Source organism: Callospermophilus lateralis, chromosome 3 (assembly GCF_048772815.1).
Source record: "Callospermophilus lateralis isolate mCalLat2 chromosome 3, mCalLat2.hap1, whole genome shotgun sequence".
NCBI lineage: Eukaryota > Metazoa > Chordata > Mammalia > Rodentia > Sciuridae > Callospermophilus > Callospermophilus lateralis.
Window position 1 is genome coordinate 147,054,074 of NC_135307.1, and position 144,179 is coordinate 147,198,252.

At 38.0% G+C, this 144,179-nt stretch overlaps 2 protein-coding genes and 1 pseudogene across 3 annotated transcripts; 1 reads left to right on the top strand and 2 right to left on the bottom strand.

The window, feature by feature from the left end:
- Window positions 1–26,195: 26,195 nt before the first annotated feature.
- Window positions 26,196–34,802, bottom strand: Tm2d3 (TM2 domain containing 3). 2 transcript variants are annotated; one of them, XM_076851426.2, is made up of 6 exons: window positions 34,556–34,802; window positions 34,030–34,122; window positions 32,386–32,543; window positions 30,863–31,037; window positions 29,294–29,369; window positions 26,196–26,520 (listed from the first exon to the last, which is right to left on the bottom strand). In XM_076851426.2, exons 1-6 carry the CDS (start codon window positions 34,644–34,646, stop codon window positions 26,355–26,357), a joined length of 759 nt encoding a protein of 252 aa, XP_076707541.1. In that variant the 5' UTR covers window positions 34,647–34,802; the 3' UTR covers window positions 26,196–26,354. The 2 variants fall into 2 exon arrangements, with proteins under 2 accessions (XP_076707541.1, XP_076707542.1); XM_076851427.2 differs by lacking the exon at window positions 34,030–34,122.
- Window positions 34,803–36,053: 1,251 nt separating this feature from the next.
- Tars3 (threonyl-tRNA synthetase 3) lies at window positions 36,054–108,362 on the bottom strand. Its single transcript, XM_076851425.1, has 19 exons — window positions 107,986–108,362; window positions 106,961–107,032; window positions 105,810–106,003; window positions 100,914–101,037; window positions 98,027–98,148; window positions 95,773–95,890; window positions 92,575–92,639; window positions 81,315–81,393; window positions 80,044–80,190; window positions 79,091–79,189; window positions 58,026–58,192; window positions 56,122–56,284; window positions 50,910–51,047; window positions 49,263–49,340; window positions 49,078–49,178; window positions 42,939–43,043; window positions 39,098–39,170; window positions 38,271–38,385; window positions 36,054–36,992 (listed from the first exon to the last, which is right to left on the bottom strand). Exons 1-19 carry the CDS (start codon window positions 108,301–108,303, stop codon window positions 36,844–36,846), a joined length of 2,427 nt encoding a protein of 808 aa, XP_076707540.1. The 5' UTR covers window positions 108,304–108,362; the 3' UTR covers window positions 36,054–36,843.
- A 3,468-nt stretch (window positions 108,363–111,830) lies between these two features.
- LOC143394833 (cytochrome c oxidase subunit 6C pseudogene) lies at window positions 111,831–113,994 on the top strand (annotated as a pseudogene).
- The last annotated feature ends 30,185 nt before the right edge of the window (window positions 113,995–144,179 follow it).

Consider the following 144,179-nt stretch of genomic DNA (forward strand, 5'->3'; position numbering starts at 1 on the left):
CCCCTAAATCCCCATGAAAGAGCTGGCTTTGAGCATCTGACAGAGGGGATTATAATGGAGCACTTTCTGCTGAGAGGCTAAGAGCAGCCTAATGAGTGGAGGAGGAAGAGGAAAAAAGAAAAAAGAGAAAGAGGAAGGGGAGGAAGATGAATGAAGAAGAGGAGGACTTATAGGGATATAGAGAGGAGGGATTCGAGATTAGGAATGTAGGGATGAAGGCCGCAGAGACAGGGCTAGACAGTGCAGGGAAGTGTGAATAAGGATGATGGGAACGGGGGAAGGAGGGAATAGGAGCTGGGGAGGAAGAATGAAAAGTTAGATGCAGGGATGAGAAATGCAGAGAGAAGGCAAAGCCAGGGGGTGGGGGGGTGGGGTGAAGGACACAGGGATGAGAGATGCTGGCATGAATGACAGAACCGTGGAACACAGCCATTAGGAATGCAGGGATGCAGGCATGGTGACCACAAAAATGAGGGATGTGGGGATCAAAGGTGGAAGGATGAAGGCTACAAGGTCAAGGAAAGAGAGACAAATGCTGACGAATGAGGGGAGCAGAGGTGAAGAATGTAATGTAGGTTTTATCTTAAATATCTCAATACTGCACCTACTAAATAAAACCAGATGTGCCTGCGGCAGCCACGGTGGAAGCAGTTCTGGGGAGCCTGATGTGAGTTTGGGGACCTACGCAGAGGCTCTGTAGTTTTGTGGGGAAATTGCTTTCTGGGTGCAGAGAATGGGAGTCCCATCTCCAGTGTCCGCCACACCCTGCAGACAATAGGACAACTATTTGTTTTTCACTGGAGAAATGCCATTCATCGTTACAGCAGTAATGACCTAACTGGAAGGGCACTTTAGAAATTTTCACAAGTTTATGGTGTCCCCAGCCTCATTTCTGGGAAAAGGATGAAGCCCAAAGTTTAAGTGTGGGGCAATGACACAAGCACGTCCAGCATGTAGGCAGGCGGGTGTCAGCAGCAGCCTGGAACGCATTTCTCAGAATACCCACGTGGAAGAGCTAGGTGACAAGGACATGAGTTCATTTGTGTCAATTAAGTGATGCAGCCTCTGCCTGGGGACCTCAGCCCATCAGCCACTCTCTCACACCCCATCAGGGGTATAACCATACCAGTGACCACAATGTGGCCCCCAATGACACAAGATTCTAAACAACATCTGCATAAAGTCAAGTAGGGGAAGGGCTCTTTGGAGCTTGGCCAGAGCCCCATCGGCAGCCCCAAGTCCTCTAAACGTTATGCTTTGGACACAGCATTTCCTCTAATTTCCTCTAGGTTCTCCTAAAACTCCAATATCTGGAAAACCCTTTTCCCTCCAACCAGCCTTCCCTGACACTCGGAGATCCTGCCTGGGGTAACCCAGCTCTTTCTCCACCCCAGCTCAGACCCTCACAGAGACTTGTGTCGTCAGTAGAACTCAGGAGGGACATCCCAGCCCCCTTGATCCCAGATGCCCTGCAAGCAGACAGGCTCCACCTTGCTACAAAGCAGCAGTGAAGGCAATAGGTGTGACTCAGCTCAGACAGGGGCACAGTGGCAGCCTTCAGTGCCTTCAAGGCCAGGAACACAGAAGGGACTGGCCCTTTGCCAGCTCCCCAGGGCTAAGTAGACGGAATATGAGGGGAGTTTTGTAGAAGGTAAACTCACCTTGACACTGGGAGGACCCATTGATGATCCTACCCACAGAGGACATACCCTTGCGCAAAACAGGAGGCCAGGGTTGGGGGCTCAGGGTGAACCTGCCCAAGTTCACACCAGGGTTTGCACCTCGCAGAGCAGGTGGCTTGAGTTTTTCAGCCTGGAATCTTGACTGGGATCACAGGACAAAAATTTGAAAAGGGCACTCATGGATAAAATAAGGGTTATAACTAAATTAATGTACTTACATTCTTAGAAGACTGGATATCCACAAGTGTTAACCAGAACACACAACTCCCCAGAGCCCCTCTTTCTCATCTATTTTGTTTGCTCACCATGATAATGTTCTGACCTCAAGGCAGGTGACATCAGCAGAAGTGGCAATGGGAAGCCAGATTTTAAACGGACATGAACCCAAACTGGCATAATCATTTAGCATTTTAAATTATGTAGCACAAAGCAGCCCCAGAAGATGCTCCATGTAATAGCTATTGGGATTCTGTCACTCATATGACGCTGGAGTTACAAGTAAACATCTACATTTGAGCCACTCAGGGGAAAATGTTGAGACCTCACTTCCATAAGGAACTGGTCTCAGGTATCCCCACAATTCTCCCCACTGTTTCCTGCCCTCTTCTTGCTTCATGACTCTTCACCACTGTCATTGACTGAGCAGCAAATGAGGCCTTAGGAACCACATTTATAATATGTGCTCTTCAATTGGCCACTATTAGAGGAAGTATAAGTTACTACCTAAGGGAGTACATATGTATGTGTGAAAGAGAGAGTACATGCATGCATGTATGTGTGCCGGAGAACATGTGTATACATATGGGTGAACGTGTGTGACAGTTATGTCACAGAACAAGTCTTATCCTGTATCTGAGAAGATGAATGATTTGTAGAAACACAGACAAATCTGTTAATTGCAGGATGAATGACTCTGGCAGCTGTGAGTCTGTCACCCTCAGATTATACATCATAAAGGAGATCTTGATAAAAGAGTGAGTTTACTGCAGTGACATCCCATTAATTCATCCTTGGCAGGGAACAGTGAAATCTAATTTTTCCAGATAACTTAGATTACCCTGTAATCACTCTAACTCACAAATTAGCATTTGACTGGAAACATTTTTATCCTTAACCAAACTATTCAAAACACAATTTAATTTTCCTTCAATGACTCTGGTTCCTTTCTGTGAAAGCTGGGTCATTTCATATGATTACAACAAGGGAAACTTCAACAGTGGGTGTGTCCATTCGATCCCTACAGAAATGGCTCCAGTTTACCACATCTTTTTTTTGGCCTCGCTTGTGCTCTTACTGGTCAGCCACAAGTGTGTGACTACAGTGATTCACAAAGGCCCACAGGATCAATTATGTCAAAAAGGTGAACCTGACCATAATCAATTGAGATGCTCTTTTTCAGCTGACATATAATCCATCTAGTTTAAGTTTGCGGAAGCATAGAGAGCAGGCTGGAGCCGGGACTCAGGAAAGCAGGGATGTGCCACGGCTTCATGACCCTGGACAGTAGGGTTATGCAGGTGGGCACTGTGGTGCTGGATCTTCAAACTGCTGCTGAGTTTTCACACCACAGTCCTTAGACCATATAGACCCTTGGAGTTACTGGCTCTTACCCTACTGTATTCCATGGAGGACCGCAGATGGCAGCTGCTCCTTTGTGCTTGGAGTCCTTGCCCACTGAGCCCAACCTGATGCTGGGCTGGGTGTCTGCAGCAGCTGGGCCTCCCTTCTTATCAGTGGAAAGGCCAGCAGTACACTGTTCTCTGCTTCTGCTGACGTCTCCAGAGCTGGAGCACTGACTCAGTCCTCCGCTCTCACTCCCCTTGAGGGGTCTAGATTAAACCAAGAACCAGGAGCTACAAAACTGAGTCCAGACTCTGGCACTCAGTGACTATCACTTAACCAAAGTATTCAAAACACAATTTATTTTTCCTTCAATGACTCTGGGTCACTGGTCGGCACTGTAAGCCATGGGAATAGGGACAAGCTCATAGCTCCTAAGAACAGTGAAAACACAGAAGTTGGTGAATTTTTGTTTGTAAATCACAGAGGATTATAAAGATCATAAAGAAAGATGAAAACACCCATTGTGCTACTCTGTATCGATTGTCTCATTTGGTGTCCACATCAATCCCATGAGGTAGGAGCTCATCATACCCCATTCGACAGATGAAGAAATGCCATTAAAGATCACAGTGGTAAAAGATCACAGTGATGTATTTAAGAGCTCTATAGCACCAGCTTTCTTCTCTGCTTCACAGCCTTCTTCCTAGTCCAAAGTCACTGCTGACCCTCCCACCGTGTCTCTCACATCACTACCTCCTGATGAGGTGAGAGGAGGAGGGTCACTGCTGGACCTCTGGACCTTGCCCATAACCTGGAGTCTTAATCATCAGTTTCATAGATGAGCAAAGAATTTTGAAATGTCAGATTTCATTTTCTACTTACAACATGGTTTCAAGACTAGTTCATCAAAAACGGACTTACTTCCTCTAAGATTTGCCTTTGTTATGTGGCCACATTTCAGCTGTCTTCTGCTCCACTACAGGCTGTGGCCAGCCCCACAGGGCAAGGTCAGATAGGAACAGCATTTGGCTGCTGGTAACAGAACATGGCTTAAACAAGAAAGTATTTTATTTCTCTCTCATGGGAAAGAAGTCAGAGCGAGAGTGGAAGTTCCACTGTGTCCTCAGGGACCATCTATCTTTCTTCTCTGCCTCCCTGGTGTGTAATTCTGACAAAAGTGACTGCATCCCTATTGCAGCCAGAAAGACGGAGGAAAGACGGAGGAAAGAAAAAGAATACAGATGACTTCTTAAGGAGTTGTACGTATCTGGTCCAGCCCAAAACAAAACAAAACAAAAAAACCAGAAACCATACTAGGTATATCCATCAAAAGGAGGATAATCCTCTTTATACGAAATGCTTGGGACCAGAAGTGTTTCAGATTTTGGAGCGTTTCAGAGTTTGGCTTATTTGAACACTTTGCTGGTTGAACACCCCTAATCCAAAAATCTGAAATCCTCCAATATCTGAAACCTTTTGAACACCATATTAACACTCAAAAGGTTTTGGAGTATTTCATACTTTCAGATAAGGGAGGCTCAACCTGTATGTAGGTGGAAAACCAAAAGGGGAAAAGGAGCAATCAGGGTTATTCAATTAACCCTGACATTCATGCCTAGAGGAAGCAGCTGTGACCCCAGGGCAGGATGTCTAAGCAAAGAGGATTCTATCTGAAACTAGAGGCTCAGAGGCAGCACAAGTGCTGTACCTCTGAGGCACAGCAAGCAGAGGCAGGGAAGCAGGAGTGGTGTCCCTGACTGTGCTGTGGCCGTGCTCAGTTGACAGTGCAACGGGAGCTCTCTGGGAGACCTCTTATTACATCCACATCCAATAGTTCCCTATAGTTAGTGGAAAGTCAATGCCGTGGAAGAGCTTAGCTGTACTGGAGTAAAATTTCCCCCTTGCTGCAGCGAGCTACAGAATCTATCCTCTTTGGTGAAAAGTGTTGACCCAATCTGTTTCCTGCTTGATACATCTGAACACCACAGGCTAAGTAAGTTGTAAAGAATAGGTTTTCTTGGCTTATGGTTCTGGAGGTTGGGAAGTCCAAAAGCATGGCCCTGCCATCTTCTTGGCATCTGGCGAGGGCCTTCTTGCTTCATCATAACATAGTAAAGAGCATCACGTGGTGAGACAGAGCAAGTGTGCCGGCTCAGATCTCTCTTCTCTTCTAATAAGGCTAATAATGCCATCATGGGGAATCACCCTTCTCTGATCTCAGCTAAACTTGGTCACCTCCCAAAGACCCTACCACCAAACACCATCAACTCATTATTTCAGGGATTATGTTTCCAGCACTTTTGGAGACACACTCGAACCATAGTAGATGTTTTCCTAATGGTCCTGATAGAATTGGTGAACTGTTAACAGGTGAAGATTCCACCATAGTACAGCTAAGACCCTTATTCCTATAGACTGGGACACTGACTTGGAAATAATGTGCAGATCTGAGACCACTTGAGTCATCATCTGTTGGAGGTAAATTTGAGTTTGAGCTCCAAATATTTCATCAAGTCCATCTGTGAACTGGCTGTTGTTTGTCTGTAAGATGCCTATAGAAAGAGGGCAGAGAGGGAATTCCAATGCATCCTGCCTTGAGCAAGTCCCAAGGGGTTCCCTCTCTCTATAGATGCCCTTTTACAGATAAACATGAAAATCAGACAGGTAATAGGAGGAACCTCAGGTGCAAACTTGATGACAGCTGCTCTGGGCCAGGTTCTGGAGACACTTTTCTTACCAATCACTGCAGTTCTCATGGGGTGGTCTTGGTCCAAGTCAGTGTCCCTGTCAGACCAAACAGTAGCTTACTCCATATTTTCATATAACAATTCTAACATGAAAATGGCATCACCGTTGTGCCTTAGTTGGTTTCAACTAAGATACTCAAATCCACAGATTCTCAAGTCCCTTACATAAAATGATTTAGTATTTGAATATAACCTGTGCATATCCTCCCACACACTTCAAATCATCTCTAGGTAATATTATACCTAATACAATGTAAATGCCGTGAAAATAGTTGTCATACTGCATTGTTTAATAACAATTGAATAATAACAAGAAAAAAAAAAGTTTAGTACTGATTTTTATCCTACTTTCTATCTGCAGTCGGTTGAATCTGTAGATATAGTACCTGTGGATACCATAACTATATTTCACTAAAAATAATTTGAAGACACCACTTCCACTTTTGATAACTCTTGACAGAGGCAGTATTATTATTTTGAAAGCTATCTTAAAACAAATTGAAAAAGAAAATTCTGACCCATGGCCTACATTCTTTACTTGACATAAGGAGACCCCTAAACTCAATTAAGATTCTAAAATTATCTGCCTAAAGGATTTTTAAAATTCCAAGTCAAAAAGGACAAAGTTCAATAATGAAAAGTACTTTTTCTGGGCACATACACTCCAGGCCTTTCCTTCCACCAAGTCCTCTTGTGGAAGGGCTGGGTGGTGAAAACTTTGACAAAAACTAATTAATTGGCATGACCCAAGAAAGGACATAGGTTTATAGATTCTTGAAAACACCAACTAAATAGGAACTCCTAACAGAGACACCTATTGATATTGTAAACAAAAGTCTAGCTAGAAATTAGTATTATGTCCTAGTCATCGGGAAAAACAAAACTAGAAATTTCTAAGGGTTCTGAAGGAACACCAAGGAAGGGTACATGTGGTCAGCTTTCCCTCGTCTTCTTTTCTTCCTCATTGCTCCCATTACTTAAAAGACTTTGAAGATTATTTGCAGCAAATTGTATTTTCTAAAATTGAAAACTATGATATGCCATTAGCTAAAGCTAACCACCACACTGTACAGAAACCTGTAATAGCCCATTTTTTGTTACCATAGTGAAATGCCTGAGGCTGGAGACTTTACACAGGAAAGAGGTTTATTTAGCTCACAGTTCTAGAAATCTAACAGCATGCTGTTGACATAGGCTTGGCCCTGGCAGGGACCTCAAGGTGAATGGTGTCTCAGTGGTGGAAACAAATGTGAGAGGGAGACAGCGTGATGAGACAGGAAATCAGAGAGCAACAGAGGATCAGGCTTACTGTTTTGAGCAACTCACTCTTGTGAGAACTAACTCGGGGTCTAATAAGAACTACATTAACCCTTGCAAATACAGCACCCCAAAGGCCTAACCACCTCCCATGAGGCACTACTCCTTGAAAGTCCCACCAATTTTTAACATTACCACACTAGGGACCAAGCTTCCAACACATGAACCTTTAGTGAACAAACCACATCCAAACCATAGCAAAACCCAAACCAGACCCACAGAGAGAGACCACATGCAGAGGCCCACTTGTAGAAGAACCTCCAGGCACATGATTAAAAATCTTTAGATGCTTCTGGCCCCAGCGTCTGAGTCTTCCAGCTGCAACCCCAGGAATCAGAGAGCAGAGACAAACCCTTCTGCTGCACCCATCCAAATGTCTGATCCACAGTATCTATGAAAATAAGGGACTGCTTTAAGCCACTAGGATTTGAGGCCATTTGTTACACAACCATAGAAACCAGAACATGAAGTAATCACAAAAATGTCTGTCATTATGTGCACACTCCAGAGCTAACTAGCCCAGATGAACAGATCTAGCACAAAAGAAAAATGCAACCTATCATAAGATCTCTTAAAAGCCCATGGGAGATACTGCCATAATTGCTTACTCTGTAAAAATTTGAAATGAGAAAATTCAAGAATTTCCAAAGGAAAGAGGAAAAAATAACCTTCTTATTATGTGTTGAATCTTAAATTTTTTTTTAAAGGAACAAAGTTTAACAATGACTCTCATTAATGACCTTGGTTACTAGGTTACAAAATGAGAAGAAAAGTAGATCATTCACAGCTTTTAAACATAGCTGGAAAAATCTTTTTAAATCATTTTATAAAAATAGAAAGATGCAATTGAAAGAAAAATTTTATACAATTTTCTTGATAGATCTAATCTGTAAACAGATTAGGGTGAGTTAGTGCTTTTGATCTAAAACATTTCATTCCTGCTCCTACGTTAGGATGAAGTCTGTAAAGAACAATGAGAAAAACCTGGAGAGTGTACCAAGTTATAATTTGTATTTAGTCTTCTAGAGATCTGAAGTTTTAAGGCAATCAAGTAAGTTGAATTCCAAGGTGGGAGCAGGCCTTTTGAGGAAACATGGGGCACACTATCTACCTCTCTTTAAGCAGAGCACAGGGGACACATGTGGCCACTTTTAAGTAAAAAGGTATCATCTACATTTTAGCAAGTAATTAAAGGTCAAGTCTGGGTTAGTATGTAGGTTTGGAATCCCTGGAGAAGCCAGACTTCAGGGAGTTCACACTTGCAGAATCACTGAGTGCTCTCTAGAGAAATATCAGAAACAGGCAGAAGACTAGAGAGACCTCTCTAAGTTGCACAGGCATGTGGGTGTGCAGGAAAAGATCAGTCACTGTTGGAGGGCAGGTACAAAGTCACACTCATTTATTTGCATCCTTCCTTCCTGCAGCAAAAACCTTAAGATACCCAGAGAGGGGTATCAAATGCTCCCACCTACAGGACAGAGGAAAAATCCATTGATTTTGAAAAAGGAATAAAAACAAAACCCATTTGTCTCTGGGAGAGGAATAGGTAACTTTTTGCCCCCAGGACACAAGAAAGATCCATTGCAACTGTGAGGGATGTAGAAGCAAAAACTTCTTACTTCAGGGAAAAGGCAAGAAACTATTTGGGGCCCAGGATCTTACACCAATATCAAGCAGAGGCCTGCTATCAATGAGAGGAGGGGAGGAAATACCTCTCCAAGACCAACCATGATATACAGAAGAATTTAGTTGTCACAGGGAAGACAGGCAAGAGAGCTGAGAAAGCCCCACATTGAGGTTTAGGGTCTAAGAAAGAGGGTGAATCAGGACAATAGAGAGTCTGCCCTCTCACCACGAGCCTAGTACTGAGTAGCAAGTAAAGACACCCTACCCTGCAGGAGAGGGAAGAACCACTCTGTGCCAAGGCATGCTAGAACTGCTAAAAGGAAAGGGATCATTATGAACACTGAGAAGAAACATCTTATAGCCCTTTCTCCAACCTAAGCACAAGATAGAAGGATCTCCTATTTAGAGAAACTTAAAGCTTTAGCTGCATTGAAGGTAACAAAAGCAATAACAAAACCTAAACCCAGCTCAACCCCTAAAAGGACTGAATAGGCACAATAACTTACTGTATAAATACTATTTATCTCTGACTGCAGTGTTCTTCTACACACAATGGAATTCAATCAAAAATTACAATTTAAAAAAAGTAAAATAAAACAATCTAGATATAAAGCAATTGACAGACATAGACTTGATGACCCAAAAAAGAGTTGGAACAACCGGACTGGAATTTCAAATACTATAATTCATACACTAATGCATTTAGTGGAAAGGAGAGGCAATGACCATTAACAGACAGAGAATTTTCCAAGAGAGATTAAAAATATAAGAAAGAGTATACTAGGGATGCTAGAAATATATGCTATCACAGATGAAAACTTATTTTGAAAGGCACAAGAGTAGAATGAATACAGCTTTGGATTAATTAAAATAATACTTGAAACTGGATCAACAGAAATTATCCAAATAGAAACACAAAGAGAAAAAAATGGCAAAACATTCAAAGACTGTAGGATATCATCATATGGTCTAACATACATATCATTGGAGTCACAGAAGGAGAATAGAGAGAATGGTGCAGAAGAAATATTTTAAGACAAAAAAGTAATGATAATGATAAACTACAGATTCCAGAATCTCAGAGGACCCAGAACAGAATAAATACCAAAAATAAAAGAAAGGAAACAATATCAGTACCCACTACTCACGTCAACTGTTGAGAGCCACAACCGAAAGGGGCCCCAGCAAACTTCCAGCTGCCAGCTGATGATTGGCTCACAGCGACCCCAGCAAACTTCTAGCTGCCAACTGATTGGCTCCTCTGCGGTGATGCTCATTGGGCTCTTTCCCTGCCCTTTCAGACCACGGAGCTGCTCATTGGGGGACTTTTTTTGGCTCCGCCCACGTGACCCAGCCAATCGGCCTTAAGAGCAGGAGGAGTCGGGGAGGTTGAGAGGCTTGTGGGAAGCCGGTGGTGGCAGTTGGGCTCTGAAGGTTTTTCCTGAGGAGCTGTGTGGTTTGGTGTGTGTGTTCTAAAAATAAAGTTTGTTTCTTTTGACAAGTGGCTCCTGAATTGTGCCCAGCCAGACTGCGGCAATCAACAACAAAACTCATGCATTGGGCTGGGATTGTGGCTCAGTGGTAGAGCACTTGCCTAGCATGTGTGAGGCACTGGGTTTGATTCTTAGCACCACATGAAAAAATAAGTAAAATATATTGGGTCCATCTACTGCTAAAAATATTAAAAAAAAAAACACCCACAAATTTACACAGACTACAGTCAAACTGCCTAAAGCTAAAGGCTAAGAGAAAAGCTTGAAGGCAGCCAGAGAACAGAGAGAATATTACATATAGAGGAGCCAAGATAAGGGCTGAAAGAGGAGAAAGCTGTCACCAACAACTCTATATTCAACAAAACAGTGTTTCAGGAATGAGAGTGAAATAAAGGTGTTCTTGAATGAAAGAAATCTAAGAGAATTTGTTATCAGCAGACCAACCTGCTCTGAAGAAACAATGCTAGTGGAAATTCTTCAGATAGAACAGAAACAATAGAAGGAAACTGGGAACATTAGGAATGGAGTAGAGTAAGAAATTGTAGGTATTAGCATTCTCCAGAGGAACAGAACCAATCAAATGTACGTAATTATGAGAGGGGATTTATTTGATTGGCTGGATAGTCCTACAGTGGCCATCTGTAGGCGGGGAGCCAAGAAAACCAGTAGCTGCTCAGTCCAAGAAGACAGAAGCTTCAGAATAAGAGGGATCAGTGATGCAGTCTCAGTCCAAGGCTAAAAGCATGAAAGACCACCAGGAGCTGCTGATGTAAGTCTACATTCAAAGGCTGAAGGAGCTGGAGGTTGATGTCTAGGGGTTACAGAAGCACAAAAATATAGTCACTCAAGAAAGGTTGAGCGGGAACTTCTCCTAAGGCTCTGACCAGTTACCCAATGTTCCCCAACACTTTTCCCTCAATAGGCAGCTCTCCTCATGGCAGGTCCTTCTGTGAGGACTCCCATCATTAGGTGACACCCATCTGCCTTCTTGCATGCCACTGTCATCAGGGGAATGAAGTGAAGTCAGTGAGGAGCTGAGATGCACCTGTACCCAGATCTGCACACTATTCCTAAACAGAAAATAGAATTTAAGAATAAGAAAAAAGGTCAAACAGGTCTTATAGCACAATACCCAAAATGCCCAGGGTGCAATAAAAAAAAAAATCATTTGTCATATGAAGAACCAGGAGATTTCCCATTCAACAACTTGAAAGGCAAATTATAAGTTAGCAACATTGAAATGACTCAGATAGGGCTGGGGATGTGGCTCAAGCAGTAACACACGCACCTGGCATGCGCAGGGCCCTGGGTTCAATCCTCAGCACCACATAAAATACAATAAAGTTGTTGTGTCCACCAAAAACTGAAAAATAAATATTAAAAAATTCTCTCTCTCTCTCTCAAAAAAAAAAAAAAAAGAAAAAGAAAAAGAAAAAAGAAAGAAAGAAAGAAATGACCAGATATTGGAAATATCTTCTAAGGATTTTCGAGCAGCAATCATAAAAATACTGCAGTGAGCAATTATGAACACACTTTAAAAAAGTAAAAAATAGAAAATGTCAGCAAATAAAGATATTAAAAGGTACCAAGTGAAGTTATATAACAAAAAAATATAATAATTGAAATTTAAAACTCACTGAATGGCTCAGTGATACTTTAGATATGATACAGGAAAGATTCAGCGAACTCAAAAACAGATCAATAGAAATTTCCAATTTGAGCAATAAAGAGAAAGCAGGGGAAAAAAATTAAAAAGGCAGAACCAGTGATTCAAGAGAAGGTGGAAGAGGCGGAAAAGGAGCCAGGAGGAGTGGTGGTGATATTTGCCCAACAATGTGAATGTACTTAATGATACTGAGCTATATGCCTAAAAATGGTTAAATGGCAAGTTTTATGTTACACATGTTTTACCACAACAACAAAATAACAATTCCAAATGTGTATTTTCAATAAAAGTTTCGAGATGTATAAACAAAAATCAATAGAACTGTAAAAAAAAAAAAACACCAAAAATTCACCACTATAGTTGGAAACTGCAACACTACTCAGTTAGAAATTGACATATTGGCAAAGATATAGAAACCCCCAAATATACTATCAACCAGCTTGACTAACTGAAATTTGTAAAACACATTACCTGAACCAATAGAACACATGTTCTTTTCAAGTGCACACATAACATTTGTCATATGTTGACTTGACACATCATATCAATCATGTCATGATAAAACCATAAAGCAAACCAAGTAATTCGAGATTTAAAATAATAAAAATTGTATTCTTTGACCACAATAAAATTCAACTGGAAAATAATTACAAAATATATCTTGAAAGCTCTTGTGCATTTGGAAATATTTTTAAAAGTACACTTAAAAAAACAAAGAAAAACTTGGGTCAAAGAGGAAGTTTAAAATGGAATTATAAAATGTATTTAATTGAATATAACAGAAATTGTGAGATGCCCCCAAAGCTTAGAGGGAAATTGATAGCATTAAATACTTATATTAGAAAATGAGAGGACTGGGGAGGTAGCTCCATGGTAGAGTACTTTCCTAGTACCTGCGAAGCCCTGGATTTGAGATCCCCAGCATCAAAAGAAGAAAGAGATATCTCAAATCAATGACCCAAACCTCCACTCTAAGAAACTAGGGGTAAAGAAGTATTGCTTGTATTCCGTGTGCATTTCTATATTTAGGGGTTAAAATCATAGTGTGGCTTTATTTTGGGAGCCATTTCCCATTTTCTCAGCGTAAGTTCACACTTTGTGGCACATTTTTCTGTGAACTGAGTTCTTTGATCAGATGCAATTTTGTGTGAAGCAATGAATAATCAGAACATGTGTCAATTCCATTGAGGACAAATCAATGTTCTTTCCATGATGAAAGGGTTCAATGGAGGCAATATTAATAGGTCTACATTTTTTGTACAAGAATATATGCTCCCCTAAGGCAGAACTTGTTTCTTGCTCCATCTCCAGTCCCTAGGAAAGTGCATGCAACGTGGTAGGGGCTCGGAATTTTTGCTGAACAAAGAAATTCACTTAAATGTTCTATAGCATATAAGCTTTTCCAGGACTTCCCGCCTGTGTCTTAGGCCATGTTATCTTTGAGATCAACTCTTCATCTTTCTTTTGCATATTATGTTCCTTCTTCCCTTTCTGTTCTTCTGGGCTCTCTCATCCCTCTTGTTATACTGTTGTATATATAAGTTTTGAGGCACTTCTTTTTTTAAAGAATAACTTCACTGTAGGGAGCCCAGGCCCAGGTCAGACCCAGGACCATCCCTGCCACCCACACTAGAACCCAGGCCCAGGCCTAGGACCACCCCCACTGACGTGTGTGAGAGCCCAGGCCCTAGGACTGCCCCCATGGAGAGTGGAGGACCATACTGTGGCTCCCTGTTTATCAATGCATCACTCCCCCAGCCCACCTCCATCTTAGGACACTACAGCCATTACCATAGCCCTCCCAATATAGTAGCCTCCACCTTGGGACAACAGACCGGGCCTTGAGGCAGCTGCCCACCCTAGTACAGCAAGTCACAGCACTGCATCTCCACACAGGCAGCCCAAAGCCATTGTAAGACCCATCTTTTCAGGCTCATCTCTGAAAGTAGTAGCATCCATCTTGGGAAACCCTCACTGCCATCCTGAGTTACCTTCACTAGTGCCACCACCACCTTTAGTTGCAGTAGCATCCATTTTGGGACACTGGCAGGAGACTGGAAGACCAACACCGAGGAGGGGTACAGGTAATCTGCAGGGACACTACAAGATTATAAGGTAGAAACTGTAATACCTAGAACTGCACTGCAAGAAAGGAAAAAAAACAAGGGAAGGAAGTGCATCACACAAGCCAAGATACTACAATAATAGAATCCATGGACAGGGCAGTGATGAAATGTCAGAGAAGTTCAGAATGTACATAATTAAAATGATCTGAGAAATAAAGAATGACATAAGAGAGCAAATATAGGCAAAATTGATCACTCCAATAAGAGATAAGAGAGCAAATACAGGTAGCAAAAGATTACTTCAAGAAAGAAATAGAGATTCTGAAAAAAATGATCAGAAATCCTTGAAATGAAGGAAACAATAAACCAAGTAAAAAACTCAATAGAAAAGCATCACCAACAGACTAGATCATTAGGAAGAGAGAATGTCAGATAATGAAGACAAAATATACAATCTTGAAAATCAGTTGACCACATAGTGAAGATGGTAAGAAACCATGAACAGAAGATCCGAGAATTATGAGATAGCATCAAAAGACCAAATATAAGATTTATGGGAGAGAGGAAGGCACAGAGATTCAAACCAAAGGAATGCACAATCTCTTCAATGAAATAATATCAGAAAATTTCCCAAACATGAAGAATGAACTGGAAAATCAAGAGGCTTATAGGACACAAAATTTACAAAATTACAACAGATCTATACCAAGGAACATTATAACGAAAATGCCTAGCAGACAGAATAAAGTTAGAATCTTAAAGGCTGCAAGAGAGAGGAATCAGATCACACATAGGGGAAGACAAATTCGGATCATAGCAGATTTTTCAAACTAGATCCTCAAAGCCAGGAGATCCTGGAACAACACAAACCAAGCTCTGAAAGAAAATGGATGCCAACCAAGAATCTTATATCCAGCAAAACTAAGCTTTAGATTTGATGATGAAATACAAACCTTTCATGATAAACAAAAGTTAAAAGAATTTACAGTGAGAAAGCCTGAACTACAGAGCATCCTCAGCAAAATATCCCAGGAGGAGGAAATGAAAAACAACAATGAAAATCAGCAAAGGGAGGGACTACACTAAAGGAAAGGCCAATCAAAGGAGAAACCAAGTCAAGTTAAAAACCAAAAATAAACCAAAATGTTCAGGAATACAAATCGTATTTTAATAACAACCCTGAATATGAATGACCTAAACTCATCAATTAAAAGACATAGACTGCCAGATTAGATGAAAAAAAAAAGGCCCAACAATATGGCTGCCTTCAAGAGACTCATCTCACAGGAAAAGACATCCATAGACTGAAGGAGAAAGGGCAGGAAAAACATAACACTCACATGGACCATGTAAACAAGCAGGGATTTCCATCCTCATATCAAATAAAGTGGACTTCAAACCAAAGCTAGTTAAAAGGAATAAAAAAGGACATTTCATACTGCTTAAGGGATTGATACATCAACAAGAGATAACAATCATAAATATCTATGCCCCCAAACAATGGGGCATCTATATATATCAGACAAACCCTTCTCAAATAGACCACAACACAATAACACTGGGTGACATTAATACACCTCTCTCACTGCTGGATAGATCTTCCAAACATAAACTAAACAAAAAAATTATATAACTCAATAAAACAATCAATGATTGAGACTTAATATACATACATAGAATATTCCATCCATCAATGAGCAAATACACTTTTTTCTCAACAGCATATAAATCCTTCTCCAAAATAGACCATATGTTATGCCACTAACAAATCTTAGCAAATACAAAAAAAAAAAAATAGAGATACTACCCAGCATTCTGTCTGACCGTAATGGAATGAAATTAGATATCAATGATTAAATAAAAAATAGAAGCTACTCCAATTCCTGGAGGCTAAATAATATGCTATTGAGTGATGCATGGATAACAGAAGACATAAGGGAGGAAATTTTAAAAATTCTTAGAGGTAAATGAGAACTCCAATACAACTTATCAAAATCTCTGGAACACTCTGAAGGCAGTGCTAAGAGGAAAGTTCATTGCATTAAGCTCATTCATTAAAAGAAGAAAAAGTCAACAAATAAATAATCTGACATTACATTTCAAAGCCCTAGAAAAAGAAGAACACACCAACACCAAAAGCAGTAGAAGATAGGAAATAATTAAAATAAGGGCAGAAATCAATGAAATTGAAACAAAAGAAACAATTCACAAAATAAAAATTGACAAAACAAAAAGCTGGTTTTATGAAAAAATAAAATTGATAAACCTTTAGCCACCCTAACAAAAAGAAGGAAAGAGAAAACTCAAATTTCTAAAATTCATAATGAAAAAGGAAATATAACAATAGACATTACTGAAATACAGAAGACAAGTAGAAACTATTTTGAAAATTTATACTCTAGTAAAATAGAAAATCTCAAAGACACTGACAAATTTCTAGAGCCATATGATCGACCCAAACTGAGCCAAGAGGACATACACAATTTAAACAGATAAATTTCAAGCAAGGAAATAGAAAATACCATCAAAAGCCTACCAACCAAGAAAAGCCTGGGACCAGACAGATTCATAGCCAAGTTCTGTGAGACCTACAAAGAAGAATTAATACCAACACTCCTCAAATTATTCCATAAAATAGAAAAGGAGAGAACCCGTCCAAACTCATTCTATGAAGCTAGCATCATCCTGATACCAAAACCAGGCAGAGACACATCAAGGAAAGAAAATTTCAGATCAATATTCCTGATGAACATAGTTGCAAAAATTCTCAATAAAATTCTAACAAATTACATAAAAAACATTTTAAAAATAGCACACCATGATCAAGTGGGGTTAATTCCATGAATGCAAAGCTAGTTCAACATACAGAGATCAATAAATGTAATTCATCACATAACTAGACTTAAAGATAAAAATCATATGATTATATCAATTGATGCAGAGAAAGCATTTGACAAAATACATCACCCTTTCATGTTCAAAACACTATAAAAACTAGGGATAGTAGGAACAAAACTCAACATTGTAAAAGCTATCTATGCTAAACCCAAGGCCAACATCATTCTAAATGGAAAAAAATTGAAAGCATTCCCTCTAAGAACTGGAACAAGATGGAGATGCCCTCTTTCACCACTTCTATTCAACATGGTCCTTGAAACTCTAGGAAGAGATTTGACAGGAAAAAGAAATTAAAGGGATACAAATAGAAAAAGAACTCAAAAATCATTATTTGCTGACAACATAATCCTATATATAGAGGATTCAAAAATCCCCACTAGAAAACTTCTAGAATTAAGTAATGAATTCAGCAAAGTAGCAGGATATAAAATCAATGCCCATAAATCAAATTCATTTCTATACATCAGTGATGAATCCTCTGAAAGAGAAGTTAGGAAAACTACCCCATTCACAATAGCCTCAAAAATAAAAAAAAATACTTGGGAAGGGCTGGGGCTGTAGCTCAGTGGTAAAGTGCTTGCCTAGCATGTGTGAGGCACTGGGTTCGATCCTCAGCATCGGATAAAAATAAATAAAGATACTGTGTGTTCATCTACAAATAAATAAATATTTTTTAAAAAATACTTGGGAATCAATGTAACAAAAGAGGTGAAAGACCTCTACAATGAAAACTATAGAACACTAAAGAAAGAAATTGAAGAAGACCTTAGAAGATGCAAAGATCTCCCTTGTTCTTGAATAGACAGAATTAATATTGTCAAAATGGTCATACTACCCAAAGCACTATAAAGACTCAATGGATTCCAATTAAAATCCCAAAGTCACTCCTTATAGAAATAGAAAAAACAATAATGAAAATTTTAGTCTGTGGCCAGCGCAGACGGTATGAACAGTTTGGCCATGTGGGAGAATCCTAAGGGAGTTTAAATTAAAGACACAGACTCCAATTACCTTTAAACCAGTTCCAGGACACCTCCTCGAATCCCTAGCCTCAAGCTGCCCAGGGAAGTAGCAAGGTTTACTGAAGAGGCTAGCAAGAGAGAGAAAGAGTATGCCAGGGAGAGGGCTTTTATTGGGGAACAAAAAATTCTGGGAAAAATCCCATCCAATGAAGGTCAAGGGGGCAGTGTTCCAAGGTCAGGTGAGACGATTGGATCTTTGAGGGCAGTAGTGAGGCATGCCTCCACACAGACAAGCCCTCGAACCCAAGAAGGGTGGGGAAAGCTCTAATACATAAAAAAGTATCTGAGCGCCTCACACCCAGCGGGGGTGGGGGGTAACTCAATCACGTGCAAGGATGGCCTCCCACAGAAAATCATTTGGAAAAATAAGCGACTCAGAATAGCCAAGGCAATCCTTAGCAAGAAGAGCGAAGCAGGAAGCATCACAATAACAGACCTCAAACTACACTACAAAGCTATAGTAACAAAACAGCATGGTATTGACACCAAAATAGACATGTAGACCAATGGTACAGAATAGAAGACACAGAGACAAACCCATATAAATATAATTATCTCATCCTAGACAAAGGTGCCACAAATATACATTGGAGATAAGATAGCCTCTTCATTTGGGAAGACTAAAAATCCATATACAGCAAAGTGAACTAAACCCCTATCTCTCACCATGCCCCAAACTCAACTCAAAGTAGATCAAGGACCTAGGAAATAGACCAGCGATCCTGTGCCTAATAGAGGAAAAAGTAGGAAATAGACCAGCGATCCTGTATTTCATAGAAGAAAAAGTAGGCCCAAATCTTCATCATTTCTGATTAGACCCTGACTTCCTTAACAAGAGTCCTAAAGCACAAGAAATGAAATCAAGAATCAATAAATGGGATGAATACAAACTAAAAAGCTTCTTTTCAGCAAAAGAAACAATCAATAAGGTGAAGAGAGAGCCTACATTTTGGGAGCAAAATTTTGCCACACACACATCAGGTAGAGCACTAATCTCTAGGATATATAAAGAACTCAAAAAACTTAACACCAAAATAACCAAACAACACAATAAATAAATGGGCTAAGGAGCTGAACAGACACTTCTCAGAAGAAGATATACATTCGATCAACAAATATATGAAAAAATATTCAATATCCCTAGTAATTAGAGAAATGCAAATCAAAGATACTCTAAGATTTCACCTTATGCCAGTCAGAATGGCAGTTATCAAGAATACAGACAACAATAAATGTTGGTGAGGAAGTGAGGGAAATGGCACACTCATACATTGCTGGTGGGACTGCAAATTGGTACAACCAATTTGGAAAGTAGTATGGAGATTCCTTAGAAAACTTGGAATGGAACCACCATTTGACCCAGCTATCCCACTCCTTGGTTTATACCCAAAGGACTTAAAATCAGCATACTATAGTGACACAGCCACATCAACAATTAAAGCAGCTCAATTCACAAGAGCTAAACTATGGAAGCAACCTAGGTGCCCTTCAATAGATGAATGGATAAAGAAACTTGGTATATATACACGATGGAATATTACTCAGCATTAAAAAAGAATAAAATTATGGCATTTGCAGGTCAATAGGTGGATTTGGAGACTATCATGCTAAGTGAAGTAAGCCAATACCCAAAAACCAAAGGCCAAATGTTCTCTCTGATAAGAGGATGCTGACCCATAATATGGGGGAAGGCTTGGGAAAAATGAAGGAATTGTGATTGGGCAAAAAGGAGGGAGGGGAAAAGAGAGGGCATGGGAGCAGGAAAGATGATGGAATGAGATGGACATCGTTACCCTAGGTACATGTATGACTGCACATATGGTGCAATGCTACATCATGTACAGGCAGAGAAATGAAAAGCTGCGCTGCAATTGCGCACAATGAGTCAAAATGCATTCTGCTGTCATGTATACCTAATTAGAATAAATAAATTAATTAAAAAATAGCTTCATTGAAAAATGTACACACCATAAAGTTCACTAGTTTAAAGTGTAATTGTCTTTTTTTCCCACTTAGTACATTTTCTTGTATCATTTTTTCTTACATATAATTGTATTTTGCATAACTTAAGTTTTGGATAATACAAATATTCTGCAATCTTATACTGTATTATAATAAATATATTGTTTGTAAATGCATCATCTGACTACTTTACAAGACATTATTTTTCAATTTTTAAAACTTGTTCTTTTTAGTTACATGTAACAGTAGAATGTATTTTGACACATCATATATACTTGGAGTATAATTTTCCTTTTTTGTGGTTGTACATGGCGTGAAGTTACACTGATCATGTGTTCATGTGTGAACATAGGAAAGTTATGTCTGATTCATTCTACTCTTCCCCATTCCCATCCTCCCTCCCTTCCAGTGACTCCAACCTGTTGGATGGGGGGAACTCCTCCCCCATTGTGAGTCAGCATCCTCATCTCAGAGAGAACATTTGGCCTTTGGTTTTTTGGGCATTGGCTTATTTCACTTAGCATGATAGTCTCCAGTTCCATCCATTTACCAGAAAATGCCATAATTTCATTTTTTATGGCTGTGTAATATTCCATTGTGTATATGTACCACTGTATTTTATTTTGAGACATGTCTTGCTACATGACTTGGGGCCTTGTTATGTTACATAGGGCCGTGCAAAGTTGGTGAGGCTGGCTTTGAACATGTAATCCTCCTGCCTCAGCCTCCTGAGCTGCTGGGATTACAGGTGTGCAGCCACTACACTAGACAGTAGAGCATTTTTGAAGTTTGTCCATGTTGTAGCATGTATCAGTACTTTATTCCTTTTTATGATGAAATAATATTCCATGGCATGGATATGCCACATCTGGTTTATGCTTTATGCATCAAGGCATTGGGGTTGTTTACAACTTTCTACTATTAGGGATAATGTAACTATGAAAAAGTTTTAAGTGTATGTGTGTGTAGTTTCACTTCTCTTGGGCACACTCCTACAAGTAGAATTGCTGAATCACATGGCAACTCTGACATTTTTGAGAAGTGCTGGCAGGGTGTCATGGCACACACCTATAATCCCAGCAGCTCTGAAAACTAAGGAAAGAGGATCGAAAGTTCAAAGCCAGCTTCAGCAATTTAGAAAGGCTCTAAACAACTTAGGCCCTGTCTCTAAAATATTTTTTAAAAGGGCTGGGGATGTGGTGGCTGAATGGTTAAGCATCCCTGGGTTCAATTCCATGTACCAAAAAAAAAGTGTCAGACTGTTTTCTCAGGTGACTGCCAGCAATGTCTGAATGTTCCAACTTCTCCACACCTTCACCAATCCTTGTTATTGTCTTTATTATTATTATTATTATTATTATTATTATTATTGTCATTCTAGTTAATGTTAAGTGGATCATCTCTCTTCATTTTGTTCGATGTGATGTGGTCAACTTCATGTCAATAAATTCATTTTTTTTCAAGAGTATTTTGTAAATTCTATTTTGTGTTCACTTCAATGTCCTGTGGTCTGATAGCTGGGGTGAAAGAGTGAAGCAACTAAGGCTATATTTTTGTTTGAATATGAGGTCTCTGGTTTCTTTACTAAGGTTTTTTAACTTCCCCTAGGTAGTGAGGGGGTTTTGTGGTCTGTGGGGGTTCAACTTGGATTTCAATTCTTTCTTTGGTTCAGTGTGGAACCTCCTTGTGCATTAAGGCATCCATCCTAGTTGTTCACTAGCCCCTCCCCTCCTCCTGTAGTGACAGGGCGCAGATAAGAATATTATTCCCCTTCTGCCAGTAAATTTGTCTAGCTAGTGAGAGTCTCTGGATTTTGCTAATTCACTGGGACCATTTGAGGGAGTAATTTTGTATACCTGAGCAATAAGTTGTTCTTCCCTTCCCACTTCTCTTTGATGTTTCTGGCATTTAATTGTCTTTTAGCTCATTTGTGACTGTTTGCCAGTTTTTCTGTGGGAAGAATGTGTTTGTTTCTATTAGATTGCTGTTGGTTTTTTATTTGAAAAGGGGGATGCCATGATCTAGCTGCCCTCTACCACCTTTTCAAAAAGTGTCCTTAGCAGTAGTTGTAGGTGTTTGGCTTACTCCTGGAAATTCCTCATTATTCATTCAACCGTCACTGTATACCTACTATGTGTTCAGTAGGGCTGTCCAAGCTGGACTATAACAGAGAAAAAGACTCTTGCCTGCCCTCATGGAGTCTCTTGATAAATTATGCCCAAGTCTCTCAAGAAAAACTTGTTTTGCATAAAAATATTTTTTGCATAAAAATATAGAATATAATTTCAATACTTCAAATCTCAGAATTCATACCAAATTCCGCTAGATTGTAACAGTAACTTACAGGGGCTGGGTGTATGAGAGCACTTACTTAGCATGAGCAAGGCCCTGGATTTAATCCTCAGTACCACGAATAATAATAATTAATTTACAGCATGAGGACTATAATTATTGTATTATATGCTGGAAATTTGCTGAGTAGATTTTAAGTGATCTTACCACAAAATAGGCAATTATGTGTAATCATAGATATAGGAATAATTTCACTACCTATATTAAAACATCATGTATATCATAAATATATACAATTAAAAAAATTAAGAGCCAGAGGATACAGCTCAGTGTAGAGCCTTTGCCTAGCAGGCATGATGCCCTGGGTTTGATCCTCCCCCAGTAACACACATACATACATACACAATGATACAAAAAATAAAAAAAAAAGTTTAACCTTCATACCCTCTATATTCTTTTCGTTTTTATTCTTATAGATGGACACAATACTTTTATTTATTTATTTTTATGTGGTGCTGAGGATCAAAACCAGTGCCTTACACATGCTAGGCAAGTGCGCTGCCACTGAGCTACAACTGCAGCCCCTACCCTCTACATTCTTGTGACACTTCATACTTAATCAAAAGTGCTTTTGTTGGATATGGCATGGACAGAGGGGAAGCTGAAGAGCAGGGGTAAAGGAAATCTGTCTTCATTTTGGAGCTCTCTCCATGTCATATTTGAAAAGCTGCATCAGACATAGCTCATTTTCCACTCATTGCTCATGGTATGAATTAAAATCACTTGCAAATTCCTTAGCTGATGATACACCAAAAATAAATGCAATTCTGGCATAAGGTATTAAAAAAAAAGCACAGTGAAACATAATGGTATAGCTTAGAGAAGATATTTTTACATTTTTAAGTCTTGAGGCATACGAGCTTTTTAAAATACCTTTTTATAAGCACCATAAAGCAGAATGGCTCCTCAGTCATTTGGAGAAATCGGAGCAACATGGTGCTATAGACAAATATTTATCCAAAGCCAATTTCTGAATATTATGTTGCTGCAGCCACATCAAGTGCCCTGAAATTCTTAAATGATTATTTCAAAACCTCCAAGACACTCGGGACATTAACACACTCAGCAAATATATGAAGGACTCTGTGTGCAAGGCATTATACTAAGGACAAGGGAATGATAGAAATAAATAAAATGGCACCTTCCTGTGAGGAATTACTGGGTGTAATATGCAAGAATGCTGACATAGCAAAGTAAAGATATAAAGACTACATAATGACAGATGGCAAGCTGCAGTGATAAATCCTGAATATCTAGAGAAACATCAAGAGAGGGTTGACTGATATGGTCCCCAACCTGTGTAAACAGGTTCCCTAATATTCCCTAGTCAGAACTCATAGAACACATTCTATGGTCTCTTTATGTCCCTCCCAAAATTCATGAAATCTTACCCCCCTTGCACAAAGGCAACGGTATTTAGAGGTGGGGCCTTAGGGACATGATAAGGCCATAGAGTGGAACCCTCATGAAGGAATTAATGCCCTTCCTTATGAAAGTGGCCCCAGAGAGACCCTCCACACTAATACCATGTGAGGACACAGAAAGGCGTGCTATGCGAAAAGGGGCCTTTACCAGATATTAAATCTGCCAGCACTTTGATCTTGGACTCCATTTCCGTGAGAAATAAAGTTGTTATGTAGAAGCCATCCAGTTCATGCTGTTTTGTTATGGCAGCTCAAAGGGACTGCTATAGAAATAGAACAATGGATAGCAGAGGAATAGAACCCCAGGCCAAAGCCAGACATGGCATTTTGCTGCCAGTACAAGCCCATGGGATTTTTAACAGTTTACACTCACCCTCACTGGTGTCCTTTGAAAGTGTATTTTATTCTGCAGTTTTTTTAAGGGGCTGTTCATCATTCATAAGATTGAATGCAGAGAACAAGACTCTTGCTTCCATCATTCATAGGATTGTTCAAACTGTATTTGTAAATTTCTTCATATTTCCTACTAGTTCTCTGCCTCAGAGACTTGACTCCACCAAATCCTTGGTATAAAGGTATCCCTGATTGGCTTATACACTTTAAGTTCCAAAGGCCAGCCCCCTGTGCAAACTTTTTAGGATTTGAGAACAAGTTCATTCATATTTCTTTTTATGGATTCTGAATCTTCGAGCTTTCACCTTTTAAACAAGGCAGCTTTGTTATTTAAGTCAGGTCCAAAAACTATAAAAATGGTCAATTATCAGCTGGGTGTGGTGGCACATACCTGTAATCCCAGAGACTTGGGAAGCTGAGGCAGGAGGACTGCAAGTTCAAAGTCCAGTCTCAGTAACTTAGTGAGAGTTTATCTCAAAATAAAAAGGACTGGGAGTAGGGCTCAGTGGTAGAGGGCCCTTGGGTTCAATCCTCCAGTACACACACACACACACACACATACACACACACACACATACATATACATACACACATATATATTTTTCTCCAATTGTCAAGGAAGCTGATATTTATTTCTTCCAGGAGCAATGTGTACAGCCAGTAACTTCCTACCAACCCCATTCCCTGGCTCCACCACATGTAGTTGCTCAACAGGGAAATGTTAAGAGATTCTATTCTACATAGAGCTAAATAATTAAGAGGATAATTTTATTATAGTTAACAAAGGGCTGCTTTTTGCTGTTTAAAAGTTATTTTCTAAGGAAATGCCAGTTCAACCATGAGTCTCACAAATAAGAAAAAAGTATTAATTTGCCCTTTAAAAGTCCACACAAACTGTGAAAAAACAATTGCCTCAAATTATTGCTCTATGCTCACAGACAAGTTTCTAGGAAAAAAAAAAAAAAAAACAACTTATGATTGGCTGCTTTGGAAGTAGAATGGGAAAGCAAATGTAAAGGGGATGCACCACCTAGTGACCAGAGCTGGAACTGCTCTTGATGAAATCCAGACATACCTAATCAAGAAGACACCCATTCTTCAAAGGCAAGTTACCACCAAAATGATTTAATTCTCTTTTCAGGGAACCTGTAATTAGCAAATAAACTAGAAAAAAATAAGAGTCCATCTCATGATATTTATGTAAATACTCCCAAGAGATATTTTATAGCTTCTAGATCAGGTATGATGGTTAAGTCTTCTGGCTATTAATACGTGCAGATGTTTAAAAAGCAATACACACAGACACCTAAGTTTGAAAAGAAGAATGTTAAGGATATTTAAATGTTTCAAAAGCAACCTTGAGTAGAACCCACTTTGAATAATTGCTTTTCTGTCCAATAAAGGGTTCACGAGAGAACTACAATAATTCAAAAATATTTATCACATTTACCAACACTTCCACTTTATCAATAAAGACTGCTGGAATGTGGCAAAAATAAACATTTTACTTCTTAATAATAAAGGTAAGTTGTTATGACTATTCAAGATATTTAAATATAAAAACAGGTGTACAATATTTCTTAAGAGTGTAATTTTATTAATTTTAATACATTTGCAACCCTCTACCTTAATAACAAAATTTGAATCATGGCAATTAAACACATAAGTTCTACATTTTACTTTATAAAGACCAGACTATACTGCAAAGCTCAAAAGATGACTGAAGCAGACATAGAAAACCTTAGTTAGGTAACAGAATCAGAGCTCACCCATTCTCTACATTCACAGCTGAATGGCTTTTCAAGACATCCCCTTCAGGTTGGAGATACAAACCACAGATTGACTCAAGCAACAATAAAACTAACTTTATGGAATTAAATGGTCTTTCCATCACTGCAGAATTTGTTCTTCTGGGCTTAAGTTTATATTTTTTCACAGAAAAAAAATAATTCAGGTAAATAAAAACAAATTCCAAGTTAGCAAGTTCAGTGTTTAACTTCTTTATTTTACCTTTATCAAGGCAAGCAAAGTACAGATGCTGTACATTAAAAACATACAAACACACAACTCACAACACATCAGTTACTATAGGCCAACAGACCTTTTCCTAAGGACTGCTCCTCTCTGAAGCACATAACCACAGCTAAATGTACAAAGAGCCATCTGCTGGTCCCACGTAGCCAACTCCAATTAGCAAGACATCTATTAGTGTCCATATTCCCAGGCCACCAAAGCTGAAGAGCTTGCCCAGGCCTTCACGCCACTGACCCAGGTAGAAGCGGTCTGCTCCAAACCCACCTAGTGTGATGCTGCAACAAAAAAGTAGGCTGAAATCCGTAAATGTAGCCAGCTATGGTTTAATATCCACGCCAAGTCACATTTGTGAAAAGGTCTTAAATTATAACAACCCCTAGTTAGAGCATAAATGACCATTTCATAAATTCACAACACCAAATAATGCTGGGCAAGACTGCTTATCAAAAATAAACACATATGGCTTAGCATGTACAGGGCCTAGGATTCAATCCCCAGCACCAAGAAAAAAAATGAATAAAGATGCATACAATTTTTAACCATGGTGAAAGATATGTTTTTCTCTTTTTAATAAAAATAATCAATCTCATTGCTTTTTAATCAAATTAGTCTGACAGAAAGTGTTCTGACATGTAGTCCTGAGCTGGAGTCTTGAGACATATACCACAATGAAGTAAACCAGATAAAGTTGTCTTAACTTTCTTCAGTCACTTTTTTCTTTTTCGTATTGGGGATTGAACTCAGGGGCACTCGACCACTGAGCCACATCCCCAGCCCTATTTTGTATTTTATTTAGAGACAGGGTCTCACTGAGTTTAGCACCTTGTTTTTGCTGAGGCTGGCTTTGAATTCACAATCCGCCTGCCTCAGCCTACCCAGCCACATGCCCGGCTTTTCAGTCACTCTTATCTAAAAATTTAGTATTACGAATTAATGATTCTTTTTTTTTTTTAATAAGAAATGTTGTAGTATATTAGTAAAATGCTTAACTAGGGAAAATTTCAAATTTAAGTGCTTCAAATCTTAAGATCTAACAATATCAGGAAAATATATATTATAAAAATTTCAAAACTCAAATGAAAGGAAAGAGTAGAAAATAGTTTCCATGAGCCAGCTCTCATGATTATTCACATTCAGCCAACTCTGTTTTGATATTGTTAATCTACACCCTCCCCCTACTGCAGAAGACTGCTGGCTCTGTGTTTCCAAAGGAGGTTCTGCATTTGTAGTCAATCAACCACAGATCAAAAATATTTTTGGGGAAAAAAACTGCATCTGTACTAAAAATGCACAGACTTTTCTTTTTGCCCTTATTACCTAAACAATATAGAATAACAACTATTAACATAGCATTCAGGGCTGGGGTTGTGGCTCAGTGGTAGAATGCTCGCCTAGCATGTGTGAGGAACTGGGTTCAATCCTCAGCACCACATAAAACTAAATAAATAAAGTCATTGTGTTCATCTAAACTAAAGAAAAACATTTAAAAAAACTATAGCATTCACATTGTATCAGGTATTATAAATCATCTAGAGATGATTTAAGCATGTGGAAGGATATCTATAGTTCTTTGCAAATACTGTGCTATTTTATATAAAGGATGTGAGTATCCAAGTGGACCCTGGAATCAACACCCCAAGGCTTCTGAGGGACAACTGTACTTTGGGGCACATCTCATTTACAGAGAATATTTTAAAAGTACTATGTTAACCCTGAACTCATTGAAAATGCAAATTGTAAATTGTTTGCAAAGAAAATATGAGATCCATTTTTAATATGTGCCTAAGTGTTCAGTAAGATGCCGTAAAACTGAAAATAAAACATTGATTTAAAAAAAGAAAAAAAAAGTACTACGTTAAACTCTATGAAGGAAACAATTTTTAAGTCCTTAAATGTATCATGGTAATGTAAGATGTTAACTATGCAGCAGACACTGGGTGAGGGGTGTGCAAGAAACTCTCTACCATCTTTGTGACTTTTATATAAGTCTAAAATTACTTTAAATTAAAAAGTTTTCTTTTAAAGTCAATTGCTAGTTTAATTTGAATAATTAACTGACAAAAACTATGTATGGCCAGCTGTCAAATCTTATTTTGTCATGTCTAATTTCCTATCTTGGATTCCTCTTTTACTTTCCAGTAAACCTCTGGTCAGCACAAACCCTAATGTAATGTCTCTCAACAATGGGCAATTTGGCCTTCTAGGGAGCATTTAGCCAGGTCTGGAGGCATTCTGATTGTCCCCACTGGGGGAATGGGGTATGACTGACAACTAGTAGTAGGTATAGGCTAAGGACACTTACTGAACATTTTTACTATGCACAGGACAGCTCTACTACAAAGAATTATTTGGCTCAAAATGTCAACAGGGAGAAGGTTAAAAAATCCTGCCCTATGTCACATATCACAGGTCTCAGGCTCTAACATCAAGACTTCATGGTAGATAACATAACTTTTTGATTAAACATTTAACCAGGGCCCCACTTGTCTTTCCCCTTAGTGGGAAGACTGATATAATCCTAATGAAAAGTTTAAAATATAAACAATTTAAGAGTTATAGATCTGTAATTATCTGGATGATAAAATTATAGATTTAGTTTTTCTTTATTTTCCACTTTTCATTATATTATATTATAATAAACTTATATAAAATAGCTTACATTATATAAAATAATGTTATTTTTTATAAGGTCAAAGTTACTTAAAATTTAAAAATATACCTCGCAAAACCTTCATATTTTAGCATATGCATTTTACTGATTCACATAGGTTCAGGATGGGAACCCTGATTAGTCCTAATGCTCTACAATAACAACTCAATTAAGTCATTTCTAGAATGACTTAAAATCTAAATATGCCTGCAGCTAAATTCTACAAAAGTACTGACTGATCTTTTTACCTATCTGCACCTGTGTTTTCTAGAGGCTATCTAACAGAAGTGGTAGGATCTTAGCAAAGGATGTGTCTGGCTAAGCCTAATGTTTGAAAAATTTCATTGATCCCAAAGAAATCCAAATGGTATTTTTAACTTTATAATACCAAAGCTTACCTTAGAGCCAGAGCAGTCGACCATTTATAACCTCCAGTCCAATTACAGTATAGCATTTTGGGAAAAGTACGATTACCTTACAAAAAGAAAAAGGAAAACATTCTACATTAAAAAATGGGTACAAAAATACTCTCAGAGATGTCATTATAACTAATGCCTTATAATTTAGAATCAAAAGGTCACCTCTATTTATAATTAGTTTTACTCTAGTTGATAACACAAAGAAAGTCCTTACCATCTATAAGCACAGATTTAATATTTAAATCAGTTAAGTTGGTGTTAAAACTTAAAGAATATGAAATGCTCTACTAGATATCAAAACTTTGGGTGAAGACAGATATGTACAACAGGAAGAGCCAGCCCAGAACCAGCACCACATATAAACATTTGACATATAATAGAGAGTGACAGAGATGAGCTGCAAAATTGGCTATCTATGCGGGAGGAAACAGAAAGGTGAACTTGCCTCCTAACATCTACCAAAGTCAATTTCTCGTGGATTATAGTACTAACTGTGAAAGGCCAAATTTCCAGTTTTTAAAAGAAAATAAATATAGAAAATTATGAACCTGGGGTGGGAAAAGAAACAACAAAAAGAAGTAGTTAACTATAAGACTAATTATTTAATCACATTTTCAAAATTCTATTAATCAAAAGATACTCTAAGGAAAGTGGGGAGGAAAAAAGTCAAAATCTTGGAAAGAGTTTTAGGGTCACCTAAGGACAGTACCAAGAATATAAAATAATACCAGAAATCTTGAATATTAGACAAAACCTAAAGATAAGACATACTGAAGATCTAGATCATCAAGAATAGTTATGGGCTACCACTGGTGGGAATGTAAATTTCAGAATGTAAACCACTCTAGAAAATAAGACCTGAGGGAGAATATATGCCAGACACACTGCCACAAATATACAAACAGAAGATAGGTACAGAAATTTTAAGAGTTACTGCAATAGGTGAAAACAGCAAAAAAATTCAATACCTTGGAGACTGGATACACTGTTGATACAATTTTATAATTTATAATCTGACAGTGTAAAAATAATAAGAGAAGTCCCATTAGAGCCCTAATGTTGAGAGGAAAGAGGTCCCAGAAGACCACAGTCTTATGTTATTTTATACATCTAATCTAAAATAAAGAGCATATCACACTATATTACACACACTTACACACACACACACACACAAACAGAACCACAGAATATTTTAAAAGGGAAGTGGATGATGAAATTCAAAAGGTGTTACCTCTATGGAGAAGGAAGAACAAGTGGACAAAGGGAACATTCAGGTGGTTACAATGTATCAGAATTGTTCATTGTTAATCAGGGGAAATTCAATTACTGTGTTTTAGATCTGAGATATTTTTTGTTTTATGCAATTTTGTATTTAAAAAGAGTTGCACATTTTCCATACATTTCTTTTTCAGTCCATCAAGTCTACTAATGCGGATTGGCACAACTAAAAAACCGCTGGTGTATATGATAAAATACTTAAATTTTCAAGTTTCTGGTGAACTTAGAAATACTTTGTTTATGAAATTCCTTGAACTCTGACTGACTTACCCAAGCAATGGATGTGATCCCGCACTGTGCAGTTGGCAGTGTAACGTTGCCGAGGACAGGACACTGTCATGCAGCTGGTGGAATTGGAGCACTCATAATCTGTTTCAGGAAGCTGCCAGCAAAATCTGCAAGTCATGTTGATGATAAAGTTCTTTTGGGATTTGAAGTCTTGATCCTATACATCGAAGGACACAGAATTAATCAATCATAATACAGTTGTTTGTCATCATGTCATTAAGACCACATAGTCATATAATACAAAATTTCTAAATTACGTATATTTAAGACCTAGCAGTAAGTGGGAGAAAAATAGACACAAAAACAATATGTATGCAAAACAAATGTATGTTGTATGATCTTATAATCATAAAAATATACACCCAAATATATACTACCTACCAAAGTGGGGAAAAACCTACATAAACTCACATCAAAATAGCAAAAGTTATTTCAAGGTGATAAGATTATTTTATCACTTTTGCCTAATTAACTTATTTTTTAATCAGTACATGAATTTTTATTTTAATTATTTATTTATTCTTGTGCCAGCAATTGAACTCAGGGATGCTTAACAGAGTACATATATTTTAGTAGTATAGAAAAAGATTATTTTATAAGGTCATAGTCACAGATAGCTGCCTGATGCTTCTGTAAGCATAGCACACTGCCTTGCTTCCAAGTTCCAAATTTTTCCAGCATTTTCCAGCTTAGAACAATCACATGGCATATATGTCTGAATTGCTGTGTGTCATGTAGTTCTTCTCAGTTGGGCTGCCTATTGGGTGACCATGCCAAGTGCTCATGGAGATGACAGCAGGAGGAAAAACCCTGAGGTGCAGACTGCAACTGGAGATGGCAGGGAAGACCTGGAACTCAGAAGCAAGGGAATGTGCTATGCTTACAGAAGCACCAAGCTGGGATCAGGGAACCTGGATCCTCCTCCAAACTTGCAGCTCAGTGACCCTCAAAAAAGGACACTCTTACCTTTCTTTCAGCTATATTTCTATCTGGGATTTATTTTGGACAAAACAGGGACTTAATTTTTTTTTTTTCCCCCCAGAGAGGTATGCAGTCATCCCAGCATTTACTGAATCCATCTTGTCATTACAAAGAACTGACTTCTTTGCGAGCTCATCTATGTAAAAAGACATTTTCATGCCTCTATATTATACCAGCTCTCACTACCAAGAACACAGAACCCATCTGCAGGGATTACACCCACTTCAGATACACTAGTAAAATGAGACCTTCTCCAGGTCTTACAAAACAACATTTCTGTCCTGCACATTTTCATATAATACCAACTGGCTTGTCAATTACCAACATAATTGGAACAGTAGCAATTTGATAAGGAAGGGAATACAGGATTTTAAAATTTATTTCTATTTATGTACTTTACAGGGCTGTTATAAAAGAATACAAAAACAATTTCAGAATCTCCCTCCAACAGTCAAATCTAACAACACTTTTAACTTGGGAATTTACAATGCATTTATTTAGAATAGGTAAGCTGCAGTACTTACAACACATGTAACAGAAGGTTTCACTGTACAGTCAAAAGTGACAGGCTTCCCATAGACACAGGAGAAATTTGTAGCACAGTCTATACAGTCTGCAGGAAGTCTGCTACACAAACCATTGCTTGGACACTTCATCATATAGGGTGGGATTTCGGTACTTTCTGTGAGAGGTGAGAGAGTGGCTTATTCTCTCTTGACACTGATCAGAATAACAGGAAAACAATTTTTCTAAGGTGAAGAGACACAAACATTAGCAATGAGACACTATGCTGGAATGCAAAAAGCACTAAGTTGGAGTCAGAGTCAGAGAGACACCTACAATTAAAGTATGGTTCTGCCACCAACCAGCTGTATGACCAGGTGGGCAACATACTGGTAAAAAGTATTTCAGTCCTGCCTCCTAAATGGCCATGAATATTGAAGATGCTCATGTACAAATAATGTAGAGAAAATGTCAGGTGCATGTTAGGAGCTCAAAAAATCTACCATTTATAAGATGAAAACCTAAATCTTAGACAAGGTAGGAGTTATGGAAAATCTCAGGGAATCTATGGTACAAATGAAGCCAGAATTCAAATCTCCCCATTTCCAATCCAAAATTCTTTTCATTCAAATTTACTGGATAGGAAATGAAGCCACTGACACCTTTGGTGTACCAACTCTAGAAAACACTTTGTCATTATTCCACACTGATATTTCAATAAGCCATATTTGCTAATATAATATTTATATTTTTATAACAAGGTTCAAATTAATTCCATATTTTAATAATTTTTTCAGCAAGTTGCAACTTTTTTCCCAATCCAAACAATGGGGCAACACATTTTTAACAGTTAATAGAACATAAAAGTCACTAGTATTAATGAGAAGAGGGGTTTTAAAAAATGTGTAAAAGAGCCAAGAATTCTTGCGTTTTCTCTTTAAAAAAATGCATTAATTCACATTCAAATAAAAATCCTAAAATACTTCTTCCAGTTTTGAGTCATTAGTATAATGGAACTCTAAAGGAATGAAACTACTTTCCATTTACCAAACACCACTGTATTAAGCAGTCAATCTACAAAATACAATTTTCTTTTCTACTGTTCCTATTTCGACATGGCTGGAGTCTGGACACTTTAGAACCACAACTGCTTTCAGGCAGTTAGGCTAACCTCACAGCCTGAATGGAGAGGAAACAAAGGCCCAAGAGGGGTGAGTAATTTCCTCAAGTTCCCAATAGCACCATGAGACTCAAGACTTCAGTCTCCATTAATCCCTCTCATACGCTTCCAATTCATACAGCATTGGGGGACCTTTTAATCACCAGCAGGAACTGGGTGCTAGAAATAGAAGGAATTTTCTGAAGGGAAAGAAGCACTGGTTAAAGGTTACTTTGATCGAGGAAGTGGAAAAATAACAGAAATAAGACTGAAATGAGAAGCGTGAGGTTGGAAAAGAGATGAGGTAGGAACGTCAAAAGGTATTCAAATACCAAAACTGTCTACTGAAAATGGCTGTGTATCTGCCCGTATTTCACATAACCTAAGATACAATGCACAGTCAAAAATTAAGTGACTTCATATACTAAAAGAAACTGTATCAAAAACAGAAAGAAACTACTATATATAAAAAGGCACATTTACTAGAATAGAAAACGTCTAGTACCTGCTGCCCTGGGAACTACTGTGAATGTACGTGTTGGGCCCGGATCCTTTATTGCCTGAGCCAGCGGCTGCGAATGCTCTAAATTTAAGGATCCTACAATTAGAGAAACACGTTATCCCGGGATATGAAAACCTTGGTTTGTGTGGTTAACACGCAAGTACTACACCAAGCCAATAACTGCTCTTGAAAACCTCAGGGTCTGACTTCCCCAAGACAGAAAACTGAAAGGGCGCATCACCAATAGGGTCTACACCGTTTCGAGTCTGCAGGTAACAAAGGCGGTTTTAAGTTCGGTTTCCGTTTCCCCGGCGGAGCCACAGAGAGTTCCCTCTCAGCTGGAGGGTTCGGTAGCGAGGTAGCTGAGCACAGGCTCCGGCGAGGCATCCAGGGCACGCCAGACTGCAGCTACCCGCCGCCCGCCGCCCAGCACGCAGCCTCTGTGGTCCCGGCCCCAACGCTTCTAGCAGCTCCTGGAACCCTCTAAACTCTCAGCCCGCCCTGGCGCGACCCCCGACCTTTAACTCACCACCACCAGATAGAATGTAGAACTGCGAGAGGAAGAGCAGCACGCGACACAAGCGGCGGAGGCGCAGGAGCGGTCCCGCCGCAGCTGCCATCTTGCCGGCGCGCGCGCACTTCCGGGCCGGGGGGCGGGGTTCCCGGCGCGCGCCTAATGGGGGCGTGTCCGGGCGCGGCCTGAGGATTCCAAGGCGCAGGCGCTCTGAAGCTGTGGTCCCGCGCTATTCTGCGTGGTCCCCTTCTTCGCTGCACCTGCGGAAGGTCACCTGGAGGAGTGCAATCGCCTGACCCGGTGAAAATGCTCGGTTCCCAAGGATCCCTCACACTATTTGACTAGACGCGTGCCCCGCCTCCTTCTCCTTCCACTGCTGGAGCCTGGGAAAGGATCGCCGTAGTACCGAAATTCACCCCTGAAGTGACTGAAGGTAGAGGCGGAAATTTGGGAAGTTAGGCACTATATTCAGGTAGTTGGATGCATACATTTAGAGATAAACGTTGCTACTGTGTGCTAGGTACTGTGCGAAGGTGCTGGGACCACATTTCATAACTGGCCCTGCCTTACTAGCCAACTCCTTAAGGATACGTGGTATTTAGAGAAAATTCCTGTACGACTGGGGAAAAGCCCGATGTGGGATTTTTCACGCAAAAGGAAGGTCCGAGCACAGCCTCTCCCCGAAGGCGACCAGCCTAGGGTAAGAAAGGGAACGCTTTACCCACCTATGTCTGTTCCCAGCACAGCAGACGTCTTGGGGTGCCTCTCTATTCCACCCCTCTTTACCCGCCACAAGATCGTTCACTTTGGGGTCTTCGGGCTGCCCATGAAATAGGCCGAGTTCGGGCCCCTCTAAAACTGAGCAGCTTCCTCATGCTAAGAGAGTAAAGGCTGAGGAGCTGACCTCCCCTGGTCTAAGAGACTCCAAGGAAGCCCACAATGCCAAACTGTTCCCTGCCCTGCACTCTAACGTAGGCTAACTAAATCTGCATATGGGTATTTTCTAATTTTTGTCTCACTTTGCCTGCCTCTTCTCTTTTTTTAAAAGCTGTCTTTATCCTCAGAGCCTCCCAAGATGGAATTGTGAAATAAAAATTTTCTTCTAACTTCCTTCAAAGCTGGCTTTAAATAAAAAACCTGTTTTCCTACCAATTTGAATATCTGGGGAGCAACCAGCAGTGGAGTAGCCTCTTCTCCAGGGCTGTATTACTGTCACTCTCTAACACCCACTCTTTCGCTTGCACTTTTGATGAGTGAAAGAAGAAAAAAGAACACGGAATAACCACTGGCACATGCTTTAAAATTTTTATCACAAGGTACACTTATTACTACTACACAAGCCTGACATATGACACTTTGTTTACCAATTATTTCACAGTTCACATTCCTCAGGAAGTAAAAATCAGAAATCATTTTGAGTCTATAAATCAATAAAATGTCATTCCCAACAAAAAAGCAATTTAACTCTAAGTGAGCATCTTACTGGTATAAGCCCAAAGCCGAAACAAGGAAACACTGTGTGATGCATTTTATTGGGGAATTCATTATTTCTAAAGACGAACAAAGCTCACTTTTTAATTAGAAGCATTAAAACTGCAACTCTTAAACTACAATGCAAATAACAGATTCCACAACACTGAATTTCTTTGATTTTATGAGTCCTTTGTCAGTAATTCAATATTTATTAATACCTGCTTTACTTATTGTTGCCGGTTAGTTAAAACAAATTAAGTAATGATTCCATTTAAATGAGATAAAGTTTCAATGTTAACTTAAAAACAGCCATAAAAATACCTGAGACATAAGAAAATAAGATTTCCCCTCAAAGTCAAAAAGGCTTTGTGGACTTTTAATGGAACCCATCTTTTTTCCTCCTTTTTTCTTAGTGCTTGGGATAGAACCCAGGTCCTTTTGAATTCTAAGCAAGCGCTCTGCAACTGAGCTCTATCCCTAGCCTTGAAGCCTATCTGCTGAAAATCACAAGTCTTAGCAATAACTTCATATATCTCATTTTCTAGTGTTTCCATGTTGCAATGAATAATAGCTCACCATTGAGGTCTCTGAAGTCATTGATTGCTTGGAAATTTCCCAAGCTTCTCTTCTTATCATCTTCAGAACACATTAATGAATTAACTTTATACATATATGCTAATCATTCACTGTGACCCATTTCAACTGATCCCATGAGTGGATCCATCAGTGGGTCCAAAGTTCTTAGAAGTTCTAACATGTTAATTAGTTAGGAAAAATACATTTGCAAAGGTCAAAATAGATTACATAGAAGCAAACACAAGGAAAGCACTTTAAAAGTCTTCCTCAGCATTTAGTGTACGTGATTTCTTGAGATTCTTCAATTTATTAATGGCAGAAGTTACTGAAATCTCTCCATGAATTTTGTTGTCCCTTGTTCGAACATTTACAGCATTATTTATCTTTTCTTTTTCTCCAACCACTGTAGAAAGGAAGGGAAATAAATCAACCATTAAGTCAACAGTGGTATTATGAGTCTAACAGAATTTTTCTTCAGTATTAGTCACTAGTGGTCTATCTAATGGTCATTAAGTTCATGCTTTAGCTGAGTGTCTTGAGGTAAGGAATGACTTATAATCAAATCTTTTTATTGCTCTCTTGAGAATACAGTATTGTGGCCATGGGGCATGAATTAGAGCAGGAAATCTTACAGATCCCCTGACTCTACCTGGTGATACTTGATAAGTCAAAAGATGCACACAGACCCATGCTGGCCAACCAGAATTTTCTGGGATGTGGGCAAAAAGCTTGTTCTCGGTAGTAATCCATATTGTGAGATGATAGCAGGAATCTGCAGCCATGTTTCTTGCCACACAAAAGGAACAAACTGGTCCACTGATAATTCCAACAAACTAGATACTCAAGTGAAGCATAAATGACTGTGCAAAAACAGGAACCAGAAATGGGGAGAGATAATCCTTGTAAGGGCTGAGGCTCCTGGTTACTTTTCTAATACTTTGGCTGTTTAGGTCCACTTTTCATGACATGGGTACCCTTCTGATAAATCTTTGTCTAACCTAATTTGAGATTTCTGTCACCATAATGAGCCTGATTAACAATACAATACCTACCACAGAGTCAAACATTATCAATGAATAATTGTTGATAGGACAACTTTATGTATATTGATTGTGTTTTCTACTATTCTTTCAGCTTATAAGAGAGAGCAATATCATGCCTGCAGGCATGTCAATATCAGTTTCTTTTGATTATACAGGTTTACAACCGAAATTTTAGATTCTGTATCCAATTACTCAAGTTCCTCAAGTTATTTTATTTTTCACCTTAATTCTTTTCTTTTGAAAATTTGGAATCTTTCTCATTCATTTGTCTAATTCTCATGATTTCTAATAAACCAGCAAAGCAAGGGAAAATATTTCAGTCTGTCACATGGCTGAAACATAAGGAGAATAATTCTACTGAAGAGGTTACTTTCAAATTTCTTTCATTTTCATTTTAGATGTTCACTATTGTTAATAATACTATACAACACGATACATGTGGAACTTTATAAGTTTTCATCCAGCAAATAACAGAGGACCTAGCAACAGCTAATCCAGGACTCTTCTTTGTACATAGATATTTACAGTCAAACTGTCATAATCAAGTAGTTATGCCATAGTCCTTATTTTGCTTTTTTAAAAAAAATTAAAGCCAAGAATATAAACAAACTGAAAAAATATAAACAAATTTAAGTTACCCAAAATAAAATTATATTGAGCCAACTGTGCATTTCTTATTTTCTTATTCAGTGTACAGCTGTCATCTAAATCAACATCGGCCATAAATCCTTCCTCAAAAAATTCATTGGATACCTGGAAGAACAAGGAATACTTTCATTATTACATTATTTTTGGTTGACAGACTGACTCTAGGACAGCCCTCATTATTCCCATCTGATATTCATACCCCTGTGTATCCCTCTACCCTGTATCAGTCAGTCTGTTACCCACAGAGGAGGGCAGAAGTGGTGGTAGTACACTTCTGAGGCTGGGTGATAAAGGACTGCATCTCTCACTCCCCAGATCACTCAAGCTGCCATGTTGTGAGGACATTCAGGCAGCCTAGGCAGAAGTCAATAAGGTAAGGAGCTGAAGTCCATGTGAGTACGCCTGGAGGACTGCAGCCCTGTGACAGCCTGACTGCAGTCTCATCAGACACCACACCAGAACGCACTAGCTATGCTGCTCCCAGATTCCTACCTCCAGGATGCTGAGATAATAAGTACGTGCTGTTTTAAGTTGCTCAGTGTTAGGGAAATTGTTATGCAGTAACAGATAATAAGGTATTCTTCTCTAATAGAGCCATATGGAAAAGAATAATTTAATTATGTTTTGAAATACTAATTTCTCAAAAACATTGTGATTCAACTACATGGATATGTTTCGTGTTACTTCCAATACTGAAAACTTATTAAATTAATGTGTTAGTTGTCCAGTATTTTAAAGCAGGAATGACATTTCAAGTCAATGACCTACACAGAATACATGGCAAAGTATTAGGTACTTCAAATGTCTCTAATTTTACCTGAACTGCATATTCTTCACAAGTTGAACCCACAGGGATGACCATCACCTGACGAGGAGATAGCCAGAAAGGCCTGAAAAGTAGACATTTTCAAAATCATTTCAAAATGACCACTTATTCTGTGATTAAAAAATAACCAAAGATTTTTTTTTAAAGTATGGCTTTAAAAGAGAGCAATTTCAGTGGAATGGTGTAGAAGCAAACTAAACCACATTAAGAGTTAAAAGGCAGTAGAGTAGACAAAAGGAGAAATCTGGAATTTTGATAGGAAAAGAGAAGGAAGAATGGGTTGGAACACAGATGGAAGGTTAATCATCTACTTGTGCTTCTGGGCATTTATCCCAAATAGATGAAGACTTATGTTCACATAAATCCTGCACACTAACATACATGGCCACTTTATTTGTAATAGCCAAAAGCCATAAATCCCCCAAATATCCTTCAGCAGGAGAATGTTCAAATTGTGGCGCTTCCACACTATGGAACATCATTAAGTAAAAGTAAACCAAGTGTTGGTACTTGACATAACACTGATGGATCTCAAAGGAATTCCACTGAGTTAAAAAAAAAAAAAAAAGCTGATCTGAAGAGATTGCATACTATTTGATTCCGTGTACTTGACAATCTTAAAGTGACAGCTCTATGGAAATGCAGAACAGATTCATGGTTTCCAGATTGGTAGACAGGAGTGAGATAGAGCATTAGTGGGAATAATAAGAATAGGAGGGTCCTTATAAGTGAGCCTTGACTGGCAGCAGTTATTCCATCCAGACACTGTGATAAAAACCTTATAGAACTAAGCATGCACGTGTTTGTGTGTGTGTGTGTGTGTGTACAGAAACACACACTCTCTTAAATGAGTACAAGTGAAAGTGGTGAAATCGAAATGAGGTTGATAGATCATATCAATGCTTCTTTCCTAGGTTGTGATACTTAAATTCTGCAAGTGTTATCATGGGAGTGGGTGGAAACTGAGAAAAGACTATGCTGCACCTCTCTGTATTGATTGTGTCAAAATGTAATATTTTTTAAAAAACATGGAGGGGTAGGTAAAAGCAATGTTTGATGTGGACATTTGCCTATTTCTTCATCATAATTTGTAGGTGGAAGGGTATGCAATAGGGATTATTCCCAGACAGTTCTTTATGAATGTGCATATTTATATATTTTTTCTTAAACTGTAGAAATAAAATAACATATGATGGACATAATTAAACATTTGATGAAAACCAGAGTGTATAACATGCTCTGGCCTCAGTCTGTCCCCAGTCTTACTTTCCCCAGGGAACCACATTTTAACCGTTTTTACTTTTAGTTTTTGGAGACATTTCCCTCACAGGTCAGCTGGTGTCAGAAATCTTGGTCCCTGTGAGGAGGACAGCCCATACCATACACTGGCACCACCTCCTGTCTCCTACTTCATCTTCTAATTTCACTAGTTATCTTTAGTTGTTTTTTGTTTGTTTGTTTTTGCCACTTTCACACTACCATTTTAATGTAAGACACCATCATTTCAACTGGATTTTAAATTAAAAACATGGACATTCCTTCACCAAGTTCCAAATCACTACATGGCCTCTGGGAATACAATTTCCCTTCAGTAGTGATAAATACTGATCCTATGGTATGGTACCATCAAAATTAGTTTGAAGTTAGAAGGGAATACAATTGGGACTATTCCCAGATGGTACTTTATGAATGTATGTATTTATGTATTTTTCTTAAATTGCAAAAATGAAATAATATATATGGTAAACATAATTACATATGATAAAATACAGAATACTGGGTATAAAAGAAAGAAATATATACATATTAACTCACACTTAGTATCTATATTCTTGCCTATATTTTTGGCTTCTGTATAATTTTAATAGCTTAAAAGCTCCATGACACCACAATATATTTCTCCAAGGTCCTAAATTAAATATCTCAGATATACACAGACTCGAATTGCCCAGTACCTTTGGAAGACACTCAGGGAAATTTCTTACCTTATGATTCCTGCTCAGAAATTTTCTTCCCTGCCCTCTCTTGACATGAACACTAGAATGCATGTGTGGGAACTAGTTTGTGGAAGATATACAAACACAGCACCCTGACTATAATATACATACATATATATATATATACATATATATACATATATATATAATATATACATACATATATACATATATATAATTATATAATTACTCATGAGTAAAGTGGCCAGTAGGTAATATTCATATATATATTATATATATATATTTTAGTTGTTGATGGACCTTTATTTATTTATATGTGGTGCTGAGAATTAAACCCAGTATTTCATACATGCTAGGCGAGCGCTCTACCACTGAGCTACAGCTACAGCCCGTCATAGGGCTTTTGAGGAACCTGTGGCAATGACTCAGCATTGGCATCCAGTGCCCAGTATCCACAGTGGAAGCTACAGGTATTATGCCTAGCAATAATAGTGGTGGGGCTATAGATCCTGAAGGCAGAATCAAACTACATGAGCAAATAGTCAGTTTCTTAAACATGGGATGGGAACCAAAAATGGCTGGTGTGCCACATTTTCACAGGTTGTAGACTGCACCTTCACTGGATGTGGGCTGTAACTCCAGGTGCAGCTGGCTACTTCTGAGAGCAGTGATAGTGAATTCAACAATACTGGCTCAGGCCTTACTTCTTGGCTATAAATTACTTCACAGTGCTGCTGGCAGAAAGCATGGTAGGAAAGAAAAGCAAAGCAAAATTCAGAGTAACTGTCTTCTATGAAAAGAAAGTGAACTTTGCTATCTTTTCTGGCACTGGCACTTGCTGAAAGGGATCCAATGTAATCAAACTGCCACAAGACAGCTGGATGCTCCCCCTGGGTTATGGTACCAGGGTTATGGGACCAGGATATGTCATTACCAATGGTAAATTGTGTCCCCAGAAGATATGTAGTCATAATATAGAACTTGGTGAGGGAATGTCCATGTTATTGAGCTCATGCATATCACCTTCTGGCCACTTTATTCATGATATGAATAATTATGAGGGACAAAAAGAAGTTGATGATAACTGAATGGGCCCTCTTGTATAGAATACTGAGACTCTTTTCAACAGTGAGGACCTTACAGTGGGTAATACCACTTTCATGGCCTATTCTGAGGAATCATCCATAAGTCCTCTTCCCCAAATCTATCTGGCTTTTATTTTTCCAATCTAATTATTTCTATATCTCTAGTCTTGTGGCCAAAGCAGTACCCAGAGCCCTACATCAATGTAAAACTTCAGACCTCTGGCCAGTTTTCCTTCCAGGCAGAGGGGACCATAAGATGTACTATTCTACATTCTGCATTGGAGAGCATTTTCCTTTTCCGCAGTCATCCCTTGATTGGACTGTGATGCTGTGGCCATTCTCTCTGGGTTTATACCAGTGTATTACTCAGCTATTTATGGATTAGGTTTCCATGTTTTCTTCCCAGAAAATGGTCACAAGGAACACCCAAAGGTAAGCAATACAAGCTGAACAAGAGATGGCAGTGTGACAAGAGACAGTACCCTGGAAAACTGAACACGTGTTTTCCAGACAGTAACTGGATCTTTGATAGGCTTAACACAGGTGAAAAGATAACTCTTTAATAGGACTGAGTTCCCCAAAGGGAAAATAGTGCAATTTTATGTCACTCTGTTTTTGCTTTCTTTGTTTCTGTTTTCTGATCTGGCAAGGAACAAGATTTCTTATTTATTCTTTGCATACCTGCTAATTATAAAAGCGGGAACTGCCATTTTTCCTACCAATTTAATGTTGTTAGCCATGATTTTTAAGAATAGGAGACATCTAGCTTTTCTCTTTCATGTCACTTACCATTTCCCCCCATAGTTTTCTGCAAGAATGGCTATCATTCTTTCCACTGATCCCAACACTGCTCGGTGAATGATCACAGGTCTCTTCTTATCATCCCCATCCTTACTAAAAAATGAAAATTATACATTTTAGTATTTTTCTAAAATTAGGTAATAACTTTATTATATTCTTACCTTATATCTAATTTTGTCTATAGATTTAGATTAGTGTTTCTGGGTATCTTTCCATTGACTATTTCTTTAGTGGCTGTTTTATTTCCTCAAAACAAAAGATTGCTTTGTCTTTTGTTTCATTTATTTTTAACAAATTTTATTAGACAACACTTAACACATACAAAAGTACAGAGAGTAATGCAATCAATTCCCATATTCCCTTTCTTAAATTCACTGGCAGTTTTATCTGATCCTATGTACCCCATTCCTGCCACTATTGTGCCCACATAGTAAACCTAATTTTTCAAATTGTTTTTAATATTTATTCTAGAAGTCCACTGGTCAAATTCCTTTCATAGACCTAAAACCTTCATGACACATGTCTTACATTTAATGATCTACTCCCCTTTAGAAAAAAATAGAAAAACAAAGTATGACTCTTAATCAAAATGAAGTAACCACCCTGAGATCTATGTGCACATTTCTCAGAAAGATAAATTTTACTTCACTGTAACAAATATAATAGGTTCTTATGAGAAAATTTTACCTACAAATTGTACCAGCTAGGTACTACTAAAACATACACAAACCAAACAAAAACAGACTAATTAATTAGCTTTACTTCAAATGAAGTAATATTGGATAACATCTCCATCAATAATTTTCTGCTAAGGGAAATTACCTTTAGATCAACGTCAAACAAAACTCTCTGTCTAGATCCCTCAGAAAGTTTTGGGGTGAGTGAATGTCTTCAATCCAGCCTTATGCAGACATATGTAGAAATCATTTATCTCACAAACTTAAACCAGCATGGGATATTCCTGAATGATATATTGTTTTCTATAGGAAATGAAAGAGAAGCAGAATAGCCCCTTCATAAAACCCTGGTAATCAGAAATTTCTGTCCCATGATTCTTCAAGTGTAGACTTAACGGCAGTCAGTGACACCAACTCTGCTTTTATCAAATAAACATTAGAATGAATATCGAGTTTCCCCCAAAATAATCTCCATGGATTTTCACAGAATCATATTAGATTCATAGATAAACTAGAAGATATTATCTTTACAATGTTGATTCTAAGAATGTTGTGTGAATCTTAAACAATTCTTTACTGACTTTTGATAAAATATTATAGTGTATACTTGTAAATATTATGTATTTCTATTTCTTATTTAGTTTATTCTTAGATATTTTGCATTTTGTTGTTTCTGAAATGTTTTTTACATTACATTTTGAGGCAGGTTATTACTAAATGGATATGAAAGCAAATTGAAATTTGTACTTTGTGCTTACTGCTTACTAATAATAACTTACTGTATTATTAGTTCCAATTTTTCTCCATTTGATTCTGTCAGATTTCAAGAATTTTGGGTTGTTTTTGGCAGTTGTAGGGGTTGAACACAGGGCCTCACAAATGGTAGGCAAGTGCTATACCACTGAGCTGCATCCCTGGCCAATTTCTAAACATTTAACATCTACAAATAATAACAACTTAGTCTCTCTTTTTTTTTTTTGAATATTTCTACTTTCAGAATAATTCTGAGTAATGGTACAAATGGTAGGTATAATCACCTTCTTCTCAACTATATTGAGGGGTTACTATTGTTTTTTGATAAATGTTCCTATTATAAGAAGAGAATTTCTTTCTTTCTGCCCATGACACAGGAACGAATGCTAAGTTTTACCTGACACCTTTCTGCAAGGCTGAGTCTCGTGTTATATAATATAGGATGTATTATTCTTGTTAATATAGGATAAATCCCTATTCCATCATGGCGATGACCTCGATGCTTTTCTCTCCTTCCTAAGCCTGAATAAATCACATTGGTTCTTCTTACTCTAGAGCACACCCCAAAAACACCCTCTTTGTTCACCTCTATCACCTGGTTCCATCCATTGTCATTTCTGACCTGTTCACAGACTGCTGCTGCCTCTACTTCTGCTCTCCCTCTCTCCACTGTCCACATACACCTTGAATGGCTGGCTGGCTGATTTGTTTCTCCTCCACGTCCTCCTTGTATGAGGAGTGGTTGTTCATTTATTCTAAGCATCTTAAAAGGAAAATATTCTATCAAAAATTATTAAATTTTAAACATGTCAATAATTTTCCTTCTTTCCCAAAAGGAAACCCATAGCAATAGTTTCAATGGCTAATTTAACCAAATATCTGAAAAAGAAATAACATCAATTCTACATAATCTTTTCCAGAAAATAGAACAAAATGGAATAACCTTCCCAACTTATTTTATGAGGCCAGAATTCACAGATACTTGTACAAAGACAGGATGAGAAAGAAAATTACAGAAAATATCCTATATGAACGTACATTCAAGCATTCTCAACAAGCCATTAGAAGATCAAATCCACTAATACATAAACAATGACACTGTATGACCAAGTGGATTTTATCCCAGCAATGCAGTGCTAGTTTAACGTACTGAATAAACAGAATCTACCATAATTATAGACTAAAGAAGGAAAAATCACGTGACTATATGAATTTATACAGAAAAACAATTTAACAAATCTAATAATTCAACACACATTCATGATAACAAAACTCTTGAAAAATTGGAAATACAAGGGAACTTCTTTAACTTGATAGAGTATCTACAAAAAGCCTACACATTAACAGTATGATTAAGAATAAAATACTATATACTTTCCTTCTAAGACTAGAAACAAGGCGATGGTGTCCACTCTCATCCTCTTACTCAAAGCAATACTAGTTCTAGCCAGTGCAATCAGGCAAGAGAAGACAACAAAAGGAATACAAATCAGAAACAGAAATTAACTGTCCCTGTTTATACCTGGAATGATTGTCCACAATCATGTAGAATCCTGAGAATTCTACAAAAACACAAAAGCAAATGTCCTAGAATTAATGTGAGTTCAGCAAAGTCTCAGCATACATGGTCAACTTACAAAAATCTGCTGTATTTCCCCCATATGAGCAATGAACACATGTATATAAAAATTAAAACTATAATACCACTTAGAATCACCCCTTAGAAGTGAAATACTTGGATATTTGATATCTACATCTATGAAGATTTGCAAAGGACTTCTATGCTAAAATCTGGAAAAAATGAGGAAAGAAATAAAAAGGTCATGGATCGCAACAGAGTTCAAATGTCCATCCGACCCAAACTAAATGCAATTCCAATCAAAATTCCTCCCAGGATTTTAAATAGATTTATTAAAAGCAAAATAATTCTGAAAAAGAAAATAAAGGATTCAAATTATTGATTGTAAGTTTTTACTATAAAGCTACATGGTGGGGCTGGGATTGTGGCTCAGTAGTAGAGCGCTCGCCTAGCATGCGCAGGGCCTTGGGTTCGATCCTCAGTACCACATAAAAATAAATGAATGGAATAAAGGTATTATGTCCAACTAAAAAAATTAATATATTTTTTAAAAAATCTACATGGTGTTAAAAAAAGATATAATCAGTGGATCAGCAGAACAGGTTGAAGATCTAGAAACAGATCCTCATAAATATGTCTCTGTGTGGGGGCGAGGAAGGTAGGGGTTTGAACCCAGGGCACTTTACCACTGAACTATATCCCCAGCCCCTTCTATTTTAGTTTGAGACAAGATCTCACTAAGTTGCCAAAGCTGGCCTTGAACATGGAATCCTCCAGCCTCAGCCTCCCAAATTGCTGGGATTTCAGGTGTGCGCCCAGCTGTCCAACTGATTTTGATTTTTAATTTTAAAAAAATTTGTCTTTTTAGATATACATAAAAGTAGAGTATGTCCAATTGATCTTTGCAAAAGCAAATCAATGACAAAAGAATGATCTTTTTAATGCATGATGTTAAACAATCTAGATGCAACGAACCCTAATCTATACTCTACATCTCATTCACACACTCACACACACGCACACATAAATGCAAGAGATATCTTAGATCTAAATGTGAAACTTAAAACTAGAGAATTTTAAGATAAAACATAGGAGAAAGTCTTTATGACCTGTGTTCTTAGGCAAAGAGTTCATAGACACTATGCCAAAACTCACAATCCATAAAAGAAAAAAAAATTATAAATTAAACTTCATTCTAACTAAAAACTCAATATGAATGAAAAGATACTGTAAAAATAAAAAAGCAAGCTACAAATTTGGAGAGAAAATATTTGTAAATAACTTAACGATCAAAACATTTATACCTAAAATATTTAAAGATATAAATTCTCAAAATTCAAGGGTAATAAAACAACAAAAACCCCAATTTTAAAATGAGGATAAGACATGAACAGGTCCTTAGCCAAAAAGCATATAAATGGGAAATAAGCACATAAAAATGTTAATTTTGTTAGGACTGAAGAAATGAAAAATCAAAACATAATGAAATACTATTATGCATTTGTTAAGGAGAATCTTAAACAGGGGTAGGGATATAACTGAGAGGCAGAGTGCTTGCCTAGCATGGAAGACCCTCAGTCCCTAGCACCATAAAAACAAACAAACAAATAAACAAACAAACCCAGACAATACCAAGTGTTCTCAAGGAAGTGAAACATATATAACTCACATGCATTCCTGGCAAGAATATAAAATGGTAAAGTTACTATAGAAAACAGTTCAGCAATTTCTTACAAAGTTAACATACACTTATCATATTTACTCTAAAGAAATAAAACTTTCATTCACATAAAAACCTATCCACTAATGTCTAAAGCAGCTCTATTCATAATCCCCCCAAAATGCAAACGAATCAATGCCTTTAAGTGAATGACTAAACAAGCAAATTGTGCTGCATCCATACAATGATGGTATGCTGTTCAGCAATAAACAGGAACAAACTATTCAAACATGCAAAAACACCCATGAATCTATAAGGCATTATGCTATGTGAAAGAAGACAGACAGTCTCTTAAGATTAATATGGCATGATTCCATTTATATGACATCCTGGAAAAGGCAAAATTATAGTGACAGAGAACATATTAATTGTTGCCAAGGATTAGGGGCAGGAGGAAGTTTAACTGCAAATAGCACAAATAAATTTATTGGAATAATATAGTCATAACTGTGAAGTCAAACCACTCTATATGTGCCAAACTGTACACATGCATCTATACACACACACACACACACACACACACACACACACACACACAGAGTTTCACTGTATGTCAAGAAATGTTTTTACAAGAAGTTATTGGTTTGAAAAATTTGCCTTTTCCCCTGCTTTCTCTGGCAACTGTCTCATCCTCACGTCACTCCAGCTCTTTGTGAAGTCTTCCCCTATGCCTTAGGGACAGTTAACCACCTGGACCATGTTTTCTTGGTACTTTGTTCAGATCTCTAATCCTATGCTTACTTATCTTTCTTCCCCTACTAGACCATGTCCTCAGAAAATTAAAGTTGACCCCTCTTCTGGTTTGGATGTATATGTGTTCCCCAAAGGTCATGTGCTGGAAGCTTGGTCCAGGGATGGAATTCAGGACCTTGTGCATGCTAAGCAAGCATTCTACTACTGATGTGGTGGATCTTTAACAGGTCAGGCCTGAGTGGGAGGAGATCAGGTTATAGGGTCATTAGCCTCAGAAAGGATTAATGTAGTTCTCAGAGGACTAAGTTAGTTCTCAGGAGAGCAGGTTGTTATAAGGCTACCCCACACACTTGCCCCTTTCTATATGCAGCCATTTCCCTTTCCATTTCTCTGCCACATTGTGATGCAGTCAGGAGGGCCCTTGCCAGATGCTGGTTCCATGCTGTTTGGGCTTTACAGATATCAGAATAATGAGTTGAATAAACCTCTTTTCTTTAAAAGTACCCAGCTTTAAGTGTTTTGTTGTAGCCACACAAAATGAACTAAGGAAATCCCCAAATAGTGTATAAATACGTAAACAAATACATATTGAATATTTGGCATATATACTAGATATACACTAATGTTTATTTTTGTATATTCATCTCAAATGACAAATAATTAGGATATTAGTACTACTTTATTTAATCATATTCAATCACTCACCTAACATATGTAAGATTAAATCTAATAGGCAGTTGGAAGTCCAGCTGAATTGTAGCACATTGGTGGTATCTGCCAATAGCATCCTTGATTTTTATATCAATCTATAAATTAAACAATGTTTGCTTAGTGACAGTTGAAATTTTTCTTTTAAATTTTACTTTTTTAAATGCATATGATCCACTTACTTTAGGGCCATAAAATGCTCCATCTCCTGGGTTCATTTTCCATGGTTTTCCAAATTCCATCAAGCTATTCTGCAGTTGCTATTTTATTTTTAAAGAAGAAAACATTTTAAACTTCTATTTTATTGCATATTTTATCCTTTTTTCATATACCTCATAAAAATGAATTCAATATCTTATATTTTACATTAGCTCAATATATATTTATTGAGCATCTTTTATATTTAATAGGGATTATAGAAAGATGATTAAGATGACACTTCTCTCAACATACATACATACATTTTTAAAAAATATTTATTTTTTAGGTGTACTTGGACACAATACCTTTGTTTTATTTATTTTTATGTGATACTGAGGATCGAACCCAGGGCCTCACACGTGCTAGATGAGCGCTCTGCTGCTGATCCAAAACCCCAGCCCCCACATATGTACATTTTAATTGGGGGGGAAAAGAGATAATTTACTAAACTATTCCAGTGAATTCCAGAGTTTAGAGAAAGGATGCTTGGGTCCTCCTTCCAATGCAAGTTCCTTCTGACAGCTTCTGCATCCTGGTGAAAGTCCAGGATCTGTTTCACCTTGTAGATGGATGTTCCTCCACACATAAAAGGCATGAGAGTCTTGCCCTTGCTCCCTCTTTCATACTGTGTGGGTGGGTGAGAGAGCTGAATGGTAGGCCTTGCTACTTCTCTTTAGCTTCTCCTCCACTTCTGCATGTGTCTGGGGATGGGGGAACCCCATGATTTATAGCAGTGTGTGGGCATGAGGCTCCACTTTGGTCTTCAGCCTAAGCCACTACCTCTCCACACTCTCTTCACAGTTTGTGATGAAGATGTCCCACACTAAAGATGAGTTGGTGTCTGTAGTAAAGGGGAACTTTGAGTCTCCTGGCATTCCTGTGAATGCAGCTTTCCTAGGAAGAAACTGAGCATTCCTAAGATCTTGACCAGAACACTGTCAAAATAACAGCCAAACTCTTGTTATCAACCCAAAATACTGGTGCCAGGAATGAGGCCTGACATCTGGGAGTGAGGTGCTTTTGGAGGAGACCAAGGCAGAGGTGGTGCACAGGGCCTGTGGCTAGAGTTAGGAAGTCGTGGCATGCTCCCAGGACTTCAGTCAGAATATGGTCTTGGGAGAGACAGAGATGTCCTTCCTGAGGTCTGGGAGTGTCCCCTCATGCACTGACCCTAACCTTGGCTTTTCAAAGCTGAGATGTGATGTCTAAGTCTGGGTGTGTTCAGGCACAGAGTGGGCTCTACAGGCTGGGTCTGACTCAAGCACCATGTGCATGCATCTCAGGCAGAGGCCACATCTCTGAGACTCTGAATCAGACTAAGGTAACTCCACAGGCAATGCTTTAAAATCAACTACACAAACCAAGACATAATGCAAATAGAAGGATTTCTTAAAAAATGTATGCCAGTTATTTGTGACTGGCACCAAAAAAGGGTACAAATGAAAACCTGACATAAACTTTTAAGTGTTAAACAAATGTTTTCATCATGAAGGCAACTGGACAAACACATTCTACAACCTGCATATTGATCCCATGACTTCTCGTTTTAAAATTTCTAGAGAAGTGCAGTTTCTTGAGTGCTTTTCATACCTACAAAAATGAAAGGGGAGCCTTTTCTTTCTCCTTACCTTTTCAGCTTCATCCCACATCTCAATTTCTCCAAGGTAGTTTTCTGGCCTTGTAGCCAGGTTTAATTGAAAGGAGAAGCCAAATGTTGAGTAAACTGATTGTAAAAACTGCAAACACCCCTTTATTTCTTCTTCAATCTGAAATCAGAGAAAATGAAATATTCAAATAGAACACCAAATTAAATTTATTTAGGACATTTAAAAAATTCTTCATATCAGATAAAGCCTGATTTTAATAGAGTACATATGACACTATTTTGGTTGCCTATCCATTCCTGCCTTTTATCTTCATTTGTGGGACAGGCATACGCAGGATGCAGACAAGGGCACCACATTGTGAAAAAGCAGTGGTACACCCAGAACAGGAGGTAAAGAGGGCTGCCCAGAGGAAGTTAGGGCCACACTGTGGCCAGAGGCTGGGCAAGAGTTCTCTGTAGAGAGGTAGGGTGTGGCCAGTGGGTTCCCAGTCCAAGCAGAGGAAACACTGAGGGTGAAGGTCAAGGTCAGAGGAGCAGACAGTCAGGGAGCTTCATACTATGCAAGGGAGAGCAGACAGGGATGGGTGGTATATGAAGAGGCTAGAAGTACACAGGGACCAGAGAAAATAAAGTACCTACAAAGCCAGGGTCATGTCTGGATGTGTTACCCTGACAACAATGGGGAGCCAGTGAAAGGTAGAGGGGACTAATCTGAAACAAACTGTTCTTTTGCTGTATGGAAACTGACTGGCAAGGCTAGAGAAGTCTGTCAGGAAGCTGGTGAAGTTGTTCAGGAATGATAGGATAGTGCCTTGAACCCAGAGAGAGCAGTCACAATGCAGGGGATTGGTTTAAGAGGTATTTATCCTTTAGTTTTATGTGTCAACTTGACTGGGATAAGAAGTAGCTGGAAAAACATTATTTCTTATGTTTGTAAGGGTGTATCTGGAAGTGGTTAGTATTTGAATCAGTAGACTCTGAGTAAAGATTTGTCCTCACCAGTATGGGTAGGTACTACACAATCTGTTGAGAGCCCCAAAGAGAACAAAAGGGTAGAGAGAAGGCAAATTAAATTCTCTCCCTGCCCCTTTCTTTTTTTAAATTTTTTAATTTTTTAAAATTTTGATTTGTTATATATGACAACAGAATGAATTACAATTCATATTACACATATAGAGCAGAATTTTTCATATCTCTGGTTGTATACAAAGTAGAGTCACATCTTTCATGTCTTCTTACATGTACTTAGGGTAATGATGACCATCACATTCCACCTACTTTCCTACCCTTATGCCCCCTTCCCTCTCTTCTTAAACTAGGACATCCATCCTTTACTATCCTCAGACATAGGAACTTCTGGTTCTTTGGCCCTTGGACTACGGGACTTACACCAGTTACACCTCTACTCACAGTTCTCAGGCCATGGGTCTCATATTGGTAACTAGGAATCACCCACCAGTTTTCCTGGTTCTCCCACTTACAGATGGTATGTAATAGGGCCTTCCTGGCCTCTGTAATCATGTGAGTTGATTGCCATAATAAATACCCTTCTGTATATCTCTATATATTCTATTGGTTCCCTTTCTCTGAAGAACCCTAATACAAAAAGTAATTGCCCTTGTACTAAGCATTATGCTGAATGCTGGGAATTCAAGAATGAATGCAACAATTCAGGAAGTAATGCTATATTTAGGGAGAGTGATCAATAGGTCTTATAGATTTTCCTATTATTGTTCTATTTATTTCTACTTTAATTTCATTGTAGCTAGAAGAAACCTTTTATGATTCCAATTATTTCAAATTTGTTGAGGTTTGTTGTATGGCTTAGGCTACGATTCATCCTGGTAATTCTATCCCTCCTTCCCTCCTTTCTTTCACACTAGGGATTGAATGCAGGGGTGCTTTATCACTGAGCTACATCCCCAGTTCTTTTTTGAGACAGGGTTTTGCTAAATTGCTGAAAGTCTCACTAATATGCTGAGGCTGGCCTTGAACCTATGATCCTCCTACCTCAGCCTCCCAAGTCACTGGGATTACAGGTGTGCACTATGTATAGCATCAGGTCAGACTATGTATAGTTTTCTTTAGTGGTTTCTCTAGGTATTATTTAACTATCACAATCTACTGATGTATAGTTTTCTTTAGTGGTTTCTCTAGGTATTATTTAACTATCACAATCTACTGATGCTATGATTTTACCAACTCAAGTGAGTGTAGAAACTTTACCTCCTTTTATCCTAGTCAGCTTGGACTGCCACAACAAACCATAGTTTGTGTGGCTTAAACAACAGAAGTTTATTTGTCACAATTCTGGAGGCTAAAAAACCAAGATCAAGGAGATGGTAGATTCAGTTTACTGGTGAAGGCTTTCTTCCTGTCTTGCAGACAGCTTCCTTCTTATTGTGTCCTCACGTGGCAGAGAGGATAGAGAGAGAGGCAGCAAGATCTCCTGTATCTCTTCATATAGCAGTATTTATCATATCATGAAAGCCGCACCCTTGTTCTCTCATATAAACCTAACTGATGTCCCAAACTCCATATCTAAATGCCATCCTATGTCAGGGGTGAGATGGGGTAAGGCTTCAGATATGAATTTTGGGGTGAAAAACTAAGTTCATAGCAACATATTTGCAATATTTTCCCCACATTTTATCATATTTTTGATGATATTATAAATGATTATTCTTTATTTTCAATTTCTAATAGTTCACTGCTAGTATATAGAAACAAAATTGATTTTTATATATTGATATTCCATACTACAATTTTTAAAAACTTAGTTCTCATAATTCTTTTGTAGATACAATAAGTTTTTTGTAGATGTCATCCATGACATACACGGTCATGTCATCAGCAAGTAAAGAGTTTCAATTCTTACTTTCTAATCTGGATATTTATTTCTCTGTTTTGCCTTTTTTCTTTACAGAAATTGTCCAGTTTAATAATCAATAATAAAACTAATGAGAGATGACATTTTTATCTTATTCCTAACCTTAGGGGTAAAGCATTTAAACTTAAAAAAAATTAAACTTTTAAGTATGACATTAGCTATAAGTTTTTCACAGATGCCTTTTATCAGGTTGAGGAAGTTCCCTTCCATTCCTAGTTTCTTAAGCATTTTTATGAGAAATGAATGTTGAATTTTACTTTGTTAATTACAAACCAAGTAACAGTGGCTTATTTTCTATTGTTAAATCAATCTTCCATTCCCTGGTCAAGATAAATTGTCCTTTAAAATATTACTGGATTTAATGTGCTAAAATCGTATTTAGAAATTTTGACATTATGTTCATGACATTGGTCTACAGTTTTCTTTAACTGGCTCTGCTTTGTTGCACATCAGGGCAATGGTACCTCATAGAATGAGATGGTAAGCATTTTCAATTTCCTAGCAGAATCTGTCTAGAATGGGTATTATATCTTCCTTACTTTTTGGTAGAATTAACAAATGAAGCCACCTTGGACTGGAATTTTCTTTGTGAGAAGTTTTAAACTATTGATTTAATTTTCATAATGGTCAAAGAGCCACTCATTTATTTCTTCTTGAGTGAAGCTTGGCATGTTTTTCAAACATCTGTCCATTTCATCTAGGTTGTCAAATTTGTTGATACAAAGTTGTTCACAATGTGCCCTATTTCTTTAACGTACAAAATCCATAGTGATGGGCTGGGGATGTGGCTCAAGTGGTAGTGCGCTTGCCTGGCATGCGTGCGGCCCAGGTTCGATCCTCAAGCACCACATACAGACAAAGATGTTGTGTCCACCAAATACTAAAAAATAAATATTAAAAATTCTCTCTCTCTCCCTCTTTCTCACTCTCTCTCACTCTTTCTAAAAAAAAAAAAAAATCCATAGTGATGGTACTTCTCATTCCTAATTTTTAAATTTTGTGTCTTATCTTTTTTTCCCTACATTTGACTAAAAGTTTATCAATTTCATTATCCTCTCAAAAAATCAGCTTTTGCTTTTTAGTAATATTCTCTATTATTTTTCTTTTTTCTATTCCAGTGACTGTTCCTTCAGCAATTTCTGTGTTAGCTTTCTGTTGCTATGATAAAATACCTGAGATAATCATCTTAAAAGGAAACAGGTCAGTTGGCTCCATTATTTTGGGCCTGTGGTGGGTCAGACTATCATGGCAGGGAGCACATGGTAGAGCAAAGCTTCTCACATCATAGCAGCCAGGAAGGAGAGCCAGGGGCAGGGAAGAAAGAAGGAGAGATGCCAGAGTCCCAGTATTCCCTTATCTCCTTCAAGGGCATGCACCTAACGACCTGACTTCCTCCAGCTAGGCTCTACCTCCTAAAGGTTCCACCAAATTTCAATATACCATCAACTGGGAGCTAAGCCTTCAACATGTGAGTTTCTTGAGGGCATTTAAGATCCACATCATAATAATTTCTTGCTCTGTTCTTTATTATTTTCTTTCTTTCTTTGGTTTCCATTAGGTGTATTTTGCTATTCTTTTTCTGGTTTCTTAAGTAGAAAATGAGGTGACTGATTTGAAACCTTTTATAATGTAGGTATACGGTGCTATAAATGTCCCTGTGTAGACCATTTTAATTTGTGATGTTGTTCTCATTTTCATTCAGTATATAATATTTTCTGATTTCTCTCTTGATTTTTTTCTTGATATATGAGTTATTCTGAAGTGTGATATTTACTTTCCAAATATTTAGAAGTTTTACAAATAGCTTTCTGTTATTGATTTCTACTGTAATTCCACTGTGTTCAATGGAACATTGTTTTAATTAAATTCCTTTAAATTTATTGAGACTTGTTTTATGGCCCAGAATATCTTGGGAATATTCCATGCATACCTTCAAGGAATGTATATTCTGCTATTGTTCTATAAATGCCAGTCAGGTCAAATAAGTAATTAGACCTGAAGTGTTTGACAGTGACTCTCTGTCAACAATTTTAATTTGAACTAAAAATGTAAACTCGATAAGAATTTCTAGGCAATATTAAAAAACAAAACATCCTGAATTCCAGCAAATCTTTAAAATAGTCCACTTAGTAGAACTTGAGATAATAAAATAAGAAAAGGAAGCCAAAGGACAAAAATAATAAATCTCATGTCAGGAAATTATTGACCTATTGATGTAAATTAGATAACGACAGGATGTCAGAACTGAATGAGACTAAATGAAACATCTCATTTCACAGCAAATCTGAAACAGTAAGAGATGTGAATTCCTGATAGTCACGCTTAACCTTGTGTCACTGTTTACCTGCTCCACCGTGCAGAAGATATGAGCATCATCCTGCTGGAAGCGCCTGACCCGGGTTAAGCCACTTAAAGTCCCTGACAGTTCATTTCTATGAAGAACTCCAAAATCAGCAAATCTAATTGGCATTTCCCTCCAAGATCGTGGACGATGAGCAAACATCAGACTAGAAAAGATACATGAAACACAGTTTTTACATAGCATAGAAAATAATTATTATCTAAATATTAAGAAATTACAATTAAGCCTCAATATTTGTAAACTCCTTATTCTGGTTCTTAGATCACTATATTAAAAATGCTCTTCTAGGCTGGGTTTGTGACTCAGTAGTAGAGTATTTACCTGGCACACATGAGGCACTGGGTTTGATCCTCAGTACCATATAAAAATAAATAAATGAAATAAAGGTATTGCACCTGTCTACAACCAAAAATATTTTTAAAAAATTCTCTTCTATGGATTATTTATTTATTTAGGTTCTGGGGATCTAACGAAAGGCCTCCTGTGTGCTAAACACACTCTCTACCACTGAGCTAAGCCTCTAGCCCTCTTCTAGGAATTTTTGAATCTTAAGTTTACATCACTGCAGCATTCTAGAAAGAATCTCATTATGTCTTACAGAAATTCTGACTTCATCCACCCAGTAAATCTCCACTTGCCATTTATAATTCATTTCCAAGGCTACTTCTTAAGTGAAGCCCTCTGGACACTTCTCCAAATAGGACTGGTCCATCTCTTCTCAGACTCTAAGAACACTTCAAACATATAACTGTTATGGCACTGGTCTTTTTAAATAAGTGATTGCCTACAGATATGTTCCTGTCCCTTATGCATGTGAGCTCCATGAGGAAATGGACTATATAAATCACCTTTGCATTTCTAGCACCAAGCTCAGGAAGCATCCAACTAGTGTTCTCTGTTGAATTCTCTTCTGCAGAAAGCACTCCTGAATACCTTATTCCATGGCTACAGGCTTCCTTATTCTGAAGCCTGAAGATGCAAAATACCTTCTCTATAGTCACTTAGCCTTACTTGTAATTAGAGTTAAAATTGCAGGCTACAGGTTTAAATAATACCTGGTGGCAAAGTTAAGAAGGTATTAATGTAAATGTTTTAGAGAGCGTGGGACACTAGCTTAGACTCACATTCTGTTTAAAAAGAGAGACTGAAGACTATTAACATACCAGTTTTCAAAACATTAACTATGTAGGTTGGTTAGACAAAACCATAATAGTTGTGTGTGTGTGTGTGTGTGTGTGTGTGTGTGTGTATAGAATTATGTCTATTCACTTCTAGCTGTAAAATCTGCTTGTCTTCAAGGTTGAATTTATAAACCTACTTTATGATAATTACAGTCTCTCATAGAATCAAAAACAACATTGGGTATAAGATATACCTTTATTTTAGGTACTATTAGGAAATAGAGTGACCTATGATTTACTTTGTGACAAAATATTAAGATGCCACCAATTATAAGATGCATCCCAAATTCAGAAGTTGATATTAGGAGGGGAAAAGTACCTTACAATCAATGAAATTCAGAAAACCATTTATTATGACCTCAATGCTTTTGTTAAAATAACCCAAACAGTACATAGAACTATTTGCAAATATGTATATATGAAATATATTACTATTAAGAGGACAAATATAATTTTTTAAATTGATACTGTTCTCTGAGAAGCACAAAAACTAAATGGTTTCCAGTTAACATTCCATGCCTGCTGAATATCAAACATACTTTCATTCTCCAGAATGAAAATAACTAGATAAAGATGATTAGTAACCATCATTCTTCAGATTAAAGTAACCATTTAAATCTAAAAAGCAAAATAATAGTAACAGCTAATTATGATGAAGTGTGCTGTGCACTCTTATGCCATATCTTCTCCACTTTTAATACTTACCAGTGCCCTGGACAATTCATGGGTTTGAGAGCAAAGGTATCCTTTTCAATATCAAAGGTGAACATGTTCTCACTGTAATGCTGCCAGTGACCCGAGGCTTCCCAGAGTTTACTGTTGTACATGTTGGGAGAGAGCACTTCCGTGAAGATTCGTTTGTGATACTCCTCCTTTAAGATAAGAGTGTTTAATGTTAAAATCTGCTAGAAGAGATCACAATTCCATGCAGTACAACACTATGAGCAAACTTTTTAAACTAAGGATAATGATTCACATGTGCTCAGTTTTAGATGTGGTGTTTTCTACATCATGAAAAAAAAAGATTTACATATGCACAGTAAAATTTTCACTAGTATATTTATTTTATGTACAAAATAGTGTATAATATAAATGTTATAATTCTTTGTAAATTAGTAATTAAAATTCAATATCCATAGAAACTTTCTATAAATAAAAACTTCAAACCCTTCTTTATTTTAGATAAACAGCAGGGGCTTTTTCCCCCATTACTTAAGAGGTAGGAAAAATTACACAGTTTAATAAGTCTGAATGTTTAGTGTCATGTTACAGTTTTGATCCATTTAAGTTTTAGACAGAAATGAAATTGAGAATTTTAATTTCTCAATTTTGACATGTTAAGTAGCTAATATCCACTAAGTCAGAAGCTGGCTTCTCTCCCTATTAACAGCTTCCTTCATTAAATCATGGTAACAGAAGAAGAGAGTTTGTCAAGTAAAGTTTTTGTTTTATTGATACCTTTTCTTCCCCCTGCCTTTGTCAAGATATCAATGTGATGATCTTTGTTTTTATTACATTCTCAACATTTGTAAATCAAATGGACATTTGGCACACATGTTGACCACCATACTTTCGGCAAGTTAACAGAATTTAAAATTTATAAAAAGACATTTTAAAATTACAAACAACACAGTGATAGTTTTGGATTACTGAAGGTACTGAAGCTTTATTTATACCTGGCCACTTGAAAACCCCTAAATAGCTCCTATATCAGTGTCATTTCAAAAAAAGAAAATAGTTTTCAAGCAAGTTCTCATTACAAAAGCTAAAGCAATTCCACATGAACAGCTTCTCCCCAAAACCCCATTAAAATAATTATAAAGAGAGTTTTTATATAAGTGTTAATTTACAAAGATAGAAAAGGAGAATTGAAGATGAGTGCTGGAAGTAGGAAACAAATAACAATTGCCTCAAAAGACCTGGGAAAGCTGGGACTAGGCTGGCAGTGGGAGAATCTCAGGAGCAAACTTGGTCCAGATGGATATAGATTTCTTGGCTTCACAGTTTTAAGGCTTTGAATGTGAGGTGTTCCCCAAAAGCTCCTGTGTTAATACAGGAATGTTTGAGGTGAAATGATTAGATTAAGAGAGCTGTGATCTAATCAGTTCATCCTGGTTTGGATGGACTGACCAGGTTAGTATGGCTGAAGGAGATGGGTTCCTGGGGTTGTACCTGGATGAATGCATCTTCCCTGTGGCCTCTTCGCCCCTGCCCTCACTATGCTTTCTGGACCCTATAAACTGAGCTGCTTTCTTCCACCATGATGTTCTGCCTCAGCTTAAGGCCAAAGCAGTGGAATCAGCCATCTATGAACTAAGACCCCTGAGACTGAGCCAAAGCAAACCTTCCCTCCTAAGTTGTTCTTGTTAGGTAATCTGGCCACAGTGACAAAAAAAAAAAAAAAAAAAAAAAAAAAAACTGACCAACAGTGCTTGTCTTCTGATTTTTAGTTTTCTGTTGAGAATTTTAATTACATTTGATACCCAGTCCTATGTCTCTGGGAAACTTTTAGGATCTTTTCTTCATCTCTGGAGCTTTGGTATCTCTCAAATAATGTGCGTCTTGGTGACCAAGAGGAGAAAGCTTGTACCAGCAAACTTTGACATACTTCTGTTGGGGGTTTAGGCTGTCCCTTGCTCATTCTGGGTTCCCTTTGCTAAGGAACTAACAGGCAGAGAATGACTTACTACTCTGTGAAGATGACCAATCCTGACTACTGGGATGATTGTGCTGCTATCAAACAGTGGAGTAAGGAAGGCTGTGTCTGGGATTCAGTCAAAACCCTTAATTATTCCCACATCCAACAATAATAGTGGGGAACTCTATAAAGACAGAATTACTAAGAACTTAGATCATATGAGAAGATTTAGGCTATCCACATTATGGCTTGAATTGCATCCTTCCCCAAAAGACATTATGAAGTCCTAACTCCCAGCACTTCAGGATGTGGGAACAGTGTCTTTACAGAGGTAATCAAATCAAAATGAGGTCCCTAGCACGACTCCTCATCCAGTATGTCTAGCATCCCTATAAAAAGGGGAAATCTGGACCAGAGACAGTCATGCACAGAGGGAAGACATGTGAAAACAGAACAGGAGAAGGCCACAAGAAACTGGAGGACTGGAGGGACAGCTTCCACAAGCCAAGGAACACTACAGATGGCTGGCAACCCTCATGCAGTGAGAAAGAGGCACAGAAGGATCCTCTAGAGGTTTTGGAGGAAACATGGCCCTGAGGACATCTGGATTTTACACTTCTGGCCTCTTGAATAGTGAGACTATGAATTTCTGTTATTTAAAACTGGTTGTTTAAAACTCTAGGAAACTAACATACCTACCACTAAAACTAGCCATCTGAAGTGCCGGTGGGACATGGAGAACATGGATGGGGTGGCAGAAGGAGGAAGCTCTGGTTTCTCAGCTCAGGCCCATGTCTACCTACAGAGGCTAAGGCTGCAATGGTAGCATTTAATTATGTCTTGTCTTTGCTTTTTTACCGGAAGAGCGCTAATGATGGCTAAACACACAATTTAGATTTTGGGTGAAACAGAACTGACAAAGCCAACATGATGATGATGATACAATGGCTGATGGGACTTTGTCTAAAGACACTAATATTTTCACTCAAACAGGGCACAAAAATGGGTACAGGGAGGCACAAAGGATTCCCATGCTGGTTATTCTCAACTTGCCACTGTCTGTCTTGCCCACGCTGACTCAGACATTCCAGCTATGATGGTTGTTTACTCTGTGTTGGCTTGACTGAACCCTGGTGCTCCCAGATTGAAAACTGCTTCTGGGCATTTCTCCAAGAGTTTTTGTTTGTTTGTTTGTTTGCTACTGGGGATTGAATTCAGGAGCACTTGACCACTGAGCCACATCCCCAGCCCTATATTTTGTATTTTATTTAGAGACAGGGTCTCACTGAGTTACTTAGCACCTCACCATTACTGAGGCTGGCTTTGAACTCACAATCCTCCTGTCTCAGCCTTGCGAGCCACTGGAATTACAGGCATGTGCCACTCTGCCCAGCTTCTGAGAGTTTTCCTGGATTATAGTAGCTTCTGATTTGGTGGACTTATTAAAATCACCGTCCCAAATGTGGATGGGCATCATTCAATCCGTTAAGCACCTTAACAGAACAAAACTGTGGAGGAAGGAGGCTTTCGCTGTTTTTGCTTCCTGCCTGCCTGTGGACTCTCTGACCCTTGGACTCAAATTTACACCATCAGCCTCCTGACTCAGGAGCCTTCAGACTCAGACTGGAATCACACCACCAGTTTGCAGGTGGCAGAGAATGGGATTTCTCAGCTTCTGTGATCATGTTAGCCAGTTCCTCACAATAAGTCTCTTCCTCTCTTTATATCCTTCTGGTTCTATTTCTCTAGAGAATCCTAATATATTTGGCTTCTGGATAATTCTGACTAATATTTGCCTTCTGACTTCTAACTGGATTTGACCAATGAGAAGCTCTGAAAGAATTCAGAAGGTAGAAGAAGAGAGAGGTCAGGGTACTTATTCCCTTTCCCCAGTGTTTTCTTCCCTTGGGTTTATTTTGGTCCTGGCTATGTTCCATAGTTCCAGCTTCCTTTACATGGCTTCTCCTCCATGGAGTCCAGCTCTCTCTGATTTCTGGTACCACTATTGCTTCTGCTTTCCTCTTCAGGACTAGAGGTAGAGGGTGAGGGATTCCTGCTGGTTTTGACCCCAGGATGCTCTACTATCCATCCCTTATAAGTCACCTTAACTGGGCACATACCTTTGTAACTATCTCCTTCACTACACCTTCTTCAGTTAAACCCTCTGAGTGCCTGGGTCAGGACCCTCTCTGCACAGGTAAATACACTGAGACTTCACATTATCTGCAAAGAAATCTACTGAGTCCAGGGTCATGGGGAGAGGAAGCAGACATTCTCCAAGAGGAGCCACTTTCCTCTCCACTCCATGGCTCCTAGACCATGGAGTCAAGCGGATTCTGGGAAACTCAAAAGATGTGTCTGTGGAAAGTTTCACAAAAGGAACCTCATATACTGCTGACAGGAATGTAAAAAATAGTCACCTTGGAAAATAGTTTGGCAGTTTCTTACAAATGTTGACATAAATTTGCCATATGACTCTGAATTCACACTCCTAAGTACTCAAATAAAATGTAAACTTTTTAGTTTAATGATCTTAATTGGCTTTATTTTCTATTCTAAAACCAAATCAATACTTGAGTGCATGAAAGAATAAGAGCTCTGAAGACCAAAGCAAAGGAAGTTGGTTTTATGGACAGAGAAGGACTGAAAAAAGCAAAAACAAAACAAAAACGGGTCATTTCAAAGTTATTTCCCCAGGAGATTCAACGTGGTGGCGGGTGCGGAGAGATCAAGTCTCTGACCTCTTCAGCTGCGCGGGTAGGGAGTCTTAAACCGTCTAAATGCTGTTTGCTCAGGATCACTAGGCAATTCTGAGCTGGTGTACATCTGGGGCGAACAGTCTGTGCCTCTCAGAACACACACACCGAGCCCGGATCGACTGAATTCAAGCTCCCGTTCGCCTGCGTATCGCAGACAAACCGCTGTGACTCAGCACTAAATGATCCCGCTGAAACAACTGGTCGGCCCTTCTGAACCTGCGGAGGTTAATACCAACTGAGCCTTCATAGGCAGTGGCCACAGGATTGAGATGGGGCTTGGGAGAGACTGTCAGGACCCACCCATTGCATTGGTCACCCGGCAAAGGGAACGAACTGTCGCCATTTGCATGGGATACCACCATGGCAGAGAACTAACGTCACCAGAATGCAGCGGAGGAGATAACTTCATTGAAACCGGTGGCGACAGGTGTGTAACCCCCTAGCCTTCCCTCTCCACACAGCGGGAAAACCTTAAGGGCCCCTCCCAGCTCTCCCGTGAGTGTGACAGTCAGACCGAGGGAATCAGGAGTGGCGTGGGACCCCCGGCTACCCCTCCCACCAGCGCTGACAACTGAGGTCTCTTGCACCAGCTACGGGGGGCGTGGCTACCGGAGGGCAAGCAAAATACGCTGAATGTTCTCATTCCCAAGCTCCACAAACTTAGGGTCTGAGGGAATGGCAAACAGGGAGACTGTGCCCAGTCGTTCAAGAAAATAGGGCTCCCGGGAGCAGCAGACCTGGCGTGTAGCCAGTATTGTGGTGAGCATCATCAGTGAGCGGGCCCTGGCTTGAGGAAAAGTGGGGAAGTGACTAGACACAAGAGAAGGCCCTAGGCACTCAGGATTGGAGACCTGCCCAGTCTGGGAGGAGGAGCTGCTGCACAGTGATTGGTTCCCACATATTGAGAGGAGAAGCTTGGCCCAGTGGGCAAGCTCCACCTACTGGAAGAGAAGTTAATCAAACTCTAAGACTGCATTTATTAATTTTTTTTATTTGGGTTCTTTTTTCATTTTCATTTTTTTAATTATTTTTTATTTTTTTAATATTTTTTATCATTTTTAAATTTTTTTTGATTATTTTTTAATTTTTTTTTCTTTTTGTATTTTCTATTTTTTTCTTTTGTCTTTTCATTTCTTTTCAATTTCCTTATTCCCCCTTCCTTGAATTCTACCTGTTTACTCTCATTCTCTTTAGTGACTTCTTCCCTTCCCTTCTAATACCTTTCGTCCCGAGCATCAAATAAATTTATAGGAGTAAACAGTAACTCAGCAGTCAAACAGAACAAGAAGTAACATGAGCAGCATGAAAAAGCAAGGAAGAAAAGGAGTACAAACAATGCAGGACAGCCTAAATATTCAGGAGCACCTAGAGGCATCAGAAAAATGGTCAAATAAAGAACTCAAGGAATACCTTAGACAGATGAAATGGAATCTTAAAGAGGATATGAGACAACAAATTCAAGCAATAAAAGAACACATTGAAAATGAATTACATAAACAGATAAAAGAAGCAAATAAGTATCTTTATCAGGAGATAGAGATTATTTAAAAAATCAAACAATAATTCTAGAAATGAAGGAAACTAAACCAAATTAAAAACTCAAATGAGACTATCACTAACAGAGTGGAGCAGCCAGAACGTCAGATAATGAAGACAAAATATATCATCTTGAAAAGAGTCTAGCCAACTCAGAAAGGCTGGTAAAAAATCACGAGAAAAACATCCATGAGATATGGGATAACATAAAAAAACGAAACTTAAGAGTCATCGGGATAGAGGAAGGTATAGAGGTTCAAACCAAGGGAATGAGCAACCTGCTGAATGAAATAATTATAGAAAACTTTCCAGAAATAAAAAAGGAAATGGATGTACAAATTGTAGATGCATACAGGACACGGAGCATACAAAATCACAGTAGACCAATGCCAAGACACATTGTTATGAAGATATCCAATATACAGAACAAAGAGAAAATATTAAAAGCTACAAGAGAAAGGAGGCAGATTACATTCAGGGGTAAACCAATAAGGTTAACAACAGATTTTTCATCTCAGATGCTGAAAGCGAGAAGATCCTGGAACAACATATTTCAAACACTGAAAGACAATGGATGCCAACCAAGAATTTTGTATCCAGCAAAATTAAGCTTCAGGTACGACAACGAAATAAAAATCTTTCATGATACACAAAAGTTAAAAGAATTTGCAGCCAGAAAACCAGCATGGCAAAGCATCCTGAGCAAAACACTACACGAGGAAGAAGTGAAAAACAATAACCAAAACCAACAGTGGGAAGTACCTCAGTAAAGCCAGAGGGCGGGGGGAAAGCTAATCAGGGAGAAACAAACCAAATTAAAATAAATAAATAAATAAATAATCAAACTTGGCTGGAAGTACAAACCATATATCAACAGTAACTCTAAACGTTAATGGCTTAAACTCTCCAATGAAGTGACATAGGCTGGTAACATGGATTAAAAAACCAAATCCAACAATATGCTGCCTCCAGGAGACACATCTGATTGGAAAAGACATACACAGGCTGAAGGAGAAAGGTTGGGAAAAAATATACCACGCACACGGTCCTCGTAAGCAAGCAGGGGTGGCCATCCTCATATCGAATAAAATCGACTTCAAGACTAAGCTAATCAAAAGGGATAAGGAAGGACATTATATACTGATAAAAGGAACCATTCACCAACAAGACATAACAATTATCAATATTTATGCACCAAATACGGGTGCTTCGACATTCATAAAGCAAACTCTCCTCAAGTTCCAGAATCAAAGACACCACAACACAAAATTATGGATGACTTCAACACACCTCTCTCACCATTGGACAGATCCTCCAAACAAAATTTGAATAAAGAAACTATAGAACTCAATATCACAATCAATAACATAGAGTTAACTGACATATATAGAATATATCAACCATCATCAAGTGGATATACTTTTTTCTCAGTAGCACATGGATCCTTTTCAAAAATAGACCATATATTATGCCATAGGGCAACCCTCAGTAAATATAAAGGGGTGGAGATAATACCATGCATTTTATCTGATCATAATGGAATGAAACTGGAAATCAGTGATAAAAGAAGGAAGGAAAAATCCTACATCACATGGAAAATAAACAATATGTTACTGAATGATCAATGGGTTACAGAAGACATAAAGGAGGAAATCAAAAAATTCTTAGAGATAAATGAAAATACAGACACAACATATCGGAATCTATGGGACACAATGAAAGCAGTTTTAAGAGGGAAATTCATCGCCTGGATGTCATTCCTCAAAAAACGAAAAAAACAACAAATAAATGAGCTCACACTTCATCTCAAAGCCCTAGAAAAGGAAGAGCAAAAACAATAGCAAATGTAGCAGAAGGCAAGAAATAATTAAAATCAGAGTGGAAATCAACGAAATTGAAACAAAAGAAACTATTGAAAAAATTGACAAAACTAAAAGTTGGTTCTTCAAAAAAATAAATAAGATTGACAGACCCTTAGCCATGATAATGAAGAGAAGAAGAGAGAGAACTCAAATTACTAACATACGGGATGAAAAAGGCAATATCACAACAGATGCTACAGAAATACAGAAGACAATTAGAAATTATTTTGGAATCCTATATTCCGATAAAATAGAAGATAGTGAAGACATCGATAAATTTCTTAAGTCATATGACTTGCCCAGACTGAGTCAGGAGGATACACACAATTTGAACAGACCAATATCAGTGGATGAAATAGAAGAAGCAATCAAAAGACTACCAACCAAGAAAAGCCCAGGACCGGATGGGTATACAGCAGAGTTTTACAAAACCTTTAAAGAAGAATTAATACCAATACTTTTCAAGTTATTTCAGGAAATAGAAAAAGAGGGAGCTCTTCCAAATTCATTCTATGAGGCCAACATCACCCTGATTCCGAAACCAGAAAAAGACACCTCAAAGAAAGAAAACTACAGACCAATATCTCTAATGAACCTAGATGCAAAAATCCTCAATAAAATTCTGGTGAATCGGATACAAAAACACATTAAAAAAATTGTGCACCATGATCAAGTAGGATTCATCCCTGGGATGCAAGGCTGGTTCAATATACGGAAATCAATAAATGTTATTCACCACATCAACAGACACAAAGATAAGAACCATATGATCATTTTGATAGATGCAGAAAAAGCGTTCGACAAAGTACAGCATCGCTTTATGTTCAAAACATTAGAAAAACTAGGGATAACAGGAACTTACCTCAACATTGTAAAAGCTATCTATGTTAAGCCTCAAGCTAGCATCATTCTGAATGGAGAAAAATTGAAGGCATTCCCTCTAAAATCTGGAACAAGACAGGGATACTCTCTATCACCACTTCTATTCAATATAGTTCTCGAAACACTGGCCAGAGCAATTAGACGAAAGAAATTAAAGGCATAAAAATAGGAAAAGAAGAACTTAAATTATCACTATTTGCGGACGACATGATTCTATACCTAGAAGATCCAAAAGGGTCTACAAAGAAACTACTAGAACTAATAAATGAATTCAGCAAAGTGGCAGGATATAAAATCAACACGCATAAATCAAAGGCATTTCTGTGTATCAGCGACAAAACTTCTGAAATGGAAATGAGGAAAAACACCCCATTCAAAATATCCTCAAAAAAATAAAATACTTGGGAATCAACCTAACAAAAGAGGTGAAAGATTTATACAATAAAAACTACAGAACCCTAAGGAGAGAAATAGAAGAAGATCTTAAAAGATGGAAAAAAATATACCCTGTTCATGGATAGGAAGAACTAACATCATCAAAATGGCGATATTACCAAAAGTTCTCTAGGTTTAATGCAATGCCAATCAAAATTCCAATGACATTTCTTGTAGAAATAGATAAAGCAATCAAGAAATTCATATGGAAAAATAAAAGTCCCAGAATAGCAAAAGCAACTCTAAGCAGGAAGTGTGAATCAGGTGGCATAGCGATACCAGATTTCAAACTATACTACAGAGCAATAGTAACAAAAAAAGCATGGTTCTGGTACCAAAACAGGCGAGTGGACCAATGGTACAGAATAGAGGACACAGAGGCTAATCCACAAAGTTACAACTATCTTATATTTGATAAAGGGGCTAAAAGCATGCAATGGAGGAAGGATAGCATCTTCAACAAATGGTGCTGGGAAAACTGGAAATCCATATGCAACAAAATGAAACTGAATCCCCTTCTCTCGCCATGCACAAAAGTTAACTCAAAATGGATCAAGGAGCTTGATATCAAATCAGAGATTCTGCATCTGATAGAAGAAAAAGTTGGCTCTGATCTACATATTGTGGGGTCAGGCTCCAAATTCCTTAATAGGACACCCATAGCACAAGAGTTAATAACAAGAATCAACAAATGGGACTTACTGAAACTAAATAGTTTTTTCTCGGCAAGAGAAACAATAAGAGAGGTAAATAGGGAGCCTACAACTTGGGAACAAATTTTTACCCCTCACACTTCAGACAGAGCCCTAATATCCAGAGTATACAAAGAACTCAAAAAATTAAACAATAAGATAACAAATAACCCAATCAACAAATGGGCCAAGGACCTGAACAGACACTTCTCAGAGGAGGACATACAATCAATCAACAAGTACATGAAAACATGCTCACCATCTCTAGCAGTCAGAGAAATGCAAATCAAAACCACCCTAAGATACCATCTCACTCCAGTAAGATTGGAAGCCATTATGAAGTCAAACAACAACAAGTGCTGGCGAGGATGTGGGGAAAAGGGTACACTTGTACATTGCTGGTGGGACTGCAAATTGGTGCGGCCAATTTGGAAAGCAGCATGGAGATTCCTGGGAAAGCTGGGAATGGAACCACCATTTGACCCATCCATTGCCCTTCTTGGACTATTCCCTGAAGACCTTAAAAGAGCGCACTATAGGGATACTGCTACATCAATGTTCATAGCAGCACAATTCACAATAGCTAGACTGTGGAACCAACCTAGATGCCCTTCAATAGATGAATGGATAAAAAAAAATGTGGCATTTATACACAATGGAGTATTACTCTGCACTAAAAAATGACAAAATCATGGAATTTGCAGGAAAATGGATGGCACTGGAGCAGATTATGCTAAGTGAAGCTAGCCAATCCCTAAAAAACAAATGCCAAATGTCATCTTTGATATAAGGAGAGCAACTAAGAACAGAATAGGGAGGAAGAGCATGAGAAGAAGATTAACATTAAACAGGGTCGAGAGGGGGGAGGGAAAGAGAGAGAGAAGGGAAATTGCATGGTAAAGGAAGGAGACCCTCATTGTTATACAAAATTACATATAAGAGGAAGTGAGGGGAAAGGGGAAAAAAATAAGAGAGAGAAATGAATTATAGTAGATGGGGTAGAGAGAGAAGATGGGAGGGGAGGAGAGAGGAGGGGAGGGGAGGGGGGATAGTAGAGGATAGGAAGGGCAGCAGAATACAACAGACACTAGTATGGCAGTATGTAAAAAAGTGGATGTGGAACCGATGTGAATCTGCAATATGTATACGGGGTAAAAATGGGAGTTCATAATCTGCTTGAATCAAATGTATGAAATATGATATTTCAAGAGCTTTGTAATGTTTTGAACAACTAATAATAAAAAATAAAAAAAAAAACAAAGTCATTTCCCTTGTAAGGAGGGTACAGGGAGACAGAATAGAAATTAACTCACAAGTTAACATTCAGTTATTTCAGGTTACTTCTCTTAAATATTAAAGCACAGAGAAATTTCATTATTTTGCCAATTAAAACTGGCCTTTTTTGGAAATTTGGATGTTATCTCTATAATCCTGATTTCTCTGAAAGTGAGATAAACAGAATAGTTTCAGCTTAGAACTTCGGCTCAGTGGCTCCTTTTGATTCTTTAGTCTGGTCTGTGGGGGTCTGGTACAAGAGCTTAGTCCAAAACAATTGCTGTATAATTTTTATTTGACAGAAGTGAGAACTTATGTGTACCAAAAGACATGTACAAGAATGTTAATAACAGCTTCATGGCTAATAGCTACAAACTGGAAACAACCTAAATGTACACCTGAAAATGAATCATTGTGTATATTACATTTATAAAATGGAATATCTAAAAAAACACAAAAAATATTACAACTATGACAACTTGAATGAATCTCTGATATTAAGCTTAACAAAAGAAATGTCAGAAATACAAGAACAAATACTGCATGATTCCATTTAAATGAAGTTAAGGCCAGGTAAAGTTGACCTATGGTAACAGAAGCCAGCATAGGAATAACTTCAGGTGGGAGGGAGGAAGGATCATTAGTAGGTATCAGAATTTCTAGACTGGTGACTACTATGTGCCTCTGCCCCACCCTCCTTACCACTCTTTGAATGGACTATATACTGCATCCTTTTCCTCTATCATTTTTTAATGCAGGAGAGAAAGGGAGGGAAAGGTGACCAGCAGATAACCTGTATTTGTAGTTCACAAGTCGAAATGCAGAGGAAAGTACTTGGTGACCGGAGCCCAAGGAACTGCATCTGAGGAGCCTCAACTGTTCCTGAGAAATCTCATCTACACTCAGATCTGATTCAGATGGCATATTAGTGGAAAAGAGTGATGTAGCAATCAGATGAGAATTGAAATAATCTGTTATTCAGTTACAGAACACATTAGAAGAGCAGAATTAACTCTCCTCTAGTCTTTTGGGGTTAAAGAGACACAGAAACACCAGCCTGTCAACTGGAAATCCAGAGGACTATGTCCTGGAAACAGAAAAGAAACAGAAGCAGACTAATTCTTACTAAAATAGAAACCCAGTCCTAAGCCAGTTCAATCTCTCTGATTGGTCTGAGTGATCACTCTTCAATCCTGGCAGAGGGTGAATGCTCCAATAGGAGATAACATAATTCTCTATAGTTATTTATATATAATATCTGGCATATAATTTAAGAATTACTAAATGTGGGAAGAAGCAAGACCAAGAGGAAAAAAAATGACAGATGAGGTGCCTGGAAGTTTCTTTATACATGGGAAAACCAAGTCTTTCACATAAGTATATCTGGGAATTCAGAGTGCTCAGCCTGTGTCTGCTAAAAATTCTCATTCGAAGCCTCGGGGACCTCCTCAACCAGCCTTACCTTAGACTTGCTGTGTATTTAAATGCTTTCACAATTCTGCAACCCACACAATCAGACCTTGGGCTTGACCATCAGCCATGTCTGTCTTGCATCTATAAAAGGTAAGAGAGCCCTTTAAGGCTACCGCTAAGACTTTCCATTTATTCTACCACTATCTTGAGAGTTCCACGAGCCAGGGGCTGTGTTGGTTTTCTAGCAAACAGAGTACATCCAAAGCAGCAGCTGTGACTGGTCATCACCACCCACCAAAATCTCTAATAATCTTCAGTGATACGTCTAATTTCCCTGCCCTCTATTCTCCTACTCCTCCCTTGCAATGGCCAGTCCCTGCTGGAAGGTATAGCGCTTGGGTGATGCTGAGTCCACAGAGGTCAGCCTCAGACTCCAGGGGCACAACACAACAGCTAAGGAAGGAAAACAAGACTAATGAAGCAAATAATCAGCACGTTCCATGAGCCCTCTCTTCAGGAAGTTACAGAATTTGAAAGGCTCCTTCAAATGAGAGTTATGGATAATGAAAAATAGACAAGGATCAGGAAAGGGATTGAGAATAGGAGAGATGTGAGGGAAGTAGACAGGACGATGATAAAAAGAGGTGCTAAGATATCATTCATAAGAATCTTAGCATCAGCTTGTCGCGGTGCAGACAGAAGCCCCAGCCCTTGTGCGGCACTCGCTCGGCACAAACAGAAGGTGGCGCAGAACAGAGGCTTTGCTTGCGGGGTCACCAGACCAAGCTCTGGACACAGCACAAGGTTACCCCAGCACCCCCCACCTCACCAAACACCCTAGGCGGGTAACAGAGGGAATCCATCTTGGAAAACCTTTCTTTCCATCTATCGGTGGGCGTGGCTACCAGCGTGGTTCTGCGGCTGATCAGGTACCCGGTTTCCAACTCCCCCACTCCTAGATGTGATAACTCAAAAATTTTCTCACAAGTTTTTTGGGGATGTAGCTATCAATGAGGAACAGCAACTGTACAGGCACCTGTCTCCAACTCAGAGACTAAGAGTAGGGAGGCTCCAGTTAGAAGCTCAAGCCCTCTCACAATGGCTATCTCCACCACCCTGAACTCAGAGACTCAAGTATAGGAATAGACAACTCCACCTACTGGAAGAAAAGAAAACGGAGTTCTGAGACTTTTCTTCTTTCTTTCTTTTCTCACTCTTCTCATCAAATCTCCTCTACCCTTCCCCCTCTGATCTTCACAACCTCAACATATGTGAATCAAAGAACTTTGCAGGAAATTAAACTGTAAGAACTGAATCACCAGAATAATATAATATAGAGGAATTGCATAGGCCCCACCTCACACCCCGCCCCTTTATATTTTTCTTATTTTATTTCTCCCTCTCTTTCTTTCTTTCCTTCTTATTTTTTTCTCTTTTCTTCTTCTTTTTCTTCTTTTTCCTTCCTCCCTCTATCCCACTTTCAACCTCCTATCTTTTACTATTTATACGTAGGGTAATTTTCTCAATACAGATAAAGAATTTGAAGTTATACATTCTTCTGTAAATTACCCCATCTATTCATTAGAGTTCACCTCTAAAGTTGCTAAGTTAGAGTAATCCCATACCCTCACTCCTCTCCCCCTTAACATTATGTCCTATGCCTGACCCTCAGTTCTCTATATGCCACCAGAAATGGTTTGCCTTTTATGAAACTAATGACTATATTCTGAATAATAATTGAAGCCAACATCTGTAACATAGAGTCTAACTATAAATGTATTAATAATGAAAACTTTCTCATAGATGATGTATTATTGATATTGGGAACTGTTAACATTGTTTTTCTCTACAAAAGAGGGATTTGGGAACTATATAAGAGCAACATAAATATACAGGGGTAAAAAATATTAACACAACAGTCACACAGAGCTGGAAAGAAATGTGAGTAATATGAAAAGACAAGGAAAGAAAGGACCACAAACAATGCAGGACAAATCAACATTAGAAGAGGTAACATCTGCAGCAGAGGGAATGTCAGATTTCAGGATATTCATGGTTCAGATGATCTGGAGTCTTAAGGAAGACATTAGACAGCAAATGCAGACAATGAAAGTTAACTTTGACAATGAATTATATAAACAAATCCAAGAAGCAAAAGATCAACTCTACAGGGAGATAGAGTTTATACAAAAAAAAAGAAAGAAAGAAAGAAAGAAAAGAGAAATCCTAGAAATGAAGGAAATTATAAACCAAATTCAAAACTCAAATTAGAGTATCATCAGTAGAGTAGACCAATTAAAAGTCAGAACATTAGACAACGAAGATAAAATATATCATCTCGAAAAGAGCCTTAAACAACTCAGAAAAGCTGATAAGAAACCACGAGCAGAACACCCAAGAAATCTGGGATACCATAAAAAGACCAAATTTAAGAGTTATTGGGATAGAGGAAGGAATAGAGGTCCAAACCAAAGAAATGAGCAATCTTTTCAATGAAATAATTTTAGAAAACTTTCCAGACATGAAGAATGAAATGGAAATCCAAATCCTAGAAGCCTACAGGATATCAAATGTACAAAACCACAAGAGACCCATGCCAAGACACATTATAATGAAAATGTCCAATATACAGAACAAGGAGAGAATTTTAAAAGCTACAAGAGAAAGGAGACAGATTACATTTAGGTTAACCAATTAGGTTAATGGCTGATTTTTCATCACAGATGCTGAAAGCTAGAAGATCCTGGAACAATGTATTTCAAACACTAAAAGATAATGGGTTCTAACCAAGAATCTTTTATCCAGCAAAATTAAGCTTCAGGTTTGACAATGAAATAAAAACCTTCCATGATAAACAAAAGTTAAAAGAATTCACAGCCAGAAAACTGGCTCTGCAAAGCATCTTGGGCAAAACATTACACAAAGAGGAAATGAAAAACAACAACGAAAATCAACAGTGGGAAGTAGTGCAGTAAGGAGAAAAAATAATCAAAGGGGAAAAACAAATCAAGTTAAATAACAAAAATAAACAAACATGGCTGGAAGTACAAACCATATCTCAATAGTAACCCTAAATGTTAATGGCTTAAACTCACCAATCAAAAGACATAGGCTAGTAGACTGGATTTAAAAAAAAGATTCAACAATATGCTGCCTGCAGGAGACTCATCTGATAGGAAAAGATATACACAGATGGAGGGTGAAAGTTGGGAAAAAACACCACTCACATGGACCTCAGAAGCAAGCAGGGGTGTCCATTCTCATACCAAATAAAATAGACTTCAAGCCAAAGTTAATCAAAAGGGATAAAGAAGAACACTACATACTGCTAAAGGGAACCATTCACCAACAAGACATAACAATCATTAATATATATGCCCCAAACTATGGTACAACTATGTATATCAAGCAAACTCTTCTCAAGTTCAAGAGACAAATAGACCACAACACAATAATTATGGGTGACTTTAACACACCTTTCTCACCACTGGACAGATCTTCCAAACAAAAGTTTAATAAAGAAACTATAGATCTCAATAAGACAATTAATAACTTAGACTTAATTGACATATATAGAATATACCAACCAAAATCAAAGGGATACACTTTTTTCTCAACAGCTCATGGATCCTTCTCAAAAATAGACGATATATTATGCCATAGGGCAACTCTTAGCAAATATAAAGGAGTAGAGATATTACCATGAATTTTATCCAATCATAATGGAATGAAATTGGAAATCAATGATAAAATAAGGAAGAAAAATTCCTACATCACTTGGAGAATGAACAATATGCTACTGAATGAACAATGGGTTACAGAAGACATCAAGGAGGAAATTAAAAAATTCTTAGAGATAAATGAAAACACAGGCACAACATATCAAAATCTATGGCAACACTATGAAAGCAGTAGTAAGAGGAAAATTCATTGCATGGAGTTCATTCCTCAAAAAAAGAAAGAGGCAACAAATAAATGATCTCACACTACATCTCAAAGCCCTAGAAAAAGAAAAGCAAATCAGCAGCAAATGCAGTAGAAGGGAAGAAATAACCAAAATCAGAGCTGAAATCATTGAAATTGAAATAAAAGAAAAAATTTTTAAAATTAAAAGTTGATTCTTTGAAAAAATAAATAAGATTGACAGACCCTTAGCCATGCTAATGAAGAGAAGAAGAGAGAGAACCCAAATCACTAGCATACGAGATGAAAAAGGCAATATTACAACAGACACTACAGAAATACAAAAGATAATTAGAAATTATTTTGAAACCTTATACTCCAAAAAATCGAAGATAGTGAAGGCATCAATAAATTCCTTAAGTCATATGATCTGCCCAGATTGAGTCAGGAAGATATACACAACTTAAACAGACCAATATCATGTGAAGAAATAGAAGAAGCAATCAAAAGATTACCATCCAAGAAAAGCCCAGGACCGGACGGATATACTGCAGAGTTTTACAAGACCTTTAAAGAAGAACTAATACCAATACTCTTCAAACTATTTCAGGAAATAGAAAAAGAGGGAGTACTTCCAAATTCATTCTACGAGGCCAATATCACCCTGATTCCAAAACCAGACAAAGAATTCGAAGAAAGAAAATTTCAGACCAATATTTCTAATGACCATAGATACAAAAATCCTCAATAAAATTCTGGCAAATCAGATACAAAAACATATCAAAAAGATCATACACCATGATCAAGTGGGTTTCATCCCCAGGATGCAAGGCTGGTTCAACATACAGAAATCAATAAATGTAATTCAACAAACTTAAAGATAAGAACCATATGATCATCTCAATAGATGCAGAAAAAGCAATCAACAAAATACAGCATCCCTTTATGTTTAAAACAGTAGAAAAACTAGGGATAACAGGAACTTACCTCAACATTGTAAAAGCTATCTATGCTAAGCCTCAGGCCAGCATCATTCTAAATGGAGAAAAATTGAAGGCATTCCCTCTAAAATCTGGAACAAGACTGGATGCCCTCTCTCACCACTTCTATTCAACATAGTTCTTGAAATACTAGCTAGAGCAATTAGACAGATGAAAGAAATTAAAGGCATAAATATAGGAAAAAAAGAATTTAAACTAGCATTATTTGCTGATGATATTATCCTATACCTAGCAGATCCAAAAAGTTCTATCAAGAAACTTCTAGAACTAGTAAATGAATTCAGCAAAGTGGCAGGATATAAAATCAACACCCATAAATCAAAGGCATTCCTGTATATCAGTGACAAATCCTCTGAAATGGAAATGAGGACAACTACCCCATTCACAATATCCTCAAAAAAATAAAATACTTGGGAATCAACTTAACAAAAGAGGTGAAAGATCTATACAATGAAAACTATAGAACCCTAAAGAGAGAAATAGAAGAAGACCTTAGAAGATGTAAAGATATACCATTCTCATGGATAGGCAGAATTAATATTATTAAAATGGCCACATTACCAAAAGCACTTTACAGATTCAATGTGATTCCAATCAAAATCCCAATGGCATTCCTCACAGAAATAGAAAAAGCAATTATGAAATTCATCTGGAAAAATAAGAGACCCAGAATAGCTAAAGCAATTCTAAGCAGGAAGAGTGAAATAGGTGGTATAGCTATACCAGATCTTAAAAACTATACTACAGAGCAATAGTAACAAAAACAGCATGGTACTGACACCAAAACAGGCTGGTAGACCAATGGTACAGAATAGAGGACACAGAGACCAACCCACAAAATTACAATTACCTTATATTAGACAAAGGTGTTAAAAACATGTAATGGAGAAAGGACAGCATCTTCAACAAATGGTGCTGGGAGAACTGGAAATCCATATGCAACAAAATGAAATTGAATCCCTATCTCTCACCATGCACAAAAGTTAACTCAAAATGGATCAAGGATCTAGGAATTAAACCAGAGACTCTGCATCTAATAGAAGAAAAAGTAGGCCCTAATCTCCATCACATGGGGTTAGGCCCCAAGTTCCTTAATAAGATGCCTACAGCACAAGAATTAAAACCAAGAATCAACAAATGGGACAAATTCAAACTAAAAAGTTTTTTTCTCAGCAAGAGAAATAATATGTGAAGTGAATAGGGAGGCTACATCCTGGGGACAGATTTTTACCCCTCATACATCAGATAGAGCTCTAATCTCTAGGATATACAAAGAACTCAAAAAGTTAAAAAACAAAAAAACAAATAACCCAATCAACAAATGGGCCAAGGACATGAACAGACACTTCTCAGAATAGGATATACAATCAATCAATAAATACACGAAAAAATGCTCACCATTGCTAGCAATCAGAGAAATGCAAATTAAAACTACTCTGAGATACCATCTCACTCCAGTAAGAATGGCAGTCATTATGAAGTCAAATAACAACAAGTGCTGGTGAGGATGCGGGAAAAAAGGTATACTCATACACTGCTGGTGGGACTGCAAATTTGGTGCAGCCAATTTGGAAAGCAGTATGGAGATTCCTTGGAAAACTGGGAATGGAACCACCATTTGACCCAGATATTCCTCTTCTCAGACTATACTCAAAAGACCTAAAAACGGCATACTACAGGGACACAGCCACACCAATGTTTATAGCAGCACAATTCACAAGAGCTAGACTGTGGAGCCAACCTATATGCCCTTCAATGGATGAATGGATAAAAAAATGTGGCATTTATACACAATGGAATATTACTCAGCACTAAAAAATAATAAGATCATGACATTTGCAGGGAAATGGATGGCATTGGAGCAGATTATGCTAAGTGAAGTTAGCCAATCCCCAAAAAACAAATGCCTAATGTCTTCTCTGATATGAGGTGACTCAAAATATGAGGTGACTCAAAATGGGGTAGGGAGAAAAAGCATGAGAAGAAAATTACCTCTAGATAGGGAAGAGAGGTGGGAGGGAAAAGGAGGGAGAATGGGAATTGCATGGAAGAGGGAAGGAGACCCCCTTCGTTATACAGAATACAGGTATGACGATTTGAGGGAAAAAACAAAAGAAGAAGTGGGTCACATTAGATTGGGTAGAGAGAAGTGATGGGAGGGGAGGGGAGGGGAAGTGGGGAATGGAAGGACATCAGAATAAAATAGACAATATTATTGCTGTGGGTATATACGTGACTGCATGACCAATGTGATTCTGCAAACTGTACACTCAGAAAAATGAGAAATTACATCCCATCTGATTCAAATGTTTGATATGTCAAGATCATCGTACTGTCATGTGTAACTAATTAAAACAAATAAAAAAATCTGTTTAGACAGTTTAAAAACAAAAAGAATCTTAGCATCAAGTTAATTCTGGAGAGGCCCAAATCTGCAAAAAACAAACACACACTCCTGAGCAACTACCTGAGGCATACAGAATATGCTGCAAGAGGTTTTGTCATTTTTAAGAGACTGTCTTGGGGTAAATTAGTGATAGGCACATAGAAATGAATTAATTAAAAATTTTAGGTACAATTGTGTTATTTAATGACAGGGTTACAGTCTGAGAAATGCTATTTCTTTGTAAGGAAATCACAGAGGACACTGACACAAACTAAGATAGCTACAATATAATCTTATTGCACCATAACTGTCCATTGTATTATGGGTAACATAATCTTACAGAATCATCATCACACAGTCTGTCACTGATTCAAACATTGTTATGCAGTGCATCATTGTAACTTTTAGTCATAAGATAAATAAATCATGTGAAAATGAAAGGATAATCCTAGTAGACCACATGAATCACCTCTGAACAAAATCACTACAGTCCTAATTATGCAAATACTAACGACTTTCCAATCTATGAACTTGTGTTATTATAAGGTAGGTATTTCACAGATTTTTTTTTTTTTACCCTTTCCTCTAAGGCTGTCAAACCACCAGTGGCCAACAGAGGCCACCTTTTGAGAAGCAATGCTTTCCACTTTAGCATTTTGTGCCAGAGAGGAATACTTTACCCTTCCTTCTTTCATAGGGAAATCCATACCTGGTCTAATGTTTATCTACAGATTTATATGATCAACATTTCATGAAATCAAACAGCATTTAGAGAAAACAAAAATCAGCTACATATTTTTATTAGAAGACACAATCTATTATTTCTCTTTTAAGTTCAAAAATTTTTATAAATATTACTGAAATAAAATTAATGGAAATAATTTAAATATAAGAGAAAATAATAAAATGTAAATTAAGTAAGAGAGAAAATAGTACAATGTAAAATGTAGTTGAACAAGAATAAAACATTTTAAAAATTTAAACTTACTCGTATGAAATCCATAAGTGTATTATAAATGAAGGCTCCTCGGGGAAGGAAAAAACAGCTTCCAGGACTCAGATCGTGGAAAAAGAAAAGTTCCTGTTCCTAGATTAAAATAATAATTGCATTTCAAATTTCATCTTTTGTCAAATAATATTCATCACATACACATGACATGCTAAGAATAAATCATACTCAGTTATCTTCCCATATTCTAATAATAGGCATTCCAAAGACTCTCAGTACTTATCCCTAACCATACATAATACCACATGTAAAATGACAATTCGTTCTTATGATTACTTAGTCTTTAACTTGGCTTTTCTGTCATCTTTCTCACTTAATGATAATTTTCTTACTTGGTTACACTTAAACACGTATCTTACGTGGAAAAACATGGCTTTAAAAAAGACCAAAACATTCCACCACAGGAGGTGTGCTTCAAGTGATAATGGTCATTCTTTCTCATGGCTTTCAGCTACCCCTGCATCTGTCCTCACATCAACCTGCAAGGTTACCCCAGACAAGGACAGGCAGGGAGCTTCATAAGTGAATACCTTGCCCATCACAACAAAGCTAATGAGTGGCAGGATTGAGATTAACAATCCAGGTCTACCCGCTTTCAAATCTCATTCCTTCTTTCTACACCTGCCCTTGACTCCTAAATACAATGCAGTTTATGGAGTGTACACAATTTTAAAAAATAATTTCATGATAAAAATAGGAGAATGGTATAATTTTTAAAATCTAATAAAAGATACAGGGAGGAAAGAGGTTAGAAGGTATTTAGGGTATTAATATGAAAAAACTCAACAGCAGGCAATGAATACTGCAAAACAGAAGGCAGAAAATAGGACAGCAAAATATAATTTTTTAAATTTAGTTTTATGAGATGTAAACTCAAGGCAACAAAGGAATGTTTGTGTCTTAATACTGATGAGGATGAGGATGGGGCATACCTTCCCAATTTTCCTATGATCACGATTCCTGGCTTCCTCTTGGAACTTTTCCCAGGTTTTCATCATTTTGTTATCAGGAAAGGATATCCCATAGATTCTCTGCAACGTTTCCATTTCAGGATTTCCCTCCCAGTATGTTGAGGAATTCTAAACACCAAATAAACACCAAATAAGATTTTGGTAAACACATCAAAGATTTGGTTACAAATAAAATCACTCTAAGATAGTACATAATTTTCCACCATAACATCCACAATGCTTATAGATTTTTTTTTGTAATATTGGGAAGAATCTGAAATTGATTCTAATTAAACTATCCCAGCCCAAATGATAGCACTAATCAGTAAATGACATAGAGAGTCTGCTCTGGATTCTAGGAATCAAAGTGACAGGAAGCTGGATGGTGGGAAAGTTCAACAGCAACTGCAATCACCAAGGGGGGAGCAGAAGAGACAGGAGGTCCAGGGAAGGGTGTCTTGGCCTCACTAATGTAGCGCAGGGATTAAGAGCTTTAAAAGGTAATGCTATCATGCAGTCCTGTATTTCACCTGTGAGGAAAACAAGACCCAGAAAGGTTGGGACTGCAGAGTCAGTCCCACACCTCTGATTCCACATCACACCATCACATTCCCTGGTTCTCCTTTTCCTACAGCACGTTATTCTCACATGCAAACAAATGTTCTTATTCACTTTGGGTGATTCAAGAAAACCACAGTGCAGTTTGTCCCTCAGTATCTGCAGGGGGTTCCAGGACTTCCCATGGATACTGAAATCCAAGGATGCTCAAGTCCCTAATAAAATTGGCTTACAATTGGCATAAAAGCTATGTGTACACTTTAAATCATCTTCCTGCATACTTTGAAGCAAAGCAAATTCTATGCAAATTGTTGTTAGATTGTATTATTTAGGAAATAATGACCAAAAAAAATCTGTACATGCTCAGTATAGAAGCAATTTTTTTTCCAAATATTTTCATTCTGCAGTTGATTAAATCCACAACTGTGAAACTTGTGGAGATAGTGTTGCAACTTTAACAGTATTTTAAAATAGCATATAAAAAAAGAAATGCATTAGAATACTTTACATAAAGTTAAATTATAAATAAGCTATATGTAGTGGTCTAATTATCAAAATTCTAAAATATATTAGGCAAATAAGAATGAAATATTTAAAATATTGTGATGTTCAGGCTAGAAAAGATATGAGTGAAATCTATTATCTAGTTCAACTTAAGTTTGCTGTGTTTATAAATTAAAATAATCAATCCTTACCTTGAAAATTTTTATGGTTTTAATTTTTCCAGTGTGTCTTACATGGGGACCTTTACAAAGATCAATTAGTGGACCACACCTATAATGAAACATTTAGGACATGCTTAGACAGTTATAGCTTTTTCTTTTTCTTTCTTTCTCTCTCTCTCTCTGTGTTTTATTTTTGTTTTTGTTTTTGGTACCAGGGATTGAACTCAAGGGCACTCAACCACTGAGCCGTATCCCCAGCTCTATTTTGTATTTATTTATTTTATTTTTTGTTAATTAATTAATTTATTTTAATTAGGTATATATGACAGCAGAATGCAGTTTGAGTCATTGTACACAATTTCAGCACAGCTTTTCATTTCTCTGGTTGTACATGATGTAGCGTTGCACCATATGTGCAGTCATACATGTACCTAGGGTGATGATGTCCATCTCATTCCACCATCTTTCCTGCCCCCATCTCCTCTCTTCTCCCCTCCCTCACCTTTGCCCAATCACACTTCTTTCATTTTTCCCATGCCTTCCCCACCATTATGGATCAGCATCCACTTATCAGAGAGAACATTCAGCCTTTGATTTTGGGGGATTGGCTTACTTTACTAAGTGTGATATTCTCCAACTCCATCCATTTACCTGCAAATGCCATAATTTTATTCTCTTTTAATGCTGAGTAATATTCCATTGTGTATTTATACTACAGTCTTTATCCATTCATCTATTGAAGGGCATCTAGGTTGCTTTCACAGTTTAGCTATTGTGAATTGACTATAAACATTGATGTGGCTGTGTCACTGTAATATGCTGATTTTAAGTCCTTTGGGTGTAGACCCGGGAGTAGGATAGCTGAGTCAAATGGTGGTTCCATTCCAAGTTTTCTAAGGAATCTCCATACAGCTTTTCAGATTGGTTGTACCAATTTGCAGTCCCACCAACAATGTATGAGTGTGCCATTTCCCCCACATCCTCACCAACATTTATTGTTGTCTGTATTCTTAATAACTGCCATTCTGACTGGCTTGAGATGAAATCTTAGAGTAGCTGTGATTTGCATTTCTTTTATTATTAGAGATGTTGAACATTTTTTCATATATTTGTTGATTGAATGTATATCTTCTTCTGAGAAGTGTCTGTTCAGCTCCTTAGCCCATTTACTGATTGGGTTTTTTTTTTTTTTTTTTTTTTTTTTGGTGTTAAGTTTTTTGAGTTCTTTATATATCCTAGAGATTAGTGCTCTATCTGACATGCATGTGGCAAAAATTTGTTCCCAAATGTAGGCTCTATTTTCACCTCAGTGTTTGTTTCTTTTGCTGAGAGAAGCTTTTAGTTTGAGTCCACCACATTTATTAATTCTTTGATTTTATTTCTTGCACTTCAGAAGTCTTGCTAAGGAAGTCGGGGCCTAATCAGACATGATGAAGATTTGGGTCTACTTTTTCCTCTATTAGGCATAGGGTCAATTCCTAGGTCCTTGATCCACTTTGAGTTGAGTCTGTGCATGGTGAAAGATAGGGGTTTATTTTCATTTGCTGCATATAGAATTCTAGTTCTCCCAGCACCATTTGTTGAAGAGGCTTCTTTTCTCCAATATGTGTTTTTGGTGCCTTTGTCTAGTATGAGATAACTGTATTTATATAGGTTTTTCTCTGTGTCTTCTATCTATTCTGTACCATTGGTCTACATGTCTACTTTGGTGCCAATATCATGCCATTTTTGTTACTATAGCTTTGTAATATAGTTTAAGGTCTGGTATTATGATGCCTCCTGCTTCACTCTTCTTGCTAAGGATTCTTTGGCTATTCTGGATCTCTTATTTTTCCAAATGAATTTCATTATTGCTTTTTCTATTTCTATAAGGAATGATGATGGGATTTCCCCTATTTTTTATTTTATTTATTTAGAGACAGGGTCTCAGGGTTGCTTAGCACCTCACTTTTGCTGAGGCTGGCTTTTAACTCGCTTTGAACTTGCAATCCTCCTGACTCAGCCTCCCAAGCCACTGGGATTACAAGTGCACACCACTGTACCCAGTCAGTTCTAGTTTTCTTTTAAAAAAAATATTTTTAGTTGTAGATGGACAAAGTATCTTTATTTAACTTATTTATTTTTATGTGGTGCTGAAGATCAAACCCAGTGCCTCACATTTGTGAGGCAAGCTATAACCCCAGCCCCAGTTATATCTTCTTGAGTGAAATATTTTACTTACTTATAAGTGTCGGAGCAATTTTTGATTTAGGTTTAGGGAAAGAGCTAACTCATCCAGTCTCAGATCCCAGTATGCCCTCTTTTGCTAAAATTCAGTGGTTTTATTCCCTTCTTCTTTCTTATTTATTTTTTTCTGTGATACCAAGGACAGAATCTAGGGCCTTGTAAATGAAAGGCAAGTGTTATACCACTGAGACATACCTCTACACTTTGCTCAAATATAAAAGCCACAGAATAACTTCTGAAAGAAAGTGCAAGAGATGTTCTTTCCTTCCTTCCTTCCTTCCTTCCTTCTTCCCTCCCTCCCTCCCTTCCTTCCTTCTTTCCTTCTTCCCTCCCTCCCTCCCTCCTTCCCTCCCTCCCTCCCTTCCTTCCTTCTTGCCTTCCTTCCTCCCTCCCTCCCACCCTTCCTTCCTTCCTTCCTTCAATTCCCATCCTGGGGAGAAAACCCAGGGGCACTTTACCCCTGAGCTACATCCCTAGCCTATTCTATTCTATTCTGAGAGAGAGTCTACTCAATTGCTGAAGCTGACTTTGAATTTCCAATTCTCTACCTCTGCCTTGAAAATCACTGGTATTATAAATGTGTACCAGCTCACCCAGCCAGAGATGCCACTGTCAACTGCCACAACCCAAAGCTCTCAAATATCTCCCTTTAACATAAAATCAGACATTTTCCTACTCTACACTAATCTTCAAGACTGAAATCATCTGAAATTTATTTACACCACATTAACTTAATATTTTAATTTAAAAATAAATGTTAAACCCTAAATATATGTGACTTGCATATATATGCATCTGAGAACTATATCTGTTTAAGCCTTGTGTGTTATATAAAAGTTTTTTAAATGAAAGGTTATATAAGTTTACCAGCAAGATAACCAGTAAGTCCTCTCTTTTATACATGGTATCTGATATAGAAGGGCCACACTGTCATTTGAAGACCTGTCTTATATCTATCTGTTTGCTTTGACTAAGTCCTTTCTGATCATTAACACTGTTTCCTAAATGTGCAAGGATTTAAGGCTTTCCTTTGATTGTTGCTAGTCCTGCTAATCTACGAAGACCTGTGATCATTGTTACTGTATACTCTGGATTCTATTCTAAATTGTACTTTAAAAGTTAAACTTGGTTAAATGTAAATCTTAGGGGAGAACACTTTACCAAGTTGGTCTTCTCCAAACTAAAATTATCTGTAGCAGTGGTCTTGGGTTTGTATAGAAATAACAAATTTGATTAGTATTTATTCATGTCATTTGATGTTTTATAGCTGGATAAAGTAACCTGTTGTCAATAAGTTATATATACAATTTTGAGTGACTTTCACTCTGGAATAGAAATTTAAATGTATTTTTGGAAGGTAACAAGGAAAGCCTAATCTATTTAAAAGTGATGTTGTAAAACATGAAAGCATTTTGCCACTTTTTCCATAAAAATTTAAAAGCTCTCTTAGCCTTTTTTGATTCATGTTTTAGATGTAATATTGTATCATGTTATTTGTCAAGAACCCTCCCTACCCCTTACCTGAGATAAAGCTCTGCTTCCCACCCAACTCCATGTTAGAATGGCTCCAAAATAGGCTAGACTTGAGCTCATTTAGAGTTATGTTCAAAAGATAAAATTTTGTTGTAAAGATTACTGTGATCTCAAAATAAACAGGGGATATATTATATAACTAAGTAAAAGTTTAAGATTATAAAAATCATTTTACTTGGTTCGTAGCTATTACACAAATGGAATATGTTTTTTCTCTGCTAATTTCATGTTGTTTTCCTTGTAAACTTTAGAACTATTGTGTGTTAGTGTTTTGCAGAAGTAATGCTTCTAATAAAACAACCTGTGTTAAACTGACATAATAAGCCATTACCTATAGGATCGATAGAATGCAATGGTGACTCACAGAACTAATACTGACCCCAATTAAATGAAAGGGGTAACTGTAAAATTATAGATGTTTAAGTTATAACATTTATTCCCACTTTAAGACTGGTGAAACTGGCCTGCTGGATGTTTAAAATCAAAAACTTGGAGACCAAAGTCAAGGAAGTAAAAGGACCAAGGAAATAGTAGCCAATATTTTAGTCCTTGTCCTCTAAGGTCAGCCAGGACCCAGAGAATGATGGGACCCCTCTCTGGGCCCTGAAACTCTGTTGAGTCACCCAATCTGCCAATCAGGGAGATTGAGAGGACCTAAGAGAATAGGAAGCCAACCAGTTTACATTCTGAAAAGAGGAGGATTATTAGAGATGGAAATATCCCTGATGGTCACTGTACTGTCATGTGTAACTAATTAAAACAAATAAAAAATTTAAAAAAAAAAAAGAAGAAGCCACATATGGTCAGCAAGACTCTGACCCATCCTGGCCAATGGCACCAGCGGTAGAGGAAAGTTAAAAGAGCCAAGATGCTTTGCACACATCCCCAAGAGTGATCTCTGAAGAATTTCAGCTGACTCTTAGGAGTAGATAGGATCAAGGTTGGTTTTGACCAACTAGATCTTAATTACCTGGCAGGACAATATAGCCAAAGCACATTCCTACATGAACATTTAAAAAGAAAAACAATATTTTTTTAATGTAACTTAAGATGTACCCTGTGTCAGCCCTACCAAAAGTAAGTAAGACTGGATGGTATAAAGGAAGGGTTCTTATAGGGAGTGCCTAATAAAAATGATCACAAAGGACTCTAGAGTTGCAAGTTTGTCCTGACTTAATTTGAGCCTGATCTCATAGACTTACTAAGCTTCCTAACTGTTTCTACATACTCAATCTGTTTTTCACTTATATGATTATGAATTACTGTCTTCCTGGTTTTTAGAGACTAGCTGAAATACTGATTGCTTTCAAGCTAATTGTGTACAAAAAAGTAATGCTTTGTTGTCTTGTTTATTATTGTCTTAGCATAATTCCTGCCCTATGTATGCCTTGTCCAGTCACCTGCCATCTGCCACTGTGGACCTCTGGACTAATATGATGCTGAATACCCTTAACAGTCTATGTCCCAACTGATAGAGAACAAGGACTTTGGGTTACGTTCCCCAACTTCATCCTCTCTCAGCAGGAAGCACTTTGGGACATGTCATCGCCCATTTTTCCATAGAAATGGAATACAGAAATTGATAATGGGGAAGTGTAACAATGGTCCACTTTATGCTTTGAATTAGCCCTTGCTGCTTTGCTACTATAACTTATTTTTTAAATGCACATGTTTCTTTCTCTTCCTCTCTCCCTGCTCCTCTCTAATCTTTCCTCTTCCCTAATCTCAGGGGAAACAGGATTACCTTTCTTCCCTATTTTAGGCAGATTTATCCGTCCTTGAAAACACATCCACCATATGAAAGAAGTAATCCAGGCTTTGGAGATGGCACCAGAAGATCTCAGAAATGACTATCTCCCAAATTAACAAGTGAATTATAATACCAACATGGAATGTAGCCTTTGAATCACCTCAGTTACTAATAGGGCACTATGTAAAATTGTGGATGTGTAACCGATGTGATTCTGCAATCTGTATTTGGAGTAAAAATGGAAGTTCATAACCCACTTGAATCTAATGTATGAAATATGATATGTCAAGAGCTTTGTAATGTTTTGAACAACCAATAAAAAAAAAGAAAAGCAATGTGGGAAATATAGGGCCATCAACCCACAGTCCAGTGTACTTAATGCCATACCATATTGCCATGGGAAAAAAAAAAAACCATTGAGCCACATCCCCAGCCTTTTTATTTTTTGTTTGAGACAGGGTCTCACCAAGTTGCTTAGCACCTTGTTAAACTGCTAAGCCTGGCCTCAAACTTGTGATTCTCCTGTCTTAGCCTCCCCAGTCAATGAAATTACAGGTATGTGCCACTGCACCCAGCAGTAAATATTCGATACATATAACAGACATAATTCAAACCCTTCTATAATTTATATACTTTGAATTTCAGCCCCATCCCTTCCATGAATAAAACAAAAATGACAATGTCATCATTTTGTCTTGATGGCAATGGTATTATTGTTTTTTTCCCTAAGTTTTAAATTTTTTTCCATAGTTTTATTGATGCACTATTACATAATGGTGGGATTCATTTGTACATATATATATAGCAATATAATTTAGTCGATATCATTCCCCCATATTTCCCCTTTCTTCTCTCCTCCCTCAGTATTTCTTTTTAATATCAACCACAATCCCAATTCTTAGATCAGTTCAGGCTGGAGACATCATTTTGTTCAAGAAAGCAGTCATAACTGTTTTATTTTTCGTACTGGTGATGGAAGTCAGGGGCACTTTACCAATGAGCTACATCCCCAGTCCTTTTTATTTTTATTGTGAGACAAGGTCTCACTAAGTTACTGATGTTGTCCTTGAACTTGCAATCCTCCTGCCTTGGCTTCCCAAGACTCTGGAATTACAGGTGTGCACCACCACATCTGGCTGCAAACATAGTTTTACTATATTAATAGATATGTCCTTTGGAAATCCCCTCTAGTTCCCCATCTGCAGATTTAAGTTATGAAAGGCAAAGCTGATATTCCTGCATCTTATAGTCACAAGTAAGGGCAACCTCATGGGCAAGTAACCAGTGCCCTCACACAGGGCCTCAGACTCAGAAGTTCTCTGTGCTTGGTCAAATGCTCTTCCATCTCTATACTGAAAATCTGAATGATTTTGAAACAAGTGTCACCATATTTACATCTTACACTGGGTCCTGCAATCTATATTCAGCCTATCCTGAATGCACAGAAGATCCAGTTCAAAAAAAAAAGAATCACCTCTTGAAAAGCCTCCTGGTTCCTGCTGATGGGCAGAATCACAGCCTCTGGGACAGAAGTCCCCTGTGTTTCTCCTTTGCTAGCAAAGCAATAAAACTTCTTTTTCCTTTTCTCAAAAAATGAAAAAATAAATGTGATAAGAAAATAAAAGTAAAGAAAAGAAAAAACAAAGAACAAACAAAAGAAAAAATAAACATCAAGATCGTTATTTCTTTTAGGCTCTCTGGTTTTATGATGAAATGCCTAATTATTTCTGGGTTTATTAAGTGATAACACTGATTTACAGTGCAGACTTCAGGCAAAAGTTAGGGTCAGAGATGACATCATTATTCAGACACTAGGGGCTGTAGCTAGGGATTCCCCTGAACATATAATGAACAAGGATTCAAAAATCTTAAGTAAACACATTTGTTCAAGTACAGCAACATTAACAGAATTAAAATATAAATGTCACAGGTCAGAGGGAAAATTACTTAACATCAACTAGTCTGAAGAAAATTTAGTAAAGAAAGTAATGTCTTAACTATCCCAATCAATTTTAAAGTCCATTGGTTAAAAGATTAAAAATCACAATGACAAAAAGTGACTTAGTTATAGTCTTACAAATAGAATGAAGCTGTAAAAATGAAAATATATTTTTTTAAAAAAAACAAGGCTTTGAGTACTGTCCTCTAAAGTGGAAGTTGTAAAAAATCATGTTCAGAGGAAAGGAAGGAATACCATATTAGCACAAAAGTTTTTGATACCCTGATCTTTAAATAATCACAAGAAGTGTCCATGTAGACCTAAATAGGTTCTAAAAAATGCAACTTGTCAATTATTAGAAGCCAGAATTTAAAAATTTAGCCTGCCTTTTCTGTGTATTCATTTATTCTTTCATTCTTTTTTTTATTGGTTGTTCAAAACATTACAAAGCTCATGACATATCATCTTTCATACATTTGATTCAAGTGGGTTATGAACTCCCATTTTTACCCCAAATACAAATTGCAGAATCACATCGGTTACACATTCACATTTTTATATAATGCCATATTAGTGACTGTTATATTCTGCTACCTTTCCTATCCCCTACTATCCCCCCTCCCCTCCCCTCCCATCTTCCCTCTCTACCTTCTCCGCTGTTGTTCAATTCTCTCCCTTGTTCCCCCCCCCTTGCCCTCACGACCTCTTATATGTAATTTTGTGTAACACCGAGGGTCTCCTTCCATTTCCATACAATTTCCCTTCTCTCTCCCTTTCCCTCCCACCACTTGTCTGTTTAATGTTAATCTTTTCCTCATGCTCTTCCTCCCTGCTCTGTTCTTAGTTGCTCTCCTTATATCAAAGAAGACATTTGGCATTTGTTTTTTAAGGATTGGCTAGCTTCACGTAGCATAATCTGCTCTAATGCCATCCATTTCCCTGAAAATTCCATGATTTTGTCATTTTTTAGTGCAGAGTAATACTCCATTGTGTATAAATGCCACATTTTTTTATCCATTCATCTACTGAAGGGCATCTAGGTTGGTTCCACAGTCTAGCTATTGTGAATTGTGCTATTATGATCATTGATGTGGCAGTATCCCTATAGTACACTCTTTTAAGGCCTTCCGGGAATAGTGCGAGAAGGGCGATAGCTGGGTCAAATGGTGGTTCCATTCCCAGCTTTCCCAGGAATCTCTATACTGCTTTCCAAATTGGCCACACCAATTTGCAGTCCCACCAGCAATGTACAAGTGTACCCTTTTCCCCACATCCTCGCCAGCACTTGTTGTTGTTTTGACTTCATAATGGCTGCCAATCTTACTGGAGTGAGATGGTATCTTAGGGTGGTTTTGATTTGCATTTCTCTGACTGCTAGAGATGGTGAGCATTTTTTCATGTACTTGTTGATTGATTGTATGTCCTTCTCTGAGAAGTGTCTGTTCAGGTCCTTGGCCCATTTGTTGATTGGGTTGTTATCTTAGTTTTTGAGTTCTTTGTATACTCTGGATATTAGGGCTCTATCTGAAGTGTGAGGGGTAAAAATTTGTTCCCAGGATGTAGGCTCCCTATTTACCTCTCTTATTGTTTCTCTTGCTGAGAAAAAAACTTTTTAGTTTAAGTAAGTCCCATTTGTTGATTCTTGTTATTAACTCTTGTGCTATGGGTGTCCTATTAAGGAATTTGGAGCCCGACCCCACAATATGTAGATTGGAGCCAACTTTTTCTTCTATCAGGTGCAGTCTCTGATTTGATGTCAAGCTCTTTGATCCATTTTGAGTTAACTTTTGTGCATGGCGAGAGAAAGGGGTTCAGCTTCATTTTGTTGCATATGGATTTCCAGTTTTCCCAGCACCATTTGTTGAAGATGCTATCCTTCCTCCATTGCATGCTTTTAGCTCCTTTATCAAATATAAGAAAGTTGTAATTTTGTGGATTGGTCTCTGTGTCCTCTATTCTGTACCATTGGTCCACCTGCCTGTTTTGGTACCAGTACCATGCTTTTTTTGTTACTATTGCTCTGTAGTACAGTTTGAAATCTGGTATCGCTATACCTCCAGATTCACACTTCCTGATTAGAATAGCTTTTGCTATTCTGGGTCTTTTGTTTTTCCATATGAATTTCATGATTGCTTTATCTATTTCTATAAGAAATGCCTTTGGGATTTTGATTGGCATTTCATTAAACCTGAGGAGAACTTTGGGTAATATCGCTTCATGCTTCATTTATTCTTAAAGTTAAGAATGATTAATAATAATAACACTAATAAATATTAGTGTTAATATTTATTTGAATGATAGATAATAAATAATAAAATCTTATAGGTAATTGAAGAGTGGCAAAAATAAGGTAAACACATTTGTTGATTGGGTTATTTGGTTTTTTTTGGTGCTTAGCTTTTTGAGTTCTTTATATACCCTACAGATTAGTGCTCTATCTGATTGTGAGGGGTAAAATTTGCTCCCAGGATATAGGCTTTCTGTTCACCTCACAGATTATTTCTTTTGCTGAGAAGAAACTTTTTAGTTTGATTCCATCCCATTTATTGATTCTTGGTTTTAATTCTTGCGCTATAGGAGTCTTATTAAGGAATCTGGGGCCTAATCCCACATGATATAGATTAGGGCCTACTTTTTCTTCTATTAAATGCATAGTCTCTGGTTTAATTCCTAGGTGCTTGATCCACTTTGAGTTGAGTTTTGTGCAGGGTGAGAGATAGGGGTTTAATTTCATTTTGTTGCATATGGATTTCCAGTTTTCCCAGCACCATTTGTTGAAGAGGTTATCTTTTCTCCAATGCATGTTTTTGGCACCTTTGTCTAATATAAGATAATTGTAATTTTGTAGGTTAGTCTCTGTGTCCTCTATTCTGTACCATTGGTCTACCAGTCTGTTTTGGTGCCAGTACCATGCTGTTTTTGTTACTATTGCTCTGTAGTATAGTTTAAGGTCTGATATAGTGATGACACCTGCTTTACTCTTCCTGCTAAGGACTGCTTTTATTGTATCCCATACTACATCAATTGCAAGGAGTGTATGTTATAATTTAAGAGATGCTCTATGCATGGCTTTGCACAAAAGGAATATGATTTACTTTATCCTACAACTGATTTAGAGAATGATAAGCACTTGACTGTGGAAATAATGCTCTGGTGGAAGAGATTTGTGATTGTAATTACATAGGAACTAGGTCTTCTAAGATGGGACCATGATGATTCCAGCAACACCCAAATGGCAGGAACAAAAATGGGAAAGAGCAACTACCCATGGGGCAGCTTTGAAAGACAGATAAATTATAGAGGGCTCAAGAGACTCCTGTTAAACTATGAGAACTGAGGGATCCTGGGACTGAGTCCACTAAGATCTTAGACCTGACTTGGCAGCTTCCCAAAGTTCCCTTTTCGTCCCATTGTGAATACCCTGCTCACAAAGGAAGGCTAATACACCTGGACTCTGGACAATAGGGGGCACAATGTGAGAAGATGGTCTGGATGGCTCCCAGTACCATGTTACTAAGAATGCAGAAGGAGGAAACAGCTCTTTTCCCAATAGCTCCTAAAAATGTAAGGGACCAAGCTGACATAGTCCTATCCTTAAAGAGAAAGGTCCTGTTACAGCTGACATTCAAAAATGAAAACTGGTCTCAGTTTCTATCCTGATAAATACAAAGGAGAAAATAAGAATATACCCTTGGTAATAAAATTTGCGGGTTCCTTACTATAGTAGTACATCAGCTGTGCAAGTTTACAAATAGACCACTTCCCAGAAAACAAACTCTGCTTCTACTGCTAACACCTTCAAGTTTACTACTGAGCAGTGTTTGAAATTTATGCACACAAACCTGTAAACTGTGGTAGTTGGAGTGTCGACCTTCTCCTTCAGAATTCGGCATTTAAATTTATTGTACTACAAAGAAAAACATATTTACACGTTGTTACACAAAAAATGTTAAATGAGAGGAAAAAAAAGCATCAATTCAAGTAACACTGAAAAAGCATCTACTACTTTTGAGGTGCTGAGACACTAAGGACAAAGGGAGCTCATGGCAGATAGATATACTTCCAGGGTGGAAGCCTGTGCCCACATGGTTAATGGACACTTAACATATGACTAGTGTGAAATGAGATGTGCTGTAAGTGAAAAACACACAGGACCTCAGGGGTATAGTAGGGGTGGGGAGAATGTAAAATAGTTCATTAATTATTTTTTATATGGACTATATGTTGAAATGATTTTTTTCCTTTATAAGTATTAGAAATTGAACTCAAGGGTGTTCTACCACTGAGCTATATCCCCAGCCCTTTTCTTTAATTTTTAAAATTTTGAAACAAGATCTCACTAAGACAAGGTTGGATTTGAACTTGTGATTTTCCTGCCTTAATCTCCCAAATTGCTGAGATTACAAGCATGTACCACCATACCCAACTGAAACAATATTTTTAATATACTGTTAAATAAAATTTTATTGGAAGTTAATTTCACTTTTGTTTTACTTATAAAATATAGCTGCCACAAAATTTGAGATTCCACTTTACACATGTGGCTCAGATTTGAAGATTCCATTATATTTCTACTAGCCAACACTGTTCTTAAAGATCCAGTTTTAACTACATAGAATAAATAAATTGAGGATGCAGCTATATTATGACTTGTATAAAAACAAAAGCAAAATTTATGGTAAGCAATGATGTCATTACATTAAAAAATGTAATTTTTTCCTCTTCCTTTTTTTCTGCTTTTATCGCCATTATCACAGCACTAGGTACTTATACTAAATAACTTCTTACAGGAGTCATTGTCAGGAGAACAACCAACTGACCAGATTTATAAGATTTAACTGTTTAATACCTGCATGTTCAAACCAAATAATTTTCCTTCACAAACATTGATATATTTAGATCCTGAGTAGCTCCAAGAAAAAGGCAACCCACAGAATAGACGAAAATATCTGCACATCCTGTATCTGTTAAGGGACTGATATCCATAATACATAAGGAACTAAAAACAAGACTGAGGTGTGCTATAGTCTCAGCTGCTCAGGAGGCTGAGGCAAGAAGATCACTTGAGCCTAGAAGTTCGAGGCCAGTCTGAGCAGCATAACAAATCTGTCTTAAAACCACCACCACAACCAACAACAACAACAACAAACCAACAAGCTCATTCAAAAATGGGCAAAGAGGGCTGAGGCTATAGCTCAGTGGCAGAGTGTTTGCCTACCATGTTTGATGCACTGGGTTCGATCCTTAGCACCACATAAAAATAAACAAATAAAGGCATTCTGTTCATCTACAATTATAAAAAAAAATAAAAAATAAAAAAAACAATGGGCAAAGAACTTGTTCTCCAAAGAAGATACTCATTAAAAGATGTTCAACATTACTGTCATTAGAGAAATGCAAATCAAAATCACAAAGAAATACCACTTCACAGCTATTAGAAAGGCTGTTATAAACAGCAACAATATCACACACACACAACAGAAAATAACAATTGTTGGCAAGAATATGGAAAAGCGGGAACCCTTGTACATTGTAAATGGCTCAGTACTTCTATGGAAAATGGTATGACAGGTTCTCAAAATACTTAAGAACTTCCATATGATCCAGCAATTCCATTTGTGGGTATATGCCCCAAAGTGGTGAAATCAGTGTCTCCCACTGAAATTTGCACACCCATGTTCATAGCAGCTTTATTCACAAAAACAGTCAAAAAGTAGACGCAACCTAAGAATCCACAAATTTACTATACATATACAAAAGGATCTTATTCAACCTCAAAAAAAGAAAAATATTCTGACATCTGCTACATCACAGACAACCTTGAGGATGTTATGTTGAGTGAAACAAGCCAGTCACCAAAGGACAGATACATGTTTCCCCAGAGGCTCCTAGAGAAAGATAGGCTCCTAGAGAAAGATAAACTCAGGGACAGAAAGTAGAATGGTGCCTGCAGGGACCCAGGGAGAAAAGTTAGCGAGTTCAACGGGTAGAGAGTCTTAGAAAATGAAAAGAGCTCTGTGGATGGATGGTGGTGATGTTTACACAATGTAAATGTGCCTGAAGAACTATATACTGAAAAATGGTTAAAATGGTAAATTTTACATTTTATATATTTTGCCACACAAAAAAAAAAATTAAATGCAAATTTAAAAAAGCAAATCCATTTCTAATGCAAGCCTATAATAATACTATACTTTCAAAACATATACTTTCTCTGATATATATGATTTAAAAATAAAATTAAGGATTATATTTAAGTAAATTGGTCAAAAAAATACTAAAAGACTATTCAGAAGTTTTACACAGGCTACAACCTTTTTTTTTTTCCTTTTTCTAGTGCTAGGAATAGAACCTAGGGCCTATGCTAGGCAACCACTTGGTACCACCCCCAGACCTAGGATTAAAAAGAAAGTTAACAAAAAACTGCCCCCAAAAAGAAAAAAAAAAACAATTTTGTATGAGATTACAAACACGGTTGAATTTAGTAGTCAACTTTTCTTTAATACTCTTTTTTTAATATTTATTTTTTAGTTGTAGTTGGACGCAATACCTTTATTTCACTTATTTATTTTTATGTGGTGCTGAGGATCGAACCCAGGGTCTCACACATGCGAGGCGAGCGCTCTACCGCTGATCCAGAACCCCAGTCCTAGTTTAATACTCTTAATTGGCTTTATATTCAATTCCTGAAGCAGATAACAATTTATTTTCAATTCTAGAAGCAGATGACACTTCATTCCATAAGATAGAATAAGCATTCCCGGTAATCAGGCATTAATGATACTCAGAATTAATCAGTTTTATAAACACACATATGAAGAGCCCTTTACCTACCTATGTCTGCCTGAAATTTTGTAGGAAAGATGAGGAGGAAAGAGGCAGAGCAAATGATCAGAACAACCTCATAACAGGTTCCCAGACTGCGGAAAAATCTGGTGAGTTCAGCCAGGTATTTGGGGTGGGAGAGAAAACGCTAGCCTATGTTAATTTCTGTTAATATTCCTAGTAAAAGATTTTTATTCTGAGTTTCCCCAAGTTACCTTAAACATGTCCAGAAGCGTTTCCTTGTTGACTTCCATTCTTTCAAAAGGCTGCTTTTCTTTTATGATGGTTTTACATATGTCCTCCAGGGCTGACAACTCAGTGCTGGACACTGCTCTAAAAAGGAGAGTCCCCAAGAATCAGTACAGATCTTTCAGACCCTGAGTAATTCCCCCTCTCTGCTGCCCTGGAGCTTTTATCAATATCTGATACACATTCTGAATTCAGTTGGTGATCTGTTGTACCAGGACATCGAGTCAGACATTCATCCACAGAGCAGATACGCCTTTATTTCTAAGAAGGAAGTTGAGGCATCAATTGATGCTGCAATCTACCTTTAGCTTTCCTTTGACCTGACATGAGAACAGTCTGTTAGAAGACTCCCCAGCCAGATCATGAGCTCCTTTGAGTCCTGCTCCTGTGTCGTCTTCCTCAGACTCCATGCTTTTATATTTTTGTTCTAAAGAGTTGTATTAAGGGCTCACCACATTCCTGCCCTCAGTGGCAGTGGGATCTAACCTGGGAGGAAGACATGTGTGAAGTACAGTCCCAAGTACCATCACCATGCAAGGACTGACCTCCTTCCACTGGCTCCTAGTGGGAATTTACTCCCCTCCTGCCCTACTAGCGTCCTTGCCATTCCTCGAACAAGTCACATGTATGCCCACAGAGGCCTGGAATGTTTTCCCCCAGATGTCCACAAATGCCTGCCCTCCCCCTGCCCTGCCAAGTTTCCTTAGGCTTGTTTCCTCTCTCCATTCTGGCCTCTGCTTCAGTGACACTCTACCCTGACCTGACTTCCTGCCTACATGGCACACATCTCCTTATACCTGTTTTTTCTTCATATACTCATCACCACTTGATGGTAATTGGCTGTGTATGTCTGTATTCCCCCAGCCTGACTGTCAGCTCTACAAGGACAGACAGACTGGTTCACTTCTGAATCACCAGCACCAAGCACAAGCATACAGCAGGCAGTCAGAAAAACCATGTTGAACAAATGAGCTTGTAGTGCTGGTGACAAGAGACGACATTGGAGTGATATAATGGAGTGAGAAGAGTATCTTCTGTGTATGAATGAGATGACTGAGGTGCTAGGAGGTGAAAGAGCCAGAGGCATGGAAGTTCTGCACCCCTTGCTACATACTGTCCCTGTGCATCTTTTAATTGGCTGTTCACCTACATTCTGTATAATAACCTTTACAATAAACCAGTAGACTTAAGTACCATCCTCAGTTATGTGAGCCATTCTAGCAAACTGGTGAACCCAAGGAGTGGGACATGGAAACTCAATTTATAGCCAGTGAGTCAAAATTATGGGCAGAGTGGACTTGGAATTGGTGTCTCAAGTGGGGGCAGCCTTGTGGGACTCAGCCTTAACCTGGGTTTTGCCTAACTCTGGGTAGGGTCAGGACTCCACTGAATTGCTGAACACTCAGCTGGTGTCCTGAAGTTGGCAAATCAGTTGTTGGTGTGGAGACAACCCACACATTTGGGATGAGAGGTATTGTAGATAAACACAGTTCACACTTATGAGTAAAAATTGTTCAGACAAGACAAAGTTTATAAACAGAAGCTACAGATTGCTATGTGCTCAGTTACGGAGGTCAGTAAGCAGTGTGGGGGTGACAGAAAAAGTCAAAACGTACTGTACTCACCCAAAGTAGAGAAAGAAACAAGAGGAGAGGACAGAAAAACTATTTAGGAGATAAAACTGGCACAACTAGATTGAGCCGCTCAATAGTAGGGTGGTGGTAAGGAGTAGGGGGAAACTGAAAGGATCCAAGGTTTCAGTTTTGTCAGCTGTTGGTACCCTTAAGAACTCTGAGGAATACAGAGCAGGAGGTGGACAAGGGCAGGGCCAGTTGCTAATGATTTCAAGCACAGACCTATGGAATGTGAGGTCTGTGTGAGCCATTCCTATCTGTCATTCAAATATGAGAGATGACTGGCTGAAGCTGAAGGTGACAGCACCCTTACCATGGAGCAGAACTGATTAACTGCTTTCTAGGAATTAAGTTTGTGATTTTTGTCTTAATTAGTAGCATACTCTAGCAAGCCCCAGATTAGATGTCCTTATCACGTCCTTCTGGGGAAAAGAGAGAAAACATGAAAAGTTACCCTTGAATCTAACCTCATTAAAAAATAATTTTCATAAGTGGTTAACCAATTTATCACCACACAGTGCAAAATATATGACTAAGCTAATAAAACAACAAAATATAAACACATGCGAGTATTGTGCAGTGTTACCTGTCTCCAATGAACATGTCATAATAAAATCCATTTTCGATGGGTGGGCCGTAGCACAAGTGGCCTCCATAGTAAATTTCCATGGCCTCCCCAAGAATATGAGCACTGGAGTGCCAGTATACCTGTGTACAGAGAAGCTATTAGCTATCTGAATTATATCATGGGACATAAGTGGTAGAGCAGCATGAGTAAGCAAGTGGATAAATTTGAAGGGGATAAATGCCAAGACATGTAAAAAGAAAATCCTCAATGTCCATTTACAAGGACTATTTTCTGCACCCTCCTTGGCATTCCACAAGAGCCATGTGCTCAGGTGTTGTGTAAAGCTACTCTGCTGAGCACTGCAGCTAAGATGCAACGACTACATCATTTCCTTCTGTGCACAGAACTATGGGGAAGGAGACCTTGCACTAGGATCATCCAGCACAGTGGCCTCATGAATATCCAAGAGGCCCAGAGAGAGAAGAAAGTTGTTGAGTGCCAGGTACCAGTTCCCTTCCTTTTTCTTCAAGGCAGCCTCTCTAGAGCTGGATGCAGACAACTCAAGTGGCTGTTTGGGACATCACTAAAGTTAACAAGTTTCTGTATCTCCACAGTAATCTTTACATGCTAAATAGCCTGTGTCTGTGGAAATCTAAAAGATAGCTCAGGAAGAAAAAGGTCTTGCCAGAAATACCTGCTGATTCCCCGAGACCTGTGAGCAGTGTAAATGTGGGTTAATTCACCAAAAGGGGGTTATCAGTCCTAAAAGTTCAGCAAGTTGATTTAGTTTCAAATTCCCAAGGAATTTGTTTATGAGTTAACTAAAATTAACTAAATTAGCTTAGTTTATGGATCAAGAATAGTTTATCAATAAATAGTTTATTGGTAAACTAAAACCAAGTCACCAAATAAATATAGGTGACGGGGCTAGGGATGTAGCTCAGCGGTAGAGCACTCGCCTACTATGTGTGAGGCCCTGGGTTCAATCCTCAGCACCACATATAAGTAAATAAAATAAAGGTATTGTGTCCACCTACAAATTAAATTAAATAAATAAATAAAAATATAAGTGCCAAAGGTGCAAGATAATTGAGTCTTCTATCTGTACCTTCTTCCCTTTATTAAACAGAAAAGTAAATTACAATTAGAAAGCTGTTTGATAAAATAAATCAAAGCAGACAGAGTTAGCTGACTCAGTAACTATGTACAATCCTGACCTCAGCAAAAGATTGGTACATGTTCTGCGAACAGACCCAGAGACTAGCCTTTGGGGCTAAGCAACCCTCTTGTGGTTGCTACTGGACAGCAGGCTGAGTGTCAAGTCCAAATCTCCTCTTTGGGGCACTGTCCACACTGAGATATTTGTTGATATTTGTTGTGTTCAGTGTTGGGAAGATGATTGTGAAAGAAAGAGATTTAGCCATTGCCCTCATACAGATACAGCCTACTAGGAGAGAAATAGGCAATAAACATTTTAAAACATAGTTTTATAGCTGTATGGGAATGGATTTCAAGGGAAGAAACATCAAGTAGGCAGTTTCTTGGATGGTGGAATAACAGGATGAGTACAGACTTCCAGGTGGTGGCAATGGAGATGGAGAGAATGAACAGATTCCAGTATAATCTACTGGGCTTTCCCATAAGCTGAAGACTAAAGGTGAGCAAGGAAAATAATTACACATAACTTCCAAGGTTCTGGATTTAGAATACTGAGTATGTAGTAGAGTAGTACACTGAGATGGGCAAACAAGGAAAAAAAATTAGAATCAAGAATTTCACAATGAATGCACTGAACAAAAGATTCCTGTACAGTGTCTAAATGGAGACACCACACAGGCAGTGTCTAGCTATAGAGAGATGACAGTTGACAGTTTATAAACTTGTACTTTCTGAATCACTTTTAAAAAATGGTTTCCTTAATATTGTACTATTTAACTATTCACTGGTTATAGTTTGCATATTTTAAGCAGAAACATATTTATAATACATTTATCATAGTTCAGATTAAGAAATTTAGTGTAGGCATAACAATTAATATAACCTAAGTTAGCCATAGGTTGGGTTTTAAATGGAGATAATGAACTACTTGAAAAGAGATTGCAAAAGTTAAGGTACATCAGAGACCCTACATAAAAATTTGGTATTTATTTTATAGAAAATTATAGTAACAAATAGAGGATATCTGAGGATATATATATATATATACCTTTGTTTTATTTATTTATTTTTATGTGGTGCTGAGGATCAAACCCAGTGCCATGCACGTGCTCAGCAAGTACTCTACCACTGAGCTATAATCCCAGCCCCTGAGTTTTGATAATTTTTTCCAAACTCCTCACATATATTAAATTATAATATAGATTAATTTTTAATTGGAACTTTTTTCCCATTTGGTGATGCTGGGGATTGAACCCACGGCCTTATGCATACAAGGAATCACCCTACCAACTGAGCTATATCCCCAGCCCAATATATGAATTTTTAAATCTAATAGAATTCACTTCATTTTCAGCCAATCACAATGGCATGATCTTTTTGCTTTTGCATATATTCTGATGCTGGTGACTCAACTGAAGGCCTCATATATCCTAGACAACTACTCTACCACTGAATTACATTCCCAGGCCTAAAATTCATTTCAAATACACATTATTTAACAGCTAAATACTCTAACTTAGGAAAACAACTATTTTAAGAAATGGTAAATATGGGCTCCTTAAAAAAGTGATATCTATTTGTATATATACAAATATTTATTAAATATCTATTAAACACCATATTGTAATTTTAAATCTTAAAAGACCAAAATATTCATCATTCTTTACTTGAATACCTGGTCTCTTCCCCAATGCAGTTTACAACATAAATGCCCAAAGATTGTTTAGATGGTTGTTAAAATACTTACAGCTTGAGCTTCCTCATTATCAAACATCAGCAGCTCTAGAGTGGAATCTCCTTCCAATGGGCGGTCCAGGTCCCATAATTCACCATTTACCTTGGCAACTACTGTGTTTTCAGCCAGTTCTTGACTAGTAAGAGAAAAGCACTTGGGAATTAACCTTATTACATGCTATAATGAGTTATTAGAAGAAAAGATTAAAATAATTTCATTTTTTTGGAAAGTGGATAAAAATTGCAAATCTAAACTAGCAGGACAGCTACCTCTTTATAACAATTATTTTATGTATAAAAGTCATATATGTTCACTATTTTTAAAACTTAGGAAACAAAAAATAAAATTAAAGCCCCACGCACATATCGCTACCCACGAATAACTCTTTATAACATTTGGTACATGACTGGCTAGTTTTTCTCCTGTATCTGCCCCTTCTCCACTTCTTAAAAACAGTTGCCACCATAGTTTTATACCCCACTTTTTCACTGCCACACATTAGACTTCCAAAGCAGCCTAGAAGTATTATATTTATTAACAAAACCTCCAAATCTGAACATTGAGGCCACATGCAGTTTTGCTCTTAGAGAGCACACCACATGGACATCCATACACATGCATCTTTGAATCTTTTGTGAATAAGTTCACAGAAGAGGATGCTGGGTCAACGGGCATAACAGATTTCTGATAAACGTCATCTGAGTGTATTTCCTTGCACCCTGTAAAAAAATTTAAATCTGTCAATGTGATGTTGAAAGTTTTGATTTCTTTGATGATTAATTTTAATTGTGATGAATTGTCCATTTTCTCTGCCTTTTTTCTACTAAGGTATTGATCTTTTTCTTTTCAGTAACACTTATTGTTTGGAATATTGACAGAAAGTTAAGAGAAGAAACCTGGGAAGCACAGAACAGCACAAAAGAAAATATATATATATATATAATCCCACCACCCAGAAATTCCAGTTAATATTTTATTCGATTTTATCCTTCCATGCTTTTCCATATATACACCAATATAAAATAGTTAAAATTATCATTATGTATGTTATTTTGTAACCTACTTCTTAAGATTAAAAATAAATCACAGCATTGTCCATAACAGTAGACAGACTTCTAAAATATGCTATTTAACAGTTGCAGAAAATCTAAGATTAGGTAACTTTTTGGTTAATTTTTTGTGGGTTTTGGTTTTTTGTTACTATTGTTTTGTCAGTTTTAATGAAAATTCCTGAACACATATCTTAGTACCCAAGCATTTTCTCAGGAAAAGTTCTCCAAGTAAAATTACTATGTCAAGGGAAACACATTTTTAATGATTTATTTTGGAATATATTGCCAAATTTTCCTACCATCAGAGTTGGTACCTTGCCTCTACTCTCATAATGTTAGGTACTATGAAATTATATCCTCTCTACAATGTCATGTTTTAATTGGCATTTCTGTGATTACCTTGGGCAGCAGTACTGCATTTGTGGCTAGGAGCCCACACTCTGGCATGAGGCCAACCTGGACTTAAACTCTGGACAATTTACTCAGCTTCTCTAAGTCTCAGTGTTCTCATCTATAAAATAGGAATTATGGTGCCTTCCTCATATATTTATACTGAGAATTAAAAGATTACTTATGTTAACATAATAAATGTTAGATATTGTTACTAATGAAATAGAATTTTATTTTCATATTGCTAGTTGTGATAGACTAAAAAAATTTCCTCAAATCCATTGGTCCCCTTATTGTACACTTTTTCCAGCTTTCCTTGCAGCTAAATGTAGCCATGAGATCATGACTAGGGCCAACGAATACAAGCAGAACTGACATGTACCACTTCTGCATCTCAGCCTTAAGACAGAAGAGGGCACTTCTCCACCCTTTCTGCTTCCTGTGGACTGGAACACACATGTTGCTGTTACTTCTGGACCATGGAAATCAGATGGAAGTAAGTTAGATCTCAAATGACTTTGTGGAGAAGTGCTGACCTGCCAACATGGACCACTCACCTCCAGACTGCCTTATGAGAAAGAGACTTTGATTATATTTAAGCCACTGAGTTCTTTCTGATGTCTTGTAGCAGTTTAGCCTATGTTTTAGCTAATACAGAAATAAGGGCTTGCAAGTAATTAAAAAAAAAAAAAACATGTGGCACTGGCTTGGCAGAGGGGCAAGAGGTTACAAGGAAATGGATATAAGGATATTGGAAAACCAACAACCTTTATATGGCATTACAAAATATTTGATAAGAACTTGCAGGCAAACCATGTGTTACAACAGTATGTGAGGAAATAGGTATAAAAGGGTACTGGATAATTCCTGCTGCTTTTACCAAGATAGTACTAGAATGAGAAACTCGCATGTCAGATGGAATGGACAGGGATTCACCAAGGAAGGTTCTCTTATCTGACCTAAAATTCAAATTGATTAAGAGTCCAGAAAATGTGGGGATGTACAATATTGAAAGATAATCTTCTGTCCCAAACAGCAGGGAGAAGGGGAACTGATAGCCCTTCTCAAAGGCCACACATAGACAGACAATAGGGACCAGTGGAAGTGTATTAGAGAGTAAGGGTGCTGCCCTCCCACAAGCCTGTTGTTTCCATGAGCTCAGTCCATTCAACTAAGGGAAAAAGGAATGAGCCAAGTACAAAAGCCAAGAAACTGAAGGTAAGGAATCTCTTGTCTAAAAGGAGTCTTTAAATGAGATGACCTTCATGTCAACTGATTAGCAGCAAACAGACCCGAAGATTACTACAGTTAAACTGTTTGAGGGGATTCTATCCAACTACAAGCCCCATTTACAAACGCTAGTGACTGGTCTTAAAAGGGACTCTCAGGCCCCAAAAGTGCACCTGTAGGAACTAGGCTGTGCAAACTAGACAGCCCCCAAGAGGACAAACTTCCCCACAATTCAGATGTGGGAAACAAGGGCAAAGAGACAACTGTGAACTTCCCAAAGAACAAAATCAGGGCCTACAGGTTTGTGGATGAGGAAGCTTCTTCCACAGCACAAAAGGTGACCAGATGGGCTGAGTCTAGCACTAACTGTGTGCATAACAATTGTGAGCAGAATCAGAAGAATTCTGTAAAGCAATGCCTCCTGTATTTCTTCTTTTTGTCCAAACAGACACTTTAATTGTGGTTTTCTTGTTTATTGTATACATATGGTATAAGAAGATTTATCTGTTATTATTTGTTGTTAGGATGCAGTAGCCAGCCTGACAGGGTGGGTATTCTGCACATCACATAGAAATTGTGAGCTTTGAGCTACAGGGCCTGGAGTTGTCGTCTCACCTAGGAAAGGGGTGAGTGCCAGATGTTGAAAGAAGACCACACACAGATATCTGGATGTTGGAGGGATTGATTGGGAAAGACTGCCTGTTGTCCTATAAACCATTTTTTTTTCTTCCAAGGTAAAAGAATTTCAGTGGGACATGTGCTAGCAAGCACTAATTTTCATTCTATCTTATAGCTAGTGTGGTCATATGACTAAATGTGAGCTAATAGGATGTAAGTGGAAACTGAAGTATGCTACTATGGGAACTTGACTCCAAAGCATCACTGTTCTTCACTCTCCCCTTTCTTGTTTGTACACAGGCCCACAGATAGGACCCAGCATGTCACCAAGACAGAAGGAACCTGGGTGCATAAATGATTTCATGGGCCAGAGATGTACACCAGATCTGCCTGGTCATTTGCAGACTGTTACATGAGAAAGTCCAACACTTTACTTAAGCCACTGTGTTTAGGGGTCTCTGCTGCAACAGTTTAGCCTAATTCAGTGGTTCTTAAACTTTAGCTTGCATCAGAAGCTACTGGGGAGCTCATAAAAACAAGACAGCTGACTGAATCAAGAGGTTGAAAGGGGGTTGGAAAAATTTGCTGTTCTAACAAGTTCCCTGATAATGACAATTCTGCTGGTCTGGGCACCACACTTGAGAATTGCTGAAACACATTAGCGGGAAACCTGACTCCCCATGAGAAAATATATTATTTTTGCCTCAAAATTCATTTTTCTCTGGTACATCATCTTTCCTGGAAAACATGGAATTGGGTTAGAAGGGCCTTTATGTACATGATAAAGACTGAAACAGAAATACCTTAGCCATAGATAGCTTTCAAAAGAAATCGGAGGATTTCAACTGCTGAAACTGTTTGTTTTGGTACTAGGGATTGAACACAGGGCGCTAAACCACTGAACCCCATCCCAGCCTTTTTTTAATATATTTTATTTTAAGACAGGGTCTCGCTAAGTTGCTTAGGGCCATGCTAAGTTGCTGAGGTTGGCTTTGAATTCACAGTACTCCAGCCTCAGCCTCCTGAACCACTGGGATTATAGGCATGCACCACTGCACCTGATATGATTTGTTTTTTAAATAATAAAATTGTATTAACATGGAAATTTTGGGTTATAGTTTCCATTTAATTGTATTTAATCTAGAAATTAACATCAACCAAAACAGTATAACTTCAGTAATATATCTAATTTCTAGAAAGACCAAGAACTATTTCAGGACTAATAACAGCTCTAACATGTACATCTCCAATCTAAAATTAAAGGACCTGTAAAAAATTCAGAGAAATCATTTGAGCAATGAATAAAGTCAGTGTGTGGCCTGTCAAGGAGTACAATTTTTTTTTCTCTACTATATATTTTTATAACTTTAAAATTTGGGTCTTTTATAAAAGAACAGATTGTGTTCTGATATTCATAAACCTTTTTAGAAACCAAAAGGAAAAAATTCATTACATTTAATTTATTCAACTGAATGAGGAAAACAAATATTTTATCAGCCCCTAGAAAAACATTCTACTAGGCTCTAGTACAATTGCTTACTACTGAATACCTTCTCCAAACTATTTTTCTATCTATATTTGTCTATATATTAGGTATATAATATATTTTTTTTTTTACCTAATCTCAGCAGCCACTTGATATGGAGTTGTTTTCCAAATTTCCCCTTCCACTGTTTTCCCATCAGCCAGTCTTACTGCTATTACATTGCTTGCATTCTCCTTTGTTTCACACATAGCATGCAAAAGCTGATGTTCTTTCTTCAAGGTTTCAAAAAGTTCCAGCCTTTCTTTTATAAAATTTGGTTGTTTCACCTGAAAATCATTAGAATAAAATGAGATTAACAAACATAGTCCAGGTATTGCTAGCTGCTCAGCTCTAAATCATTTCCACACCCCACACTGCCTTCTCAGCATACATATTTACTCTCTTGTCTCTCTACTCCCCCCTTCAGAAGACTCCTTTCCAGTTCTAAGTCAGCCACCTTTAATTCCTACACCTTCCGGCCTCTCCCTTTTCACTATTCACAGTACATGTATGAAGTGGCACACAATACACCACTCATTAATATACAGTCATCCCTCAGTATTCACTGGGATTTGATTCCAGGAGCCCTACGGATTCCAAAATCTGAGGATATTCAAGTCTCTTAAATAACACAGTATTTGATTATAACCTACACACATTCTCCTATATACTTAAATCCTTTCCAGATTACTTAAAATACACATATCAATATAAATACCATATAAATAGTGGTTGAACATTAGGAAATAATGACCAAAAAGTCTGTACATATTTAATACAGACACAATTTTTTTCCAAACATTTTCAATCCACAGTTTGTTGAATTTGTGAATGCAGAACCCATGGATACAGAGAGGACAAATGTACCATCTCATTTCATTCTCTAGTTGGTTCTCCTTTGTTTATCTCAACTTGTGAACCAGATTATTCTCTTTGAGGCCAGGTATTCCTCCTTTACATCAACAATTGTTAATGCTCAATGAATATTGTCTGGTTGTTTTAATGATTTATATTTAAAAAGCAGAGTAGCTGGTTTCCTCAATACAAAGTAAGAGCTCTACTATTCCAACTTAGACTAAGTGCTGTTTAAATATAATGTGCCTTAACATCTCATAGCTAAGGCTCAACAGTCTTAAATACATCTCAAATAATAATTTAACTAATAATTATGTTCTTATAAAAAATCTGCCTATACATATTTAAATTACAGATAGTATTTCATATTATTTCCATAGCAATGTTACCTCACTGTCAGGTCCATGTTCCTTCAATTTCTCCTTTTGAATGTCCTTTTCTTGGCTTTGACTAGAAGGAGGCTGAAAGATAAGTTACAAACAACTCATGCCAATGACAAGTAAGAACAACACATTGAAACCTGAGGAAGAAGGGGGACTGCAAGTGCCCATGCTTAAAGGTTCAGAGCTGGGCTCTCCCAACCACTACCTACAACCTATAACGGGCAAGTTATTTTCCAGAGTTCAGTCCTTGAATCTGCTCTTCTTGCTATAAGCACATTTAATATATTTTCTTCAACATTTCCCTCTAAACTTGTTAGTACCCAAAATCTTCATGAACGGTGCAAAGAACGGGAAGAACATCTCACAGTTTGAGAAAGCCTTCAGAACGAACAAAGTTTAGTTTTACATGAAGATGATTTGTCCTTTTATGAACTAAAATACCAAAATACTGTATTCAATGTGAAGTGTACAGTTCTTTCAAGATAGATTCCCAAAACAAGAAAATAAAAAATCAAAACCACCTGCTACCAGAGGGAACAGAACTGTTTGTTGATCTTTATTGCCCAAGGAAAGAATAACGAATGTTAAGCACCTTGGCCCTTTTTTCATACAAATGAAAATGCTATTTCAGCTATTAGGAAAATATGTGTGGCAGGCTCTTTAATAGAATAGCTGAGAAATTACACCATCGGGTCAATTTGGTGATTGCTGGAAATCTAGCGGTTCTGGGGCCGCTGCAGGAGGACTGAGTAGGGCACCTGGGCGGAGCACACGCTGCGTGACCACTAGCTAGGCCGAGGCACCCCGGCTGGGGGCACCCCTTCAGGGAGCTGGGCCGACTGGGCAGCGCGCCATAGTGGACACACCCTGCTGCACACCCCCTGCCCCCCGGCCTGCACCTGCGCTTCCAGATTTGAAGACCGCTAAGTGAGCACTGTCGCGGGTAGTGGGTCGCGGGTCGCGGGCCCGTGGAGGCGGCGCCGCAGCGCCAGCCCACAATCCGCCCCCCGGAGTCCGGGCCTCCCTGTTACCTGCGCGCCCGCAGCCGCGCGCTCGGCCTCGCCTTGCGCCGCAGCCGCCCGCGCCGCACTCTCTAGCTTGGCCTGATGGCTCAACTCCTCCGCCAGGCACAGCCGCAGGCGATACAGCCTGTGGCGCAGGTCGCGGTTCTCCGCCCGGAGCTGCGCCACCTCCCGCGTGAGGCACGGCCCCTCCGCCTGGCACCGATCCGGCGCGTTCAGCTGCTCGTCCCTCAGGCGCTGGACCTCGGTCCACAGCCAGCGGATGTCCTCCTCCTGCCTCTCCAGGCGCGAAGCCACGGCCTCAGCCGCCAGGGCCTCAGCAGCCATGGCGCCCGGCTCCTTCAGGGACCCACGCCCTGCGGGGAGTTAGCGGGTGCGGCGAGGGCGACAGGGAGACTCAGTCTTGGGCAAGCCACGGGGCGGGGCTGCAGCTCCGCGCGCCGCGTAGGCGGGCCGAGGGGCGGGGCCAAGGCCGGACACACTGCCGGGGGCGGGGCGGTGAGAGGGGCGGGGCCGAGTGTCGAGGTCCTACAGGGTTGGGGCCTATGGCTTGGGCCTGGACAGTGGCGATGGTGCCACTGTCATGTCCAGGTGCTACCTGCAATCCCTGTTTTTATGTTGAAACGATTATGTTTATAGCTGGAGAAATTGAGACAGAGAGGCTATGTCACTTGACTCCTCCAATACTTTGGCGAGGCCAACATATCCCATTTCAATGGATTTTTCCCTGGTTTTCTTTTCTCTGGAATTCTTGCAATCACCATCCTTTGCATCTCGAAACCGATTCTGAAAAGTAGCCATTAAGAATCGACCTTAACCTTCATGCCAGGGATGTGTAAGTGGCAAAGGCCACCCCAGGAGAGCACATAGAAGATCTCTACAAAAATCTATATCTGACCAGCATGAAATTGCTAGCTCCTCCAGTCTAGGGAAAATGCCACATACCCTTTGTATACCTTACAACCATGAGCAGGAAACTTGCTATGGCAGGAACATGAATTGATTTTTTTTTAACTTTATTTTATTTATCTATTTTTATGTGGTGCTGAGGATCCAACCCAGGGCCTTGCACTGGGAGGCGAGCACTCCATTGCTGAGCCACAACCCCATGAATTGATTTTATTATTCTCTTTTTAATATTTATTTTTTTAGTTGTAGTTGGACACAATATTTTTCAAGAGAGAGAGAGAGATAATTTTTTAATATTTATTTTTTAGTTATCAGCGGACATAACAACTTTGTTTGTATGTGGTGCTGAGGATCGAACCGGGCCGCACGCATGCCAGGGGAGCGCGCTACCGCTTGAGCCACATCCCAAGCCCTGGACACAATATTTTTTATTCAGTTATTTATTTTTATGTGATGCTGAGAATCAAACCCAGGGCCTTGCCTGTGCTAGGTGAGTGCTCTGCACTAAGACACAACCCTAGCCCCTACTGTTATTCTTAAAGCTTAGAATTTTGGCACTGTTCTAAGATCTTTGCAGATAATAACATCTTAGACCCTCACCACAAGAGATACTATTATCATATCCATTTGTAGCTGGAGAAATTGACACACAGAGAGACTATGTCATTTGACCAAGGTTACACAGTTACTGCATGACAGTTTGGATTCAATCTCCCAAACAATCTGAAGTCTGAGTGTATGATGCCTTTAGACCTTAGTAAAATTTAATTGAACATGTCAGATGATTTAATACAGGTGATAAATGCCATAAGAATTCTGAAATGAGAGAGTTAGCTTGTACTGGTGTAGTTAAGAACAAGAGCAATGCTTCAGAAAATAAAGATTGGGTGAAATAAGAAAGGTGGAAAGGTAGACAAAGGTCACTCTAGGAGCAGAAGCAGTTTGGGAAAAGAAGCTAGGGAATGAGTTAATTGACCTAATCTGATTAAGTTAACTGGAATTCCAAGACGCTCCCAGAAGGAGGTTCCATAACCTTCCATGTGGAAATTTAAAAACCATCTATTAAAGAGCTCTGTTGAAAGGAAAAACAGAGAAAGTACAGAATTTAGTTAAGATGATAATAATGAAAAGATTACAATTCTATGGAATATATAGATTAGAGAAAAATTTGTAACCAACATCTATATTGATAAAAACAAAAGAATGAAAATAAATTTTCAATAAACAATCAAGGAAAAGGACATCAAGATAAACCAATAGCAACACCCTAATGAAACTACATACAGTTGTCCTTCAATATCCATGGTGGTTTGTGTTCCAGGACCTCCTTCCACCACAGATAGCCCATGGATGCTTAAGTCTCTTATATAGAATGGTATAGTATTTGCATACAATCTACCCATCATCTCTAATACAACATAAGTGCTATGTAAATAGTCATCGTATTATATTGTTTAGGGAATAATGACAAGAAAAAAGTCTGTACATGTTTAGTACAGATGCAACTCTTTTTAGATATTTTCAGGCCAAGGTTGGTTGAATCCATGGATGTAAAATCCACCCATATGAAGGGTCATTATGAAGAGTTTTTTTCCTTCAATGCAGCAATCCTACTTTTAGAAGTTTATTCTGAAGATACCTTGCTAAGAATAAAAATGCATATTACAAAAATTCAATGGAGGTTTATCTGTAATTATAAAATACTGCATAGGATATTGGTTCAGTTAGCTGTGGTGCAAACATAATGGGGAATTCTGCAGCTGTCAAAAAGAACTAGGAAGATCACTACAAACTGATATGGGATGGTTTCCAGGGAATACTGTGCAGTGATAAGAACATATATAGTATGTTACATGTTGTGTAAGAAAGAGAAGAAAGCACGTGTACATCTACTTATCATTACAAAAATGAATAGAAGAATAAATTAGAAAGCAATTATGTTCATCTCTGAGGGACCAAGGGAAGGGAAATGCATTTATCTACCGCATTGCAAAAAGAAATAGAATAACAAGCAATGATGGCTACCTACAAGGGGTCAGGAGAGGGGAAATGAGCTGTGAGGACCTCTGAGGGATTCTCTGGGTGTATCCTTTTGTATAGCTTTGACTTTTGAAGGTATATAAATATTCTGCATATTCAAAAACTAAATCAATAGACATGAAAAGAGTAAGTTTAAGTAGACAACAAACTTAAACAAACTTAATTTTAATTCAAATGACCATTATAACCAAACTAAAGGTGATGGAGATGGAGAAAAAAATGACTAACTATAATCCACAGTCTTAGATGGATTGTAAACAAATGCTGAACTCTTTTCAGAAGGTTTTTGTATTGTAGTGATGTTGGAAAAAAAGAATTCTGAAGCTAGTTTTTATATGCTCTAAGACTGAGTGAGTGTAAATGTGTCAATACTAGGATCTATGATTCTCATTGTATAAGAAAGATGCAAATATGGAATGAGAGTAGAAAAGAAACCATCCTATGGGGATAGTTTGGACTGAGATGGATTTGTGTAAACCTATGATTTATAAAATGTTTGTGAGTATGCTTCTGTATCTACACACACACACACACACACACACACACACACACACACAAATCCAAGTTGAATACATGTGAATATATTTACTAACTTTTAATGCCAGAGGAGTCAAGAAAAGATACCCAGTAGCAATGATGACACATAGCATTAAGGTCTTGATCTTTACCCATTAAAAGAACCAGGGCTCCTGGGAGAAAGGTCACTCCAGGACTGGGATACAGATTCAAGATAAACCTGGAACAGCTTGTCTTGCTGGAAATTAGGGAAGGGCTCCCCACAAAAATGGTCTGAACATGTCACAAGGACGCAGGAATGACCTTGAAGATGCTCCCACTGGCCAAACTGATACTACTTGTAAACCAAAAATAATTAGTATGATAATGAATCATAAACCACCAAAAACATGGGAATTCATAAATCAGAAGAAAATAGAAGTCAGAAAATAGAAAATAGAAGAAAAACAGGAAAGAAGCAAGAAGCTCAGCGTATAGACTATAGACTGATGCCCTGGACAAAATGGGAAATGCAGAGATAAATGTAGAATTAGAGCACTAGAAAATCATCAGTTTGCCAACTTCAGAGTAAAGATTAAATCAGGCAACAGTCATGCTCAACCTAGGGGCCAGTTTTGAAAAGTGGCAGGATATTTGCATGGTTTTAAAACATCTCCCTGCAGACTCTTTATTAGGTGCAAGGGAAAAATCAAAAATTAATCACACAATGAAGAAAGCAAGCAATACCTTGATAAGTGATCAAAATTAACATCATCTATAAGGAACAGGTGGGCTTCATGAGTCTCCAGATGTAACATTGCAAAGAAGGCATAATCCATTATACAGAATTCATTCCGAATACATAACCCCTGTGTAATCCCAGAGAAATGTCACACAAACACAAAATAAGGTACATATTGTTTAAATAGTGAAGGGAAGAAACTGTTTTTCAAAAACATTGACATCATAAAATATGGTCTCTAGAAATGTTCCAGAGTAAAGAAAGCTGAATAATCATGATAATTAAATGCAATACTTGACCCCAGATTGGATCCTGAAGGAGGCAAAATGCTTTTATAAAGAGCACCATTAGACCAGCAAACTAAAATGGAAAATGGATGGCATATTAGATAAAAATATTGTGTTGATATAAATTCATGATATTGATAAGTATTAAAAAAACAGAGTGTCTCCATTTTTCATAAAAGCAAGCTAAAGTATTTAGTCAAGTTGTATGTAACTTATATCCATATGGAAAAGAATTGTAGAGGAAGAGAGGATAAATGATAAAGCAAAGGGTAAAACATTAACCTCAATGTAAGCTTCTTAGAACATGATGAGATAATGTACTCCTCTCGGTAAAGCTTTTAGAAACTTTCTACTTTCTACTGGAGTAAAATCCCAGTTTCTTATCAGGACCTTTCAGGCCAGCAAAACTGAACTCCCCGTGGTCTCTCTAGCATTATACAAAGACCTTTACAAAGAACTAGTCCCTGGAGCTCTCAGATCCTCAGATAATCCTACTCCTTCCTGGCTCTGAGATTTTACACATTCCAAGTCTCTGCTTTTTTTTTTTTTTATCTTCTATCACTCTTACTATCCAACTTCATCCTGGGGTTTTAGCTTATGTGTCATCTCTGTGCTCCCTGTAAAGTAGGCTTGCCTCCCTTCTCTCTCAGCATCTCTTTCAGTTATACTGTAATTATTTTATTCATTTGTCTGCTTGTATTTTTTTCTGTCCCCACCTCTTAGCTGGAGTGGGGAGTGGGGATTGACTCTATTATTCCACCATGATTCCATACCTCCCATCTAGTGCAAAGTAGAAAACCAAAGAAAACTTTGGAGTTATAATGGCCTCTCATAAAATTATGAAGACAGGGAGAAAATAAAAAGATCAGTCTTTGCCAAAATTGGGGGGAAAGGGGAATGAGTAGGCAGAGAACAGAAGATTTTTATGACAGTGAAATTATTCTTTATATCATTATGTATCCTTACAAAGGCATAGAATGTATAACTCACCAAAAGTGAACCCTAACATTAACCATGGGCTTTGGTTAATAATGGTGTACAATGTAAGGTCATCCGTTGCACAAATCTGCCACTCTGGTGCAGGGTGTTGACAGTAGAGGAGGCTGTACCATGCACAGGAGCAAGGGGATATAGGAAGCCTCTGTACTCTCAGAGTGTCTGTATTCTTTCAGCTTAACTTGGCTTGGAATCTAAAGTAGCTCTTAAAAAAGAAAAAAAAGAAAAAACTTAAAAAATTGTTCTAAGAGGTCCATTTCTGCATCTACCAGGAAGGACATTGGTGTGGAGGACAGTAACTTCTGTGGCTTCTAGCGCTTTGATGAAACCTTAGATGAGGGGTCTTCTGGCCTAACAGCTGCAGTTTCATATTGTAGGAGCATTCATGGTTGCCCTGGGGGCTGCAGCTCTGATAAGTTTGGTGTGGCTGAACCAAGAAAGGAGGCATATGCAGATTTCCACAGAAATTATGATTCCATGAAAGATTTTGAGGAGATGAGGAGGGCTGGTATCTTTCAGAGTTGCAAAGTGATTTTGGAATATAAATAATCTCTTTGGATTGAGGTCCTTAGAAGTTTGTGCTCCTGAACTATAAAACATGAATACATAGGCTAAGGGAGAGTTTTTCTTGGTAAATAAACAATTAACAAATACTGTAGACAGTGTTTGCTTGATTCTTATTGATAATTTGAAGCACTTAAAAGCAACATAATTGGTTGGAAACTTTTAACACCGTTTATGAACCTCATGAAGATAACTCGGTTTCAGTATTTCTTACAATTTTCATTGTTTTTATACGTCTTTAATTACTCTGATGTTTCGTTTATTTCAGTGGGATACTCCTAGGTGCAATTACCTGGTCCTGGCCTTGAAATGGTCTTCAGGAGTCCAAATAAAATTTCCGTATTGTGGACTCTAAGAAATGAGAATGATTTAGTTCTTCCAATCAAATCTGTCTATGGACATCACCACCATTTGATGTCCCTGCTGCCACAACTGAAAGGAAGACAACTGAGAAATACTCAGTATTATTTTGTTAAAGTGCTAACCATGTGTATTTGGGAATATGTATCTTAATACAGAAGTTGATTTTACTTAACTAGAATTGAATAAGGTCTGTTAATGCCTAAACAGTATGGTAACTTTTTCTCAGAGGAGTTCTTAGAACCTCCTGTTGTCCTTTGTTATGATGAAAGTGATACTATAGAGCACTTTGAGAGTTACATTTATTCTACATTTATTTTATCCGAAGCTAGTTTAATCATGAATTGTCACTTTGTTAAGATAACAGAAACCGTTTCTTACCCTTTTTAACTCATGCAAAATTGAATCCCAGTGATGGAGCCTGTATTAAACTTAGATGGTATTAATAAAAAAAAATACTTCATTGTAAAAATCCCTGGTTAAAAATAGATGTTTATAAATGGCCTGTAAAAAATAAAATAAAATAAAAATAAAAATATTCTAAGAGATTACAAAATACCACAAGATGGCAGTATTTCTCTCAGAAGTGTCAGTAAGGAACCCACTTGGGGAAGATTCTGATGGCCTATGTCCTGGTTCTTCAAGAAGTTCAGAGCGCATCATAGCAGTGTCACAGCCCAGCTTGAGGTTTGCACTTTTGATGGGTATTTGTAAAGGCAGGTTTTATTATTATTATTTTTTTTTTTTGAGAGAGAGAGAGAGAGAGAGAGAGAGAATTTTTTAATATTTTTATTTTTCAGTTCTCAGCAGACACAACATCTTTGTTTCTGCACACATGCCAGGCGAGCGCGCTACCGCTTGAGCCACATCCCCAGCCCAGGTTTTATTATTATTCAGGGGTGGTGGGGCCAAAAGATCAACAGACAATGACCATTGGGAAGATAGTTCATTACTCAGTTACCATGAGAAGGGAGCACCTGGTCAGTCAGGAGGCAGAGCCAGCAGGAGAAGAATTTGCACAAGAGTCTGTGTTGTGGTTTTCCTGGGAAGGAACAGGTGAGGTAAAGCAAGCAGTTTAGGACTGACTAGTTGGATCATCTCAGTGGACTCTGGGGAAGTAGGTGCTGTGCCTAGTCCCAAGATAATTAGGGCAGGGGAATAGTGAGTCCCTTATCAACACTTCTAAGAAAAATACTGCTATTTTGTAGTCTCCTAGACCATTTTATTCTTTTCTTTAAAGGTGGGTTTTTTAATTTAAAAAAAAAATTTAAATTTTTTTTTTGTTTTAATTGTAGATGGACACAATACCTTTATTTTATTTATTTTTTTTTTATATGGTGCTGAAAATCAAACTCAGTACCTCACATGTGCTAGGCAAGCACCCTACCACTGAGCCACAACCTCAGCCCCAAAAGTAGATTTTATTTTTTAGAGCTATTTTATCTTCACAGCAAAGCGGAGCAGAAAGTACTGAGATTTCCCATATACTCCTGCTGCTACACACAGGCCCTCTGAAAAGAGGTGGTTGAGGTGTCAGTCCTGGGTTGGTTGGTTTGCATATGAAAATCCAGCTCTCCAGAAAGTCCTTTGCTGTTGGCTAACTCTCGAAGGGGCAGTCTTTTCCTAGTCAGCAAGGCTCCAAAACATTAAAGCATCAGAACCACATGGTTAATGCAATGAAGTACAGAGATATTGGGTTATTTTCTCAGGTCACTAATAGGGCTGAAGAAAAGCCAGGGAAATTTTTCTTGTGGCTACTATCAGAGCACTCCAGGGAATTTTGATTTCTTGAAAAGTAAATCTTCCAGACAGATGCTATAGAAAAAGCTCTACTTTCTTCTATTAACCAACATGGCAGGAATATTATGATAACCACAGATTGTTTTTTTCCCATCAATTTCCTAACTGGAAAAAAAATGTCACAACATTTGAGTTCCTTTAAACAATTCCTTGATATGTGCACCTAGTGACTTTTAGAGACAAGACATAGAAGATATGAATGGGGAAGGATGCTGCTGCCATGACTCACTTGCATCAACTGGTACAGAGGAACAGGGTAGAGAGTGCACCTGAGAATAGAACAGTACACCTGCAGACCTGGCCAGGGGAGGTCCTGAGGTAACTCCAGGGTCTGAGCAGATCCAGGCAAGTATACACATGAAGGCTGTCTTGGAGCAATCGTATTACAGCCATGCAATCTGCAGTGAGCCATTGTTTGTGGCAGCACTCCCCTGAGTCAGCAGGAATCCGTTCTTCTAATCTGGTTTCATTAAGTGGACACCAGACTTGGATCAGAGGAGAGGGGTCATTTATGCAATTGTATTATTTAACCAAGTCATCATTTAGAAATTTTCAAACTTACCTCTTTCTTTCTTTCCTTCCTTCTATCTCTTTCTTTCCTTCCCTTCCTTCCTTCCTTCCTTCCTTCCTTTCCTCCTTTCTTTCAATGGGCTAAGCTGAGAAATAACATGCAGTAGGTGATTTAATAAAAGACACTAGTACGTGACAACTTTCTTTTGCTGTCTGTAGCTTTACCGCAATGAAGTATCTAACCCCAAACTGCAGTTGTGGGGAGCAGAGATGAACAGCATAGTTCCTGATACAGCTTCCTACCTTATGATGAGACCATTTAATATAGATTATGAGCATGGTATATTCATAATGATGAAAATAATCATGGGGTGCTAGAGAAATGATTATGTGGGGATGAAAGGAGGAATTTAAATTGAACAGCAGTTAGCTAAGCTTTGTTTCTTGCTTAGCTTTCAAAGTTTACTACTGCAGGGGGTTAATTAATATAGCACAATCCTCTTGAGCCAAGACAGTCAGCACTGCATTTCTCCCTGGGTTTAATCCGATGCCTTCTTTCTCCCTGCAGATCTCTAATAATTCCAGGTGGCAGTGTGGTGTGGACATGGGCTGCAGAGTCCAAAGAGTGGCAAGGGCCAGGAGGGAAACACTTCCCCAGCTCTACACAGGCCAAAATGTTTGAGATAGGAGCTAAGTCTTGGTTTTATTATTGTGAGACAAGGACACAAAAAGAAAAGGAGAAGAGAAAACAGTGGCTCTCAGAAATACTGGTGAGATACAAAGAGCAGATCCTAAAGGAATTCAGACTAGGCCAGGTGCTCCTCTGCTTGGTGTATGATGGAGTGTTTTCCCTGAAGGAGTACAGAGAGATCCTCTCGCAGGATTGCTATCTGAGGAGAGTGGAATATTTTTTCCTGAAGCTTTTTTCCAAAGGCCCAAGTGCTTTCTGTGCTTTCTGCTCTCATCTGGAGGAATTCTGCCCTTACCTGCTTACCTCCATTTTTCTTTATTACCAAGGTAAGAATATGGTTTGCTCTGAAATATAGTAAGCTTAATGATAGTTGAATCAAAATATCAGGCTCCCTAACTACACTATGTAATAATGAGTTTCAACACAGCATTGATCTTTTTTTTAAGTATTTTTTTTTTTGTAGTTGTAGATGGACAGAATGCCTTTATTTTATTTATTTTTATGTTGTGCTAAGGATCAAACCCAGTGCCTTACACATGTCAGGCAAGCGCTTTACCACTGAGCTGCAGCCCCAGCCCCAGCATTGATCTTTATCTTACTAAAACCATGCAGTGCTTCTCTCTTAAATCTCACAATGCAGAAGTAAATGTGTGTGATGCTGAAGAAATCCTTGCACAGCCCCTGGAACAATGTTCAAGATGATTTCTAATCATCTAATAAAAAAAAATTTTTATCTTTCTTGTTTTAATGAGGATTTTTAGATGCCAGGCATAATGTATTAATAGGTTACAGAAGATTGGACTGGGCTTTCATTCTATAGGCAAAGACACAAAAAAGGGTCATGATTCTTCAGAATGTTAAAAATTACCATATGATCCAGCATTTCCACTGCCAGGTATATGCCCAAGAGAAATGGAAGTATGTGTCCACACAAAGACCTGTGTAAGATATTCATAGCAGCATTATTCATAATAGCCAAAAATTAGAAAAAAAAACCCAAGTGTCCATCAATTGATGAAACAAAATGTGATATATCTATACAAAGTAATATTACTCTGTCATAAAAAGAAATGAAGGAATGATGCATGCTACAACACAAATGATCTTAAAGCCCTCATGAAAGAGAAAGAAGCCTTTCCCAAATGCCACATATTATATGATTTTATTCATATGAAATGTCCAAAATAGGTAAGTCCATAGAGACAGAAAGCAAATTAGTGGTGGCTATGAGCAAGAAGTGGAGGGAAAGAAGGGATGTACAGAAGTTTTTTGGGGTATGATGAAAATATCCTGAAATTAGATAGTTGTGATGGTTCACATGTCAGAGAATATACTTAAAAAACAAAAAACCTCTTACTTGTATACCTTCAAAGGGTGAATTTTATAGGGTGTGACATATAACCAAAAAAGCTGTTATTTTAAAAAGCTAGCATGCAAATCTTCTCAGCTGTTTCTCTCAGTCTTCTAAAGAGAGCCCTTGAAATGGCCTATGCCAATTTCCCAGCCTCCTTCCTTCAAAATAGAAAGGACTCCTTCTTGCTAAGAGTGGGTTTGGGATGGTCAGTCCAATACAGGAACAAAGAGGAAGAGAGGGCCAGGAGAGTGACAGCATGTGTTCTGGGGCGGTGGTAAGAATGAGGGAACAGAGGCAAAAGGAGGAATCTCTATTTGCAATTCTGTGGCCTGTGTCTGTGATACCCATTCAAGTTTTTGAGAATTGTAAGGAAAGGATTTCAACTATTTTGAAGTAGTGTTTCATTGCTGGTCTTCATTTGCCTTCAACACTTCTCCAAGACAGAGTGTGAGTTCCAGCTTGATGACAGATTTATTTTGAGGTTTATTTCAGTGGAAAAATTATCCTTGGCTTTTAGGATAGTTGTGATTCATAGATTTGTTGTAAACTCCCATTCTATGGTCTCTATAACATTCAGTAAAGTGGTCAATCTACAGAAAAAGTCAAAAAAGTGAAAATGAATATTTATAAATGGCTTCTTACACTGTAATATAAATTTACAAATCAGAGAATGTTTGCCTTTTCATGTGTTAATCTGGTCCAACTTTACAGAGTATCTACCATGCCTCCTGCACTATGGTGAACAAGACCAATGTAATCCTTATTTTTCAATAAATCCTTTAGTTTTTATATATTTAATTTAAAAATACATTATGCATTTAAAAACTAAAGGATTTATTTATTATCTATTTAAATATATATTATGCATTTAAAAATAAATGCATAATATAGGTGCCAGGTATAATGTATCAACATATTGATACATATGTAAATATATATTATGCAATTAAAATACTGTAATTTATATATTATGCAAGATAAATATATAATGCATTTAAAAACTGATAATTTTTTCTTACCAGGTAACTTAAATATTGATACATAAAAAACCAGCTGAATAGCGGTTATAGTAACTACTTAACTTTTTTGTTAAGGAACCATCACAGGTTGAGTTTTGTTTGTTTGCTTAATTTTTCTTTGTAAAGAAATTATCTTGGCTTAAGAGGAAGAGGGAAAGGAAAGTAGATTAACTAGGGTTTTAGCTATATATTTGGGGGAGGGGGGTGCTGGGTATTGAACCCAGGGTCTTGTACATGCTAGGCAATAGCTGTAAATTGAAAATTTTAATTGTCTATTTCTGAAGCATGTGTGTCACAACATTGACATTTATTAAGTCTTGAGTTGGAAACGTGGATTGATTTCTACTGTTATTCTATAATGTTTTACTATTTTCAATGCTTTTCTACATACTATAAAATGTTACTAAGTACAAATTATTTCCTTTACTTGAAAATGAAATAATCTGATGAGGTTATACAAATCTATACACATGACAGAATTTTGTAGAAATACACAACCACCACACACAAAAAAAATGAGTGCCTGTAAAAACCAGTGCAATTCAAATAACATCTGTAGCTTAGTATTGTGCCAACATCAATTTCCTGGTTTTGATCATTGTATGAATGTTATATGGAATGTTATCACTGAGAGAACCCTGCCTGGGAATTTTCTGTACTATTTTCTGTGATTCTAAAATGATTTCAAAAAGTTATAAAAAGAAAGATAATAGCAAGGATATGATAAAATTTTAATGGGAGAGATTGTTTTTAATATTAGCTTTGAGAAATAAAATTCTAAAAATGTTCACATTCTTTTGCCACCTGAATATCATACCAATGGTCAGAATTTAGAGTTTAAGACTAACTTTTAGTTAATTCCAGGTTGTTAAGCAAGTTCTTTGCAAAGGCTCAGGTCCCTCCAGCATTGAGTCATCCATGTGTGTCCAATAGGGCTCATCCTTTGTGAACGTCCAGGAAAGGAAGCTTTGTGATAGGCTGTAATGATATCTGTCTTCAGGAGGAAATCCATTTCCTGTCACTGTGTGGGCCTAAAATCAGTTCCTAAACTACCAAAGAGGCCTTGCAGTTCTAAATATAAAGAGGCCATCTGCCATTGTTAGAACACATACTATTAAACAAATACATCCCAGCAAAACAGAGCAAGAAAGGTGCAAACCTAGCATTCATGCTGCACAGCACTCTGGGGAAGGTCCAGTGATTTATTCCGTATAAGGCAGAGGCAAGGGGCTGGGGCTATAGTTCTGATAGAGTTTGCTTAGCATGCACAAAGCCCTGGGTTCAGTCTCAAGCACCAAAAAAAAAAAAAAAAAAAAAAAAAAAAGAGGCAAGAGACAAGAAGTGAGGTGAGGGCTTTTGGTTAGTATGACCAGCTAGTGATGCTGCTAATGGGATCTGGAAGTGCTATACTGTCCTCTCATGTTTTCAGCCACGTGTAATTACCGCTATGAACAACTCCATTTGTTAAAACAGATCAGTTTGTGCCAATAGGGATGAACAGATGCCTGCCTGACACTCTTAATTATAGGGAAAGAGCCCCCTCACTGGGAGGGGAGAGGCTCAACCCTCGGAGCAGCTCCCACCTCCACAGGTGGCCACTGCATTTCCCTTATTCCTGTCCCTGTCATATTGGGAGGAGAGGCAAGATCTGGAGCTGGAAGGATAATTTAAGTGTGGGCATATGAGAGCAATCCCTAAACCATCATTCCCAGAGCTGGCCTCTTGAAAAGTGAGCCATTCCATACTATGCAATGCAGCGTGGTGGACTTGTTATGCACATGCAGAGGGCAGGCGCAGGGCCTGGCATTGGGCCCAGGAATGGAAGCATGGGGTTGCTTTCCAGGAACTAAAGGGAAGACACAACAGAAGGCAGTGTAAACAAGGGCAAGGCCAATGCAGGTGGGGTGTCGGGGCAGAGCTTGGCAGACTGGGGCTGGATACGGAAGGGGACCTACAGAAAGTTTTAATTGAGGTGCCATCTGCTCTTTTCTAGGGGCTATCACCTCTGACAACTGAAAAAAGTAAAAAGGCTTAAGCAGGAAAGTGCTGCCCCAAGCTAGGGCAGAAATCATGGTCAGTTTCTGGGGAGATAGAAAATGAGTTGCACTGGTCAGTTTTAAAAGTCATACCCTCCCGGTGACTATGGCTGCCAGGCTAAGCCCAAGATAGGGAAGGCATGAATACCATTCGCTGGTCAGGAGCTTCAGGAGAAGCCACATTTGAAAGAGATATGGTGTCTCCTTTTCCTTCTTCCCTTGTTTCCATGAAAACCATTTTTAAATACTGCAAAGAAAATGGATATTTACTCCCAAACTCCTCTATTCAGAACAATGCCAGCATGCATCCCAGCTAAGACAAGCGATTATTCATATTCAACAATTGGTAATGATTCATATTTCAATGAACTACTGGGTGTTTCCTTTAGAAAACTGTGAACCAAGTAATGTTCATACTTTTATATACAATTTAGGATAGCCAAATCTCCAGAAACAGATTGTTATTACTTTAGAGGACAAAAGAAAGGCTGTAAAGAGTGGGTGAGCTTACAGACTTGCAGAAAGTGTGATTAACTGCTTGTGTTACAATGCAGAACAAACCCACAGGATCTTACAAGACATATACATTGCAGAAGAAAAAGCAAGCTTTGGAACTCAACATGAACCTAGCAACGCCCCTGACACTGAAGATCAAGAACAAGGTCTCCAGTTATTTAACAAGTATGTTAACATTCTCAGGGTTTACCAGCTTTAAAAAGTCTTGTCTTGCTACTTTTCATTTTCCTCCTTGTTTCACCCTGTCCTTTGGTCAATTACAAATAGTTTTGTGGGTATGCGTATTTTCTGGAACATTTTCAGGTCTCTGTGTGAGTTCTTAGTTGTTTCAAGGTATGAGAAGAATAGAACTTGGAGATTACCATTTGGTTGTAGGAAGCTGATGCTGTTGAAGTGTGTGCCTGGTGACTAGTCTTAGTTTTTTGTTCTGTGTTGGAACCCAAAACAGGTTAATGCTGCTCATTCAGAGTACCCCCAAAACAATCTAATCTACTTCAGGAATAATAATTTAAAATCTGAATTAAAAGATTACAAATGGAGTAGCAGTCCCCTAAAGCGTGTGTTAATGCTTCTCTCAAAGAAAACACTCTTCATTGCTCGTGGAATATTCTGGGATTGCTCAACACATATGACATTCTTATGTTCTTTTGGCTCATAAATTGCATGTTTCATGGGCAAGAATAAAACCTGAATTGTGGTAAGACTCTCTGGCTATTTCTTGCAGACTTTCTCATAGAAAGGATTTGCATAAAATGAGAATTCATATCATAAATATGGTCCCTACTTCAGTCTATGTCTCCCCTTCCACTAAAGGCATGAAATGGGATGTTGATAGTTGGTGTACTAGCTATCATAGTTTTGCAATTTTCTTATGGTTTATAAGTATTTCAGACATGATAATCAATAACTATGGTAGAAAAATGCATAAGCCAACATTTGCTATGCTTAAATAGCATGTATAATTGAGTTTACCTCTCATTTGGCTTATTATAAAAATAATAAGCCCCCATTACCATAATCTATGCACTTGAAAGTACATTTCCTGATTTCTGCCAATTCTCTTGCTGGGTTGAGAAACTTGTGCCTTGCAGCAAAGCTCTCAGGGTTCCCTGCACCTGACTGGGTGGCTCAGGTTCCCTGCAGAGCCAGGAAGCTTTCTCTGGAGCTGGGTCGGTGGGTCAGGGATTGGCCCCCTGCACTGGGAGCAAGACCTCCCCCCAGCCTATCCAGACGGTGAGGTCAGGCTCCCACTGCTCAAAGCCCTTCCTGGTACAAGACCCTGAGCTGCAGATGCCTCTGAGGTTTGCAAAATGGTGTTTCTGTTTCTTTTCCTCTGCTGCTTCTCACTTTCAGTAAGAAAAAAGGGACAGAGACACATTTGGATATAAATATAATACACAGATCTATAGAAAGAGACAGACATTTATTTTAAGCAATTGGCTCACGTGATTGTGGGGGCTGGTGAGTTCATGATTTGTCAGGCAAGCTGGCAGCCTGGAAATTGAGGTAAGAGTTGACGTTGTTGTCTTGAGTGGAGACCCACAGGGCATCAGGCTGGACTATGGCAGTCTTAAAGAGAATTCCTTCTCTGCAGGAAACTTCAGTTTGTACTCTTAAAATCTTCAACTGATTAGGCAAGGCCCATTCACAGTATGGAGAGCAATCTGCTCCATTAGAAATCTACTGATTTAAATATTAATCGCATCTAGAAACTACCTTTGCGGTGGCATCTAGATTGTTGTTTGAGTAGACAACTGGGTACTATAGCCCAGCCAAGTTGACACACAAAATTAAACATCACAAGCATGGTGTTGCCTTGGACAAGTTGTGTATAACCTTTCTGTGCCTCAGATTCTCTCCTGGGAACTGAAGATAATGAACAGTCCCTGCATCATCGGATTGTTTGAGGGCTCAATGCACAACATGTACAGGAGCCATCTCTGATCCATTCTTTCCTTTCTGTGCCTCACACTACTCTAGGCCTAGCATACCACTGGCACTCAAAGCATGCTAAGTAGTGACTGACTCAGCAACGTACACACCGCGTGTTTCTGCTTAGTTCTCTTTACACCGATAATTTAGGCAACGATGATCCGATCCAGGGCTTCCAGCACTTACTCTATGCAACCTGTCCATGCATACCAGGCCTGCTGACTAAACTCATCCCCCACCATCTCCACAGGCTCATTCCTCCCGCCCTGGGCCCACACCACCCCCAGGGTACCTGAGACATGCTGCTGAATTGATAAGTGCAGCCAATCTTCCTAGGTTTTGAGTTTCAGTCTTGGGTGGAAACAGGGTACCTCAATTATCATTCCTTTGTACCTCCTACCTATCCCTGGTCTTAGACCCTCTTGCTCTTCCTCTTCCTCCATCTCCTTCCCCATCCCCCTTCCTCCTCCTTCTCCTCCTCCTTTTCTTCCACCTCCACCTCCAGTGCTAAGGATCAAGCCCAGGGCCTTGTGCATACCAGGCAAGCATTCTACCACCACGATCTACCCCCAGCCCTCTCTTTTCATTTCTAGCCCTGCTACCCCAGGCCCACAAAGGGTTACTGTGATCGTTCTATCAACTTGGCTGGGTCACAGTGCCCAGATATTTGATCTAAAATTATTCTGGATGTTTCTGTCAAGTATTTTTTGGATGAGATAAATACTTAAAGTTGTGAATTTTGACTAAAAGAAGATAAACCTCCATAAGGTGAATGAACCTTATCAGATTGGTTGAAGGTATTATAATAACAAAGACTGACCCCTTTAGAAAGAAGGAATTCTGCCTCAGGCTTCATTCGAACTGTAAGTCTAACCCTAGCATACATCTCAGGCTGCTGCCGGCCCTTCACAGTTTGGACTTACCAAGCCCCTGCAACTGCTTGGGCTGATTACTTAAAACACCTCCCCCCCCCTCCCCGTGTGTGTGTGTGTGTGTGTGTGTGTGTGTGTGTGTGTGTGTGTGTGTGTGAGAGAGAGAGAGAGAGAGAGACAGACAGACAGACAGACAGAGATCATATGTATCATATCACACATATTCTATATAATCGTATATATATGTGCATATCTTCATCCTATTGGTTCTGTTTCTATATACAGATGGAAAAAAACAGTGCTCAAAACAGTAGCTCTATGTTGGACTCCAACACAGCCCCCCTGCTATAGGCTTTAAGTTTTTAAGCTTTATGGTCTTGTGATTCCTTGGGAGGGTCAGAACTTATTTTTCCTCTGTTCCTAAGGCCCACAGCTGCTATTAATCTTTCCCTCAGAATTTTATCATTTATTTACAAAGAACTTGATGTGGGGCTTATATCAATTTTGATTGTTTTCCCTGTCTGTTTAACTTCTGAATTATCATTTAAGATGTCACTTTTCTACCTTTTGTGTTGCTTTCTAACTTTCTGAGTTTATTTCTTTTCCTTTGTTTGCTCATGTGTTTTGGCCACACCCCTGTGGTGTTGCTGCTCAGAACCCTTGTTATCCCAGCACAAACTGTTGGCAATGCCAACTTTGACTTTTTGTTTTACCAAAAGTAAAGGATGCCTCTTTGGTTTTTGTAGTGTGGTGGTGGTTTGTTTTGTATTTTTGGTATTGGGGATAAAACCCAGGGTGTTGTGCAAGCAATCTACCATTAAGCTATAACCCCAGTCCCTCTGTTTAATTTTTATCTTATAGTATATATAACTTTGATTTAACTTTAATTTTCTCTTCTTCCTTCTTCTTCTTCTTCTTCTTCTTCTTCTTCTTTTTTTTTTTTTTTTTTTTTGGATTGGGGATATTTCTTTCTGCATTATTTCTAAGTTCTGGCCTTATTGCATTGTAGTTAGAAAATTAGTCTGAATGTTTTCCACTTTTTTAAAATATTGGAGACTTTCTGGATTAATGTTACATCAATTTCTGTAGATATTCCATGTGTACGTAGAAAGAATATGTATTCTAGGGCTGAGAAGGTAGCTCAGTGGTACAGTACTTGCCTAGCATGTGCAAGGCCCTGAGTTCTAGCCCAGCACTGCAAAAACAAACCAAAAAAATATATATATATTAACAAGAGAATGTATATATTCTATGTTGGATTCAAATTGTTATGTATTGAATCAAGCTTATAGTCTCAAAATTAAAACCTCTAGCACTTGTTTTTATCTATTTAATCAGTCCTCTTCTGAGAAAGTTGCCAAGTTCTCTTATTTTGACTACTGACTTAGCAATTTTTTTTTGTATATTTTAATAAATATTGTTCAGACACCAAGGCTCACTGCTGCCCCGTTGTCCTCGTGTTTTTATTTATATATAAAATATGTCCTAATACTTTTGGCTTTGGGTTCTAGTTTTCTGATTTCACTATTCTTTGTCTTTTGTTGTTTTGATAAGCTCATGACTATCTTTGACATTTATTCCTCAACCGTTCTACATAGTTGAAATAAAGATAGTTTTCTTTTAAGTGTACCTTTGCTACTGGACTGTGGCTGCATATGGATTTCTAACATGTTTACTGTTCCTCTGGGAACATTAGCAGTGGTAGAAAAGCAGCTGAGCAGTGGTGAGTCCCACTGTGTTCAGTCAGCCTCCTGTGTCACCTCATAATGCTCAACCTACCCTAGCAGGTAGTTTCTCTGCTTGTCCCCATTCGCACTGGAGAAGCTGAGGATTTGAGTGGTTTCATGACCTCCCCACAACAGAAGGCTCATGGAGGATCAGGCAGGAGCCAGGCCACTCCACCCTGTTCCCCTTCATCACATTGCTGACCTGTTCAGCCTTCACCCCAACCTCGTGTTTGGCACTGTGTTCTGGAAGCCTTCCTTTGGTGGGTCTTTCAGCTCTCTGATGTGAACTTCAGTCAGGGCCATTCTCTGTGAAAACACATCTGCTCAATTTTTAATTTGAGAAATTGTTTTCAATTTTCTGGAACTGATCGTTTTACTCACATAGAAATCTGCCGACTTTTAGCAGGACGTGACTAGACAGGCTGACCATTAGCTTCCTTGAGTCTCTTGACTTCTTAGGATGCATCCTCCTTGTCCCTGAAGCAGCTGTTAACTCAGGTCTCTGACCCTCTTCTCTGGCCCCAATCTTCATTCTGGACACCAACTTTAGAACAATTTCTTCTTTCATTTTGGAGCAATGCTGGCAGAGTTATTCTGGACATAAATTCTAGAGTTACCACCAACATGATTCCATGTGCTTTAATCTTAAGAATTTTTTGTGTCTTTTGATCTTCCTTAAAAATACTCTTTCCAGATTTCCAGCATGGCTGAGGACCTACTCTCCCTTGTCTATCTCTTTGGTCATCACAATAGGACTTAACAAGGAAGGAAAGGCAAATTCACACGTGTGGTCAGCCATCTTCACCTGGAAATCTTTCCACTCCTTCTTACTAGTTACAGCTTCTGTTATCTAAGCCATGGAGAGGGAATTGCTCTGGTTCCCCACCTTCAATAGCCAAATGTTACCTCAGCAAAGGGAAACCCAAACCCATACTCTAGTCACACAGTGCACAGGGGCCATGTCACTACCCACAGTGAAATTAGTGTCCCTAAAACTGAGATGGGATTTTAAAGTGACCTCCTTTACACATGTGTGACCTAAAACTGACTCAACCCCAGGGGTTCCACAACCAATGATGCTGAAAGGTTGCAAGTGCCCATGTTTTCCCCTTCCAATTTTCTTTGTAAATTTACCTATTTTAATTTTTTTAAGATAGTATATTCACTTGGCTCAGAATTCCAGGTATCAACGATGAAAACTCTCCTTCCCTCTTCTTCCCCTATCCAGTACTCTTCCTAAGAACAGCCATAATTACCAGATTTTAGTACTTCATTTCAGAGATTTTTTTTCTATGTATAAAAAGCTGTACATAACCAGGCATGTTGGCACACTCTGTAATCCTAGCAGCTCGGGAGGCTGAGGCAGGAGGATTGTGAGTTCAAAGCCAGCCTCAGCAAAAGCAAGGTGCTAAGCAACTCAGTGAGACTCTGTCTGTAAATAAAATACAAAATAGGGCTGGGGGTATGGTTTAGTGGTCAAGTGCCCCTGAGTTCAATCCCTGGTACCAAAAAAAAAAAAAAAAAAACTATACAAATTTTCCTCTGAAAGAAAAAAAAAACAAAACTAATCATGATCATATTGTGCACATGTTATCAACTGAAAAAAAACCAGTTACATTAAAGATGACTCCACATGTGTTCATAAGACTTTTTTTTTAATAGCTATGGAATATTTCACTGTGTGACTATAATTTATTTAAGTCATCCCTACTGACTAAAATTTACCTTATCTCTTTTTGTTTCAATTTTTCACAGGTTTGTAAATATGGGTAAATCCCTAAAGGAGAATTATTGGTTCAAAGGATATTTAACGCATAATTTTTTATAGATTTGTTGAATTGTGCTCTGTGAATGTTGCACCCATTTACACTCCCACAAGTACTTTATATTTGTTCTTATTTCTCTATATCTTCAATAACACAGGGTGTTATTACACTTTGGAATCTTTCACTCACCATTTGTTGGGTGAAAATGATATTTTATTATAGCTTCAATGTGAAATTATTTATTATGAGTGACATTGTACATCATTTCATCTTTGAAGATCCAGATATGTTTCTTTTTCTCTATGTTCATATCTTTTACACATTTTCTGGTAGGTTATTGATCTTTTTTTTTTACACAACTATAGGACCACTATATGATCCTATAATTATAGGTCCTATATTGTAGGACCACTATATTGAATGTTTGTCTCCTCCAAAACTCATGTTGAGGTTTAATTGTCATTGTAATAGGATTAAGAAGTGGCACCTTTAAGAAGTGATTTGTTCATGAGAGCTCCATCCTTATGATTAGGTTTGGATCTCTTAAAAAAGGGCAAGTTCAGCCCCAGTCACCTTCTCCTTTGCCCTTCTGCCTTCTGCCATGGAATAATGGGATAATGCAAAAACAAAGTCCCTTGCCAAATGACAGCTCCTCAGTATTGGATATCCAAACCTCTTGAATTGTGAGCCAATAAATTTCTATTCATTCATTATACGTTACCCACTCTTAAGTATCTTGTTATAGTAGCACAAGTGGACCAAAGTCATTCTTAGATATGATTCGAGTTGAAAATACTTTACCAGCATATTGTCTTCTGACTTTGCCAATGAAAGGTAGTTTTTCCACCCTTTATTTAAGTAATTGAATTTATGAATCTCTTCTTTCACAACTGTTAGGTTTTATGTCCTATCTAGAAAGTATCTCCCTTGTTTTTGATTCTAAATAATTATTTTTTTGCTCCAATATTTTATGGTGTCATTTTTTTACATTTTACTATTTAATCAACTAGACTTTATTGTGGAGTGAGGTGTGTACTTTATATTCTTGGGCATTTTCTTTTCCATTTTAACTTTAGAAATAAAGAAAACTTTTTTTTTCCATTTAACTTTTTGAAATAAAGAAAATCTTACTGGGATGCTTATTAGAATTGCATCACTTTTATAATTAACACTTTCCACTTCTGATATTGCTATAGTTATGATCTTCCTTTCTAAAAATAAAGATTTCCAAATGTTTGAGTTTTCTTTATGCCCCTTGGGAGTGTTTTGAATTTTCCTTCATCTAAATGTATACCTAAGAAATATTTATTTCACTGAGAAATGTCACAATTGAAAAACGAAAGAAATCCTGACATCTCAGCAGTTTAGCACAGTGCTTACTTCTTGCTCATGCAGGTTGGCAGGTGGCTCTCCTCCATCCTGTGACTCAGGTATTCAGGGTCTTTCCATCCTGAGATGTCCTTTTTAAACACAGGGCCTCCGGAATTCCTGTGGCAGAGGAGTAGAATATGGAGGAGCATCCAAGGTCCTAATGCCCTGGGTCTGGAGGTGATAAACTTCTTTTATCATTTCAGTAGCAAAACACAAGACCACCTGACTACAAAGGGGCTGGAAGGATAACCCGCTTCTACACCCAAGAAAGAGGACCAGATACAAATAATACAAGTATTTGATTTCATGCCAGTAAAACTATTAATTAAGCATGAGGGTAAAGTGAAAAACAAACAAACAAAAAATGTTTTGGTCATGCAAAGTCTCAAAATATTTTACTCCAAGGCATCTCTCTCAGGAAGCTAATGGAGGGGGTGCTCTACCAAAATGAGAAAGCAAACCGGGGGAGAAGAAAACATTGGATAATCCTGACCTAAGAGTGCATCAAAGGGAATACCCAGGAATGATGGGTGAAGGATATCCCAGAGATGCAGCAGGACTAGAATTGAAACCCTGTAACCTAAAGCTAACGGGATTGTTTTTGCTTTTGTGGAAGAAGGCCTAACTGAGAAGGAGCCAATAGAAGGGAAGCTAACCAAGAGCCAATGATGTGAGGTTAGGAGCCTATGCTCAGCCCTGCCTGAAGCTGGTTCTATTCTTTGAGAGTTAATACAGGCCCGCAGCATTCTTTTGTGCTTTAGTTTCGGCACCTGGCTTTCTGTAACTTGTAACAAAAACATTTCTGACTGAGGCGGGGAAATATCAGAAGAAATAAAGCTTGTCTTCAAGGAATTTTAAATCTAGTTAGGGAAATTTTATTTGACATTAACTACCATGTATTATTCCTGTTTCTAGATCATAATCTCCTCAAGCACTATGTATTTTTAGTTAATTGTCTTGAAAGCAATGGACCTTAGAAGCTGGGCAAAATCACTAACTTGATGTCGTTGTTCCTTCACAGAAGCATACACTGTTTAAAGGAAAATGTCCTCCTCGCCTGTTTTTTTTTTTGTTTGTTTGTTTGTTTGTTTTTTCTTTTTAGAGGATTAAAATCGAATGGGAGGATTTACCCCAAAGCAATAAATACACATGGATATTTCCAAAGGTTTTGCTACACGGATGTTTATCAGAGCATGGTTTATTACACTCAGAAATCCTAGAAGCAATTTGATAGTCCAACAGTACAAGACTGAGAAAATTGTTATACGTTTGTACATGGAAAAATAAATAATTTCATAAATGTACAGTTTCTGGCATGGAAAGCTATGCACAGTTTCTCACTAAGTGAAAGAAATCAAGTGGCAAATTAATTTGGCACTTTAAAATGTATGTGTATTTGTGTGTGTGTGTGTGTGTGTGTGTATTTGAGAAAATGGTATTTTTCTTTAAATATATATGTGTGTGTGTGTGTGTGTGTGTGTGTGTGTGTATACATTTAGTTGTTGATAGACCTTATTTTATTTATTTATATGTGGTGCTGAGAAGGGAACCCAGTGCCTCACACATGCCAGGGAAGTGCGCTAGCACTGAGCCACAGCCACAACCCCTAGTAAGTTGTATTTTGAGTGTTGAGATTTCAATTGCCGTTTCTAATCTTTTTGCTTCCCTGCTTTCTTCATTTATAAAAGATTGGTTGTGAGTTCAAACTATGGTACTTTGACAACATTAGACGTGAGCACACTACAGAAACATTTTGGGCTTGATCTTGCTGCTCTTCGACAAAAGCATTCACTATTTAAATACTGCAACAATTTCTCAAATTTTCTTTTTAAGGAAATTAAATCATACCACCATATAGTATAAATTACATCATCATAATACATATGAAGGTTTTCTTTAAAAAGTTAATTCAGTAAGCAAAATAGACATGTTGTGAATTTTTTTTTAAAGATTTACTCCTAAACATTAACATTTACTCTTCAGGCCCTTTATTTTTGCAATATAACATCTAATGAATTAAATTGTTAGGTTTTACATGGCAAGCAAATCAGAGTCACTTTTACAAAACAATACTTGAAGCAAGAAAAAGATTATAGATTTACATTGAGATTATTTATATTTAAACTAGAGTTGGACCTTACAAGTCTGAAAATGAGCTGACAACCATAAACCAAGTGTAAGTGCCTGTTTGGGGGTCTGGGTGCTAAACCCAGGGCTTTGAGCTTGCTTGACAAATGCTCTACCACTGAACTACATCACCAGCCTCATTGCCCTCATTTTTAAAAAATTTGTATTTTGAGACAGGATCTTGCTAAGTTGCCCAGGCTGGCCTCCAACTTGCAATCCTTCTGCCTCAGCTTCCAGAGTAGCTGGGATTAGAGTAGCATGCCACGGCTCCCAATAGAGTGTCTTGATATCTGAATTTGATTGAACAGTGCCCAAATTTTCTATGATGCTCTTAATTATACCCTCAAGCTTTCATACAAACAGTTATTCCTAAAAAAAAAAAAAAAAAGAACATCTTGGGCTGGGGATGTAGCTTAGAGGTAGAGTGCTTGAGTAACATGTACAAGGCCCTGGGTTTAATCTCCAGGGGGGGGAAAAAAAAACTCTTTTTTTTCTGCCCTGCATAAATATCATTAAAGATAATTGTTTTCCAACATAGATACCAGACCAAAATTGTTTTTCAGATTCCACCTATTGGAAGAAATATACAAACTACAATTGTTCAGATAAGAAAAAAATAAAGCAGTACTCATAATTCTATTTTGGGTCATAGTCAAAACAAATTGAGGTAATTATTGTGGGCAAAAAAAAAAGTAACTATGGTACTTGTTTAATATTTAAAAATACAACTTACTGAGAATCCATTTCAAAAATGTCTGAGTCCTGAGAAGGTTTTTAAATTTAATACTATGTCATAAGAGCTACAGATACTTTGTTTACCTTTTCTGTATTTACTCACTTTATCTTCTTATGCAAAATTTGAATGGTAGAGGATAACTTTGCCCTTTTACCCATCTAACAGTTTTCAGTCACTGTGCATGTAATAGGCTTTTGACCTGGATTTGCAGGTTTGGGGCTAAAATAAACCACAAATCTCCACTTAACACAAGGATGGAGATTTATCACCACTAGATGGTACTGTGAAGTAGTTATTGAGTTTCACATTGCTAAAACTTGTCATTGACAGTGATTTTTTTTTTTTTTTATGCAAGGAATAAATCACTCTTAATACAGTCTTGCCATTCCCATTAGCACTATCTGCTCCTCTCCTAACTTTAATTTGCTAAATCACTCCATTATGAAGAGATGACAGCCTGTGATTCATAACAGAATCTCTTAGGTAAAGTTCTCTGGGTTAAATAAAATCTGGGCTTCTGAGAAGTGATATTAATACTCCATTTTCTTTCACAATTACTTTCAAGCTAAACAATATTATAAAGGAATACAAACAATCATTTTTAAAGCCAACTCATCAAATTTTAAAAAAAGACAAAATGGCATTAGCAAAAACCCAAACTTTGCCATTCTTCATGATATATGTAGTTGATAGCTTGTACTTTTGTTTGTTTTCATTGCTAAGTCTTGCATGGAAAGAGTGTTTTTGGTAGATAGGGTGAATTTTGTCTTTATCAGTGTGGTTCAAGCAACTAGCCTGTGGTTAATACCCTGTTTAATCAACACATTGCAATCCCTGGCAGCTTCTCTGATGGCATTAGTACTGAGCTCAGTCACACAGGACAATACAAAGGTTTCAGGCCAGAGAGCTTCGGAAGCCAATTTCACTCTACACCACTTAATTTTATCATTTTTCACTGGAAAAAAAACCCCTCCATACTATTTATGTGGGAAGGTCGTTTTGATTCTGGTTGGTAATACATAGCTGTTGCTCTTATTTCCTTTTTGATGAACTGGTAAGAATAGTGGTTCTCCAAGGTCTGACTCATTTCAGCTTTTAGTAATTTCATTAGAATAAATGTTTCCCCTTCAACCGACCCAGCATTTGAATGATTTGCACCAGGTCCCAGATGGTTCCAGGACCTCTAGAAGATATCAAAATCCACCGATGCTCAAGTCTCTCATATAAAATGGCATATTATTTGTACATAACTGATACACATCCTCCTGTATACTTTAAATCATCTCTAGATGACTGACAATACCTAATAGAATGCAAATGCTGTAAATAGTTGCTATGCTCTATTTCTTAGGGAATAATAACAAGCAACGAGTCTCTACTTATTCAGCATAGATGCAGCTTTTTCCTCTTAATATTTTTGATCTGGAGTTGGTTGAATCCATGGATGCCGAATCCAGGAATATGGATAGTTAATAATCGATTGAATAGTAAATATATTGAATTGATAAAGCCCCAAATTAAATAACTAAAAATTTATGTCTAAGTTTATACATTTATTTGAATTTCCTTCATGAAAGAACATATCTTAAGAACTACCATTTAGTGCAGTGTTTTGAGAAGGAATTCTTGACAAATTCATACACACACATATAAACTTATGTATGTATTCTGATTTTAAAATGCAACCAATTTAGAATTAGAAAAAACTCTACTGTTTTCTAAATAAAAATCCCGAACACATGTTTATTGAGCACAAGTGCTAAGTATTGTGGAGAAGGCAAGAAAGTAAAGATGGTCCCTACCCTCAAGAATACATACTCACACCATTGCATTCATGAAACTAAGCACAAATTATTTAAAACAGTTCAAAGCCCCATATACCTAAACATCACAGCTCTTTTCAAGTTAGCCTGGGGACAGAAAACGTCCCAGAAGGGAAGTGACTAAGCAGTTTAGAAATCATTGGTTCTTGCCCTGCCAGCGTACTAGAATTATGCTGGAAACTTCAAAACACACTCATGGCTGGCTCCTGCCCCAGGGATTCTGATTTAGTTGGTCTGGGTGCTCCCCAGATGAATCTAAAAATTATCATTTTCGTGTTGATCACACATCTGGTTGCTGATCCAAGAATCAAATTTAAGCCAGGATGAAAATCAACCACATCACTTAGCACAATGTTCGGTTTACAGACATTCTTCTCATGATGTGACATTTTCAATGAAAGAGCATTAGGTTGATTTACCTTCTGGTGCAAAGTCCTTGTTTTCTTGGGTTCACACTTTGAATAAAGCTGCCAAGGCATAAGTGGACTTTGCATATGTTTTGAGGGATAGACATAAGAAAACATTCCAGGAAATAGCCTAAACAAAAGTATGGAATGGGCCGGGTGCTGTGGCACATGCCTGTAATCCCAGTGGCTCAGGAGGCTGAGGCAGGAGACTCACAAATTTGAGACTAGCCTCAGCAATTTAGCACCCAATTTAGACCCTAAGCAACTTGGTGAGGCCCTGTCTCAAAATAAAAAATAAAAGGAACTGGGGAATGTGGCTCTATGGTTAAGCACCATGAAGTTCAATCCCCAGTACCAAAAAAAAAGTATAGAAATGACAAGAAATAAGATATTTGGAAACTAGGAAAAGGAACCTTTAGTCTCTTTCCCTGGCTCTCCATCAACAGCCTTCTTCGTAATTACTGAAGACAGCCTGGGAACTGATTCTCGGCTGCTACATCGCATTCCCTGCTGCTTTTATGAGTCACCGCTGTGCCACTGAGTGTTGGTGCCTGTTGCCAACTCTACTTGGAACTTGTCTCCCCCTGAAGTCCTGGCACTTCCACAAGTCCTGTCCCAAACCCCCTGGAAGGATAGGAAGACAGCCCAGAACTTGGCACATGCCTTTGATAGATTGTTCCCGCCTCCTTGAGGTGGTGGGGTTGGTAATGCAAAGGCAGAGCCACCAGGGAGCCAAGGACCAGGGCTGGGCACCAAAAGTCATTCAACCCTGTTGGAGTAGCTCAAAACCTGACCTTATATTGGTGAAGAATGAAACTGGACCATCTTGCTGGGTGGCCAAGGCTGTTTTGATTTGTTTGGGTAAAATGCAAGGTTGAGATTGTTGCAAACCAATTATTGAATGCAGCTGTAATAAAAAATTTTGTTGATGAGATCAGCTAAGAAATGCAGCAATCTGACTCTGGAATAGAAATCCAGGTCAGGAACACAGAAGAATACAGTCTGTACTCAAGCCAAATTTGGGAGCACAGGAAGTATAAGGCAGAAGAGTGAGGAGAGTGTTCTCTCCCAGCAAAAATCTGGAGCCGGATTAGGCTGGAGAAGCCATTGGCCAGCAGGAGAAGTGTTCCTGGGAGCAATGTATGTACTGAACAATTGCTTCTTTCCTAAGTATTCCATTTTCTTCCCTCAAATTCCAGAAAAGCAGAAATTTTGGAACCTTGGAAAGGACAGGAGAACTTCTACATGCCTTACAGTAACTGATTTAGGATCAAAGTGTTGAAAACTGGGCATATTCATTATCTATTGCTGCACAACAAGTTACAACAGAACATAGTGGCTTAGTTTGTATGGGTCAGATAAGTTGGGTTATCCAGCTCAGAGTTTCCTACAGGACTACAATTGAGGTGTCAGACAGGGCTATGATCTCATCTGAAGGTTTAACAGGAGAAAGTTCCACATTCAAGGTCTCTCATGTGGTTGTTGGCAGGATTCATTTCCTTGAGGGATGTTAGGATGGGGGCTTAATTCTTCACTGGCAGTTGGCTGGAGGCTACCCTCAGTTTCTTGCCATGTGAATCCCTCTAGTTTATTTTATCAGAACAAGCATGAGTAAACAAACAAACAACAAAAAAAGAATGTGTGAAAAAGATGGAAGTCATTGTCTTTTGCAGCATAATCTCAAAAGTGATATTCCATATCCTAGCTATATTTTATTCATTGAAATCAACTCATTGGGTCCAGCCCAAACCCAAAAGAAGAGGAGACTACAAAAGGGCATGATCATGCCAGAAGGTGAGAGATCACCAGGGACCGTGTCAGAAGTTGCTTACCATACTAGAAACTGGAAAATTAGAAATATGGGCAAAAATAGGATAGCACGATAGAATCATTTAGGGCCCAGATGATGCATTCAGTTGTAGGCATGGTGAGGATGAGTTTGAGGTTAGGGTATCCAAACAGTAACCCACAGTCAGTTGAGGTAAGGGAGAGCTGAAGAAAGGGCCAGCTGGACACATGTTAGAAAGCATTCCATTTCAACCATGGGCAGAACATTCCTTTTTTTCTTTTCTTTTCTTTTTTTTTTTATTAGAGCACTATAATTATACATAGTATTTGAGTTCATTTTGACAAAATTATACATACAAAGAAATTGATTTCATTCCCCATTTTTCCCTTTTTCTCTCCTCTTCCCTCCCCTTTTTCTCTCTCCTCTATTCTACTGATCTTCCTTTGACTTCTATATTTATTTTTGATTGGCACTTTCTTCATAAGACATTCATTCTTAATTGCAATGCACACTTCTGTAGCAGTCTGCCATCTGGACCATCAGGTCTGTTCTTAAGAATGCTAACGGATTCCTCCAGGTGATGTCCATTTTCCAGGAAATTCCACCTGATCCAAGAGAACTGAATAATGAAACTGATTGTTATGGTTCAGATATGAAATATCCCCCAAAATTTCATGTGTGAGACAATGCAAGAATGTTCAGAGGTGAAATTATTAGATGATGAAAGTTGTAACTTAATTAGTGGAATAATCCATTACTTGGATTAACTGGGTGGTAACAAGAGGCAGGTAGAGTGTTACTGAAGGAAGTAGGTCACTGAGGATATGATTTTAGGGTTTATATTTTGTCCATGATGAGCTGAGTTCTTTCTCTGCTTCCTCGTTGCCATGTCCTGAACTGCTTTCCTCAGCCATGCCCTTCTGCCTCACCTTGGGCCCAGAGCTATGGAGTCAGCTGACCATGAACTGAACCTCGGAAACCATGAGCCAAAATAAATTTTTCTTCCTCTATGTTGTTCTTGTTAGGAATTTTGGGCATAGCGATGCAAAAGCTGACTAAAACACTGACCTCGGCCATGGTGTTAAACCACACAGGTGAAAAAGCACTTAAATTTCTTTTTCTTTCTTTCTATCTTTTTTGAGATAAAATAAGTCTTAAAAATTGATTTCCTTTCCTTGCAGCTGTCAATTTCCTAGAAAAGATCTCTTCCTATTTTAAACAAGGATGTAACATCTACCTGTTCTATCACGAAGCTCTTGTGGGAGTCAAAGGAGAGAATATTCATAAATGCATTTTGAAAAAAGTTTCTTAAAAAAGGGTAAATGTCACATATTCAAGCCATATATTGTTATTATCATTGCTGTTGCTTTGAAACAATTTTTTATCAGCAGAGATCATAGCTAATACCTACATTCTAAAAGGAGGCTTCCTCTTTGTGACGAAATTCCCATCTTCATCTTACTCTCTACATCCTTGCTTGGGTTTATACCTTGCTCTCCCTAGACCTGGGGCACACATAACCTTAGAGTGTCTCCACACACCTCTTAGATTGTCAAATCTTCCTTCAGAAATACTTCTTGTCACAATGTCGCTCTGTTTAAGGCACAGAGCTCTCACTCCACCCCTGATGTTCCCCCCATCATCACTGGGAAGTGCATCTCCCTCCCTGACCAGTGTTTTAGCCCCTCTGACAAGGCTCACTGCCCTGCTGAGCTCTGCCTCTGCACCCTTTTTCCTGTGCGGGGAAGCTCTGCCTGGTTCCCCTGTCTCTGAGGCTTCACATTTACCAGGACTTTCACTATTGACTTTCTTCAGCACTTTTATGCTTGTTATATTCTGCCCCCTCTTTCTTCTTAAGTATTGACTTGGAAACCATTATCTAGTCATTTTATATCATAGATGCCAGTTACTGAGGATGCATTTAATCTTCACAACTGCTGTGCAAAATAGATAAGATGATTCCCATTTTATGGTTGAGGAAACTGAAGTTCAAGGCTATACAGATAATAAAGGTCAGAACCCATATCCAAACCCAGACCTCTGGGCTCCCATTTCTTCCCTTAAATTAAGAGTCATCTTGTTCTCCAAATCTTTGGAATGTCCGTAAGAACAGGGGATTTGGGGCTGGGGCTGTAGCTCAGTGGCAGAGCATTTGCCTAGCATGTGTGAGGCACTGGGTTCAATCCTTAGCACTGCATTAAAATAAATAAAGGCATTCTGTCCATCTACAACTACAAAAAATGTTCTTAAAAAATAATACCGGGATTTAGACCAAGGGTAGGAAACAAAGTAGTGTATACAACTTTTGGCAAACACATATATTTCTGCCATAATTTATTAAATATTAATAAATTTAAATGGCTAAAGAAGGTTAACATTTATTTTATGAATAAATTTTAGTGAAAAGTTACATTTCTGGTAACAATGCCCAGACAAATTATAAATGTTAGAATTTTGCCACTTCTGGTCAGTTATATCTGACTTTTCCATTAGATATCTATATTAAATGAAGTACCATACTGCCTTAAGATTTATGCATTTACATGAATAGACTCCAGGGTGTAACACTTTAATCTATAAAAAGTACTAACTAAAAGTAACCGTTACCATGGCGACATACTGCATGCATTAGTAGCCTCCAAAGGCAGAGCAAGTTGGAAATGAGCATTTGCTGAGCATTTTACCCAGACTAATCAAAACTCCATGGAATGGATTTTAAATCAATCACTATTAACACTTGGAGTTTCATTCCTAGGTTTCAAAGTAGACAATAGATCTTGCCTCATACATTCACTATTTCTTATTTTTTAAAGAATATTTCATTAGTGAATGACACGGATTTTTTACTTCATTTTGGGGAACTCAAGCAATGGATTTTTAAGATGCATAGAGATATTTAAGGTTCAGGAAGAGCTATGAGTAGTTGGACAAAAGAAGATCAAGGGAGAATAGGGTTCTCTTTCTCTATGAAATCATAATACAAAGTTCTAACTATAAAGTTCTCTGGAAGAAGAAAAACAAAGATGGATGCTACCTGCAAGAGATCCCACGAACTGACCCAATTAGACCTGGGAGAGGCACAAAGGAACACTAGGTTACCAAATCAGTGGGTGAAAAATGAATGCATTTGCAGCAGCAACTGGAAACTGCCTCCCAAGAACGGAGAACATTGAGTTATCCCTACCTCGCACTGTATAAAACATCCTATTGGATTCAACCCCTATATAGGAAAATTAAAATCACAAAGCAGATACAAAAAGCTGAGGTGAAATGTTTTTGGGATCCCAAATGCGTGCATTGTGGGGTGAGCTATGATATGACAATATAAAATCTATTCAGTGAATTAATCTTAGTCAAAATTAATAGAAAGCAATATTCTGGAAGATGATATTTGAACTGAATAAAATTGGCAATGCAGGGATGTATAGAATAATTCTGTTGCTCAAAAAAATTGGCTGTGATGATAGAAACAATATAAGTCTATACTGGCCACTAGCCTCATGTGGCCACTGAGCACTCAAAATGTGTCTAGTGTACTTCAATCTGACCTGACTTCTAAAAGGGAACTCCAAAGCTGTTTGCCCCACCCCACATCGCCCCCTCTCAGCTCCAAAGAAGTCAGAACAGTTATAGACCCTTTTTCTTAAAACAAAGAAGTTCCTAAATTAGAAGGGGGGAAAATAAAGCCAAAATTAGATTAACAGTCATATAGATAGGTAAGTCGAGTCAGGTTGGATCAGGAAGGTCAGTTTTGGGTGAGTCTGAGAACCTGGAGACTGTCACCTGAGGGATTAAAAATTCCTTCAGAGCACTTTCTCCACCCTATCAAAGATTTGAAAGGGACCCATAAGACAAGGAGGGAATGATGAACCCAGCCTCACTCCATTTTAAGATTAGGACCCATCTTGTCACAAAGTCATGAAAAGTTAATTTCTGTTTTACTACAAATTACTGAGATTTCTAAACTTGTTTGGAATTCCTGCCTGTGCTTTGAACTCACCCATGCCTGGCTTTCCCTGACCAAATAACAACCCTCTCAAAAGCCTCAGCAGCCTCATAAATCCTGATGTTGGGATCTGAATTTACTCCCTACCTTGAAATATCATGCCATTAGAGCAGATTATGCTAAGTGAAGCTAGCCAATCCCTAAAAAACAAATGCCAAATGTTTTCTTTGATATAAGGAGAGTAACTAAGAACAGAGTTGGGAGGAAGAGCATGAGAAGAAGATTAACATTAAACAGGGATGAGAGGTGGGAGGGAAAGGGAGAGAGAAGGGAAATTGCATGGAAATGGAAGGAGACCCTCATGGTTATGCAAAATTACATACAAGAGGAAGTGAGGGGAAAGGGAGAAAACAAACAAAGGGGAGAAATGAATTACAGTAGATGGGGTAGAGAGAGAAGATGGGAGAGGAGGGGAGGGGAGGGGAGGGGAGGGGAGGGGAGGGGGGATAGTAGAGGATAGGAAAGGCAGCAGAATACAACAGACACTAGTATGGCAATATGTAAAACAGTGGATGTGTATCCGATGTGATGCTGCAATCTGTATACGGGGTAAAAATGGGAGTTCATAACCCACTTGAATCAAAGTGTGAAATATGATATGTCCAGAACTATGTAATGTTTTGAACAACCAACAATAAAAATTTAAAAAAAAGAAAGAAATATCATGCCATGTAGATCATTAACCTGCTATCTGCCTTTGCTTCTCAAAATCCTGTTATCTGTAAGTTCTCAAGACATCCACCTTTGCAAAACCTTGTTCCTGGAAAGCTAGGGGACTGTTCTCTGGACTGGGGTTTCAGGTGAGACAGTCCTGGCCAGCTCTTGTGTACACAATACAAGTCTGCTTTATTTTTATTTTTTTTTAATGTGGCTAGTGTGACTGAGGAGCTGATTTTTAAATTCTATTTAACTTTAATTAATTTTAATCTTAATTGCCTCATAGGATTATTGGCTAGCATATTAGAGAGCATCAATCTATATTTTACAAGAAGCTCCTAAAAGTCAGTAAGAAAAGATTAAAAAAGAAATTCAAAATATAAAAAGGAGAAAAAAAAGATCTTATCTTAACTTTTTACCTTTATTTTCTTCTTCTACCCCCATTTTAAATTTTTGCTTACTTTATTTTTATTCTTTTTTATCTGTGCATTTCTATAATCCACCTGTATTAGTTCTCCAGACAGAATCAATAGGATATATAGAGAGAGAGATGAGAGGAGACTTATTAGGGGGATTGGCTTACTTGATTCTGGAGGCTGAGAAGTTCCATGACAGGTCATCTGCACGCTGGAGACCCTGGGATGCAGGTAGCATGGCTCTATTCAAGTCCAAAGGCCTCTGAACCAGGAAAGCTAATAAGGTGACTCAGTCTGAGGCCAAAGGCCTGAGAAATCAGGGGTTTACTGATGTGTCCTAGAGTCCAAAGACTGGAAAGCCTGGAGTTTTAATGCCCATGAGGAGAAGAGGAGTGCATCTCAGCTCTGGGAGAGGGAGACACATTCACCTTTCCTCTATTTTTGTTCTATCAAGACCTTCATCAATGCAATGGTACTCACATAGAAGTAGATTTTCCCCATGTAGTCCACTCAAACTCAAACTCTAATCTCCTCTGGAAACACCCTTACAAACCTACCCCAAACTAATGCTTACCCGTTCTGTTATTATTCCTTAATCCAGTCAATTTGATACCTACAATTACCACTACCCCACCCAAAACTCCTCTATGGCAGTGAGAAAGAATATAAATACATATCAGAAATTTTTCATTAAAAACATCATAAAGGCATCCAATAGGAAAGAAAGAAGTAAAATTATCTCTGTTCATAGACAACATGACCTTACATACATATAAGAAACCCATAAAGATTCCATAAACGAGTTGTTAGAACTACTAAGTGAATTCAGCAAAGTTGCAGGATACAATATTGACATGCAAAAGTCAGTTGCATATCCATATACTAACAAGGAAAAATCAGAAAAGGAAATTAAGAAAATAATTCCATTTATAATAGACTCAAAAAGAATAGAATACATAAGAATTAACTTAACCAAGAGGTAAAAGACATGTATATTGAAAAGTACAAAATATTGCTGAAAGAAATCAAAGAAGATTCAAATAATTGGAAGTACAGCCCAGGTTAGTGGATTGGACAACTATGTATTGCTAAAATATCAAAATTGCCCAAAGTAATCTACAAATGTAATCCCTATTAAAATCTCATGGGATTTTTTTTTTTTTGCAGAAATATTTTTTAAAATCCATCCTAAAATTTATGTGAATCTTAAAGAACCCTAAATGGCCAAATTTGTTTTTGCAAAATAATAAATTAAAGGTCTAGGACTTCCTGATTTCAAAACTTACTACAAAGCTATAGTAATCAAAAAAGTGTGATACTGGCATAAAGACAAACACATAAACTAATGGAGTAGAACAGAAGGCCCAGGAATAAAACCTCACATATATTATCAAATTATTTTTAACAAGGGTACCCAGACAATTCAAAGAGGAAATGATAATCCTTTTCATCAAATGGTGTCAATGAGGTGTAAATTAGTGGCAGAGCATGTATGAGGCCCTGGGTTCAATCCTCAGTACTGAAAAAAAAAAAAGCAAAACAAAAATCATAATGAAATAACATCTCACACCCATTAGAGTGGCTACTATAAAAAAAAAAAAAAAGATTTGGTGAGAATGCAGGAAAATTGGAACCCTCATGCCTTGTCAGTGGGAATGTAAAATAGTATGGCAGTTATGGCAAACAGTATGGTGATTTCTCAAAAAAAACAAAACACTAAATACAGAGTTACCATATGACCCAGCCATTCCACTTCTGAATATATATCCAAAGAACTGAAAAAAAAATCTCAAAAAGATATTTGTACATGAATATTCATACCAGTATTATTCACAATAGCCAAAAGGCAGAAGCAAACCAAGTGTCCATTGGTGGCTAAATAGAAACACAAAACATGGTAGATACATAAAATGGAATATTAGCCTTAAAAAGAAATGAAATCTGAGAACATGCTACAACATATGTGAGCCCTGAGGATCTAAGTCAATCCCAACAGGACAAATATTTTAGGATTCCACTGAAATGAGGAACCGAGAGCAGTCAAACTCATAGAGACAGAAATCAGAATGTTATTTGCCAAGGGCTAAGCGGAGAGAAATGACAGGCATTGTTTATATGTATATAGTTTTAGTTTTGCAAGATGGAAAATTCCTAGAGACAGGTTGGTCAATAATGTGAATATACTAATTACTAAAAATGGTCAACGTTTATGTTATGTGTATTTTACAATTAAATTTCTTGCTGCTATTAAGCAA

What these genes read in the sequence shown, in the direction of transcription:
- Tm2d3 (XM_076851426.2), bottom strand. Translation starts at nt 34,646, where the DNA reads ATGGCAGCTGCGGCGGGACCGCTCCTGCGCCTCCGCCGCTTGTGTCGC. An exon ending in AGTAGTTCCCAGGGCAGCAG is followed by an intron (nt 32,544 to 34,029) that starts GTACTAGACGTT and finishes CACCTCTCACAG; the next exon opens with AAAGTACCGAAATCCCACCC. An exon ending in TCGACTGCTCTGGCTCTAAG is followed by an intron (nt 26,521 to 29,293) that starts GTAAGCTTTGGT and finishes TTTTTGTTGCAG; the next exon opens with CATCACACTAGGTGGGTTTG.
- Tars3 (XM_076851425.1), bottom strand. Translation starts at nt 108,303, where the DNA reads ATGGCTGCTGAGGCCCTGGCGGCTGAGGCCGTGGCTTCGCGCCTGGAG. An exon ending in ATAATGAGGAAGCTCAAGCT is followed by an intron (nt 98,149 to 100,913) that starts GTAAGTATTTTA and finishes CTCTGTACACAG; the next exon opens with GTATACTGGCACTCCAGTGC. An exon ending in GTGAAGAATATGCAGTTCAG is followed by an intron (nt 38,386 to 39,097) that starts GTAAAATTAGAG and finishes TTGTTCTTCCAG; the next exon opens with GTATCCAATGAATTTTTTGA.